Source organism: Eubalaena glacialis, chromosome 6, assembly GCF_028564815.1.
Source record: "Eubalaena glacialis isolate mEubGla1 chromosome 6, mEubGla1.1.hap2.+ XY, whole genome shotgun sequence".
Classification (NCBI taxonomy): domain Eukaryota; kingdom Metazoa; phylum Chordata; class Mammalia; order Artiodactyla; family Balaenidae; genus Eubalaena; species Eubalaena glacialis.
The window spans coordinates 127,074,431-127,203,799 of record NC_083721.1 but is presented as its reverse complement, the minus strand read 5'-3'; the positions used below and the strand labels follow the sequence as shown (position 1 = coordinate 127,203,799).

The window sequence follows — 129,369 nt, the reverse complement described above, 5'->3', positions numbered from 1 at the left end:
CCTCCTCCATCCTCCCTCCTCCCCAGTGCTCAGGAACGGCAAGTCCTTTTCCTGGTGGGCAGCTGGCTGCTTCCTCCCAGCATGGAGCCAAGTGTGTCTTGGCTAGGCACTCCCCACATGAGAAGTCCTTTCAGGAGCCTTTCTTCAGAAGCTGGCCAGAGACGGGGGCTTCCACAAATGGTCAGGGGCACCGTATGCCCGTGAAGGGGCGCCACACCGCCCTCTAGTGGCAACTCCGTCTGCCCCTGTTCTGCAGTTTTCCCTCTTTCCCTGTTCCCCACAGAGATGAGGCCTCTTTCCCAGCAAACTGAAGCTCCCTCTGGTGGCCTAGGGGTCAACTCTTCTCTACACCTGTGTCCACTGTCTTCAAGATGTAAGTAGAGACACACTGTCTCCATACGGTCTCACCCCAACTGCCCTTTTGTCTAACTGATGAACCAGCTGATTAGCAGTCTCATAACTGGCTCCCTGATGGACAGACCATTAAATTGACCTTCTCACTGATGGATCCTGATGGACTACTGTCCATCTGAAAAATTAATCCTAACTGACTGGCTGGTTGGCTGATTAAGTTTCTAAATCACAAATCATTTGATTGACCTACAGTCTAACTGACCTACTAAGCCTAAATAACTCAACACCACCTGATAAGCTTTTTTTTTTTTTTTTAGGCCACACAGCTTGTGGGATCTTAGTTCCCAGACCAGGGATCAAACCCGGGCCCCCTGCAGTGGAAGCACAGAGTCCTAACCACTGGACCGCCAGGGAAGTCCCTACACCTGATAAGCTTGAACTGCCTGCCTGGCTGACTCACCCACTAACCAGCAGAGGACTGGCAAGACTGACAGCCTGGCTCTAACTAGGGCTAACACTTGGATGGGAGGAGTGGCTGCCCCTTCCTCATACCTTGATTCCTCTTCCGGCTTGGGGGCCTACTCGTCTCCCCTCCAGAGCCACCTCAAGACCGCAGAGGGGGCAACCAGGAAACTGACCTTCTGATCTACCTCTAGTGAGGTTCTTAACCAGGGCTCCACAGATGGGTTTCAATTCTGTTTTCCAAATAGTGTGGCTATAAAGATGTGTGCTCTCTCGGAAGAGGGTTCACAGCTTTCACAGGATTCTCAAAAGAATCCAGCATACACAAATATCTTCAGAACTACTGCTCGGGGAAGATCCTCAGCAAATACATTCAGATAGGCAAAGCCCTTACCTAAATTCAAGCCGCATTTCTCTCTCACATCGGGCCAGGGTGGCAAGAAGGTAACTAGGAAGACTGGGAGAGTCATAGCGGACATGGATGTAGTAGGGTGGAAGAATAAAGGCTGAGCTGTGTGTGAATTTTCCAGAGAGAGGCCCAAGGATATCAATGTGTGTCCTTTTGGTTTGTAGGCTACCCTTAGCCCAAGATGCTGGGCACCCTCCGCTCTGGGCAGAGACTCTTTGAGCTGAGACAAAGGATACATTTACTAGGGCCTTTGTCTGGGGTAGGGAGTATGTGTGAGCGTGTGATTACGAGGAACTATGTGGCTGTGTGTATTTACACACCAGTGTGCTCACAAGGGTGGGCATAACAGAGCCGTGTTGCTATGTGCGTGAATATCCTTTGGGTCAGTGTACATCTGAATAGTTTTGTAACTATCTACACATGTGTGCTCACTTGTGGACCCCCTCAAGTCTTTGGGGGAGGTTGAAACATTCTCAGTAAGAATTTCACTGAGTGAGAATATCTACAGACACGCCAGCAGCCCACACCAGAAATCTGGGAATCCTCTACCCCTCCCCCTCCTTGAACCCCCATCATCCCCTCAGTCCACTGTCACCATCGGCTCCCATCACCTCTCCCTGGACTACTATTCGGTCTTCAATGCCCTCCCCTCGCCACCCCTCCGAACCACAGCCACAATGACCTTAAAAAATGAAGTTAGGAGGGCAGCGCGCCCCACCCGAAACCGACAACAGATTTACACTGTCAGGAGATAACGCCCATCTCCTCCGTGTGACTCGAGGGTCCCTGCATGGCCGTAGGCCTGCTCACTGGGAACTCTGCGCTCTCAGGCCCCGGGCTTTAGATGCGTCGCCCCTGGGCCTGGTCCTATGCCACACCCCGAGCTTTGGCCCTTAGGCGCTGCTCCTAACCCTCACATCGCGGAGATTACCACTTGCTGCTGTAACTGCCCAGTTACAATTGGCAACTGTAATTGACAGAGAACACAAGTCTGTCTGTCACGTCCCACCTCGGGACCCCTACCCACAGGACAAAGCCTAAGCCGCCGTAGGTTAGAAGCCCACCACGCACGAGCGCACACGTCTCTCTCCCGCGCCGCGAAACTTTGGAAGCCGGGACGTGCAGACGGAAATGCGCGTGCGCATAAAGACCAGCAGGAACTACGACCCCCCAGAATCCTCCTGACCAACACTCCATTTCCCACAAAGCCTCGCGGGGCCCACCCCGGAACTGCGCTCTGTTCCTGAAAGCGGAAGTTAGGGTGAGTACGGCAGTGGAGTTGGTTTCGGAGGGAGTAGAACGGTGTGAGGTTTTGAGTACTGTCTACCTCCAGGGGTCGTTCGTGAGTCAGAGAAACCGGGACTTCAGAAGGAAAGGAACTGGCGAGATCCCTCAGTGCATTGTTCCGTTCCCTCTGGCGCGCACGATCAGGCCCGCTGCAGCCTTGCACTCTGCCCGCTGCGGCTTTGTCGCCCTCCTGTCGCTGCGTGCTCTCTTCCCACCTCTGGGCGTCTCTGGGGACAGAGGCCGATGGCTAGATGGTCTAAGGTACCCCTTATTCCCAATCCTGCATTGCCGATCTTCCACTGGGAAGAAGTGAAGACCTTGGCCCTAAGGGCATAACCCACAGGGCTCCCCCTGTGGGTCCCACAGCTCTTTTGCTTCTTCCAGCAGTAGCTGCAGGAGTCGAAGCTGTGGGCAGTGGGGACAGGTGTGGACAGTAGCAGGGAGGGTGGAAATTTCTGGTTCCTGACCTGCTGTCCCGGTTCCCAAGAGGATAACTTTCCTGTGGCCCCAGCCTTATGGCTATATAGGGTCCGTCCAGCACATGTCCTTAATTGCTTGGATTCTGGAGAAAGTCAGCCTCCTTCTTCAGACCCTCCAGTCCCAGCCTCATCCCTCAGACGGCAGCAACGCCTGTCTGGGCCGCACTGCCTATTTCACCTTTTCACATTTTCGAAAGTGTCACTGGAGCTAGACTATCTGCTGCCAGGGTGGCACACTCACATGGCTGTTGGCAGGAGACTCAGTTTGTCACCATGTGGACCTTTCCATAGGGCTTTGAGTATCCTCACAACATGGCAGCTAGCTTCCCCCAGAGCAAGTGATCCAGGAGAGAGGGAGCAAGACAGAGGCATTGATGTCTTTTGTGATCTACCCTTGTAAGTCACACTCTGTAATTTCTACCACATTCTATTCATTAGGAGTGAGTCATGTGTAAAGCCCATACTCAAGAAGAGGGAAGTTAATCTCCACCTCCTAAAGGGAGGAGGACCAAAGAATACGTGGACATATTTTAATAGCACTACATTTAGTGAACCAATATTTTCCAAATGCCCAATGCATGATGTTACAAAACCATGATGCATGGGAAAAAAAATCTATTTCAATTGCAAGATAGCCCAACTGGTTTTTAATGTAACAGAGTATGAAAAGTTCATTGATGTAGTGTTAGATTCCACATTGCTACTAAGCTTTAAGAAGCTATCATTTGTTGAGTTTTGGTATAGTATCAAATAAGAATATCCAAAATTATCTGAAAAGGTTATTAAAATACTACCTTCATTTCCAACTACTTATCTCTGTGAGGCCAAATTTTCTTCATATACTTCACCCAAAACAATATTAGAACAGACTGGAATGCAGAAGCAAGTATGAGAATCCAGCTGTCTTCTATTAGGCCAGACAGATTTGCAAAAATGTAAAACAATGCAGCCCTTCTCAGTAATTAATTTTTGTTTTTTTCTTAAAAAGTGAGTGTGTGTGTGTGTTTGCATTAACAAGTATTGGATTTATTATTGTAATTTTTAAATGAATTAAATATTTTAAAATCTTCTCAGTTTCAGTTTCTAATATGGTCATTACTGATAGATATAATCCTTATAAACAGGGGATTTCCCTGGTGGTCCAGTGGTTAAGAATTGCCTTCTGATGCAGAGGGTGCGGGTTTGATCCCTGATCAGGGAGCTAAGATCCCACATGCCTTGCAGCCAAAAACAAAACATAAAACAGAAGGAGTATTGTAACAAATTCAATAAAGACTTCAAAAATGGTCCACATTCATTAAAAAAAAAAAAGATTAAAAAAAAATCTTTAAAAAAAATCCTTATAAACCAAAGCCTTTTGGCATCCTCAATAATTTTTAGAGTGTAAAGGGGCTCTGAGACCAAAAAGTTTGAAAACCACTGTCTAAGCAATCACGATGGTCCTGTCACCCTTGAAATGACATGTTTAAGTATGGGCATGCGGTGCAGTTCTGGCCGATGACATGTGAAGTGAGGTGTAGGCATTGTGTTCAGTTTTCAGTTCAGGGTAGTAAATGGAAACATACATAGGGTCTTCAAAGGGATTGGTAATATTCTGTTTCTTATGCTAGATGATTGATATGTGATATTTATTCACCTTCTTTATCTCTTACATATTAAATTATTTTGTATGTGAAATATTTTATAACAAAAAAATTAAAAGAACACATGTAAGAGAAGATTCCTCTTCCTCTATGTAAGCATTGTGTCTGTTTTGCAGCATATTCATCTGGTATATTGGGCCCAAGTATGCACAGTTGGGCTCTGAAGAATTTTGTGTGTTTCATGGCTCTCTGAGCCTGTATCAACAACATATTTGTGATATTTGACTTGTAACCTGAGAGTCCCCAGACCTCTCGCCACATATGCAATCTCGCCACATACGCAATCTCACCACATTCACAAGGCTGTCAGTTCAAGTTGTACAAAGTCCCTCATAAAAAGACCTTCCCTGCTCTGGTTTAGTCCCTTCTCCCCTAAGGTCAAGCAGGATACCAAGGTCTGTCATGCATCACATCTTTGCCAAGTTCTCTCACCTAAGGCCCTTACAAGAGTAGATATCAACTGGGCTTGCCAGCTCACCAGTTCTGCAAACTACCACACACTGAATCCACTTTAGACCCCTTTTAGAATTTGTATGAGCACCTTCTAAATGGAACCCACAACAGGTACAAAGGCAGGCTCACTACACCGTTGTTGAGTGAGTGGACCCTCTCCCAGTGTGGTCACCCATGTGGTTCCAGCAACCTGCAGTCACACTGAAGGACCTAGAGCTATGAAACCATGGTTTCTGGGTTTCTCCTACCCCTCCTCTTAATGTAACTTTCTCAGAAATTCATGAATCAAGTAGTAAATTAGAGAATTCAACCATCCGATTAGGTTTGAGTGGATACCTGAACGAAATCTAGGCTTGGCTATCATGGGTGAAGGGGGAATGCCTATTGGCCAGGTACAAAACATGTCTGCTACAATTGTCTACATATATATGTATATTTTAAATCTTTCCACAATAAAGTGTATTGCTGTGTGACTAAAAAAGAAAATGAATAAAGGTAATGAATATGAAGGGGAAATAGACAAATAAAACAAAGAAATGCAGCCACATGTTTTTTTTAAAATAAATTTATTTATTTATTTATTTATCTTTGGCTGTTTTGGGTCTTCGTTTCTGTGCGAGGGCTTTCTCCAGTTGCGGAGAGCGGGGGTCACTCTTCATCGCGGTGCGCGGGCCTCTCACTGTCTCGGCCTCTTCCGTTGCGGAGCACAGGCTCCAGACGCGCAGGCTCATTAGTTGTGGCTCACGGGCTTAGTTGCTCCGCGGCATGTGGGATCTTCCCAGACCAGGGCTCGAACCCGTGTCCCCTGTATTGGCAGGCAGATTCTTAACCACTGCGCCACCAGGGAAGCCCTGCAGCCACATTTTGAGGTATTGAGACAGATATGCTTAGAGGAGGCAGACCCATTTGCTGAAACCCAATTTACTGATCAATGCACCCTATTTACTTGCTGCTTTTGCCTGTTTATACAATTTACAGCAATTCATAGTGGATGGAATTTTTAAAACAACCTTTGAACATTTCTAAGGTTTTGGAATACTGGCCAAAATCTAAGTAGGCCAGTATTCCATTATATCTGCATAACAGCATTTTAAGGGCTCTTCAGTCTGTCACAGCCCGGTTAGAAGAGAAGAGATGTCTAGGAGAAAATATTCATGAGACGTATAAAAGATAAAAGCCATAGCCCACATATGTAAATCAATAAGAAAAAGGCAACCTAGTTAAAAAATGGACAAAGAATATAAACAGGCAATTCACAGATTCAGAAATACAGTCGACTGAAATACATTTGGCAAGGTTTTCAACATCAGTAGTAGAAAATACAAGATAAATACAAGGTAAAACAGCAGGAATATGCTTATTTTTACAACATATTATCAGATAGTTAAAAAGAGTAATAGGGTTGGTGAAGGTGTTTCTGACATCAAGAGTTTTCATAGAGTTCAATGTTGATGTGAGTGTAAATTGGTACAGAATTTTTGGTAGGCTATTTGGCTGTAATCAAAACAGTATGGTACTGGCACAAAAACAGAAATATAGATCAATGGAACAGGATAGAAAGCCCAGAAATAAACCCATGCAGCTATGGTCAATTAATATACATCAAAGGAGGCAAGACTATACAGTGGAGGAAAGACAATCTCTTCAATAAATGGTGCTGGGAAAACTGGACAGCTGCATGTAAAAAAATGAAATTAGAACATTCTTTAACACCATACACAAACTCAAAATTGATTAAAGACCCTAATGTAAGACTGGATACTCTAAAACTCTTAGAGGAAAACATAGGCAGAACACTCTGATATAAATTGTAGCAATAACTTTTTTGAGCCCTCTCCTAGAGCAATGGAAATAAAAACAAAAATAAACAAGTGGGACCTGATTAAACTCAAAATCTTTTGCACAGCAAAGGAAACCATAAACAAAATGAAAAGACAACCCACAGAATGGGAGAAAATATTTTCAAATGATGTGACCGACAAGGGATTAGTCTCCAAAATTTACAAACAGCTCATGCGGCTCAATATCAAAAAAAAAACAAACAACCCAATCAAAAAAAGGGCAGAAGACCTAAATAGACATTTCTCCAAAGAAGACATACAGATGGCCAAGAAGCACATGAAAAGATGCTCAACATCACTAATCATTAGAGACATGCAAATCAAAGCTACAGTGGGATATCACCTCACACCAGTCAGAATGGCCATCATCAAAAAATCTATAAACAATAAAGGCTGGAGAGGGTGTGGAGAAAAGGGAACCCTCTTGCACTGTTGGTGGGAATGTAAAGTGGCACAGCCACTGTGGAGAACAGTATGGAGGTTCCTTAAAAAACTAAAAATAGAGCTACCATATGATGCAGCAATCCCATTCCTGGGCATATATCTGGAGAAAAACATGGTTCAAAAGGATACATGCACCCCAGTGTTCGTGGCAGCACTGTTCACAATAGCAGAGACATGGAAGCAACCTAAATGTCCATTGACAGATGAATGGATAAAGAAGATGTAGCACATATATACAATGGAATATTACTCAGCCATTAAAAACAATGAAATAATACTATTTGCAGCAACATGGATGGACCTGGAGACTATCATACTAAGTGAAGTAAGTCAGACAGAGAAAGACAAATATAATATGATATCGCTTACATGTGGAATCTAAAAAAAAAATGATACAAATGAACTTATGAAACAGAAAGAGACTCACAGACTTAGAGAACGAACTTATGGTTACTAGGGGAAAGGGTGGGGGAGAGGGATAGTTAGGGAGTTTGGCATTGACATGTACACACTGCTATGCTTAAAATAGATGACCAACAAGGACCTACTGTATAGCACAGGGAGCTCTGCTCAATATTCTGTAATAACCTAAATGGGAAAAGAATTTGAAAAAGAATAGATACATGTTTATGTATAACTGAATCACTTTGCTGTACACCTGAAACTAACACAACATTGTTAATCAACTATACTCCAGTACAAAATAAAAATTAAAAAAATAAAACAAGAAAACCTTAAAAAAATCACCATTAAAACACTTGTGTTTCCTTTGAGGTAGTAGAGGGAGCTAGGACAGAGTGGGCGAGGCTAGGGAATGACATAGTGGGAGGGACTAAAGGGCTGGAGTGTAAGGGGAGGGATCTGTGGGACTGGGAGTGATTTGGCCAGACTGGGATTGATGGGTGAGGGGGAAAGGGTCGAGGGTTTGGAGGAACCAAAAGGTGCTTGAAAGGACTGGGGGAAGTGAGAACAAATGGCAGTGGGAGGACTGAGATGGATTAGAAACAACTGAAGAAACTTTAGTTTCTTCAGGGGAACGGGTGGAACTGGCAGGGACTAGGAAGGTAAAATGGAAACAACTGGCATTCAGTGAATTGACCCAGAGCCACTGGCAAACAGGACCTGTTTACACTGAGCAAGGCTCCTGTGGAAGAAGGAGGTTTGACGCAAACAGGAAACACTAATTTTCAGAATTCTACCAACTGTGCCTTGCAGAGTTCTTTTACTTCCTCTTGTCTTGGCTCTGTTATTACATTGTAGTTTGCCTCTAAATCAGCTGAGATCTTTGAAGACTCCTTTGTCTGACCGTCAAAGGTGTGACTCTTTCCCACGTGATCCTAGGTACAAAATAGACATTTCAGCTGCCTCTAGTAGAAACTTCCTCTGTCACTTTTTTTAAAATTAATTAATTTATTATTTATTTATTTATTTTATTTTTGGCTGTGTTGGGTCTTCGTTTCTGTGCGAGGGCTTTCTCCAGTTGCGGCGAGTGGGGGCCACTCTTCATCGCGGTGCGCGGGCCTCTCATTATCGCGGCCTCTCTTGTTGCAGAGCACAGGCTCCAGAAGCGCAGGCTCAGTAATTGTGGCTCACGGGCCTAGTTGCTCCGCGGCATGTGGGATCTTCCCAGACCAGGGCTCGAACCCGTGTCCCCTGCATTAGCAGGCAGATTCTCAACCACTGCGCCACCAGGGAAGCCCTCCGTCTGTCACTCTTAAAACTTGGGAAGTTGCTTCAGATCCTGGGAGGGCATGAATGAAGGTTCTCTCTGCAATAGAGTGTAAGTATGCATAAGGATGTGCAGATCTCTTTCTCTTCTCTCTTGGTTTGAGTCATGCATTATTTTAACAAGTAGAGGGCCCTATGGTCACTGGCTTTCTCTGTGGTTCATGCTATTTTCCACACAGTGAATCACAGGGCAACCAAACAGCAAGAATCTTCAGGGGGTGGAGGCATGGGGTTATGGGCTGAATCATATCCTCCCAAATTTCATATGTTAAAACCCTAACACCTGTTGCTTCATAATGTGACTATATTTGGAGATGGGGCCTTTAAAAAGGTGATTAAGTTAAATGAGCCCATTAGAGTGGGTCCTAATCTAATCTGACTGGTTTTATTACATAAGAAGAGTGAATTTGGACACACAAAAGACACAACAGGGATGTGCACACACAGAGCAAAGGACACAGCAAGAAGCTAGCCATCTGGAGGCCTGAGTATAGATGGTCCTGAGCCTAAAGATATGGATAGTGATATGGCCTTGCAAGGCTGAGAGAATGAAAAAAGGGGGAGACAACCTCAGACTAGGGAAAGGATGAGGGAGTAGGTGACAGCTTGTTCCACTAGAAGGTTCTTTGAACCCTGTTATTCCAAAGAAACTAGCCAAACTCAGCAGACTCAAGGTTTTTTTTTTCTTTTTTATTGACGTAAAGTTGAATTACAATGTTGTGTTAATTACTGATGTACAGCAAAGTGACTCAGTTATACATATATACACATTCTTTTTCATATTCTTTTCCATTATGGTTTATCACAGGATATTCAATATAGTTTCCTGTGCTATACAGTAGGACCTTGTTGCTTATCCATCCTATGTATACCAGTTTGCATCTGCTAATCCCAAACTCCCACTGCTACCCTCTCCCACCCACCTCCCCCTTGGCAACCACCCGTCTATTCTCTATGTTCCTGATTTTGTTTCTGTTTCATAGATAGGTTCACATGTGTCATATTTTAGATTCCACATATAAGTGATATCATATAGTATTTTTCTTTCTGACTTACTTCACTTAGTATGATAATCTCTAGTTGCATCCATTTGCTGCAAATGGTATTATTTTGTTCTTTTTGTGGCTGAGTAGTATTCCATTGTATATACGTACCACATCTTCTTTATCCATTCATCTGTTGATGGATATTTAGGTTGTTTCCATGTCTTGGCTATTGTAAACAGTGCTGCAATGAACACTGAGGTGCATGTATCCTTTTGAACCATGTTTTTCTCTGGATATATGCCCAGGAGTGGGATTGCTGGATCATATGGTAATTCTATTTTTAGTTTTCTGAGGAACTTCCATACTGTTTTCCACAGTGGCTGCGCTAACTTACATTCCCACCAACAGTGTAGGAGGGTTCCCTTTTTTCCACACCATCTCCAACATTTGTTATTTGTAGACTTTTTAATGATGGCCATTCTGACTGTTGTGAAGTGGTACCTCATTGTAGTGTTGATTTGCATTTCTCTAATAAGTAGTGATGTTGAGCATATTTTCATGTGCCTCTCGGCCATCTGTATGTCTTCTTTGGAGAAATGTCTATTTAGGTCTTCTGCCCATTTTTTGATTGGTTTGTTTGTTTTTTTGTTGCCGAGTTGTATGAGCTGTTTCTATATTTTGGAAATTAAGCCTTTGTCGGTCGCATCGTTTGCAAATATTTGCTCCCATTCTCGAGTTTCAGCATTGCCTTTTTCTTTGTATAATCCCTACCCAAATTCCAGCCAATTGCTCATTGTGCCTCCAGCAGGCTCCTGAATTTCAAGCTTGTGCTCACTGCTATATCCTCAGCACCATCATCTAGAACAGTGGTACTGAACAAGTATTTGCTGAATGGATCAATAGATGTATGTATGGGTAGATGAGTGTGTGTATGAATCTATCTGGGTCTAAGATGCAGTACCTGCTCCTACTTCCCACAGCAATTTGTGATTCTCTTTGTGGTGGGTCCATTTCTCCTTCCACCTGCCCCCTGATGGCTCTAAAAGCCCTTAGTCATTTGGCTCAAATGCCCTAGCTTTGGAGACCAGCTACTTATTAACTAAACCGTTGCACCACTCGCTCTTATAGCCTTAAATTAATTTGGGTTAATTCTTAACTGTTTCCTTTCTGTTCATGTGTCATTTAATGGTTTGCCTTTATCTGATTTTCCCCAATTTCCTGTGCATTTGTGGTTTTCTACAGGAGCTCTGTACCAGAGGCCTCATGCGGCCACACCAAATGAGTGTGGACACCTAAGGTTTCCAGGAGGGTTCTCCTGCTGCTCTGGGTCTCATCCAATTGGTGTCCATCCAAATATTCCCAGCCAAGGTTATTTATGCTAGAGGAGGAAGAATGCCCGCCCCAGAGCCAGTTCTTGGGGGAAAAGAAGAATTCTTGATATAGCCCGAGCCCCCAAAGAAGAAAGATTTCTCTGCAACAGCTAAAGGTTGGTGACATACTTTTCCTCCAACTCAGTGAAAGCTGTCCATGTTTGCTTTCTTTCCCATGCATTTCATTAGTGTGTTTTGTCCAAACGACCTTTGGAATAAACAAGAAGGAAAAAATTTTAAATCAACAGAACAAGCTTTATGGGGCACTGAGAGTTTATCCATCATTGATTCTCAACATCTAGCATAGTGCCAGACAGGCAGATACTTAATAAATGTTTGATGAAGGAAGGAGAGAAAGATAGGAGGGAAGGAGAGAAAAAGGAAAGGATTGGAGATTGCCATGAATGGAAAGAATGCTAATTTATTATTTAGAAATAATATGGTGATAACATAGTTGTGTTTTCAAAGCTAATTAGTTGCATTATCACTGACACCTTGCATTTTATTGATTTTAGAATCAATAAAACAAATTAAATCACTTTACAAATTGAAGGATGTATTTATAAAGATAAAATAAATAGTAGACAACCAGAATAGCAACAACAAAAAAGTGCTCTTTGGAACTTAAGCATAAACAGCACTGCTCATATTTTAAGATAAATTCAAAACTCTGTAATGTAATAGCCATTTGTTCTGTCTATGCCCAATTCTCCAAAGCAAATTAAAACAGTCAAGGACTTTATTTATGGATAAATGCAAGCCAATCATGGAGGTGAGAGAATTGACTGTAACTGGTCAGTATGGTATTTAGAAAAGGTCAACTAATCAGAAACTAATCAGAAAGGTCAACTAATTTAGAAAAGGTCAACTAATCAGAAACTAATGTGCATTAAATAAATTTACAAATATCTAGACTTCCTGCTGTTGAGAGGGATTAACCACTCAAAAGTATTTTCTTATGTGTCAAGGAAAAACATCTCAGTGCAGAAAAAGAAAAAGCTTATGGAAATTAGCATTTTTTTTTAGTATCAATCTTTCATTTATTTAAGATCATACAGGCTACGAAGTTCACGTCCAGCAAAATAACTCTAAATGACACATACATGGCAAAAGAACACACCACCGTGATGGAGGTAGAAGGAGAATAATTAAGCTATATCGTTTTTATAAAATCAAGATCTCAAAAGGGATTGTTTCTTCAGCAATTCAGATAGTGACGTATATTAAAGTTCTCAATGTTCGGAAAAGTCACTATAATTTTATATCATTTTAATTTGGGGAAAATAAAATATAACATAGGAGAAAAATCTAAAAACATTTCCAAAACGAATTCAGAGAAACGTCCATTCTGATACCAGTCTTGCAAAGATTGTATTAATGAGGCATGTAATTTGTTTTGAAGGATTTACCAGAGTGATTTAGACTATTATGATCAGCACAAATGTATTATAAAAGAAAACTGTTGGTAATGTAGGTAGATGATGACTGGTGACTGCCAAAAAAAAAAGAAAAAAAAATTTACTATCTTAGCTGCTGTGGGGTGTTCCCAAAGTTATAATAAGATGATTCAGGCTTTTGTGTCAATAAATTTCACCTGTGAAACTGATTAGTGCAAGAGTTCAGTGGGTCCCAAACTTCAGTCAGTGATCATTTTTGTCCTGTTTTTTTGCCACTTGTACTGCCATTTAACATGTTGTTTTTCCTTTAAATTAAATTATTTTTTAACTTAAATATATTTAAAAAGAAACTTAGTGGATATTACCACCTAATGTCATCTGTGATAGGCATTCTTTGGAAAACTCTTCAATAACAAAATAATAATAATAATAATTAATAATATTAATAATTTAAGACTATTTCAAAACTAACTCTATGAGATAGAGACATACTGGTAGAGAAGAAATTAGAATCCTTAGAACTCATGGGAAAGAGTTTGGATAAATCATATGCTCGGATTACAGTTTGCTTTTTGTGGCTTTATTTAAGAAGCAAGTTAATGTTTATATGACACTGAACTTCAAAGTCCAGGCAATAAGGAGGAAAACAGAGAGAGAGAGAAAAACAGTTGGCTTGTCACTTCTTGTTTTTCCTCCTGTGGCAAGGCCCCAGGGGGCAGCAGCACACAGACACTGGAGAGAACCAAAGCAGGGGGATGGCGTCTTGTCTTACCAGAGTACAGTACTTTTTAATTAAATTATAAAAATTTATAATGCTAAGATACAAGCGTTGTGTTTCCTGACTCACGTGGCACTTAATTCTTGTTGGAGTTTCACTATGTCTTTAAATAATAATCTTCTTTTCTACAGTCTTGGTGTAAAATTCTTTACCTTACCTCCTTTGTATGATGCAATCTCTGACCATGTTGTGTGTCTTTACTGTGATACTCTTGGTTTATAGATGTGAGTGCTGTTATTGTAACAAAGTAGGACATTTTCTATATAATACAATGAAACAGCATTATTCTTTTCAAGTACTTCCTTTCTGATTCTTCCCTCTTGTGGGGGATTTTCACTTATTCTAGCCTCGTACATAGAAATGTCGAGTCCTGGAAAAGGTCCCTTTAAAGTTGGACTCCATAGTTGACAGGTCTGTGTGTTCCTAAAAGAGTATCTGAAAGACAGGAAAGGAAGCTGAAGAGATTTTCTTCAAATGAAATGCAGGGTGAGATTTCAAGAGCTAACTGTCTTGTCCCTCAAAGACAAGGAACGTAACTCTGCACTCCTTAAGTGTGGGCTGCACAGCATGACTTCCTTCCAAAGAGCACAGTATGGAAGCGGGCAGGGAGTGACTTTACAGCGGAGAGACCTGACAGACACAACCTCAGCTAGGTGACCAAGGTCAGCATCAGCAGTGATAATTCATGTCGATAGCGTGCACCTTGATGTGAGGAGATGAAAATGGCACTTGGCCTCTATGGTCGTCCTCTCCAAAACAAATGACCCCAGTCTAATAACGAGAAAAACATCAGACACACCCAAACTGAAGGAAATTCTATAAATATCTGACCAGTAGTCCTCAAAACTGTCAAGGTCATTAAAAAAAGAAAAAAGTGTGAGAAACTATCACAGCCCAGAGGAGCCTATGGAGACATGACAACTAAATGTAATATGGTATCCTGAATGCTTCCCTAGAACCAAAAAAGGAGATTACCTACAAACTAAGGAAATCTGAATGAAGTATGGCCTCTCGTTAATAATAATGTATCAGTATTTGTTCATTTGTTATGACAAATGTACCACACTAAGGTAAGGCGTTAACAGTAGGGGAAACTTGGGTGTTGGGTACATGGGAATTCTCTCTGCTATCGTATCAACTTTTCTCTAGACCTAAAACTATTCTAAAATAAAAAGTTTATTTAAAAAAAAAAAAAAGCTAACTAACTGCCAGAGAAACCACAGGTTGGAAAACTACTGAGACTCTTCGTGACTTCCAATATTTCCTGAAAACCCAAGAGAAACTTTGTAATCACATCGAGAATTAGGTGCTCGGGGCTTCCCTGGTGGTGCAGTGGTTGAGAATCTGCCTGCCAATGCAGGGGACACGGGTTCGAGCCCTGGTCTGGGAAGATCCCACATGCCGCGGAGCAACTAGGCCCGTGAGCCACAACTACTGAGCCTGCGCGTCTGGAGCCTGTGCTCCGCAACAAGAGAGGCCGCGATAGTGAGAGGCCCGCGCACCGCGATGAAGAGTGGCCCCCGCTTGCTGCAACTGGAGAAAGCCCTCGCACAGAAACGAAGACCCAACACAGCCATAAATAAATAAATAAATAAATAAATTAATTAAAAAAAAAAAAAAAGAATTAGGTGCTGCTTCTGGTGGCTGTTACCCCAAGATTAATGGGGACAGATTCTAGTTGTACAGTCTAGTGCTTGAAGTTACCTCAAGAGGGAGGAGCCAGGAAGAAAGGCAGGGATAAATCATTTAATATACACATTCATTCAGTCATTCATTCACACACACACCCCTGCAATGAAACAGTGACACTCTCTTTCCCAGTCAACTCTCCCAGTCTCCATGGACTTCTCTGTGTCTATCCATCCTTACAGGTGGTGTTTCTCATACACTTTCATGTACCTACTGCCCTACATCTTTCTGTCCTCGGCTTCATCTACCACTTACTTGCCATAATTCTCTCACCTGTAAATAGATCCACGTGTCTAAAACGTCCCCACATGCACAACAGGCAGTGGTGCTCAGTGCTCCTCAAAACTTGCTGAGCCTCTGCTCTTTTAATCCCTCTTTTTGTGAATGATGCCACCAACCCCTCAGCCACCCCGATCAGGAGCTCACCCTGTGCTGAGCTATCCCACAAAGCCCCTCAGCTACCGAATTGTGCAGATTCTACCTCCTAAATGTTTCTCAGAGCTGAGCCCTTCTCTCCAACCTCAGAGCCTTAGCTCGGCTTCTTACCATGTCTCATCCCAGAGACAGCCTCCGTCCCCTAGCCAGACTTCCATCTCCAGCCCATCTACCCCTCACCCTGCCCACACAGGGGTGTCTCTAACACACAGACCTGACCATGCCATTCCCCTGCAGACGCCCTCCAAGATTACCTGTCACCCCTGGAATAAAGGCCAGGTTCGTCAGCCCGGCACACAAGTCCCTTTGTGAATGACAAGCCTCCGCTTGTCATTCTCCCCTCATCTCATGCCATGTTCCCAAACTCACCTTCTGCTTCTACCATATGACTGGGATTCTCTTGCCCAATTTCTTTCCGTGCCCTCCTCCTACTTGGGCTTCAATATCCGACCCAAATTCTCTTTGGCAACGTTCTCTGAGACTTCAAGCCTGAGGCAGGCGCCTTAAGGGCTCCTCCTTAGCGTTCTAAGTACCCCCCTACCAATCCAGTCCCTATTCCCCCCCCCCGACTCCACCCCCACTGTGCATAACTCAGGCATCGAGCTCAGTCATTAATTCAGTAATTGGCTAGTCTAAAGGCTAAAAATACAGCAGTGAACAGAACAGAAAACAGAACAAAAAACCCTGTCTTCTTGGAGTGTTCACTCTTTGCACACTGCCTCTGATTTTCCTTCTCCCTAGGGAGATTTTGAAGGCGAGAACTGCTCTTACATGCATCTTAAATACTTAGCATAGTACGCAGCACATAATTGGTGCTCAAAAAACACAGATGAATAGTCCTTGAATGAAGGCCCGTGATTTTGTTCCTCCCATCCTTCATGCCAACTCAAGGATAGGAGTTAGAGGAATGCCTTCATCGTGCCGCGGAAAAACAACTTGAATGCCTCACTCCATCACTTCCCCAATCCTCCCAATTAGTTCATTTCATTTCCCTTAGAGCAGCAGCAGTTTAGTGGCGCGTCTGCATGTGCTTCTCTGAGGGTGTCCACTTGCCTCTGGAGGGAACAATTCCTACACAATCAGAATATCATAAATGCTGGTTGTTTTTAATTTTAAGAATCAAGCTCTAGATGAAGCACAAACAATTCTATTTCTAGAACAGAACAAAGACGTTATAAACTTTGTTGCCATGGAACCATGATAGTCCGGGGCCCGGAGCTTAGGGATGGGGCGGAAGAGAGCAGAAGTGGAAGGACAGGCAAAGTGGGTTAGTTTCCTCGGCTACAAAACCGGAAGTGCGGAAGTGTCGTGAAGCTGCCTTGCACTGATGTGTCAAGAACTAGAAAATTATCCTTAAACCTCTGTTGCTTCTTTTTATTGGACAGCCTGTGGTACTGTTTGAGACTTTTTTTTTTAAAATTAGGTGCACACTATTATATTTGTAAATTTAGGAAACTAGTTGGATTAGCAAACCAGTGAAGGGATGGCATGCATATTGTGGAAGAGGCATGTATACTGTGTGTGTGGCATGCACAGTCGCCAGGAGGGTGGTTTGTGCTCCCTCCTCGCGGGGACGGGCGTTGGGAGGTGGACGAGCCCAGTGTTGACTGCAGCCGGTGACCTCAGGGAGCTTTGGCCTTCCCATCAGTGCTGAGTCACTGGTTGAACTAAGGCTGACATGCTGTCCTGACTTTAAGGCCACGATGGTGGCCTCCCCTCGGCCCCCAGAGCCTCAGGGACAGACTCCTAGGAATTCAGCACAGGTGCTGGGAAGTCTAGCACAACCTTCCGGAAAGCCTTCCTCCACCCGATGGGGGATGTACGGTGCCGTCCTCCTTCCTCTTTGTCCTCTTTTCTGATGATGTCATTCTCATCCATCCTGTGGAGCTGTTGGACAGAACACAGCCTCTGCACCTGGAGGACCAGGATGAGAGGGGGGCCACGTACCGCCTTGTCCGGGAACGTTGTGCAGGATGCTCAACTCTATACCTCACTTCCCTCCCATCTTCCCCACATCTGTGGATTCTTGATTACGTAGGGGACACAGAGGCAGAGAGAGCTGGCCAGACCAAATGTTTTACCATCAAACTGGGCCTGGTGAGGGAGCATCTTAAACCGTCATCCCCAGGGAAGTTTGTAGCATCAGGGCCCTTCCCTTAGGGCAGACCGAGTGCAGCCTGCACCTTTCCAGGACCCATTCATCACTGTTGCTCATGTCTGCTCCAAGAATGCCTGTGTGTGCATGTCATGAGTGGTTGTTTCACTGTGATGACCTTGGAGAGGTTTCAACATAGGGCTGTTCTCCTCTGAATTCCTTTGGCTGTACGTCGTAAGTTGAGGCTATAAGCTGAGGCTGAGCTGGGAGAGAGTTTGGGTGTTCCCCATTCCTGGATTTGGGCGGAAAGAGGAAGGTCTGAGAAGCACAGATCTAGTGGGAGACTAGACTAGTTCTCACTGGCCGCTGCACAAGTGTCTGGAGATCATGTGTTCTTACTGGAGAGGATTCTTCTGGGAAGGCCTGTGAGTCAAGACCCCTGGAGTCCTCAGCTGGGTGACTTCACATGAGTCACCGCGCTGCTTGATGTCTGATGAATAAGTGGAGATAATGCATTTTGCCTTCACTGATCTCAAGGCGTGTGACCCTTTTGGGGGAGGGTCAGCAGCGGGAAATGTGTCATCGTTTCCCGTTGCTGACCACTCTCTTTCCCTGCAGACCGTGTCAAACGGCACATCTGAGCAGCTCGACGTCTGATTCTTGCTCTTATCTTGTTTTTCTTTTTCCTAATGTTTTTTTCTCCTAAGTTGAATCATTCACGGCTCTTCATGGCCTCTGAAATGAGCTGAATTTTCCTGGCCTTTCATTCGAATTCTGCCTCCTTCCCATTTTCCCATTCCAAACGCCCTGTTCTCCGACCAAATTCATCAGCTAAGCACTCCCTGGACACCTCACAGACATTTCCACCCTTGCCCGCGCCTCTTGTCTGGATGCACCCATCACTCCCACCCCTCAGATTTTACTTTCTCTTCTTATGTAAATACACAGAAACCCTGCCCAAGCCCCACCTGGTCTCTCCTCCCATCTCTGAGCCCGTAGCCCTAAGTGTACTTGTGACACCCTTGTACCGGGCCGGGTTGATGGCTGCTGGCATCTTATCTGCCCTGCCTCCCCTTTGTGCTGGGGACAGGTCTTTCACTTTGCTGTGTTTCCAGAGCATTTCCAGAGCTTGGGGCAGGCTATGGTATGTCTATAATATGTAACGGGTGCTCCTTGATGTTTGCCTGAGATAAGGATGAAACAAGCTGCCGCCCTGAGCACTGCATCTACTGTTTGTTCCCAGGGCCCTTGGGTTCTAGGGGAGCCTGCAGCTGAGAGTAGGGGAGGGGTGCAGAGAGAAGGAACCCAGAGCTAACTAGGCTTATAGCTCTTCTGTATGGAAGTTTCAAGTAACATTAAAAAAAAAAAATCTGTGCTGAAACTTTGAAAACCATTGCATCCCACTGTTATTATTTCCATGGCTCATGTGATAAACAGGAGGAAAAAAATTCATGCCCACCATTGAACAGTGCACCTGTAACACTGAGAAACCATCAGAAAAGGAAGGGTTTGGCTCAAAGAGTGGGCATTTTACACAGAACCAGGAAAAAAAATATGACTTGTAAGAAAGAGACAAATGAACTTGCTGAGACCATCTAAATTCTAGAAGTTTGCATTTTGGGTCACCAGAGGTCACAAGTGATGGAAGCTCTGACGTGAATCATCCACGTGGTTACACCTGTCTCCTCCATGCAGGCCTCTGAGGCCCCCAGGGGTCGGCGTGAAGCCAGGGCCGGTGAAGCCTTGGGTGGATGCGGGAGACAGAACGGAGCAGACCGGTTCAGTGAGAGGGGTGGGCGGCGTGAGGCTCAGCGGAGGAAGGCTGGGGCAGCCACCCACCCGCTTGGTTGCTCAGCTCAGCCTCCCTCAACCCCAACTTCTCTCTGCCGGCCTCTGCTTGTCACCCCCTCCTTGTCCTCGAGGTGGCCACCAGCCCAGAGTCTATGGGTCCTCCTGGCGCCAGAGCCTGTGGCCCTCTGACCCACTGCCCCGCAGGTCACGTTGTAAAAGGGAGACCCTGGGGCTGACTGGGTCCAGCCGGCGCTGAGTGGAGGCGAGGGGTCGCCAGGGCGTCAGGCTGGCCACAGGAGGCCCAACAGGGCAAGCGGCTAACAGACCCTGCGCTGTAGTTTGCAGGGGTTCTGAGCCCACATGTCCATTGTGCGAGCACAGGGGTGTCGCAGGGGGGAATTGCACTGTCAGAATCCATCAACAGCTGTGAGGCTCTTGCTTCCTCCGGAGACTGCAGCCTCGCTTCCTCTCCCCCAGGGTGGACTTTGCAGCGTGGGACAGGGTCTGCTTAACAAGCTCCTCAGCTTTGGCAATAGAGGAAGTCAGAACACAGGAGGCCTTCCTACACAGTGCGGTATCTTACGTACAGGGCAGGGTCTGAAGCCAGCACATAAGATGAAAATACATGTCATCAAAACATCTCTGGAAAATCCTTTAACTCACCCATAAGGTATGGGACCCATACGTCTCTCAGCAAACCCGGCACAGCCGGTTTTTCCTTTAGCACCAGAGCAGACTGTGTTTTTTGGCTGACAACCAGGGGATGTGATTACTGTGCACTCAGGGAGCCATGTGTTATGAAAAAAATCTTTAAATGTTAGATCCATTCTCAGCTAGAGAGTTCCATGGGCAAGTGCATGTTCTCTCTGAGGCATCTCCTCATAGGAACGTGGGGGGAATACCTCACAACCTAACTTCATCCCCCTGTCCTGCCCTTCTCTTCCCCAGCCTCCTCTCCCCTGCCTGCGCCTCCCTCCCTCCTGTCTTTCTTTCTTCCTCCCTCCCTCCCTCCCTCTCTCTCTTTCTCTCTTTCTTTCCTTCTTTCCCTCCCTTTCTCCCTCCCTCCCCCTGCCTCATTTCTTTCTTTCTTTCCTCCAAGGATATATTATGGTTACACTGACCTCAGTTATTTGTTCCTGGGATGGGATGTCGCTGTAAAAGTACAGTACCTCTATTTGTCCCCCATTTTGGTGCTTGTTATCTTTTCTCCACAAGGGGACTAGGTGCTCTCTGAGGCAGGAACAATATCTTGTAGTTTGCAGCATCTCCCCTGTACCTTCCCCAACCCAGGCACCAGCAACCCCGGCCATCTGCACGTACCATGTCCTGCTTAGACGTGCCTTGGTTAACTGGTTGATTCCACCCATGCTTAGTTCCTCTACCTGAGAAGTGAATGTTAACTAAGGAAGGGAAAAGGTACCTTAACACAAAACACGTAGCTGATGTTGAACAATTAGCTAACAATGGAAGGCTCACCCTTCAGGTCATTTCCCTAAAAATGAACAGATGTGCTGGATCAGTGGTCTTCAACTTGGCCATCCGTAAGAATCACTGGAGAGAAAAGATTCTGATTCAGTAGCCTGGGCAGGTCAAGAATCTGCATTTCTGACACCACGGCCGCTGCTGCCATGTCCCCCAGCCCAGTGCTGATGCAGGACCACACCGCACCGTCACGGAAGGGGCTGTGATGGGAGAAACAGCCCCACATACTCACGCATGAACTGAGGATAATACTCTTCCCCAGGGCCTGGTATATAGGTTTGTTGTGAGGACAAAATGGCTTAACATTTGTGAAGCACAATGTAAGTGCCATACAAGTGTTTTTAGGTAACAATAACTTGCAAAATCCCACGCTAGTTGTCTGCCAGTACACTCTACCTCTACACCTCCTAAACAAATGAAATCAACTTCTCAGATGCGGGTGAAATCCTGGGTGGAGACAACTAGGAAACAAAATAAGAAGTGTGAATATTACTCATCATAATTTTCCTTGCCATGGAGCAGGTAAAGGTGTGGTCCACATCTGCTGTCCTAGGCGGCTGGGTTGGAAGAACAGCCCCTACAGACACAGGCCTTCCACGGCTGCCAAAGCCAGCACAGTTATTCTTCCCAGGGCCCAGCTCACCTCCTCAGACGGCCTCCCCACAGAGGTCTCTGCTGACTTCTGTCATATGTTGACGCCACCCCTAGTCTCTGTCAATCACATTACCCCATGCTATTTCATCCTAACAGTCATCACTATTTTAAATGATCTGATTTACGTATATCTGTTTAGTTATGATGTCTTCCCCGCTAGAACGTATGGATAGCTGTCTCATTCTCTGCTATATCCTGCGCCCAGCGCAATGCTTGACACCTAGTAGATGCCCAATTAATATTTATGAATGCATGTACCACAACAGTGTCAGAGAGTAGGAATTGAAGGGGAAAATATAACACATTCGTTCTTTTTTGCCTATCGTTATCTTTCTAGCTCTCATTACTGTGAGCTGGGAGCTGCTTCCCAAGGGCTGGGCATCTGAGGGCAGCCCGTCCTGTATGGGAACACTTAACCACTGGAAAAGGACCCCTGCCAACTTTCCCTGGAAGGCTGTCAGCCCTGGCCTGACTGCAGACCGGTGGGACATTTGTCTTCAGGCCTCAGCTAGGTACAGTGGCACTGGCTGGTGCCTTAGACAACCTTTATTCTCAGAAATAGTCACACGCTCTACATGGAGACATAAAACCCAAGCCATTTGGGCTTCCCAGCCAGAGCAACTGGCAGGCTTTTCAACTTCCTTCCCTAGCCCGTCAGGTATAAAATTTACTGTTTTATATATCCAGATGGATCATGGGCTGGGTATCTCGGTAGCTCAAATCAAAGACAGAAAATTCCTAATGGGGAGTCACAGATGAATTTATAAGTACAACCAATCCAAGCTTCTGTAGTGTCTCTCACCAAGACCGCTGTTGGCATTTGGGCCGGGATCTTACGCTGTGGTGTGGGACTTTCTCACCCACTAGGACATTTAATATCCCTCGTCCCTGGGGAACTAAATGACAATACCCTGGATGTCAAAAAAAGTGCCACCAGGCATTTCCAAACACCCGCTGGGGGTAAGACTGACCCATTTGAGAACTGCTAGTTGGGGAAAGTAAATTGCTTCATTTGACCTTAAATGTGGTATTTTAGCATCAGCTTGTTTGGGAAGTTTTAAAAATTAATTTGTAATTACAGAAGTAATCGTCTCTTTGTAGAAATTTATTTTAGATAAAGCTGAAGTCTCTTTTGACACCTACTTCCAGTTTTAGTCGCCTGCCCACTTCTCTGTGAAAATGAGGGTAATGGTTTCTATCGGTTTCTATGTGCTTCCATACGTATATAGAAACCTGTATACAAGTCTAGTAGAGTGTTGCTGGTGTGTGTTTGCACACACGCATCTCATCTGCAACTTGAGATTTTCACTCGGCAACGTGTGTTGAAGGCCTTTGCGTGTCAGCACACATAGAGATGCCTTCTCCATTGCGACGGCTCGCAGTATTTCACCGTGTTGATGGGCCTCTTAGCAGACAGCAGCAAAGGAAACTGCTTGCTCTGGTCCTGTGACCAGACCACAGGACCAGATGAGACAAAGGCTGAAGTCGTTTTGAATCATTGTCTCCAACCCTGCTGCTGTCCGCAGGACAAAGCAGTGCCTTGACTTGAATTTGGAAGTAGTATCTCTAAGCCTGGCTACTCTGGCTAGTGGATAAGCCCAGCTCTCTGAGTCTCCTGCACTGCAATGGATTCCTTTCCTTCCTCAGCCTCTAATGTACCATTTTCCATCAATAAGTTGTGGTTCTAAGAGAGCAGGTTTGATGATCACCTTTGTCCCTGAACGAAGCAATGCATGAAGAAGGATGTTTATTTTTATGAGTAATTGTAGGTCTATGCAGTGAGTGCCTAATACCAGGCACTTTCATCCCTTATCTCTAAGCTCCACAACATCCTTCACAATAGGTATCACTAGCTCATTTTTACAGATGAGAAAACTGAGACCTAGGGAAGTTAGACAACCGGCCCAAGCTGTTCAGTTGTCGAGTGGAGAGTTGGGGCACAAACCCAGGGCTTGCTCTCAGATGATAAACTGTGATACCAATGATTTACTTATTTAGTCAACAATATTTATTGAATGTCTGTAATGTGCTGGAAATGGTACCCAGCACCAGGAATACAGCAATGAACAAAGCAATAAACAAAGAGGAGATCTTTGCCGTCATAGAGCTTACCTTCTAGTCAGGGAGACGATTAAGAAGTAAACACACAGATACTGTAACTTAGAGGACGTTAAGTACTGTGAATGAATGTAAAGCAGAATAAGGGGACTGTGAGTTGCAAAAGGGGCTTCTTTTTTTTAAGTTTTTTTTTTTTGACGTGGACCACTTTTAAAGTCTTTATTGAATTTGTGACAATATTGCTTCTGTTTTATGTTTTTTGGTTTTTTGGCCGCGAGACATGTGGGATCTTAGCTCCCCAACCAGGGATGGAACCTGCACCCTCTGCCCTGGGAGGCAAAGTCTGAACCACTGGACCGCCAGGGAAGTCCCAGAAGGGGCTTCTTTAGAAAGGGTGTTGGATAAGGCCTCCCTGAGGCGGTGACATTCAAGCAGAGACCTGAACGAAGCGAGCGAGCGAGCCATGCTGCAATCTCAGGTGAACCAGGGAGACCTCAGCCGGTGCAAAGGCCCTGAGGTGGAGCGTGCTGAGTATGTCTAAGGAGCGTATGGACGTCAGCAAGGCTGGACTGGAGGCAGTGAGGCAGGGAGATGTGGAGGTCAGATCAGCGAGAAGACAGGCCCTGATCACTTGAGCTTTCTAGGCCATGGTCAGGACTTTGGACGGATTCCAAGTGTGATAGGAAGTCATTGGAGAGTTTTGAACACGGGAGTAGTATGACATGGCTTAAATTTTTAGAGAATCATCCAGGCTCCTATAGGAAGGAAGATTGAAGGCAGGGTAGAGTAGATTCAAGGACCTCAGTTAGAAGGCCACTGTAGGAATCCCGGGAAGACAAGATAGTGGCTTGGCCCAGAGTGGTAAGCTGGGGAGAGAATAAGAGTGGTCTGATTAAGAGTATGGTTTGAAGGTAGAACTGATAAGGCTTTTTGATGAATTGGATAACCCTTAAGGGGGAAGAAGAGCACTTAAGAATGACTCCTGGGTGTTTGCCTGAGCACCTCATTGGAGATGGTACCATTTACTGAAATGAGAAGGCCTGGTATGGGGCAGGGAGTTAGGGAGCAAATCTGGGGAGGTGTGGAGAATCAAGAGTTCTATTTTTGATGCATTAGCATTGTGATGACTGTTAGACCTGAAGACAGAGGTGTTGAATCAGCAAATGGATACATCAGAAAGAATCCACGTTAGAGATACATTTGGGAGTCATTGATACATTTACAGGTGTGGCGCTTAATGAGTTTACTGGGAATTGAGTAGAACTATTCATCTAGCTGATTACCTACTATGTGTAGCTCACAGTGCTTTGTGCTTGGAATATAGCAGCAAGCAAGACAGACGTGGTAATTACTCTAAGTGACTTGCTTTAAGCCCAGCATGCCACCAGGAATGGTCTTGACCTCTTTTATTGTTAAATTTGTTAAATGTTAGAGTAGAAGCCAGCTTAGAGATGACCAAGTTCAAGCTCCCAAACCGCTCTCCAGGAAACTGAGGCCTGGAGAGGTTAAGTGCTCTGTTAAAATCTGTTGTTTAGAAACCACTTACATTTTAAGGGACTTCCCTGGAGGTCCAGTGGTTAGGACTCCACGCTTCCACTGCAGGGGGTGTGGGTTTGATCCCTGGTCGGGGAACTAAGATCCCACATGCCGCACAGTGCGGCCAATAAAACAAAAAAACAAAAACAAAAAAACAACCCACCGCTTACATTTTAGATTTTTTCCAAAAATGCGTATGTCCAGTCCACATTGTTCGTATTGTTCATTTTTATTTATATTTTCTTATACTCTAAGAAAGAAAGTTGAAGTTGAGTGGAGAGTAAAAAAGATGGTGAAAGACTTTGCCTAAAAGACCTAAGAGGAATTCAATTGAATTCAATAAGGTTTTATTAAATACCTACTGTGCTAGAGACTATGGGTGTAAGGATGATTAAGAAGCATCCAAAGACAGCCCACAGAATAGGGGAAAATATTTGCAAATTATATTTCTGAGAAGGGACTTGTATCTAGAATATGTAAAAACTCTTACAACTTAATACTAAAAAGACAAATAACCCAATTAAAAAACTGGCAAAGGGAAAAAAATGGGCAAATCACAGCATCCAAGACCCCAGTAGTGGGGTCAGACTCCAGTGTAATCTTGTGACCTTCCTCAGAATTCCAGGGGGTTCCATCCAAGGAGCAGGGCAGCAGCATCACTGGGGAGCTTGGGGCTTGGTGTTAAGTCATAAAAGTCAGTGTGGTGGGAGCATCAGGGAGCAGTCACAGGGCCCTTGGAGATTAGATGATGACATGAGGCCAAAACATGGGCTGACCAGGCCGCAAGGCTGGACAACTCCCAGGAGTAGGGGAGGGAAGATGGTGGAAGAGAAGGACTCAGAGCGAAGAGGGCCGAGCGGGTGGATTGCCTCTTCCTTGGTGGCCACAGATGCTGGGAGACGGCACCTAAGACCACAGCATGCTAAGGCTTTTAGTCCACGCATGGTCTTCTGGTCCATACCAGCAGAGGGTGGTAGCCTAGGCCCCCTGCTGGTTGACGATTCCAGGGCAGAGCAGGTTGAAGATCCTGGGGCCACTGCCGAGAAAGAAATGGACTGACATCTTGAGCAACCACAGTGGAGCCAAGGCCAGGCAGATTTCAAAGTATGATTCTCCTTCTGGGAAAAGAATATTCACAAAAGCTCTGCCTCAAACGTGGTGTGACCTTGAGAAGGTTACGTGGCTCAAATTCATGGCAGTTGTCTCCTTTGTCTGTATGCCCCATGGCATGCTCCCTTGTGTGAATTCCATGAATGAGGCCAATGGATTCTCTTGTCAGTGATTCTCAAACATTTCCATCCAAGAACCTCTAACAGTAGAGGAGAGAAAGCTTGGATTCTGGAAACTCTGGCAGAAGTGGCTCTAAATAGTACGTCCAAAGCATAAAATCTGCTTCATGTGTTCCATTTACCTTAGGAACCCGGGTGTACTTTGTATTCTAGTAATAGCAGGACAGGAGACCTTAAACTGTGGTCAACTTTTGGCTACATTTTAGTCAGTTCTGTAATAGTTTTCCCCTGTTGCTGTAAAAATCACCACATACTTGGTGGCTTAAAATACACACTTATTGATAGAGGAGACAAGATGGCAGAGTAGAAGGACGTGAGCTCACCTCTTCTTACGGAAACACCAAAATCACAACTAACTGCTGAACAACCATTGATAAAATACATATTTATTATCTGACAGTTCTGCGTGTCAGAAGTTTGACATGGGTCCCACTGGGCTAAAGTCAAGGTGTCAGCAGGGCTGTGCTTCTTTCTGGGGGCTCCAGGGGAGAACCCTTTTCCCCACCCTCCCCAGCTCTAGAAGCTGGCCCCCTTCCTTGGCTCGTGGCTCTCGTCCTCCATCTTCAAAGCCAGTGATATTGTGTCTGCATGGCCCTTCTTCCATAGTCACGCCCCCCTCTCACTGGCTCTCTGCTTTGAAGGACTCCTGTGATTACATTGTGCTCACCCAGATAATCCAGCATAATCTCCCCCTCTCAAGGTTCATGACCTTAATCACTTCTGCAAAGCCCCTTTTGCCATGTAAAGTGACATGTTCACAGGTTCTAGGGATTAGGACGTGGACATCTTTGGGGGGGAGCCATTATTCTGCCTACCAGAGTTGGTAAGGCCAGAAGCCCTTCTGTCAATCCTAGGGAAGAAATAAAGTGATTTCCCATCTTCCCGAGAAGGTAGCTAGGCCTGGTATATATCTAGACACTTCTTGTCATCAAGGGTCTAGACTTTACTGAGTATTGCCAAGAGTTAGCAACTGCCTCCCCCCGCCCCAGATGTGCTTCTGAGAACTTTTGCAAAAGAAAGTAGCTGGGTAAAACTGTATTTGGGTGGGTTGAAAAGACGAGGCAGCCACTCTGGATAGATGTCTGGTCTGGGAAGAAGCTCTGGTGGTTTCTGTGGGAAAGGGAGATGCAGTGCTCCTAGGAAGGCAGAACATTAAATTAAAAAAAAAAAAAAAAAATATATATATATATATATAGAAAGCTTTGAGAGGGTTGGTCAGAGTCAGTCCTGGGGACACAGGTGTGGAGTGACCACAGAGGTGCCCCCTGGGGATGGAAGGTCCGGGCCTGGACAGCTGATATTGGCCCACCTGTTTTGGGAAGAGGTAAACACTGGCCTGTGGAGGATGCAGGGATGTGAGCATTGAAGAAGGTGGAGTTCTGCTCGGGCTGCCGCTCTTGCGTCCCACAAGATCTAAAGCCAAGCAGACCTCACGGTGCGAGGAGAGAGTCCTCTTTTCCCAGCCCCATCTGCCTGCATGTGCGATTCACGGTGCTTCTGTTCGTTCAACTTTGAGCTTCTTTCGTGTGAACTAATTCTCCTGCCTCATTGTGCAAGGAGAGTATTCTCCCATCTCCCCCTCGGGTTCCATCTCTGAGCTGGCATGCGCTGGCATATTACTTCTCCCTGAACTCAGAAAATCTGTAGAAGGGCGTGGTGTGTGCGTGAGCGTGCGTGCGTGCGTGCGTGTTGGGGGCCAGAGACGTGGGAGGGTGGGATCCCGCCCGGTGGGATCCCGCCCCTCTCCCAGGTGCCCGTCCCCGTGCCTGCCACGCAGTAGCTTTCCAACATTAGTTCCTTCCCCATCCCTCCCTTACCCACTCCCACAGCTTAGCTTCCTCCCCAAGCCCCGATCTTGGTGGCAACTGAAAACACCCCCGTGGAGTTCCCAAAGGCCTCTCAGGGGACAAGATCAGCCGCATGGAGAACTTGTGCTCAGAGCCTATGAGCAGAAGGGAGTGCCTGTCCTCCGCAGGGGCTGGGATGGCAGTTTCTGGCTTACTGAGGCCACTGTGTGGGAAGATATTTCCTGGAACAACCCCCGACTGGCAGCCAGTTCCCTAAATAGTGACTTGATTTTCTTACCAGTGAGAGCAATCACCTCCCAGACTCCTGCCGTTCACCCTTTGACCACGTTCTGCCCAAGGCAGGGGCTCACCTCGGAGGTTCTCAATCTTGTCTGCACGTCAGAATCACAGGGACCTTAAAAATACTGACACCTGGCTTCTCACCCAAGAGACTCTCACTTAACTGGCTTGGCTAAGGCTTCCTGGGATCAGCCGGCAGAGCTAACCAGTTACCAGGAGACTTTCTTTGTGAATAACCTTGAGGCTGGGGTGCGGGTGAGGGTAGCAGCATTGAAATAAACGTTTCCCATTAGCTGGGAAGTTTCTTTGTTAGCTCCTCCCCTTTCATTTATTCTACTCTTTCTCCTTTTCTCCCTTCTACCCATTTTTGTTATAATTACTTAGAATTCATTGTACAGTTGCCTTTTGTTCATCCAAGCTGTTGTTCCATTGCAACAAAGGGGGAGGATGAAGAAAGGCAGCACAGTCTACAGCTTCTTAACGTTTTTATTTCCTCTTGGCTTGAAAGTCTTGCTGAAGGAGCAGAGGGGAGTTGGGGTGAGATGCTCAGACTCAGGGTAAATAGGAAATGAGTCAATGTCCAGTCTGGCCCAGCCTGGTCTGCTCCATGTAGCCAACCATCGACTTTCTAGAAAGCACAGGCCAAGGGCATGTCTCAAACTCTCGGGGTTTCCTTTATGGCGTAGTGCTCAGGTCTGAAGGAGACTAAGGCTCAAGGCTCCTACACATACCCGGTAGATTTCAGAATCTCTGAAAGAAGGCACTGTCTACTGTGAATGTTTTATTCTGCTGTCTGCCAGGAGGAAATTAGTGTGGGAAAACAGCCGGCTCAGCACTTCCACTACTAGCTTTTATAAAGGAAGAATCAAAGAATTATTCTTCATTTTTGTTGCAAAGCCTGGGTTTCAGAATATTATTCTTTCATAGTCTCATGACATTTACCGAAGAAGCTTTTTTTAAAAAATAAATTTATTTATTTATTTATTTTTGGCTGCGTTGGGTCTTTGTTGCTGAGCGTGGGATTTTTCTAGTTGCAGCGAGCGGGGGCCACTCTTCGTTGAGGTGCGCGGGCTTCTCACTGCAGTGGCTTCTTTTGTTGCGGAGCACGGGGTCTAGGCACATGGGCTTCAGTAGTTGTGGCATGCGGGCTCAGCAGTTGTGGCTCACGGGTTCTAGAGCGCAGGCTCAGTAGTTGTGGCACACGGGCTTAGTTGCTCTGCGGCATGTGGGATCTTCCTGGACTAGGGATCGAACCCGTGTCCCCTGCATTGGCAGGTGGATTCTTAACCATTGTGCCACCAGGGAAGCCCCAAGAATCCTAAACTTGGTGGTGCTGGTTTAGAAGTCATACGGTGTGTGCATTCTGTGTGGGTGGGCATTTATGCCATCATGGAAACTGTAGTTGTGCATTTTAGATTATATGCTCCTAGAATTAGGATTAGAGATAAAATGAGAGGAAAGAAATGGTTTCCGTGTCCAAAGGCTGGTTGATATATTTTCTGATTTAAAAAATAAAAGTGTCATTTAATGGGCAATAGTTATTATATTAGCAATAGTTTATGGCTCATTTGAACCTGATCTTAACCCATTAAGATAACCCTGGCTCAACTGGCCAAGACTATGGCTCCAATTTAATCTGAGTGCAAACAGAGCTGCAGAGGTATACACATATATATTTATATTATATACATAGACACGTATATTTAACCTAAGGAATGTCCATACTATGTATAATGCTATGTACATGTTGCTCGGGTCATGGGCCCATTGGTTTCAGATCCATTCCTTACCTTCCCCTGCTCTGCTCTGTGTCTCAGGGGGACTGGCCACTGCGGTTTTTCCAGGCTGCCAGGTCACCTGTGTTCCAGCTGGGCTCAGCCAATGAGAAGCACTGGGCTGGGGGAAGGGAAAGGCCACGGTGTTTCTCTCCCAGGAAGCCTCCGGCCCTTCTATGACATTTCTGACAGTAGCTGTAGCAAGGCTCCAGCTCCTGCCAGGAGGGCTAGCTGTGCTTCCAGCTGACATCAGTGACCCCAGTCGCTGGGCTCTAGTAACAACACCTCCTCTGATTTTCCCTCTGGCCCAAGCTTGGCAGTGACTTCCACGGTCACTAATCTAAACTTCTCAGATTGTCCATCAACTGTGTAACCAATTACCTGCATTAAATTCCCTCTGTTATAAATATGTGTGGTAATTTCTGTTGTTCTGGGTAGACTCTGACTGATAACATATGTCATGGTTAAAAGGTATTTTTAACACAACATTGTAAATCAACTATACTTCAATTTAAAAAAAGTATTTTTCTTTAACGTAAGTTAGCCACTAGCAAATTCTTTAATTAGGGTTGTGGTTACCAATGTATTATTATCTGTAATTATTTGTTTGAAGAGCAGTTCAGAATCTATTGAAGTTATTATTGCCAGTAATAAGCATTTGCCAGTAATAAGCATTTTAAAATGCTTAAATAAATAAATGGTTGTGAATTCTACCATCTTGAGCTTCAAAGCAGTGGCCTAATTTTACTCAGTACATTCATAGGATAAATGTAATGGAAATAGTGCATCATGAGCCCACGAATGATTGTTTTTCAAAATAGAACTACCACTATTTTGTATTTTGCAAAAATAGCTCACATTCATTCTTTTTTTTTTTTAAAGTAATTAATTAATTAATTAATTATTTTTATTTATGGCTGTGTTGGGTCCTCGTTTCTGTGCGAGGGCCTTCTCCAGTTGCGGCAAGTAGGGGCCACTCCTCATCGCGATGCGCGGGACTCTCACCGTCGCGGCCTCTCCCGTTGCGGAGCACAGGCTCCAGACGCGCAGGCTCAGCAATTGTGGCTCACGGGCCCAGTCGCTCCGCGGCACGCGGGATCCTCCCAGACCAGGGCTCGAACCCGTGTCCCCTGCACCGGCAGGCAGACCCTCAACCACTGCGCCACCAGGGAAGCCCCTCACATTCATTCTTGAGCTAATGTACATACTGACTTCCAGCAATAATATCACAGAGGAATGATCTGGTAGTAGTTTCAGTAAAAGAAATACTCATAATAACTACATTGAAACTGGGAAGTAATTTATATCTCCCTCTCTAAGTGATTTATGTTTATCATTACTTGCAATATCTTTCCTGAACCTTTGCCTAAAACCCTCTCTGCTGCTGACTGCAAATTCAGATCGACTGTATCATTCCAGGAGGGGAACGCATTAGTAGACTATCTTCTAAGAGCCCTCAACTATAGCAAGTCACTTTGGCTACCACTTCCTGTCTTCCCTCCCTTCTGCATCTTGCCCAAGTTTTTTTTGTTTGGTTGGTTTTTATAAATTTATTTATTTATTTATATTTTATTTTTGGCTGTGTTGGGTCTTCGTTGCTGTGCACAGGCTTTCTCTAGTTGCAGCGAGCAGGGGCTACTCTCCATTGCGGTGCGTGGGGCTTCTTGTTGCAGTGGCTTCTCTTGTTGCAGAGCATGGGCTCTAGGCGTGCGGGCTTCAGCAGTTATGGCACGCAGGCTCAGTAGTTGTGGCGCACGGGCTTAGTTGCTCTGTGGCGTGTGGGAGATTCCTGGACCAGGGCTTGAACCCTTGTCCCCTGCATTGGCAGACGGATTCTTAACCACTGCACCACCAGGGAAGTCCCTTGCCCAAGTTTAAAGGACCCTACAAGTGAAAGAAACGCATGTAAAAGAGCCAGGATTTCAAACACAGAAAGTGGCACTGTACCTATCAAGAGAGTATATGTATGTCTGCTTAAAGATGGCAGATGAAGCATGCTTGATTTTATCCTCACCAAAAACCCCACTAAAATGATAATAATGACATTTAAAAAGTGATAAATACTCAGTAATGGCAAAGGGACTCTCAGCAGATAAGAGATTTCAAAGAATTTCTGGAGGGTAGATAGTGGATAGAGGAGTGATGGCAGAAGAAAGAGAATAGAGGAAGCTAAACTTATATTATGTGAGTGGGAATTTGAAGGCAGATAGAACAGAGAAGGAAATCTTTTGCAAGACAGAACTTGGGATACTAGGCAATTCATAAACAGCAGCTGTGAGAGTGATGGGGCTGAAACTATGGTGACTGATAAAATGGCACAAAGGAGCAGTCAGCCTCTCACCCCACTTGGCAGCCAGATAGGCCACCCCTGACACATTCCCCCTTCCAATAAAAAACAACAACCTTTTCTTCTCTCTACAAAATGTAATGGCCCCAAAGATAAGACCCTGACATGCTGGGATTTAGGAGTTCCCTAGCTGGGTCTTTGCCAGGTAATTATAGTAAAAGTAATAGACGCAGTAAATAGTCATATAACACTGTAATGAATACATTACATATTAATTCATTTAATGTTCACAACAACTCTAGGAGAAACTGAAGAACAGAGTGGTTAGATAACTTGCCTAAGGTCTCACAGCAAGTAACTGGCAGAGCTAGATCACCACAATGTAAACGCGCAACTAATAAGCCCCATCCATGTGCAAAAAAAAAAGTACCAATTAGCATCTTATTGCCTCATCCTCATGAAGATGTTGTGAAGAAAGGTCACAACATGAAAGCTAGATGGAAATAAACACAGGAGTGACCCAGAGGAAAGAGTAAAGACACGAAACACAAAGGAAGAAAGAAACCTCTAATTAGTGTCCTCAGAGAAATCTGAAAAGATATTTCATCATAAAAGAACAGGATACAATGAATGAAAAAGAAATAATCAGAGAAGTGTAAATAGCCCCTTCAAATTAAAAACTACATTTATATTAAAAAATCAACAGAAGCATTAGAATATAAATTCAAAGAAATCTCCCAGAGAAAGGACAAAGGGATGGAAATCATAAGAGAAAAAAGTCTTAGAGGCTAATCCAGGATGTCCTACATCTGACCAACAGAAGTTGCAGAAAGAAAAATTAGATAATGTGAAATATAAGATGTTTCCCAGAGGTGAAGGACATGAGTCTTCTAGACATATAATCATAAATTTTACACATCAAGGATGTAGAAGAGGTCCTCTATGATGTTTATAATCTGTTCTGAGACCAAAACTAAGTCTTTCGTACTCTCTCAATAGTCTAGAAGTTGAAAATGAGTAACAGGGTCTACATTACTGTGACCGTGAAAATATTGTGTGCCGTTGGGCTAGTAGTCACTCTGATTACATGTCTTTTCCTGTATAGCTTTTTGGTTTTTCCCCCCCTGGAGTTTGTATTTGCCTTTGTGAGAATCTTTGCCATTATTTAATTCTCAAGTCTACCTAATCTCCTTAGTTGATCAGGCTTTCTTTCAAATCCCCTTCTTTGCTCCTGAGACACTCCTATTTGGACAGTTTGCTCTCCAGTCTCCTGCACCAGAATCACTTGGTATCTTCCCTGGATTCAATTGCTTCCTGGACCCCACATCTTGTTCTTTATGGTCTTACTCCCTTGGTTTACTGAAGCAGATCCTCAGGTAACTTCTTTAGAAAGGATGTGTAGGCAATCAGTTTTCTTCCACCTTGTATTCAATTTTCACATTTAATTGATACCTTGGCTAGGAAGAGATTTTTACGTTGAAATCTTTTTCTGGGAATGTTGAAAAATTGCTCCAATGTCTTTTAGCATCCAGTGTTGCTAATGACAGGTCAGATATAATTCAAATTTTTGTTCTGTTGGTAAGCTCACTTCTCTCCTCTACTCTCACCCTCTTAAAATGGGTACATCATGCAATAGCAACATAAGCATATTGTTAAAAGGTATGGAGATGTCTACCAGAAGAAATGTCTTGGAAGGTAAGAAGTGGTTGCCTCTGCAGAGTGGGACTGGGAAAGACAGGAAACCATGGTTTTTATTTTTTTCTTAACAATGTGCATGATTATTTGGACAAAGCTTTAAAAATTACAAGACATGGGTTGCAAAACTATAAAGAAAAGCAGGTGAAAGATGATCACACAAGTCAGAATTGTGTTACCTTTGGGTCAGGGAGAGAGCTGTGCCTAGGACTCAGGAAGGGGATGCTGGGGGCTCCTGCAGAGCTGACCTCACTGCCATTTGACTTGGGGGGCGATTAACCAGTTGCTTGCCTTACACTTATCCTTTATAAGTATAAAGTCTTTGCTTTATATTTACACTTACATGTTTCATGAATTCTTCTGACAAATGAGTCACACTATTTTTTTAAAAGGCATATGAAATACTTTCATTACAAAGGCCAATTTAAATACATAGTCCAAGTCCAATATACAAAACAAAACAATTAGAAAAAATTATAAATAACATCATCTCCCCTTTTTGTTTCTCTCAGATTCAATATTATAAACTGAAAATATTAAGTATTAAGTGTAATCTTCATCTAACAATGTATTATGTTTATCTGAGTTAAGCTGATATTTTCTGAGGGTTTTAAAAATCTCCATGGAAAACAAAGAGAAGATGCAGTTTGAACCTCAGGTTGCTCAAGATTTCAACACAAAGTGAAAGCCTCGTTTTATGAGGTTATATTTCAAGAAGTAGACTTCCAATTCTTTAATTTAGTTCCACATTGACTGCGTACCTGAAACTACCAGGAATTCATATACTCATAAATATTTATGCCAGCCTGATTCTAGGCCTGAGGTACAGACTGGGTCCTTGCCCTCATAGAGCTTACATTCTAGGGGAGCAGGGAAGACAGATATTCAGCAATTTAATAAATCAATGTATAATGTATCAGGTGATAAAGCAAAATAAAGCAGGAAAATGAGCTGGGGAGTGGGCAGGAGGGCTGCTTTTCCCTGTAAGACCGGAATGCAGTGAGGGAGGAGCCATGTGGTTATCTTGGGGAAGGAGAGTCATCCCAGCACCTTGCCTGCTTCTGGGGACACACAAACGTCTATGTTTCTGTCCTCGAGGTGTGTATAGGCTATGAAAGAACCGGGTGATCTTTTGACCTCTCAGAATCCAAATTTCATGGAATCCTAGGATTCAAAGTATGTTGTAGAGTGAAGATATATAGATGAGGAGAAGGTCAGTGGAAGGGCTTCAAGTTGAAAGAAAGATGAGGAAGGAAACAGAAGTGGAAGAAACATTCATCAAGGGATGGCTGGCTAGACTGGCAGAGGGAAGGGATAAAAAAAAATGGCAGAAACAACAGTATCGGTGTGTGAGGGGCCTGGGGAAGAACTTCAAGCCATGCTGTCGTCATAAAGGTCATATCTGTAATCATTACAGGCCCACAGGCCAATGGGCTCAGACATCAAACATGCACAGAGAAGGCTGAGGAAACTTGACCACATAATTGAAGCAGGAACACCCCCAAATAAGACTAAGCTGCCTTCAGTCTTAGTACTGATTTGCAGCCCCCAAAAAAACCCCAAACAATGGAAAAACCTTCCTCCCCACCCAAGAGCCTTGAAAAGTAGCCCAGTGCAGGCCACTGAGGGAGCGCAACACAGCATAACACAGCAAAGCTTCCTCCAAAGAGACAGCCGTCCCTTCCCCCACCCGTCTGCTCACTCACCAGGACTACTCAGACCCTCTCTCCCTTCCACTCCCCACCAAGCTCTCTGTCTCCATCACCCTCACTGTTTCTCTTCCTCCCTCCTTCCTCTCCCTCTTTTACCCAATCCTAATCCTCTCTTCTTTCAGGGAGATCTGATCCCATTCCCCCAAGGGTGATTCCCCCCTTCTCCAGCCTGTTGCATTTTGCATCCCTTACCTTAGCTCAGGCAAACCAAAGACCCTTCCTCCAACCCACACCCCTTAGAAGGAACAGAGAAGGAAGGAATTCTAGAAACTTCTTGTTGAATGTCTTCACTTCTGTTACTAGACAGAAAGCAAGAGTTGACATTGGAACTCATGGAAGAAAGCTGGGAACCAATCACCTACCAATACAAGAGCGATTTCAGTTTTCCAGTGGGTGGGGATGGTGAGGAAAGGAGAGGGGGAAGAAGGAAAGAGAGAACAGTGGCTCTGAGCTACCATCATTCCTGTGCATGTCTGTCTCATTCTTGGAGTCTGCACCTTCCATAGTGCCTTAGTGCATATAAATACCTGGATGAAGGAGTGCATTTGAGTGAATGAGTGAATGAGCAAGGTCACATGGCAAAATCAGACACCGAGTGCAGTGAGGTTGCTCCCAGGTGCCACTTACTCACCTTTAGCTGGGATGGTTTCTCGGGAGCTGTGCTGGACTCCAGCAATTGTCTCCAGGGGCACTCTCTTTATTCCTCCTTCAAGTGTGGTCTTGCAGAACAACATGGTCATCAGCCAACTTCTGCAGTTTCTCATGACCACCTTCTGAAGTTAACACTTGGGCACTTGGTCTTAGGCTAGTTCCCAGATTTCTCCAACCCAGACCCTCCTGATTGGACTTGTTGATTTCCTAAATCAACAATCCCTTTACTCTCCTTTACTAATAGTGCGGATTAAGTCACATCAAGGAATAAACCTCTTTAAAAGTTCTATGCACAACACACACAATGCTTGCGTCTCAAAGTCAACTTTTTTTTTAATACCATAAGCATCACTACAAAAAAATCATTACTAACCCAGAGAACCTCTAACACTTGGCATCTCTCATGGGAGCTGCCTGCTAATCCACCTTAAACTCTGCTTTCATCATGTAATTCTCGTGCTGGAAGCTTAACCACCTCATGTCTGAACTCTGCTGCCCAGAAAGCCATCCACGAACTGGTCCCACCCTCCAGATCGAACTCCCTGTGTTCCCCTGTTACTCCCAACATCACCATCTATCTCACAACCAAGCAGTGAGCATTCTCACCTCTGTCCCTTTTTCAAGTCCCTGGAAACTTCTCCTTCCCTTCCACTTCTCTCTTCCAGCCAACTGAAATCAGGAAACTGGATGGGACAAGGGTTTCCTCCCAGAACGCCTCCTCCAGGGAGACTTCCCTGACTCATCCAGTCCTTGTGGCTCCCTGGGCTCCCTGTGTTTTACCTATCACCTCGGCCCCATTCTGCATTTCATGGCCCATAGTCTTATATCTCCAGTGAGCTGGTGCCTTCTTCCTGGAAGGACCATATCTTTTACTTCTCTGTATCTGCAGAGTGCGTACCACATTGCCTTTTTGTGCAGTGAGTGTTAATTTAAAACTCTGACTCAAAGGAACTAAATCCCTTTGTGTAGGGACTTGCAGTTCATCCAGTTGTCCCCAGCTGTACCTCCTGGGCAGTGGGAGAGTTACTAGTGTCATCAAGATCTAGGTCTAGGCTGGTGTCCCCAATTCCAGACCCCATTTTCATGATTCTTCTCACTCTCTTTTTTTTTTTTGACCGTGCCGCGTGGCATGCGGGATTTTAGTTCCCGACCAGGGATAGAACCCAGGCCCCCTGCGTTGGGAGTGTGGAGTCTTACCCAATGGACCACCAGGGAAGTCCCCTGCATGTTGTTTAGACAAGAGAGAATTTCTAAGAGGTGAAGATTATGATCAGAGGAAGGAGTTAAGGAAGCTCTGGTCAAAATGTAGGAGCCCCTCTCAGTCCAAGGCGAAATTCCATAGATTACATTATAGAGAGAAATGCGGGTGACAGGTGAGAATTGCTCCACCATACCCAGGTACAAAGGATGCTACATTTTTCTATTTCTCTAAAATCAAATTAAACTTGGCTTCAAATTTCTTACTCACCAAGGTTGGGGAAGAGTCCAATATCATGGTTATTGGGTCTCCCTGTCCCTGGCTCCCAGGAAAGAGGGGATATCCTGATTCGTAGGCCATGGTGGGCGCCATGGTTACCACTGCTCCTTCTGCTACCCCATGTGCTGGCCTTTTCTGGCTTGGAGGACCATGCAGAGGCTTCTTGTTGCTATGTTCCTCTTGCCACTGGCCACAGGTATCCATGGAAACCCCCATCCAGGCTCTCAAAGCGGGAGTGTGTGGTGTCCAGCCCCCACTGGCTTTCAGGTAGCCTCTCACCTGAGTTCCTGCAGGGATGGTGGGACACAGACCCTCCTGCCACCCTGGAAACCTGCATCCACTACCTCTACACATGCACACGCACACACACACATACGCACACACACACACACAGAATTCTCCATCTCAGGGACGCCACCAATAAGCCTGGGCCAAATATCCCTCCTTTCAAAACAGCAACTGTTTCCACCATCCTGAAAAATTCTTCTTAATATGACTGGTTTCCAACCAAAGATCTGAGTGAAGGACCTTAACCTGGGACCTAGAAATGTCTCTATTTAAGTCTCCGAAGCACAAAGGACTATTTCTTTTCCCCTGAGGAAGACAGGCCCAGAACTTAAAACTGAAGGCCGAGATGAAAATTACCTTATCATTCTTTTTTACTGATAAGGGCACAACAGTAAAAAGGATAAGGCACCGATTGACTTCTCCGTCACTCTCTGTTTCATGGGTGAACACTGAGCCTGTGGGGTGTGTGTTTGTGTGTGTGCTGGGGTGGGGGTGGTGGTGAGGTGGCTAAAAGCATTAACGCAGGAGATTTGGGCCCCTGATGAAATCTCAAAGGGCAGCTTAGCAGGAGCAGCCAGGAAAGAAACCCAAGCCACGTGTCTGCAGCATTAACTGTAGCAGGTGCCACTGTGTCCTGTGACCATTCGAAATGAGGAAACAGCAATTTGCAAAGATTTCCTGTGCAGCTGTTGGTCTAGGGCTGGTGTGAGCAACAGGGCTGCTAGTATAGTGGCCCGGGGGTCAGGAGGGCCTGAAGACCCCCTGTGCTCCACTCACAGAGCTCTGCAGCCTGGCAGGGGGCTGTGCCTGAGGGGACACCCTTTTCTAACTCATCAAATGTGTTATAGGACTGATATGGCCCTATTTAGGAAGGACAGTGGGATAAAGGAATATACCAGGCTCAGGAAAAGTCTGCGTATTTGGTGGACTGTAAAGATGATAAAACTCTATACTGAGACCCAACCTTATATTGAAGCAGGGAAACCAACAGCAGGGAAATGAAAAGCATCCATACAACTGACCCTTGATCAAGGGAAGCCAGGCAGAAGGAAATCGGGACACAGTAGCTACCCCATCCTCTCCTCCCTCTCTTCCCCAGTCCCTCCCCCACCCTTGCCCCTCCCCATAGAGTCAGTCAGTCGGTTGTGCACCATATTAAGAAGCAGCCAGGTAATATGGCTAATATCAGTTCAGGCAAACAAAGAAGAATTTTAAAATTAAATTCTCACTTAAAGAAATAGAGTAGGGCTTTTTAAGACGATTAATCCTGCCAGGGTTCCTTATTCAGTATTGTAAGCAACCTGAAAATTATCTTTAAAAGTGTACTCAGGGGCTTCCCTGGTGGCGCAGCAGTTAAGAATCCGCCTGCCAATGCAGGAGACACGGGTTCGAGCCCTGGTCCAGGAAGATCCCACATGCCGCGGAGCAACTAAGCCCATGAGCCACAACTACTGAGCCTGCGCTCTAGAGCCTTCGAGCCACAGCTACTGAAGCCCATGCTCCTAGAGATTTCCTTCATTAACCATCAAGAATGGTTTTTTAAGAGTTGATTTGGGAATTATGAATGTAATACCTGTTCGTGGCAGAAAATAATTAGATCCTACGAAATTGCTCTTTAAAAATTATACATATTAAAATATATATGCAACACTGCTATATGTTTGATCTTTTCCCCATATGCTTGACAGTTATGGATAGTCTCAATCTTTTCCATGGTGGTCCATCTGACAAGCAAAAGACCTTCATTGCATTGTCTCCATTTCCCTGATGCTAACGATGTTGAGCATCTTTCATACACTATTTGCCATTTCTATTTTTTCTATGAATCACTTGTTCATATTCTTTGCCCTTTTTAATGTGTTGTTTTTTAGTTAGTACTGATAGTCATCTTTTAATTATTATAACTCTTGAAAGTATCATCTCAGAGTCTGTCATTTGTCCTTTAACTTTGCTTATGGTATCTTTTGCCATCCAGAAGGCTTAGGTTTTTATGGAGAGAAATCCATCATGGACTTTTTTTTTTAATATTTATATATTATTTATTTATTTTTGACTGCGTCGGATCTTAGATGCAGCATGCGGGATCTTCGTGGAGGCATGCAGGATCTTTCGTTGAGGCATGTGAACTTCTCTCTAGTTGTGGCCCGCAGGCTCCAGGGCACATGGGCTCTGAGGTTGTGGCGTGTGGGTTCCAGAGTGCGTGGGCTCCGTAGTTTGTGGCACGCAGGCTCTAGTTGAGGCACGCGAGCTCAGTAGTTGTGGCGCACGGGCTTATTTGCCCTGCAGCATGTGGGATCTTACTTCCCTGAACAGGGATCGAGCCCTTGTCCCCCACATTGTAAGGCGGATTCTTTACCACTGGACCACCAGGGAAGCCCCCATCACTGACTTTCTTCATGGCACCTGGGATTTTGTGATTTATTTAGGAAGGTCTCCTCCATCATAGGATTATAAAAAATATTCTCTTTTATTCTTTTTTTTTTTTTTGGCAAGGGCTTTCTCTAGTTGTGGCAAGTGGGGGCCACTCTTCATCACGGTGCGCGGGCCTCTCACTATCGCGGCCTCTCTTGTTGCGGAGCACAGGCTCCAGACGCGCAGGCTCAGTAGTTGTGGCTCACGGGCCTAGTTGCTCCGCGGCATGTGGGATCCTCCCAGACCAGGGCTCGAACCCGCGTCCCCTACATTGGCAGGCAGACTCTCAACCACTGCGCCACCAGGGAAGCCCTCTTTTATTCTTTTAAAAGACCTTTATAGTCTTTAAAAATGTGTGTATAATCAACCTAGCTTTTACTTATGTGGCATATAACACAGGGGTTCATTAACCACCAGACAATTCATTAACACAGACCATTCGTTAAAAGCACCTAAGCCCATTTTTCCATGCATCCTGGAGAAAAAGGGAAACCAAGCTCTTTCATCCACCTGAGAGACAGTGGTGAACACTCTGGAAGGGAGGAAAGGACGTGTAGCACTAGTCTATGTCTGACAGAGATGGTCCGCTCTCGTGGGAAGACTATCATGGCAACCACATAACTTAAACTCTCTGAAATGGTCTTGATTTGCAATATTCTTTCTTCCTGACCCATTGTTACCACCCAACTTTTGATTTGGAAACTGTGGAGCTAATACAGTCAATGAGGTTGTGTGTCCATAAGCCTGTAAAAGGGACAGATAAACACCACATGAAGTATGTCTAATTCTGTGAATTCAGAGGAGCAAGGGACAATTCTGCCTGGGAAGATGAGGGAGAACATTTGAACTGGACCTTGAAGGCAAGTTAAATTTTGAGAGACCCAGGTGGTGAGAGAGGTCATTCTAGGCCAAGGGAACATAGGAGCAAAGGCAGAGAAGCAGAAAAGCATGGGTTGTATTTCTGGAACCACTCATGATCTGTTTGATTGTCTGCCTTATAGGGAAGTAGTGTAAGATTAAGTTAGATGGTAGTTTGAGGCTGGAGGGTGGAAAGCCTTGAATACCAAGGTAATGAGTTTGTGCTTTATTCTCTAGGTAATGGATGATGACTGAAGGTTTTATTTTTTTAAATAGCTTTACTGAGATATAATTTATATACGATACACCTTACCCACTTAAAGTATACAGTTCAATGTTTTTTAGTGTATTCACAAATATGTACAACCATCATCACAGTCAATTTTAGAACATTTTCATCACCTCAGAAAGAAATCTTATACCCTTTGTCTGTCGCCCACTAACCCTCCATTCCCATCCCAGGCCTAAGAAACTACTAATCTATTTTCTGTCCCTATAGATTTCCCTGTTCTGGACATTTCATATGAAAGGAATCGTATAATATGTGGTCTTCTGTGACTAGCTTCTTTTGCTTGGTATAATATTACCAATGATGGTGTAAGCAACAGAATTCTCCAATCAAAGTGGCTCTAGAGAAAATGTTCTAGATGCAGGATGGTGGAAGGGGGTTGGAAGGCCAAGGAGAGCCATTACAAGGCCATAAAAGTAAGTAGCTGTTATGGGGTCATGTGAGTGCTCAATAAGGAAGCTTTGGGCTGCAAGTAAGAAGACACTGAACTATAAATGGCTTAAGTAACAGGGACATATTATCTTACTCACAGGAAATCTGGAGATGGGAGTTTCTAGATTTGATCCATGGCTTACCAGTGTTGCCAAGGACCCACATTCTTCCATCTTTCTCTCTATCATCTTAGTGCAGTGGCTTTTGTGCTCTGACTTTTCTCCTCATTGTTGCAAGATGCCTTGTTGCTCTTTAAGGTATTGCCTCTTCATATAGTTGCTTATAAAATATGCATCTTTGTTTTATAAGAGAGCAAACTTTTTCCCTGTAGCCCACGCAACAGACTTTCCCTCACGGACCACTGGTCAGGACCACAGCATATATCCGTGCCTTAGCTTAGGTCGGCCGAAAATGTGCCTATGTGACATTATCATCTTCTGTGATGGGGGGTGGTCTCTGCCAGCAAGAAGGAAGGGAGATGGAGGTGCTCTTGGGTAGGCAAACAATGATGTTTGCTACAAAGGCCAAAGAAGAGTCAGAATAGACCAGCATCTTTAGTCCAACAAAGGACAGTCTTTCCTGAAGATGGGAGTGACCAGTAGGGTCAAATGACACAATGAGGACAAGAAGGATCAAGGCCAAGAAAAAGGTGATGGAATTGGTTCGTAGCTGGTTACTGGTAACCTTTAATTACTATCTTCCAGTAACAGGAACGAAGAAGATAGTAAATTAGAGTTTTGAGAAGAGAGGCGATAGATGGCAAAAAAGAATGGGACCTTTTAAAGAGAAAGCAGGAGAGAAATCGGGCAACAGGATCAAATGAAAAGTGTTTTTCCAGATGGGAAGATTCCTGTGGATAACAAGATAACTTATTGAGACGCTAATTTGTGGTTTTTGTTCTCACTACCATAGGTCATGATCATGGAGATTTAAATAGTGGAGTAAAATAAATAATTAAAAATATATTTCCAAATTAGGAGTACATTTGTTTAACATTAAAAACAAAAGGGATCTTAGGCAAGACATGAAACACAGAAGCCATAAAGGAAAGTGTTTGACTACATACCGATTTAAATGTGTTGTATATGTAAATATATACAGCACACAAAGTCAAAAGACCAATGATAGAGAAAAGTGCGTATTTGCAACACACAGCTAATATGTGCCTAAAGATACCTATATTAGGTATCAAAGAGCACCTACAAATTGATAAGAAAATGACAAACAAATCAATCGAAAAATAGGCAAAGGATATGGAAAGGCAATTCACAAAAGAGACATACAAATGGTCAATAAACTTACTAAAAGTTATTCAAACTCACCCATAATACTAACCCCTATACAGTGCTCATTATAAGCCAGGCACTTTTCATAGAGCTTTACATCTATTTACTCACGTAATCCTTATAGCAACCCTGTAAGGGGGTACTTTGATTATCTCCATTTGACAGATGTGAAAAGTATCTTAAGACTCTTGATTAAGGAAATACAGCCATTAAGTGTCAATATTTGGGCTTCAGACTCTGTGCTTTTAACCACTATACTTAGAGTCAGGGAAATGGAAATTAAAACAAAAGCAAGATGCCAATTTTTACCCATCAGATTGGTAAAACTTAAAAAGAGTAATAACACACAGTGATGGCAAAGACATGAGAGAATGTTCAGTCTCATATATTGCTGGTAGGAGTATGACTTGCTTCAGCTTTTTTGAGAACCATCTGGAAATATCTATAAAATTAAAAATACACACAAAAAATTTGAGTCAACAATCTCACTTTGGACAATCTATTCCATAGGAATAAAATATGAAAGTATAAGTGCAAGAATATTTATTGCAGCATTACTCTAATGGCAAAACAAACAAATGAACAAAAATATCTGGAAAAAAACCCTCTTTGTCTATCAGAATGATTGAGCAACATATGATTGGCCATACCAAGAGTTAGATCACTCTTTCCCAAACTTGGATCAACCTTATACCATTAAAACATTCGTATTTGAGTTGGCTTCAGAGTTCTCCAGAGGAACAGAACTAAAAGGAGTTATATTATCATATATATAGAGAGAGAGACAGAGAGAGAGAGAGAATTTATTATAAGGAATTGGTCACAGAATTATGGGGGCTGAGAAGTCCCATGTTCCACCATCTGCAAGGTGTAGCCCCAGGAAAGCCAGTGGTACAGTCCTGAGAACCAGGAGAGCCCATAGTATAGGTCTCAGTCCAAGGGCAGGAGAATATCGATGACCCAGCTCAAGCAGAAAGGCAGAGAGAGGCCAAATTCTCCCTGCCTCTGCCTTTGTGTACTATTCAGGCCCTCAACAGATTGTCTGATACTCACCCACACTGGGGAAGGCCATCTGCTTTACTCAGTCTACCAATTCAAATGCTAATGCTAATTTCATCCAGAAACATTCTCACAGACACACCCAGAAATAATGTTTAGTCAGATATCTGGGCACCCTGTGATCCAGTCAAGCTGACACATTAAATTGACCAGTACATGGGAATTTGTTATGAAATGAAGTTTTTATAGCACCATAGTCAATAGAAAACCAATATTACTTGCTGTAACTAGAAAGTATCTATAATAATTAATACGACAACAACAAAAGGATGTTATTCATTTCTAGTTAGATAGCATGGCCTACAGAAGATCTTAATCCTGAGCCAAGCTCTCTACAAAAAAGTGAACTCTCAAGTATCAGAGAGATATTAAAGACACACACCACGTGATACAGAGTCATTTAATGCCTTGTTATAGGCCATCTAATCTCCTTGGAGCCCACAGTACCGAGCATCCCCAACTTCTGTAAACATACAGGAGATCCTTATCTGAAGGATCTGAAGAGAGATTCACAATTTACTAAATTAAAAAAAAAGCAAGTTGTTGACAATTCCAGCTTTTGTACAACAAGCAAAGTTAAAAGAACCCTCTGTATATGGATTGAAGTTTGTCTTGGGGAACACGTGGAGATGTAGAAGAATATCTTTTTTTTTAAGTATGATTATTTATTTATTTTGGCCTCTTGGCATGAGGGACCTTAGTTCCCTGACCAGGGATCGAACCTGTGCCCCCTGCAGTGGAGGCATGGAGTCTTAACCACTGGACCACCAGGGAAGTCCCATGAATATCTTAAGTATTACCACAGGACATTGCCATTTTTGTAAGTCAAAAATGATCTAAAGTTGGCATTTTAATATAGTCCCACCTAATAAAACACTAAGGATGTTAACATTGATTATGTGAAGGAGTGATGGAAAATCTTTTATTACATTGCTTTTAATTATAAGCATGTATTGCTTTTGAATTTTTCTCAATTCTAATAAAAACACTTTAAAAGGAATGAATGAGAGCACTTAGCCTGAGCTGTCAAAAGCTGTGAATAAGCTGCAAGTCTTTGTTTATGTGTCAATTATATCTCAATAAAGCTGGGGTGGGGGGGGAGGGGAGGAAAAAATGCAAGTTCTTGGGAGGGTCACACCATTTCTCTAATCCACCTCAGCACTATTGACATTTGGAGTTGGATAATTCTTTGCTGGGGGTATGGGGGAGCTGTCCTGTGTATTGTAGGGTGTTTAGCAGTATCCCTGGCTTCTACGTATCCCTGACAGTAACATCCCCCCAGCCCCAACCAAAAAACAGCCAAAAATGTCTGCAGACGTTGCCAAATGTCCCCTGGGGGCAGAATGACCCTGGATGAGAACCACTGCTCTAGTCCTCAATTTCTCATCAGTGACGGGAGACCTTGAACCAAGTGCTTTCCACGCTCCCTTGAAGCACGAGCATTCCCTGATGGCATCAACATGGATGGAATCTAGAAATGTGCTTTCCAGAAGCTGTTTTCCTCCAGAGCCACTAGGGGGAGCACTCTGCAATACAAAGGCCAAGACAGAGGCCTGGGGGAACTTGTTTGCCCCTCCTCCTTGGACTTTGCTGTCGGTTCCCAACGCCCCAGCCTTTAATAAATAGCCTTTGATGTTGAGTGATGATAACCCTTAACCACGAGGCATGAAGAGCTATTTGTCTTGTGATTTGTGCCATAAAAGTCGTTGTTTTAGATATGGTGGAAGAGTGCAAAATGTTCTTTACTTTTTCAACATTCTTTGTAAGGCAGTTAGATGAATCATACCACAAAAAAGAAGCTGTGCATCTCCATGAGGAGAGTCTGTGGAACAACGAGGCTAAAAGGTGAAAGATCTAGTTCTCTTCCTGGTCCTGCCACTTCCAGGCTGTGTGATGTTGACCAAGTCTCTTAACCTTTCTGGTTATATATAAGAGAGCTGAGGAGATAGGCTGAGAAGTTACTTACTTAAGGTTAAATACTGAGTTAAATGGTCAAACATGGATTTGGATCTGACCTGTCAACTTCATGGGATAGTTGTGAGAATCAAATGAGATGGAGTAGGTGAAAGAGTTTTGAAAAATAGAAACCACCATGCAAGTTCAGGGTGTGCATTTGCAGATACTGTGGGAGTGAGAAGAGGTGATAGCTAAGAGATAGCCTGGTGGGGGTGGAGGATGGGGGGGAGGGAACTGGGTGAGGGTAGGTCCAAACGGGTTACAGAAGATATTCCTCCATCAAAGTGTTATAAATTACAGGAAAAGGCCTCAATGTCCCCAAATCTTTTACTACTGACAAGACATAAGGTTTCAATCCCCATCAAAATTAACAGGCCACTTGGAGGGGTATTACTTTACGCTCTTATGAGATATTTATACACCTTAATGAAAGTGAAAAATCTATTCCAGGGGACTTCCCTGGTGGCGCAGTGGTTAAGAATCCGCCTGCCAATGCAGGGGACACGGGTTCGAGCCCTGGTCTGGGAAGATCCCACATGCCGCGGAGCAACTAAGCCCGCGTGCCACAGCTACTGAGCCCACGTGCCACAACTACTGAAGCCCGTGCGCCTAGAGCTCCGTGCTCCACAGTGAGAGAAGCCTCCTCAGTGAGAAGCCCCCACACCGCAATAAAGAGTGGCCCCTGCTCCCCGCAACTAGGGAAAGCCCGCACACAGCAACAAAGACCCAATGCAGCCAAAAAATAATTAATTAATTAATTTTTAAAAAATCTACTCCAACACTGATTTTTAAACTTTTTAAAAACCCTGAACCACAGTAAGAAATAGGTTTCACAGAGAGACCCAGCTCACACACGTTATAAAACTGAAACAGAAGTCTTACGTGTAATGCACTTGGAAATTTTCTATTCTGTTTTCTTTTATTCTGTCACTGGAAACCAATGCTCGTTTTGACACAATAGACAGTGGGTCTTGACTTTCAGTTTTAAAAGCATTGTACCAGAAGTTTTCATGGGAGAAGAGGAGGAAACAGGGTCCTGGTGCTGGGTAAGGGAAGAAACAGAGATAGGGCCCCCAAACATGACTCAGGGAGCCTCAGAGATGAACTTTTTACATTTTTCTAGGGGCTGATTCTTTGAGGAGGAAGAAAAAAGAGCAAAAATCCCAAATTCACCTAAATGAGTGAGGATGGGCCACTGAGCAGTAGCCTCCAGGCTCGATTCTCAGAGGTCCTGTTCTAAACCCCACACCATTAACGTAAAGTCTGGATGGGCGTAATCACCACCACAACAAAAAATAAAACCCTACCTTTATTGAGCCCTTCTTATACATCAGACATTGCACTAAGCACTTTATATGAGTGATGGGACAAAAATTAAGCTTGAGTGCTCCCTGATTTTCCTTTCTTCCTGCTCACTAAGAAGAGTTCTGGCTTTGCCTGTTCAGTTTCTTTTCCTGCCCCATCAGAAGAAGAACTGGACAGAAGTAGAGGGACTGGATGAACACTGGTTAGGGCTGGAGAAAAAGCTTTGTAGGGAGCTTGGGAGAAAGAAGGGGAGGCTAAAGCTGTGGGGTATAAAGGGCTTGGCTATGAGGGGAAAAGGCTGTTAAGAAGAATTGCAGGGGGCTCTGTATGATGTTTGAGAAATGCAAGTATTGAATATAAGTTAATTTGAAGTTACTTTTTGATGACTGGGCTGGATTTCTCAGACTATAACATCATCCTGACACTGGCCCAGGTGGGTCATGGTCTTAATAGGGTTACATAAGCACTATCTTATTTAATCCGCATTACAAACCCATGAGGTGGTGTTGTTTTTCGGTTTTGGGGTTTTTTTTTTCAGACTAGAAAAGGAGGCTGGTATAGTCTAAGTAACATTAAACTCATACAGCTAATAAATTTGGAAAAATACTCCCCAAGTTCATCTATAGGTAGAACATGATCTCCGTCAAAATCCCAGCTGGATTTTTTGCAGAAATTGAAAAGATAATCCTGAAAATCATATGGAAATGCAAGGGATCCAGAATTGCCAAAACAACTGTGAAAAAGAATAAAGTTGGGCTTCCCTGGTGGCGCAGTGGTTAAGAATCCGCCTGCCAATGCAGGGTACACGGGTTCGAGCCCTGGTCCGGGAAGATCCCACATGCCGCGGAGCAACTAAGTCCGTGCACCACAACTACTGAGCCTGCACTCTGGAGCCCGCGAGCCAAAACTACTGAGCCCGTGTGCCACAACTACTGAAGCCCGCCTGCCTAGAGCCCATGCTTCGTAACAAGTGAAGCCACCGCAATGAGAAGCCTGCACACCGCAATGAAGAGTAGCCCCCGCTTGCTGCAACTAGAGAAAGCCCGCACACAGCAACAAAGACCCAACGCCGCCAAAAATAAATAAATAAATAAAATTTTTAAAAAAAAAAAGGTTTAAAAAAAAAAAGAATAAAGTTGGTAGACTCATACTTCTGAATTTCCAAACTTTTTGTGAAGCTACAGTAATCAAAACAGTGTGGTGCTGGTGTAAGAAGAGACATCTAGATCAATGGAATAGAATTAAGAGTCCAGAAATAAACTAATATTTGTGGTCAGTTGAAATTTGACAAAGGGGTCAAGACAATTCGTTGGGGGAAAGAATAGACTATATTTAAATAACTTTTAAAATTCTAGATCAGTTTTAGATGTACAGAATTCTTGTGAGAATAGTCTTTTCAACAAATGGTTCTGGAACAACTGGATATCCATGTGCAAAGAATGAATTTGGATCCCTACCTTACATAAAAATTAACTTCAAGTGAATCATAGACCTAAACGTAAGAACTAAAGCTATAAAACTCTTAGAAAACTCAGGTGTAAATCTTTATGACCTTGGGTTAGACAACAGTTTCTCAGATGTGACACCAAAAGCACAAATGATAAAAGAGAAGATAGATAAGTTGGACTTCATCAAAGTTAAAATTTTTTTCTCCTTCAAAGACTACCATAAAGAAAATGAAACACCTACAGACAGGGAGATGTATTTGTAAAACATATAACTGACAAAAGCTTTGTATCCAGAATATATAAAGAACCCCTACAAGTAAAAAATAAAAAGACAAATAATTTAATTAAAAATGAATAAAGGATTTGAATTGTCTAATTCACCAAAGAAGGTATACAAATGGCCAATAAGTTCATGAAAAGATACTCAACATCATTAGTCATTAGGGTAATGCAAATCGAAACCAACATGAGATACTACATCACACCTAGTAGGATGGCTAGAATCTAAAACACGGACAGTAAGATTGTTGGTGAGGATGTGGAGAAATCAGAGTTCTCACACATCACTGATGGGAATGTGAAATGGTACAGCTCTTTGGAAAACAGTTTGACAGTTCTTCAAAATGTTAAACATAGAGTTACCTTATGACCCAGCAATTCCACTCCTTGGTATCCACCCAAGAGACACGAAAACATATGTCCACACAAAAACTTGTACTCAAGTGTTCATGGCAACACTATTTGTAACAGCCAAAAATGAAAACAATGTGTTCATCAGCTGATGTATGGATAAACAAAATGTGCTTATAGCTACACAATGGAATATTATTTAGGCATAAAAAGGAATGAAGTACTGATATACTCTACAACATGGGCAAACCTTAAGAACATTATGCTGAATGAAAGAAGCCAGACACAAAAGGCCACATATTGCATGATTCCATTTATACGAAGTGTCCAGAAGAGGCAAGTCTACAGAGACAGAGAGAAGATTAATGTTTGCCCAGGACTGCGGGGAAGTGGAGGCAGATGAGGAATGACTGCTAGTGGGCACAAGGTTTCTTTTTGGGGTGATAAAAATGTTCTAACATGAGGTTATAGATCACACACTTCTATAAATAGACTAAAATCCATTGACTTGTACACTGTAAGTGGGTTAACTTTAGGGCATATAAATTATACCATAATAATAAATTGTTTTTTAAAAAGTGATTGAGATGAGAAAAATTGGAGGCAGCAAGTACAGACAAGTCTTCTAAGTCTTTGTTGTCGTTTTTTAAATTTCCAGTATACAACTGCATTTGTTGTACCAAAGAGGAGGGTTCTCCAGATGGCGTAGAGGTTAGGGGTGTCGCTGTACTTACATCTCTGTGTCCTCAAATAGATGTTTTGCCCAGTTCTCTGATTTTATCCTCACTGTTAGAATCAACCCCAGAGCATACAATGCAAGGAGCTGCGTCTCACTTTAGCTTATTCGTCATTTCTCCTTCTTTGCTTTATCTTTCTCTTCACATTATCCTGGTCCCACAAGGTAGATTGAAAAAAAATCAGCCTCTGTTCATCTAATTAGAGAAATAAATACCCATGTATATGAAGCAAGCAAGGCCATGGAGCCTTTGGGGAAACAGCAGGGAGGTGACCAGGGGCATTTTCTGCAGAGAGAAAAAAGAATCAACAAGCCTTTGCCAGAAATGCCTGGAACTTAAAGCGCTCTCCTCACCCCAAGGTCAGGCTCTGTGCAGATGTTGACAGTGACCCGGGTTGCTGCTGCCTTGATCCAAAGCATGTGGCTTTCTCTCTTCTGAAACTCACCTCTGCTAATTCCTCCTGCCTGGGGAGTCAGACCCCACAGCACAAGTGAAAGTCCTCAGAGTGGCAACTGGCAGCAGTTCTAGGAACAAAGCAACGACGTCCCCAACGATCAGAGGATTGATTTCCTGAGCCCAGGAGAGGGATCCTGTGACCAGACACCCTGCCCCACAGTGGAAAGGAGAGCCGCGGAATGGCATCATTGAGGAGGCCAGAACCTCTCTGCCCACTGCCACAAGGGGCTGGAAAGTCCTGGCTTTTATCTTCTTCTTGGAATCATGGAAAAGTACAAACCACAGAATCATGAACCATAGGGGGAGAAGGTACCTCCAAGGTCATTCTTAGCCAGGGCCCGGATACCCCCATAAACGGATGTTCTCCCCTTGCCAGCCCTCCTCACCTTGGCTCGAGTACAGCCACTGACGGGACTCTCACTCCATCCCAGAAAGGCAGCTGATTCCTGGTAGGGCAGCGCTCAGGGCAGTGACTGCCGTTGTCAGGTCCAGCTCCATTTCCTGTCACTTCCAGCCCCTCCTGGTGCTTTGAAACCACATGACAGTTCCAGCTCTTTCTCCAAGTCTCGGGGTCTTTGAGAATGCGCTCGTGTCATTCTTCCCCGTTGTCTTCATGTCTGCCGCAGGCTTGTGCCTTTAGCTGCACTCACCCTCCCACCCACACCCCTGAGGCCAGGGGGCAATAAAGATAAGTCTGGGCCTCTGAGCTGCTCTGTCCACTGTGCTCTCAGACCCTGCATCCGCCACGCACCACCAGACCTCCCTAGCTTTGTCTTCTGGTTCTAGCTCCTCACCGCCCCTTGAACCCGACCAGACTTGCCCGCCCCCTGCCCCACCCCCCCGGCCACTCTGAGTATCCAAGCTTCAGACACCGTGTTGACCCATCGAAAGAGCTTGAGGCCTGCTACCCTAAACAGATCATCCCTAATTGCTCCACTATTTCCTCATAGGATTTGGTTTCAAGCCCCATCATTACCCTCATTTCCCCTCACCTGGACAGGCTACTCTTGGTCAATATTCATTCGTTCGCTCAGCCACTCAGCATCATGGTTGAGAACACAGGATTTGAGATCAGATGATGCAGACTCTGCCCCTAACTAGCTATGAGACTTTAGAGAAGTGTCTTCATCTCTCTGAGCACCTCATCTGTAGAACTAGGAATAATAATAGTACCTACCTCATAGCTTTGTCACGATAAAAATAAACGAAATAATCTCTAAAGCACTTAGCACAGAGGCTCCAACATTCACTGCAAGTATTCGATACATGTTCTTCACTATTTTATTTTAAAATGATCATTCACTTATACATCATGTGTTTACTGCTCCCCGCGGCAGGCACTGGGATATAAATACCTCTCTTAAAGAGAGGGGCCCCCTTCAATCCAGGATGTGCAAGCTCACACTGGTACCCAGAGAGCAGAGAGCGGAGGCCCAGGGTCATGGTACGAAGGCAGAGAATAGACACTGAGCACTGCTTGCTGCCCAGGGTGGGTGACAAGGGCACTTGCCACCTTTCCAGATCTCTTGAGTACCACAGCAACTCCCTGGGTAAGGTGGCACCACAGGGAAGCGGGGGGATGCCGGAGGGTGAGGTGAGAAATCCCCAGAGAAATACCCTCCCCTGCTTCTTCTTTGGCAGAAAGCGGCCATGCCTCTGCCATGCAGGAGGGCGATGTCCCCTGGGGAGGCCTTGCTGCATCTGCCTGGGACGGTTCCGGAAGTAGGAAGGGAGGCCGGGGGTGGGGAGGCGGCAGGAATGTTCTGGCCTGCTGCTCGTCCAGGCGAGTGTCCCGAGAGGAGGGCCTCTGGACATCAAAGATTCCTTTTGTCCCCTTCCGAGTGGCAGGGCAGACCGGCCACTGGCGATGACTCAGGCCTGGCCCTGACGTCACCCACGCCCGGCCACTGGCCTCCCTCTGCAGCCAGGAAACTGGCTGGGGAGTGGCACTCGCAGGCTGCAGCAAATCTCAAAATAAGGAGGCAACTGCCTCTCTCCTCCTCCTCCTCTCCATCGCCCCACAGCACACCTTTCTTTTCTTTTCTGCTGCTGCTTTTTTTTTTTGAAGCCTCACGGAAGGTTTTACTTATAGATCAACTTTCAAAATGTAGGAAGTCAGAATGGGTGACATCATCAGAAAGATATGTGGAGCTGATCTCGACAAGAAGTGAAGAACCCAGAGCAAGAAGGCGGTTATAACTCCTGAGTCCAGGGAGTTGGCAGCGTCTGGGTTTCAGAGGAGCCAGCGCCTCCGAGTAAGTGAAGGCCACCCCCAGACCCCCTCACTCAGCACCCTTCACTGTGGGGCGCCATCTTGTTCCCTGACACCTGTGCCTGGCAGGCCCCAGCCCGGAGGGAGGGAATGGGGGCTGCATCTGGGAGACCCTCCGAATACGGCACCAAAGGGATCTCTCTGATCTTTTTCTTCTCCACAGGACCAGACAAGAATGCGTTTCCTCTCGGAAAAAAAAAAAAAAAAAAAAAAATATATATATATATATATATATATATATATATATATACATATACACACACACACACATATATATATATATATCTGTGTGTGTGTGTATCTGTGTATACACACACACACACACACACTAAGGCTGAATTCTGGGGAAAATGGCCTATGTCGTGCCTTCCACCCCGTCACTCCTCTTGTTTTGTTTCCTCTTCCTCCTTCTGCCCTAGTGCTCTGTTTTGGACGGCCAGAATGTTTGTTCAGTTCTGAACTATTTGCTTCCTGGATCTTATACCAAGTAATCAGACACAAAAATAAACCCTGTTCTAGGCAAATACGTGTCCTATGCCGTCAAATGGTATTTTCGCACCTAACCTGTTAAAAGATGGCAGCTCTGGTAAGAAAACGACCACAACCAGCTGCCTTTACCCAGCGTGTTTCTGGTTGCCTGTGGTTGTTCTGGTGTGTACACCTCCACTGTCTCACTGCCCTGTTTACAGAGAGCTTATTTTCATTCCTACGTGTGCCATCGCATCTGGGATGATATTAAACACAAAGACAGATTATAATGTATCTTTGGTGTCTGTTTTAATTTCACCTAAAGAAATCTTAAGTTTTTGCATAGCTTGTAATTTTACAAGCTCTGGAAGTTTCTACCCAAGAGAGTTAAATTTCCGAGAGAAAAGTTTTAACGTGTACATAAGAACTGCAGAGCACACAGACATAGAAATCATACCCAGTTCTCCTGGCTTCCAAAGTCATCTCCTGAGTCATTATCTAGTCTTTGTACGGCTTACTTAGCAGAGAAGAATTGTTCTTTATAAATTCAGTTTTATAATGATGGTGTGGGAGGGTATTTTAAAATGTATCTTATGTTATGAATGCAATAGGGAAGCTTGTTGCTTACTGAAAAAGAGTGACAGATTTCTTTATAAACTGAAAACACCCTTTGGAAATTAACCATGGCACACCAATATATCTGTTTTGTAGGTCTTACATTTTACTTTTTGTTTTATTTTCATATATCAGGTTGTCTTGAAGTGAGGCTCTGCTAAACTACTCTTCTCTGGCTGTAAGAGCTGAATGCTGTGACCATTAATTTGGTGAGTGTCATTTGTCCCTAATGGCTGCTTAAATTTAGTTTACTAAATCTATTCTTTTGCTTTGCAGTAAGGTTTAAGGAAAGGGGAGAAGGCATAGGGACTTCTGCACACAATGATAACAGCTGTATCAAAGAGGGTAATAGGAATAGTTAAGATAGGCTAATTGTTGTAATAGACCGAAAAATGTATAATGACTCAAACATAATAGAAGTTTATTTCTTGGTCTTGTAACAGTAGAGGTTAGTGGGGCAACTCTCTTTCATGCATTCATTCAGAGACATGGGTTGAGAGAGGCTCCACCTTCTAAAGTATGTGGTTTCCAAGGTCACCTGGGATTGTTTCCACTTCCCAGTGGAGGAGGAAAAAAAGAGTGTGAAAAGGTGCACATGGAGATTTTCATGGCCCCTGCCTAGAAGTGGTGCACAACACTTCTACTCATACTCTATTGGCTAAAATGCCAGTCACATGTCCACATCTGACTGCAAAGACGTCTGGGAAATGTAGTCCCTGGGGTGGGGAGCAGCCACTTGCCAGTGACAGCTCAGGAGAGCTTCTGGAGAAAAGAGGTAGTCCTCTCTGGCACAGCATAATAAGGAACTTAGAGATGCTCAAGGATAGGACAGCAGAATGAAGCAGTGGGAGAAATAAACAGTGATCAGATATTTAGAATTCTCTAACAGACACTCTTAGGTAAAGAGTGGGCAAGGAGCAGTGGGTGAGATTTTTCAAGATGCCTCTGTCCATTCTGACCCTAAGCATTTACATGAGCACCATCAGGCCACCAGTGGCCAGTGAACCATGAAGGACATTCTTCTCCCTTTTTTCCCCCCCACAAGGTCCTCTTGGTCTAGGACCATTCTGGCTCAGTTTCCTGGTCCTGGGTCTAGTCATGGTTGTTGGAATTGTCCAACAGAATTCTGTTCCACCAGTGGTCACTAGGAAAGCTCATGGTTTCTTTAACTCATGGTTCTGTCTGCTCTTGGGGGTGTTGGGAAGCTACCCTCCTCCAGATCTTGGCATACTTTTTAATATTGGGAGGTAGTGGAGGGAATTCCTGACAAGATGGGATCTTCAAATCAAGTTATTAGAGAAACATGTAAAAGCAGACTAAAATGGCTCCGGCTGGGGAGATTAATGCTCCCCAAAGGATTTGATATACAATTCTAGCTTTTTCTTTTCAGGAAAAGTTGCAAAACATTTACTGAAATAATGAGTGGTAAGGTTATAAGCCCTGTCTGAAGAACCCTGAACTAATTTGATATTTTATGTAGCCTTTTCACCATTGTTGGTCTTAGTGCAGTATCCCCCTCACTGGTAAATATCAGAAACCACATGGTGGTACCTTTATGATGGTCCCAAGGCATCATAAAGACCTCCAATAAAAATGGACTATACGTGCTCACTTCAACAGCACACACACTATAAAAATGGACTCCAGTCCTTGCCTGAGCTGCCTGGTACCTTCTTCTCTAGTTTTGTTGTCAATATCTGACTAGACAGTCCGGTTTCTGATTATATTTTACCCCTGGACTTGACATTTCTGGCACTCACACCCACACCCTGAAGAATATACATTGTCCATTGTGCGGGAAGGCCAGCTACTGGCTGGTTTAACACAGCTCTCAGGCTCTCATGGAGCCTAACGTCTGGCCTCATCTCCTATTACTGCTGCCTCGCCTCTGCCCAGCCCCCTCACATCTGGAGTGGGCTAAGGAGGAGTGGAATAGAAGAACAAGTTACTTACTGCAAAAGTGCTTCAACCTTTGAAAGTCCATTTTCTTGGTTTGGTGGGTCCCAGAAGTGTCTACTGGGCGGAGAGAGCTGGCTGGGCTAGTGGAGTAAACTAAAAGATAAGACCAGCTTGAACGGGAGAGTACAGTGCCTGTAACAAGGGAGCAGCCAGGAGGAGTAAGTTGAGAACAAGTACCAGGTTTCAAAAGCTGGAGCCAAGTGGGGACGATCTGTTGCTGCATGTACAAGCCTAAAGGATTCTGCCAGGAAGGGCAGGGCCAAAGGCCATGGTCAAGCAGGAAAAGGAGTCAGGGTCCATTCACTGGGGAGACTCATTAGTCATAGCTTGTTAATTTCAACTGCCATGTGATAATGACTCCTCAAAGCACTAAGTATGCAGGAATTGGCAAATGAGTGTGTGTAGAAGGGGTTAGCTGGGGTCAACCTGCTGATTTTTAATGTCTAGCTGCCTAACATGGCAGAGAGAGGAGTGCGGCCGCCAAATCAAAATTTCACTGCCGCCAACACGAACCCTCCACAGGGAATTGGTACAGCACACTGGGTGACACCACGGACCCACCAGCAAGGCAGGGGTAACAAATACACACTTTGTAAATATTTTGATCTTTGACATTTTCAAAAAAGCGTCCAAGTAGACATTATGGGGAAAGTTAGACTTTCTTGAGCTTCCTTAACTTATAATTTTATATTTTATTTTACTTTAAAATTTTTTTTGTTGAAGTATTATTAATTTACAGTGTTGGGTTTGTTTCTGGTGTATAGAAAAGTGATTCAGTTTTATATATATAAATTTTTTTTTTCCGTTCTTAATTCCATATGAGGGATAGAATTCAAATCTCGGGACTCATAGTTTTTTCAGAGCTTAGGTCATCCCTGTTGATTTGTGATACACAGATGTGGTCTGGGCACAACTGGCTGACATAGGCAATGCCTGGACCAGTTGGTTATTTTTAACCCCAGAGGTTTTATACTTTTCATGGCACAGAAGTACAAGCTCCCCTCTTGCTCTGGGTCAGCATTATGAATGTCCTGTTACTCCCTTTGGAGGATTTTGCAATCAGGCCACGTCACAGACACCAAAGCTAAGAATTCACGGTAATGGGGCTTCGTAATTTCTCATGCTGAAATCCCCTGACTTCTTGTCAAGAACGCAGTTGGAAAACACCACACTGAAGACTTCAGGGTTTTGTTTTTAACTCAAGCCTCTGGTTTTCATCAGAAATTTATAGCTTCCTCCTGCTTCCGAAATGGTATTTTTAAAAAATGTAAAACTGAGATTCTGTCAGAATAAGTAAGGAAATATATGTGAAATGGTTTGGGCAACTTAGGAAAATGTGTGGCAACTCAAGTTGTTGATGAAAACAAGTACCATAGTTATGGTCAGCATTGGCGTTTGGCTTTTGATATTGCTATTAATATTGTAAGTATCATATTTATTTATTTATTTATTTTTTGGTCTCTCTAAATTGACTTTCATCTGGAATCCTTAGCACCACTTCCTTTATATATATACATACATATATATATATATAAATTATTTATTTATGTTTGGCTGCGTTGGGTCTTCGTTGCTGAGCGGGGGCTACTCTTCGTTGCGGTGCGTGGGCTTCTCATTGCAGTGGCTTCTCTTGTTGCGGAGCACGGGCTCTAGGCGCGCGGGATTCAGTAGTTGTGGCACGCGGGCTCAGCAACTGTGGCTCACAGGCTCTAGAGCTCAGGCTCAGTAATTGTGGCGCACCGGTTTAGTTGCTCCGTGGCATGTGGGATCTTCCCGGACCAGGGACCAAACCCATGTCCCTGCATTGGCAGGCAGATTCAGATTCTTAACCACTGCACCACCAGGTAAGTCCCCGCACCACTTCCTAACTAGCCAAAGCATGTGGTGTAAAAATTTCAAGGACATTTGAAAAACTTTGACTCTAGGCCAGGAGCCTAACCGCGAAGCTTCTAATCTTATTCAGAGACATTTGACCTGGGACTCACTAAGATCCGTGAGGGGGTAGATTTGAGCCATCTCTCTGCCAAAAAAAGATGCTTCCTGGCATTCGATGGGGCTCCCAGTGCATTGGCCAGAGGAGATTTTGAAAGCACTCCACAGAAGCACTGGCCCTGGGTGGCGTCTCCCAAGCCGGAATAGAGCCCATCATCTGTCCAGAAGCCCCTAAGCAGAGTGCAGTCTCTCTGCTTGGTGTTCTGGGTAGGGGCTGGGGGGATTACACACAGAGGCAACAAGCATGAGATCAACCCAAGAGCAGTAAAGATGTTGTGGAAACTGTGAATTCCCTTCCACATTCCAGTTCCTATAGTCTGTTATCTTCAAATGCAGCAGGAAAGTAGTATCTAGTGAAAAGGACTTTCTCATTGACCCAAATTCCTTGGCATCGACTATATCAAGGTACTTTGCAAAAGAGAATGTAGCTTAAAATTCACCCCAGCACCGGACTCAGTCTATCTGTCTTCCAAGTCCTCTTGCAGCAGCGAGGCCATGGCTGGGCTGGGCTCCTAAGAGGCCACTCTTCCCTCTCTTTTCACTCTACATGAGGCAAATTCCTTTTCTTTACTTTTAAAAAATTTGTAAAAAGAGCCATAACTAGTCACTATACAAAATCTAAATCTGGGAAATACAGAAAAATATCAAGAAGAAACAATCTCTAGTAATCCAACAACCAAGCAACAATTCAATATTAACATGTCAATGTATTTCTTTTCAATTTTTCATATATATTCTTTTCTTCTTTTAAACATTACTGAAATGGTATTTTATATGCTTTTTTTCACCCCACTTAACGTTATGGTGTAAACATTTTTTCAAGTCACTAAATGATTTTGAAAATTTGATTTTTAGTTGCTATGTTTCCATTGCATGGATATATCTTAATTTATCCATTCTTTTTTTATGTACATTTTCATTGCCTCTAGTGTTCCGCTATTATAAACACAAAAACATTCTTGTAGATAAATCTTGGTGGACACCTTAGGCAAAATTCCTAGAATTGAATCAGTAGGTCAAACGACCTATTTTTAAAGTTCCTAATGCATATTGATAAATTGGCCTCTAAAAAATTACCAATGTCTATTTCAAAACCTAAGTCCCCTTCAGTTTCTCATGTTAAAATGCATGCTCCTAGGCCCCAGTGGCATCAAAAGTTCTGAGGAGGGGGCCTAGGAATATGCATTTTAATATACCCTCCCAATCCTTATGCACAGTAAGGCCTGAGAACTATTGTTAATGCTGCATTCAATTCAATAAACATTCATTTTCAGCAACACTTATTAGACAGAAAATAGTTAACCCTAAGCTAATATATCTAAACCAGAATTTAACTTAAAGGCTCTTTTTGGCTTCTGAATTTTAACTTTAATTTCTCCTTAATCGTGGTTTGGTATAGTTGAAAGATTATCAGCTAGGGAGTTAGGAAACCTTATCGTAAATATGAGGTAACTGAGCGTCAGAATGGTTAATTTACTCACTTATGGTTGTTACCCAAAGATTTAGTGGCAAAGGTAGAACTAGAACTTGAATAAACAAAGGGCCCGGATCCACCCAACCTCTGGGTAGCGTTTCCAAGTCCAGGCTCAGTAGTAGTAGCAGTAGCTCGCCACACGACAGGCCAGTAAATCGAGAGACGAGGTGTTGGGACAAAGGGATGGTGACTTTATTCAGAAAGCCAGCAGACTGAGAAGATGGTGAACTAGGGTCCCAAACAACCAGCCTACCAGAGTTAGAACTCAGGCATCTTTTATACTAAAAGGGGAGGAGGTGTGGCTAGTTGTTGCAAACTTCTTGGTGTCGGAATCCTTTGGTCCTGCAGCTGTCCAAGTAGGTCTGGTCACAATGTTCCTATAAACCTCCAACAAGACAAATGTTATTCTCTGTTCTGCAACTTTTTATCTCTATGTGAATGGAGAAGTGTTATACCTTTAAAGGTCAGAGCCTTGAGAATGGGCTATCACTTATATTTCAGGCTATGGGCAACATTGTTTTACAGAACGTGCAGAGCCAGCATGACTAAGCACAGGCCACAGAGCACAAAGGTTAGAGCTAAAGGAATAGATCCACTATGGAGTCAGGTTTGTTCTTCTCTGTTACAGCGGTAGAGACAAGGCGCCGAGAGAAGACTGACTCCTGAAGTGAGCACTTACTTCCACCAGGGAATTTTTATCTGCCTTCTGATAGGCAGGGCATACCTCAGGACATGTGTGGGCAGCCCAGACCCTGCAAGGGTCACCTCATGAGACCACTCTGGGCCCTGAACCCCGAGGTGGTAACACTTAGACCAAGGAGGACACAGGATAGCCACACGGATCCAGACCATGAGGGCTGAGTATGAGGTTGGGTCCAGAATCAGAAGCCAAGAGAACAGTGCAGGGGCAGGCAAGGGCAAGACTCATACTGTGGCAAAAGTTAGGTCGCAGCAGCGTGAGTTGAAAAGACCCAGCCAGAGCTGGGGGGAGCTGCCGTGCATTCAGCCTGGAGGATGGAGTCTCATTACCCAACTTCGTGGTCAGGCAAGGTACTGCCCCAGTCTGCGCCTGCCTCATTATATCCTAAAGGTGCTGTGGGCTGGGCCGCCTTCTGACAGCAGATAAGTAGGAGCACCTGGCTGAACGAGGACAATGGGCCAGAGAAGAGGTACCCAAGAATGGAAACTTGGAAAATTCTCTGTTACACCAGAGAATGTAGTGAACAAACAACAACCAAACTTGAAAATTCTCACCACCTTCTAAGAGGAAGTGTGACTATCCATCCTATCTGTATAACTCTGCTCAAAGCCATCAGACCATACCCACTGGTCACCTGATAGTATCTGGCTGCCCTTCCACTCATTTTATCAATACTACCTCAACTTCTGGAGGGCCACTATCGTATCATTTGACTTTTGGGTTCAGCCTCCACAGATTGCTCAGCCCCCAACAGTCCCCAGTTCACGGTCAGGTTCTATATATCACCATTTAGGTTCCTCCAAGCCCAAGTTCACATCCATGTCCTGTGAATGCACCAGGTAAAGCACAAGAGCCAAAAGTCAAAGGAGCACCTTCATTCACTGCACCCATCCTACACACAGAAGCATGAAGGAATTTGCCTAGGATCACAGAGCTTCCCTGCTTCTGTGCACGATCTCCATTATCTCTTGGCTGTCCCCATGCAGGATCACTGCCCTCCTGATTCTTGGCCTCCTGGTCCAAACCTGTGGAGCCAGGGTCATGATGGGTATGGATTCTGGGAAGGTCCACAGCCTCCCTTGAATCAGGGGTACAGCAGATGGAAGGTGACTTTCCAGACATGGCTGGGCCAACTCGAGTCATCACTATGAGGTTGGCCCTTTACAAAGCCCATTTCCCTGGTGTCCTGAACAACTTCCTTGGCTGAGACACCTTCTGCTATGCACATGGAATTCTAATTGCTGGCAGGACCTGGATCCCTAGGCTAGGAAGATCCATGGGGTGGTGACAGCAGTGCCTCCAGATCTAACTCCCAGGAGGTGGAAGTCAGAGTTCCGTGACATCCAGACAAAGTGTCCGCATGCTGCTGGAGAGTCTTGAGTGGTCAACAGAGTAGGAGGTCCAAGGGCAAGAACTGTTCAGTGTGGCCTGTGACATCTGACAAGTGCCACTGGTGGTCCCATCCTTACCTGTCTGTGCTGACTCCATGTCCGACACCCCCCCCCACCCTGCCGGAACAAACACACATCCTGCTAATAAGTTACCAACTTTAGGAATAAAAAGCACTTATACAGTCTCTGGCCAAAGCTGCAGGAGGACGCCAGCCCAGGCAAAGTCCGTTACTGCCCCTTGACTGTCATATCATGGCCTTCTTATTACCCCATGGGAGCAAGTATCACTGGTATCAAGTCTGCCTGCTGGGCCAAGAGGTACTGCCTCAAAGAAGCCCAACATTCCCAGATGGCAATGTCCCACTACTGCCGTCAAGAGGAATCAGACAAACCTGAAACCTCACCCCGTATCAAGAGCCCCATTTTCCATCATCGAAATGCCAGACAGCCCACATTGCTGTGTAGACAAGTATTAGGAAAGCTGGAACAGTGAGAAAGATCTGAAGCCATGCCATTCAAGCCCTGAAGGCCCCACACTTGACTGCCATCTTGACTGGGGACCATCAAAAGGAGCCCCTATGCATCTATCAGGATGGCTAAAATAAAAAATACTGATGTTACCAAATGCTGGCGAGAATGTAGAGAAACCAGATTGCTCATACACTGCTGGTGGGAGTATAAATGGTTCAGCCACTCTGGAAAACAGTTTGATAGTTTTTAATAAAGTTAAACATACACTTACTGTACATTCCCACTCCTGGGTATTTACAGGCGAGAAATGAAAACTTAGGTTCACACAAAAACCTGTACATGAATATTCATAGCAGTTTTATTTGTTATAGCTTAAAACTGGACACCTACCAAGTGTCCTTCAGTGGATAACAAACTGTGGTACCTCCATACCATGGATTACTCTTCAGCAGTAAAAAGGCACATCTTCCCATCCAACATGAATGGATCATAAGGGCATTCTGCTGGGTGAAAGAAAGCCAGTTCCAAAGGGTTACAGACTGCATGATTGCACTTACATAACATTCTTAAAGGGACAAAATTACAGTGTTGGAGAACAGATCAGTGCCAGGGGTTAGGGTTGGTGGAAGGTGTGACTATGGTGGGGTAGCACAGGAGTTTCTTTGTGGTGATGGAATAGTTTTGTATGTTGATTGTGTTGATGGCTTCTCCAATCTCCACATGTGATAAAATTTCATAGAGCTCTAGACACACAGACACACACACACACAGAATGCATGTAAAAACTGGTGAAATCTGAAGTAGTAGTCTGTACCTGAGTTAACTGTGTCGTACCAATATTACTTTCTTGGTTTAGAGAATGTACTACAGTAGTATCAGATAATACCATTCTGGGAAGACAGATGACATCATACAGTTACTGTACTATTTTTGCAACTTCTTGTGAATCTTAAACTCTTTCCCCCAAAATTATTAAAAGCAACTTTTTAAAAGTTTTATTTTAGGTTTAAAAAAAGGGGGAGGTTGTTCCTCACCCCAAGGAAGGGGGATTCAGCCACTCCACTGGCTTCTCTTTTATGAGCAACTCCTATTGTTTATTTTGCCGCTTTCTAACGTATGGTTAGGCGTCTACGGCGGCATCCTGGTGGCTTTGGCCTCACCCTCTGCTTCTCAGAGTCAATCAGAGTCAGCCCGTCTCAGACGCAATCAAAGCTCGTCTTCTAGCACTGAGTGTGAATGTTCTCCCCTCCTCCACCCTGAGACTGTAACTTCAAAGACTCAGATCTAAGAAATGGTCTCACGGTGAAAAATCGAGGACAAATCATCCTTCTCACCCCTGCACGGTCATTTCTTTTCTGGAATGGCTCTATGTCTTCCCTGTTCTTCATACAGATTATTCTCTTCACCTTCACCAAATGGCCCCTCCTCTAATGGAAGGAGATTAACGCTTCTCTGCCCCCTCTCAATCTCATTCCGCTGAGGGCTTTCTCTCACCAGCTCTGCTCTCTCCAGGCCTCGTGCCCGCAGCTGAACGCTCCAGTGTGAGATGGCTGCCTTCCCTTTGAAGCATTTATGCCTCTGTCAAACACCTTTTTGCCAGACTTGGCCCTGGGAAGACAGTTTTGAAATTAAACTTATCGTGAGCCCCCTGGGTTTGCAGTATGGAATCGCACAAGGCCCTGGGCATTTAGGTCGAGGGGTACCTGCTGTGCTCACTACCTTCAGGGCCTCATCTTAGTGAAATTCTAGCATTATTTATTCCCTTGTTTTGTGGTGGGGTCCCCTGCACCACCTAAGATTGAGGCTGTGCTTATGAGGCTGATGTCTATGTGGCATCCTGTCCGGATATGACAAGACACGCACACACAAGCCACTGTCCCCCAGGACTGGCCTCAGTCCCTAATTTCCTGCCATGCCTTATTCATTAGGGGCAGCCATCTCAAGAGACCATGGTGAGAGGGACATAGGTGTACGTGTCTTAGGCCTGGTTGTGAGCTGTAATCAGGTTGCTGTGCCAGAAAGGGGACTATTCGAATTGTTGATCTTCAGTGGGCGTTGGTGAATCTCCTAGTTTTGCACCTTCTGGTTTCAAAACCATACGGAACAACAGAAAATGAAACCTGCAACTTATTTTTAGCTGCTTATGCTAACTCATGAGATTTTTCTTTGCAAACCAAATAGGATAAAAGCCTACTTCAGCTGGCTGAACTTAATCTGATTGACTTAATATAGCAATCAAGCCTATCACCTCTGATACTTCTCAAATAACACTTGGTCCCAGGTGATATTTTGCCTAATGTTTACTATTTTGCTAAAAATTATATTTAGTTGAGCTTTAAAAAAATTAAGTATTCTATAACATTTTCTTCTGAGAGGAACTGGGAAAGAAGTTATAAACCCTCTATACTGGAATCTATTCATTAATTCACTTATTCTATAACCATTTGTCAGGCACCTATTTAGGTGAAAAGTGGATTTTTTTTTTAAATTGAGCCAGTGTGTTGAATTACAAAGAGCAGAATACTAGTAATTAAGGAATACGGCTTTTATCCTGGTTGCTGAGGTCTTCAGATATCACAATCTCTTTGAATCTGATTTTCTCCTCCCTCAGAGAAAGGGTTCAGGGGCTTCCCTGATGGCGCGGTGGTTAAGAATCCGCCTGCCAATGCAGGGGACACGGGTTCGAGCCCTGGTCCGGGAAGAAGATCCCACATGCTGCGGAGCAACTAAGCCCGTGCGCCACAACTACTGAGCCTGTGCTCTAGAGCCTGCAAGCCACAACTACTGAAGCCCACGCGCCTAGAGCCCGTGCTCTGCAACGAGAAGCCACCGCAATGAGAAGCCCACGCACCGCGACGAAGAGTAGCCCCCGCTCACCGCAACTAGAGGAAGCCTGCGCGCAGCAATGAAGACCCAACGCAGCCAAAAATAAATAAATAAATAAATGAAATTTATTTAAAAAAAGAAAAAGAAAGAAGGGGTTCAGATGACATCATCTGAAGTGCCTTGCCCATCCTATAATTCTGTGAAATGCGCTATGCCATTGAGAGCCCGAGGAAACGTTGAGGCACATTTTGGAGGCAGTGGTGTGGTCGTCAAGCCACCCTTATTTCTGTGTCCCCTTTCCCTATTATAGGAGGGACAGATGTAAACAAAGCCTGTGGTCTGCTTGCCAGACAACTTGTCCCCCCACCCCCCCGACCTGGTAAACAAGTGATTAAGAACTTGAAAGACTTCCATAGGTATTTTTAGTCCCCAGATCCGTTCCTTAACTCATGGAACAAGTTCTCTAATTTTAGGAAGTGGTTTCAAAGGACAAAGCTGAAGATTCCACTGGTAGTGGTGGGAGCAGAGAAAGGACCCCTAATTTGGTGTTGGTTAATCAAGATCCTACCCATATAAGCCCCTCCATTGCACCTGGCAATGCTCTAGGTGCTGTGGGAGATACAGAGATCTCACAGGATGCCAGCCAGAGAGGTGAGTAAAGGCAGGTAATTCAACACAACAAAAACATATTGTGCTTTTATCTTTAGTCCAAAGGAAGTGAAGATTCACTGAGGTTTGTTAGGCTGCTCTGGTGAGAAGAGGTTCATGGTTGTGACCTTTCCGAACCACAAATTCATTCATCTGAGAGAAGAGAAAGCAAATGAATTTGTTCCCAGGTTGTCTTGGAATATTTGCTGCCCAGGATGAAGAAAGGTATGAGGAGAGGATTATGTTCTCACATGGGGTAGATTTTACCCATCTGTAAGAATTCTTCCTTCTCCACTTTCATTTATGTCACCACCTTCCCTCTTCAACCTAGTTGCCTGCTAATCTCTCTAGAAAGAAGAAACTCAGCCTTCTTGCTGAATGTCTTTTGCCAATTCAGGATCTAGAAGACCCTGCTGTTTCATTTGCTCTCCATCTGGGGAGTGGCAAACAGTGACGGCTGCAAATGAACGTGTGACTAGAGATGCAGGAATGCTCTTGATCTCCATGGGCACGCAAGGTCTTTATTAGTGCCACATTTCCAATGCACTGCAAAATGAAAGCAGGGAATATTCTGCTACTAAAGCTGAGGTAGTGACATCGAAAGTGGTGGTGAGCCATGCTGAGGATATTCCCACGGGAGAGTCTGAGCTGAATTAGCTTGGGGTGGGATGTTGTCCACCACAGTCTCCCTGGCAACCCTAAGTCACATACCACTTTTTCTCGGTTGAAAACCACATGGTTCACATTTCCCTTCTCCCTCCAACTCTTTCCTCGAGGGTAACCTCAGTTTGGTCCCCAAGGCTTGCTGCCCGGTCCTTGCCGTCAAGTGTGTACTCCTTGCCCTCATCTTACACAAGTGCTGATGGATGGAAGTGAGAAACCTCATGTCTAAGAATTGGAGCAGGCTTCCTGGAGCTCAAACTCCTAATGCATGTCCATTCACCTGACCCTTTGTTCTACTGCCTCAGGACCACTGAGAGAGATAATCCTCCTCTCATATTCCGAGCAGGGTGGAGCTGATGGAGTTGATTTGAAAGCCCCCTTTGCAAGCCATCTGGCTGGCATCTAACATTACTGCCAATGAGCGAGACGGTCATCTGGTCACCTAGCCAGGAGGCAGGAGACTTGGAGTCCAGCTCTTGGCCTAACCAACCTAGAAAGCAAGCAAGCGGGGCTAGATTTTTTAGAATCACAAACCTTCAGAGCTGGAAGGGATCTTAAATGGGGGCAGAATGTACAGATGTTCACATAGAGAGGCAATCATTAAAATGATTCATTTGAAACACTAAGCTTGGAAAATCTCTTACTCAAAAGTTAGGCTTTTCAAAAGTCCATTTTTAAAATATGTTGGGGAAGGAACTCATCATACGGACTTAAGTTGTCTGTTCAGGGCAGAAATCTATCTGTGAGTAGAAACCAGGTCAGTCTTTTTTTTTTTTTTTTTTAATTTTTTTAACATCTTTTTTGGAGTATAATTGCTTTACAATGGTGTGTTAGTTTCTGCTGTATAACAAAGTGAATCAGCTATATGTATACATATATCCCCATATCCCCTGCCTCTTGCGTCTCCCTCCCACCCTCCCTATCCCACCCCTCTAGGTGGTCACAAAGCACCGAGCTGATCTCCCTGTGCTATGCGGCTGCTTCCCACTAGCTATCGATTTTACATTTGGTAGTGTATATACGTCCATGCCACTCTCTCACTTTGTCCCAGCTTACCCTTCCCCCTCCCCGTGTCCTCAAATCCATTCTGTAGTAGGTCTGTGTCTTTATCCCCGTCCTGCCCCCAGTTTCTTCATGACCATTTTTTTTTTTAGATTCCATATATATATGTTAGCATACAGTACTTGGAACCAGGTCAGTCTTGATTGTTATACTGAGTTTTCTTTGATTATTTATTTATTTATTTATTTATTTATTTATTTATTTATTGGCCGCACGGCATGCAGGATCTTAGTTCCCCGACCAGGTATGAAACCCGTGCTCCCTGAAATAGTAGCTCAGAGTCTTAACCACTGGACCACCAGGGAAATCCCTCTTTGATAATTTAGATTAGAATAATCTAACAACTGGATAACAAGTTTATTCACAAATGCAGGCTTGTAGAAGAATTTTAATAGAGCAAATGGGTAAACTCACTTACTAAGTGTGTGATCTTGGGCATAGTCTCAGTTTCCTCATCTGTACCATGAAAAGACTGGACTTCATTAGGTGAAGTAGTTTGCTCAAATGGATATGTAAGCTTTTCCACTTATCTCGCCTGATAAAACATTTCCAAATTATGACAAATCTCTGACCAAAACTGTTATCCTGCTTTCTATCCTTAACTTTCCAACATGGTCTAGTTAATTCCTCTTCTCTTATTCTTTTCCACCTGCTGGTCCAAACTGTCTCCAGTTGGTACCCACAATTCCCAGGGCTTGGAGAGTTGAGGCTGGTTCATCTAAACAGGGGTAGTCCTGGCTCCAGGGAGCAGGGGTCCCCTCTACCAGGAGTCTGCACAATCAGAAGATTCCTATCGATACATCAGGATAGAATGTGGATGGAGGAGGTTTCATCCTTTTAAGATTGGTGGAAAGACCCAGACTTTGGAATCAATTGGACTGGGTTTGAATCCTAGCTCTGCTATGTGTGACTGGTAATCTCAATTAGTTCCTCACTTAAAGTTGATGATAACTAATACCCACCTTGCAGGATTATTGGGTTAGAATTAAATAATATAATATAGCTAAAATATTGAGTACATAGTAGGTTTTCAATAAATGGTAGCTACTATAGACTTAGCTCTGATCAAAGTAGAAAGCAGAAGTCCCTGCCCAGATATCTAGGCAAAATGTAGATGTTCAAAGTAGCATTGGACTTTCCTAAAAATTTAGGTTAAAATATCATCCAAAGGCATTTTTAGTCATTGATAAATTAAGTCACCATGTTGTTTCCATGAATATCCCACAAACAAATGTAATAACCAACCTCATAAAAATGTTTAAACTTTTTAAATTCTAAGAACTTAAACAAAAATGTTACATCTGGTAAACATTTTATTTTTAAAAATTGAGATTAGGAAAAAAAAATCAAGATTAGAGTAGCCGAACCTGATAACAAATTTTACCCACAAAGGTTGAATATCTATATTAGGTATAAACGGAAACCAGCTGTAGTTTTTAATGCAGTGAATGGAGCAAAGAAATGTGCAAACCAATCCAAATGTTTATAAACCAAGGATTCCTCGGGGACTCAGTGCCCTGACTTTATGTTTTTTTTAAACAGAGAGTCAAGCTTTGTTCATACTTGAATTATGTACTTTGCATAAGTCATGCAATTTAACTTTAACCCACAGGACTGAAAATAAAATGAGCTCAGATTGCAGAAGGAGACCGTAAGCAAGTAAGGGCATTAATCAAAGTGAAAGAGGCAGCCCTTACTGCTAGCTCTGTCCTTCTCCAGCCTGCTCCTGCCGGATTATTTTGGGTTCCCTGTGCTTGACTCATCAAAGTGGCAAAAACAGGTTAAAATTTTCATCATGGAAAAGGGATTTGTCTGTTAGATGAACATTTGTGCCTATGCCCTGAGGAGGTTGATGAGCACACAATTTTTAAAAATCATAAATGAGTGCATACCCTTGCCACTTGTAATCACGACAAAGCTTAAGTAATTCGGGCATGAGCATGGTTTTTTTTTTTTAAGTGCAAAACAGGATTTACTAGTCGAGAATGTCTGTCTAAACAAGCTCATGCATCTAAATGCTTTCAAGTATAGCTCAAATTTGTTTAATACAAGCAGGTTCGGTAAACGAGCCACATTTGCTCGTTGAATGTTTTGGAACATCACAAAATAAAGCGATACGTGGCTTTTAGGCTCGATTTGACAGACGGTAGACAGAGAACCCCACTGGGAGGTTTGGAAACCACTTGCCCTGGCATCCGGCTTACAAGCACCAGTAAGGGACCTGACCACATTCGCCACCCTGCCCCTGTAAAGCGGACATAACACTATTCACTCATCTTGTGGGAGCCTGATCTGGATTACTGTCCTTGTCACTGTCATTTATTATCTCAGGCAGAGGAGGCAGCGACTTCATTCTATGCGGTCAGAGTAGATTCCATATCGTGTATCTTTAGCTTGCATGATAATAATTTGTTAGTATTTTAATGTGAATGTCTAGCTTTCAAGTGTTATTAATGAGGACTATCTGGACAGACACCAAGGGCATCAAATGTCTAAGTGTTCACTTCAACCTCCTCCGACCCCACTTTAAGGACGCCGCTTTATAGACGACCATATATTAAATTGGTACCTTGCAACTGAGCGTTATAAGCTCACTAATTCTCAACCTCCGTGGTAAAGGAGGAATTAGCCTAGGGATACTCCATCCTAATTTTCTGTCGCTGTCAATGCTAACCAGAGCTCATAGAGCAATGATGGTGGGGGCGGGGAAGATGGGTCCACCATCGGGGTTAGACCAGGAGCTACTGTTTCCGTTAAAGCCACGTTTATTTCTGGAATAGTTGTGGGAGAGAGATGTGCTCCAAAGCGAAGAGGACTCGGAGTGGTTCAGGTATGACCGACCATCTGGACAACCCAGCTCAGAGACTCTAAAGTGTACGGGATAGAGGTGGGCTGGATACTTTCCATACATTGAGCTAAAAAATCACTTGGGTTCGGTGGAAGGAGACAGAATGAGAGCTAGAAACAAAAGATCCGGCTGTGAAACCTAGTACCTAAGTTCAGATGTTCAAATACATTTTCTCCTTTAAAAAAATTCTGGGCAACTTAAATGTTTTGCTAACCTGATTATTTGCAGCCAGTTCTTATAGAAGAGAGGGGCAACCCCAGAAAAGATTAATTCATTTTTGCACGTGTTAAAATTAATTAACATTAGCATATTTAGTGATGCAATAGGCAATTAAAGACTTTTGGAGAAATAAGAAGAAGAAAAACGTACGTATTATATATTCAAAATCAGTCTCATAACATTTTCTAAAAATGTTGGCTTATGTCCAGGATCTAAGGCTGGGGGTGGGTATGGTTTCTTTGTAGCTGAAGAAAGAGTAGAAAAGAATCTGTTCCATTTCCTTAAAAATAAAAGACTTCATGTTTTATACAGCATGGTAAATGAAATGCTTTTCTGATTTTTACCTGCCGGCAGGATCTGGAGGAAATTTTCCTAGCAAGCTATGCTGTTTTCCTCTCTTTGGGAACATGGTGACACTGGTTTCGTAGCAAAACAGTCTTTGCTTATTAGGCATTTCTTCAAAATCCTGAATAAGCAGCTCTTTCCACATTTTTTGTTCCACATGTTAAACATTTCATTGCAATTTGAGCTTTGTCTGTGTGTGTGTGTGTGCGCGCGCGTGTGTGTGTGTGTGTGTGTGTGTGTGTGTTGATAGGAAAGATTGAAAGGGGATGTATAAGAATTCTTGAAGGTTTTTTGTTTAAAAAATTAATTCCTACGATTATGTATTGGAGTCTCTACAGGAGGTGATTCCAATTTATTACATACAGCCAAAGTAAAGCCCATCAATCTTGAGCAGCGGCAGTAGGGAGGGAATATTGAAGAAGACATGAAATTCAGTGTTTGAGTAGATGAGATTTAATTTTCGGAAAACATTTCACTCATAAAACAGATAGCACCCCAGTGTCAGCCCTGACCTCCATGATGTCAATGTCATCGTGGGAGCGTAGCTAAGCCTCAAAGTAAAACAAAGAAACATTGCATGTCAGCTCAACACCATTTCTTCCCTTACAGTATGTACAATAGATATACACAAAGCCTTTTGGTATTCCTGTTAATGGCTTGTTACTTTACGTTCTAGCTTTTGGAGGGGGAGGAAGGAGAAAAATCATTTTGCATTTCCTAGGTTCTGAGCAAGTACAGTATGCTGTTGCGAGACTTAACATTATTTAGGTCAGTGTCCTAAGGACAGCTTTTATTTTATCGTTCGTGATGGTCAGCTATACATCGAAAGGAACTCAGCATCAGTTTATTTTTCTGTAAGTGCTTTTATTCTGCTTTTAAGTTTAAGCAAATTCATTCACATTTTAATACCATTCCGACTGGGGAGGTGTCTGCCGTTCTGTACTGCAGATACATTTAGCAGAATACATTTACACGGCTTGTGGTTAGAGGTTATAGCACGGGTACAGACAGCTGATCATGCATTCTTCTACAAGCCTGCCGGCACCATTTAGGATTCTGAAAAATAATCTAGAAATGCTACACCCTTTATAATATTATTCTTTACTTGGCAGTAGCTTAAAAGGTTTGTGTTTGTCATTGTTGCTAGCCATTCTATGAAATTAACAGTCTATAAAATGCATCCCGAACCAGATACATACTGTATTGAAAGCTTTCTTCAAGAAGAAGATATGACAGTATTCGTTCCAGCTTATTTTCTTCCTTAGCAAAAGGATTGTTTGATTCTCAGAAGCAGAAGGGCACATTCATTGTGCAGCAGCTCTGCTGAACTGTATGAAATGCCTTCTACTGTCTGGTTGCAGAATTTGGAGTTTGCTAAACAGTGTTTAGTGATTGGGCTCATCTTGCATCACCAGTTGATGACATTTTTCTTTGTTCCCTCCTACCCAGTTGAACCAAGACTCTGAGGCTGATATGCAATGTCACTTACAACATTAATCAGACACTGCATTTAAGGTGAGCTGTCCCTTGCCTCCTCCTTCCCCAGTGCTCGTGTGCTGCCTGCAGTGCGTATCTTGCTTCTGCGAGCCTAAGATGGCAGGCAGGATTAGCCGTGCTTGTGCTGTGTGTGCATGCTGTGTATAGAATTCATTACACGTTGCCTAGTATTTCAGATGTGAGTATGTAAATGCTCGGGATGCCATATCATCTGGTAGCGAAGACTTGTTTTTGCCTCATTACAGCCTTAGCTATTTCAGCATCACCTTTCAGCTCCGATTCATTTGCTTCTGGATGTTTGCTTTTCATCACATTCAAAATAGAATTTTACCTTCTTTTTTCTAACAAAGCCAAAAAAAAAAAAAAAACCCTAAAAACAAAAACAACAACAAAACTCTGCTACCAGATGGTGTCTCCCCTTTCTTCTTGCATTTGCTGTCTTTTAAATAATGTATGTTGTATTGTTAATTAATGTGAATATCAAATTAAACACTTGAAACTTACATGTTTATTATGCGGGTAGGAGGCAAGGTGGAATCTATTTTTAACTCTTATGCACTCCATGGTGTACAAACAACTTGGTTCTCAAATTTGTATTTTCAGTGCTGGTATCAGTGGTTTGATTTTCAGCAGATGTGACAGTGGCCTTTGCAGTGGTCAGCTCCAGGCTTTGAACTCTCAGAGGAGGAAGGGAAAAAAATTCAACACGCTACTTCCTTGGTTGCAGCCTCAGAGAAACCTTGGATGAGAAACTTCTTTTTTCAAACCTGTTTTCCTGTTGATAAATTCAGTTCTCGTGATCACAGTACATTCAAGCTGTTCTGCGTATGGTTTTGTGTGTGTGTGACAATTGCATCTAAAACTTGAGAGCAAGAAGACGGAGAAATCAGTTGGTCTCCATCGCTTTACATAAAAATGGCTGAATGTCTTGTGATGCTAGCACTGCATTAAGTGATACATACAGGTAGGTTGAAATTTGCATGTTTTATAGATTTTTTTTGAGCCATGTAGCAAGAACATTAAATAGATTAAAATATGACTTTTAAAACAAATTAAATAAGACAGTTGTAATTGGGAGGGGAGGGTATTCAGTTGGATGGCCTTTACTATTCAGATACTATACAAATATATAGCTTTTATAAACTTATAAAATGATTCTGCTATAAAAGTGAGGTGATTCCTCCTAAAAAATCATATATATGATAGGTGTGGCGCCATTAGACCACAAAAGAATTTTTTGAAAAGTCTGTGGATTCAGCTCCATCTTAGCTTGAAACTAAAAATAAATGGGTTTCTGGAGATAATTTTGAACAGCGCAAATAAGCTTAATAAGAAACATTTAAAATATTTAAATTTTAAGAAGCGGTCTTTAAACGTGTTACATGAAAGATGAAAATAAAAACTTAGAGGCTTCCAAAATCAATTTTAGATAATGTACAAGAATAAATGCATTATTTGTATATCTATTATTTGGGGAGATGAGGAATTCCAATTTTAAAGGGGGAAATATTAAATATAGGTGGCTCTGTTAGAAGAAAAATAGCCTCACTGAATGAAACAGAGTCCCTAGAATGGTTCATTGCAAACCATACAGCTGTGGTTCTGTAAGCACCAAATTCTGGCACTTTTCAAAATAAATTCATGGGTTCTTTCCTTTGAGCTTAACTTCTCAAATATATTTTAGTTTCAAATTAACACTGGGCCAGAACCTGTTTCTTTAGTAACCACATCTTATTTTAAAATGCAGTAACAGATATGCAAAAGATAGTCTTAAAAAAAAATGTTTCATGAAAATTTTGCAGTTCTTTTTCCTCTCATGTAGAGTCTGAACTGGTTTTAGACGTTTATACATGCGGTCTTCAAGCCTTAAAAATAAGCCATATTTCTATACATAGAAACCTTGCACAGTAAGAGCTTTTTCTTTTCCCCTTTGTGTTCAGCACTTTCAAAATTAAGGTTTTCTTTGTCATGTGCTCCAGAATGCTGGTCAAGGCTTGTGTGCAAAGGTGTAGTTTCATTATCACGAGTTCACCAGCGCCACTGAAACAATAGGTATCTCAGAAATTCTGAGAATCAGAAAATGCTTATGCTTTTGTTTTGCCTGATCCCTCCATTGGTAACCGCCGAGCTCTCAGTAGAGAAGGACCCAAACCCAAGCCCACCCCAGCCCCAACTATAAGTGCACATGGAGCCTCTGTGCAACCATCTTTGTAGGTGTGTTAGGAGGGAGATGCTGCCAAACCCAAAACCTCCCTGAGGTTTGCTCCAGTGTGTAGAACACTGAGCTGCAGAACCATCTGTGTAAATAGTTGCTTTATCTTAGCAGTTTGTCTAATATTCCAAAGCACTGTCTATAAAATCAAACCTCTAATGGACTAAAGATTTGTTGTTGTTGTGGTATTGTTGTTTTGAGGCCAACTTAAATATTTTGCTTGGAGTTTTTTCTCTGGTTCAATTATATTAGAACATGATTCATCTCACAGTGATTTTGTTCTCTGGGCTTGCCATGAAATATCCTTCCTGCAATACCTTTTTTTTTTTTTTGCTGTTTGGGAGCCATTTTCCTTCTTGCCTGTGACTTAAAAAGACTAAGTACATTTTGCATATAGCATCAATCAGAGGATCGTAAACTGAAGGGAAATGTCGGAACCCTGATTCAGCATTGCCTGTTTATTTTAGTATCAGTAGCATTAACAGTTGCAGTAGGATCAAGCTAATTGTCATTCGTTCTTGAGCAAATAATGAGCCCAGCATTTGTAATTAAAACACTATTGCTGTTCGGAAAGATTACAACTCAATGTCTTCTATTTTGATAGGCCGGTACAAATTAATCATTTTGAACCCGTTTGAATCTTAATCACAAGATTAGATGGATTCAATGGAATTGTTTTACCCTACAATTGAATGCCTGAGAGATTCAACAGTGTATTTCTTCTCTGTAAAATGTCGATCCTTTTGTTTTTAACTCAAGCATGGTTGTGTTACCTTGTAGATTTTCATACCTCATGGTTTTTTGTGGCATTATTCATTTATGTTGCTCTTGGTCTCTCCTAAAAGAATTTTAAACACAAGTCAAGGAGCTTGAAAGCCAAATAAGACTGTTGGGAAGTATACTGTACCTCTGTCATTGTAATTAATAGACCAGTGAATGGAAGAATAATTATTATTTATTACTTTGTTGTATTTCGCCTTAATGCTTTGCCTTCATATTTCACCAGGCACAAAGCTTTTCTAAACTTACCCATTTACAATTATCATTGGATTTCCTGCCGATTGTAGAGGATGGCACTTATCCCTTCTCATTGTTGAAAAGGCAGTGCTTAACCCATTTATACTTTTTGGCTAACGTGTTTACACTGGGCAGGCCAGAGCAGGTGCGACAGGAAGAATGTGCAAACAACTGCCTTGTTCTCACCAAAACAAAATGGGCAAATCTGTGGTTTTCTGCCTGAATGATTTGTAGTCTAAAATTCCCAACTCTTTTTTCGGAGAATAGGAATTGTTTTTCCAAACCTTAACTCAGTGAGATTACCAAGATGGCATCTCTTGCTACTAGAGGGATGTTGATCTACCTCAGCAATTTCCATGGATCCCCCATAGAGGAAATGGGTACCCAGACCACATCTTAGGGCTGGTTGATATGGGGAGATGGATCTAGAAAGACGATCTTCTCTTTAATACGCTAAGCCTTTGAGTTCCTTGGTACCATATGGTTCATTCTAGCAGCTCCCTTCCAAGGGAAATGCTGTTCTTAATGGCTTTCTTGGTAATTAAACATTCAACAAATATATTGAGTACGTACTACATACCAGGCATATTCCAGAGGCTAGACATACAGTAATGAGCAAGAGAGACCAGGGCCTGCTTCTCATAGACCCACCCCTAGTGTGGTGGAGCGGTAGGGGCCAGGGGCACAAAAATAAATATGTAAACAATTAATTGGAGAAGACAAGTGCAAAGGAGAAAGAGAAGACAAAATTAAAAAAAACAAGGGTGTGTTGTTGGGAGGCGAAGAGCCACTTTAGAATGGTTGGCCAGGGAAAGCCTTCCGGAGGAGTGGTATTTAGGTGGAGACCTGGATAGTGAGATGGATCCAGACAGGTGGAGGGCTGATGGAGAGCATTACCAGGAAGAGGGGTGATCATGCTCAGACCACAAACTCCTTTCTACGAGTAACTGCCATTATATCAGAGCCAGCTCTGAGGACTTGGTGCGTTGAGCCTGACTTAGGTAAGCTGCCCGCGAAGCAAGACGGTGGGCCAGGCCCGCATGGCTGGTTTTAGTCAAATTCCCAGGACTCAGTGCCAGCAGAGTCACTTCCTTTGACCCAGACCCACCGCAACATGGCCTCAGAAGGTGCAGTGAAGTTCTGGACTTTGCAGTCCTAGGTGGTATTGAAATTTGGGCACAGATTCAGTGCTAACCCAAGAAATCCACGGAAGAAAGGAATCCCCGAGCAAGGAAATTTCTGGGAAGCCTGTTGCTTCATTTTTCTTAAGAACTCCAGAACTTCAATTCATGGCAAAACATTGAGAGAGCCACTTCCTTTAATTTTTTTTTTCAAAGGCAAGAGGTGGAAGGGTCTGTCCCATCTTGCCAGTAAATTGTCTTTGACCTCTGACACCTCAAACGCTTCAGTTTCTGCAGAACTCTGTCTGTTGGTGGCTTTCTAAAGACCTCACTGCTTGGAGTGTTCTTTCTCTATTTGAACAAATAATACTAAGGAAATTCTTCAGAACCAGAACTCTTTCATGCCTTTCAGGTTCGTCTGCTAATGAAGCTCCAAGAACAAAGGGATAGGTTTGCTCTACACCTTAGAAACTATAAGACCCTTCAAAGTCTTCTCAATGTTTCAGAAGCACCTTCTAACACTGATTCACAATTTAGTGGGCTTTGCTTATCACAAGTTAGAAGTGGCCTGGCTGACTCCTTACACTTTGTTTGGTTTTGACTAGCCACAAAACATTCCACTGCATGAAGAATGTTCTAGTTCTTTGTAGTAGAATATTGCCCATCAGTGGGGAGGGGCTTCAACTGTTCAGTTCACTTCTTCAGATATTTGTTGAGCATCTACTGTGTGGCAGGCACCACTACAACCCAGGCAGAATGGAAATGTGACACGAAATTCCCTGTGAAGCTCACGTCCACTTTCACAAGGCTAGGGGGTTGTATGGACAGGTACAATTGTATATCCTCTCTGTTCCAGAAAGAAATGAATGGCATGCTGTTCTCTTAGTGGCCTTTTATACTGTTTCCTGAAGGCTAGCCTTCAGTTTGGGGGCATCTCAACCAATGGAGAAGATGGTTCTTCCCTGGGACTCTGTGTCTCATCCTCAATCACCTTCCCAAAATGTCTTGGTTCCTAATAAGCCACCGTATGTCTGGCTGCCCTTCTCCAAGCTGGTCTGCCTGCCCTAGCAGGTGACCTCCATAACGGCTGCCAGTCTTTCGCATTCATGAGCAGATGTTAAGTTGAGGAGGCCTTGAATGCAAAAATTTGAATTCGTGATGCAGGCAAGATGCTTCTGCCTTTTTACCTTCCCTGACAGACAGTGGGGGTCTCCCTGCTGGCCGTTCTGCTTCTGTGGGAAGCAGGTAAATCAAAGACCAATTGCCAAAGCCCTTGTCTTTGTTAGGTGATCCCAGCATGGCACTGCCATGGCCCAAACATCTCATTGACCAGAAAATGGCTCTTTTGATCTTGTAATTCATTTTGCATCTTTTCCTTTAATGACTTTCTTGCTTCTGCAGCTATTCCTGTTCAGGGTTCGAGACTAGCATTTGTGTCTACAGTCACTATATTTGGCCTGTGGAGGAAGTTTGTTTTCTGGTTCGGTTTTGTTTTTAAAACGCCACTATAAATATTTTTTCTGTGTTCATAAAATGCTGTGAAGACTTTCATGATTTTTTTTATATGATTAAACAAACCTCTTCCTTACCCCGTGGTCATTGCTGCCAAATAGATATTTTGAAATTCCTTTTTTTTTTTTTTTTTTGCCTGCTCAAATCTTCTACCCTGTCTGAGGCCTTACTCTAATTAAGGCTTCACAGTCCTGCCCATCTTCCCCAGCACTGAGCATGACGTAGAGTCCCTGCCCCGAGGGCCTTACAAGTCAGTGAGACGAGAAAACAAAAGCCACCAGCTGAGAATGTAGTTAAATCCCAGAAGGGCAGTGCCCTTGTAATTTTTTCCCCTTTTCTCTTGTTTCTTGAGCTGTGGAAGGGAAGCAAGGGACCTTTAGTAGGGAAAGAGAGGGGCATCACTGAAAGATCAGAAAATGCAGGATATTGGGGAAACACTGTGGAAGGGCCATCTAGGAGGCAAAGTGGGGAGAGGGCAGCAAGGGGGCGGGGAGGGGTGTGCGGAAAATCAGAAAGAGGGAACAAAGCAGGCAGTCAGAAAGCAGGCTGCTGTGCTGCACCCTGAAGCTGGGGGCGTGGGGTACAAGGGAAAAAGAGTGGGAGGGGTTGCAACGAGTAAAAGGAGGCTGGAAGAGCCCCTGAGATGCAGGCTGCGGGCCTGCTGTGTAAGGACTAGGTGCTCTCATGTTCTGTCTGGCTTCGGCCGCAATGTTGGCCTTAGGGCTTAACTGTCCCACGTTGACTGTTATGAAAAGCCCGCAGATTGGCATCCTTAAGGGTGATTTATCCCAGAAGCTTATGAAGTCTCTATCCCAAGGCTCCTATTCTACATGCTGAGGATGCCAGAGACCACCCCCCAGCCCTGCTGCCGTCACTTGACTAGATCTGGATTAAACTTTAAATGAGCAGATTTTTACATGGGTTGTGACCAAATGCTTTTGGTTTTCCACAAAGCTCAGCCTGGAGATAGACCCAAAATACCCATTTTAAGCAGCAGACTTTAGAAACTCTTTTGCCCGAAGTCATGTTGCCCTCACAGGTATGCTGCTCTGCTTTTGGAGCCCCCAAAGCCTGTCTTCCTTGCTCTTCACCCACCTTTCCAGGCCCTGGTCTGAGTGCCCGGTAAACCATCCCCAGTGGATATTCTGATTGTTTGAATTCCTTGGTCTCCAGGAGCACCGCCCCTGCTGGCACACCAGCACGTAATGCTGCCATCATCCTGTACTTCTTGCTTAGCTCTTACGGGAACGTGAAGCACAGACTTCAGTTGCTGTGTGAAACTTAGACTCACTTTATTCTGTCATTGAGGGAACTGTGGCCCGGAGAAGTTGTGATTTCTCCAGGTCACTCAGAGAGTTAAGTGGCCACGCCTAACTCCCAGTCCAGTGCACTTTCTGCTAAACCAAGCTGCTTTTAGGTCACATGCGAAGCCCAGTTCTAAGCCAGAGGTTGGCAGACTTTTTCCGTAAAGGGCCAGATAGTAAATATTTTAGGCTCTGTGGATCAAGGCAAAACTGAGGATGATATGTAGGTATTTATATAACAACAAAGAAAACAAATTTCTATGAACTCTTTATTGATGAAATTAAAAACATACTAATATATAATATGAAGTATAATAATAATTATATATATTTTATATATATACACACATAGTGCCATAGATACAGAAATGATTGGCCGTGCCTGTGTCTCAATAAAATTTCACTTATGGACAATGAAATTTGAATTTCATGTAATTTTCATGTCATGAAATATTATTTTACTATTGAATTTTTTTTTCAGTCATTTAAAGATGTCAAAACCATCCTCAGCTTGAAGGTTGTACAAAAACAGGTGGCAGGCGAAATTGGCCTGTAGGACGGACGTAGTTTGTGGACCCATTTTCTAAGTCAAAAGCTGCAAACTGGGGGCCCATTGGTCAGTCCAACCCATATATGTACTTTGTTTGACTTCTGACAAGAATTTTAATTGAATCCATTGCCAACTTTGTTTTCTATTTTTTGAATTGTATTTTTTACTTCTAATTGTAAAAGTAATATATATCTACTTTGAAATAATTTGGAATGTTAACATTTTGGCGTGCATTCCTTCAGTCCTTTATCTATGCCTGGCGATTTTTTTAATAGTTGAGATAATATAGACAATTTTGTATCTTCTTTTTATTTACTTAATATCATATCATAAGCATTTTATATCATTGTAAAGTCTTTCATTAACATAATCTTTTAAAACTTTATTATGAAAATCTTAAACACGCGTACAATATGAAAAAACTAGTTTAATGAACCCCTGTACAGTCCTCGCCCAGCTTCAACCATTCTCAATGGCTGGCCAATCTTGTTTCATGTAAATCCTCTCCTGTATTATTTTAAAGCAAATCCCAGATCATATCGCTTTATTGCTAAATATTTTAGTATGATTCTCTAAAAGACAAGGATACTAAGAGAAGACGCTTTTTTTTTTTTTTGAGGAAATAAATGCTAAAGTATTTAGGTGTGGAAGAGAATGTTTGCAACTTACAAATGATTCAAGAAAAAAAAATAGCTAAAAAGATATGATTGGAGTGTATATAATTTTTTGGTACTATTCTTGCAACTCTTCTATAACTTTGAAATAGTTCTAAATAAAAAGTTTTAAAAATATGGAATCCTAAAAAAATACATTAAAAAAATGTCGATTAGTAAGAAAGAAAAATAACCACATGATATCGCTTTACAAATGAACTTATTTACAAAACAGAAACAGACTCACAGAGAACTTATGGTTGCCAGGGAGGAAGGGTTGGGGTAGGGAGAGTTACGGAGTTTGGGATTGACATGTACACACTTGCTTATATAAAAAAAAAAAAAAAAGGAAGAAAAAGAAAAAGAACCCCAGCATCATTATCACACCAACAAATAACAAGGATTCTTTAATAACTTCAAATATCATAGTCAGCATTCAGATTTGTCCAGTTAGGTCATTTGAAAAAAAACAAAAACAAAAAACTTGTTCAAAGCACAATTCCAAGTAAGGTCCATACAATGCAATTAATATTCCCTTAAATTTCACTTCATCTATAGGTTTCCTTCCCCCTCTTTCTTTCATCCTTGCTATTGTCATAAAAATTTTGTTGAAGAAACAATTTGACTCATAGAATTTCCTCAAATCGGAAATTTCAGATGACATTCCTTGGTGCTGTTTTTTTTGTTTTTAAATTTAATTTTATCTATTTTTTATACAGCAGGTTCTTATTAGTTATCTATTTTATACATATTAGTGTATATATGTCAATCCCAATCTCCCAGTTCATCCCACCACCACCCCCCAACTGCTTTACATGTTCCTGTGTCTCAGAGACTTTCTATAAATTGGTCATTACAGCTAGAGACCTGATCAAGATACAGAATATATTTTATATAAAAATCCTGATTTGGGCTTCACTGGAAAATTCTGCAGATCTGGCATTCCCACCTGGCAACAATTGGTCTGGGGCTGGGTAGTGACAACCCCATTCCCCATTTAGGTGGGACATGAATGATCCTGTAGACCCCAGTTCCTACTACTTCCTGCCTGGCTCCCAGGGGCGGGAAGCTGCCACCCGCATCCTACCCACTGCCTCTGCAAGGCCCTTGGTAGACTTCTCAACACGACATCACAGGAGGCTTTTCAGGAATGTGGTGGAGATCAGAGAAGATGATTTGGACAGGGACTTTCTTAAAATGCTTAAAGGGAAAGAGAGAAGCAGCCATATAAGAGGAAGCCAAGAGACAGAACTTGGTGAGTGAGTACCCAGGATGAGGGGAAGAGAGAAGTAAAACAATAAATTAAATTAATAGTGCGTGAAGAATGGGAGGCGGAATGAGTTACAGATTCCTAACCCATGGTGGGAAACAAAGGAAGCAAGTGGGTTTCAAAGGGACACACTTTAGATTGTTTTCTATATAATGATAACATTGAAACCTTAAAAAAGAGAAAGAAGGGGGGCACTAAATAAATTGGCCAAGAGTCTTAAATCAGAAAGCTGAAACAGGCAGTTGTAACATAACAGAAATCATGTGGGGATTAAATGAAATGAGGTACAAATCAAGGACAGCTTCCTAGAAAAGACCACTAGAAAAGGATCAGGAGCCATGCTGGGGAGATGTTGAAGAACTAGTAGAAATTTAAGAGAGGAGAGAATCTTAAAAGTCTTAGGATGTTTTTTTCTTATTTGCAAATGCATTGAAATGAAAAATATTATAAGGATATAAAAATATATCACATTTAGTTGTTTTGAAAGGAAGAAATTTTTACAGAAAAGAATAAAATTATGACAAGTTGGGACGTTCTTGGAAATTTCCAGATAATTCCCCATACTAAGAAGAATGATTAAGAGAGAGAATCTGTGACCGGTTATGAGGAAGGGTGGAAAATTTTGAAGGACAGTCTGATTATGTAAGTTTTAGGCTGTGGTGTTTAAAACTGTTGCCGTGATATTTTAGTTATTAATAACAATTTAGGGGAAATCTACTCGCTTTTGGAGAAACATTTGGCCCTAGTGAGAAAGAAATGCCACTGTTTATGAATTCCCAAGTGGATGTAAGGAGCCATTCACTTGCTAAGCCTCTTAGGAAGGCCAGAGCCGATTTCACCCTTAACAAGCTGTTGACAGCATCTGATCAAGGTACCACCTGGAACATGTTAGCAGCACAGAAAGTGGACTGTGAAGTCAGACCTATATTTAAAACCCCTTTATGTCACTCACCATGTGACCCTGGCAGCCTACCCATGGAAAATTTCCATGGTATAAAAGTTGCTTTACATATGGGAACTACGATTCTTACTGCTTGGATGGTAGGAACTTAGAACTCTGAATACTTGACCTCAAGCACCGACAGCCGTATGCAGATGCTTCACGCGTGTTATCCCATTTAACTGTCAAAAAGCCCTACGAGATAAGCGTAATATGACAATCAGCCCCATTTTACAGATGAGCACGCCAAGGCTCAGGGAGGTTAAGTAACTTGCCTAAAGTCACACAGTGAGTAGCCTTGTAATTGACAAAGCTGGGCTTTAAACCCAGGCAGGCAGAATCCAAAGGCCAAATTGCCTCACTCAACCACCTCCCACCTTCCAATCGCTGGGCAGCACAGAGAACAGCACCTCATACTGGCACTTCCCAGCTAGAAGTTCCTAATCCCCATGCCTTAGTTTTCCCAAAAGCCTCAGTGGAAACACATACAGTTGCAATCAGACCACAGATTTCCTTAGTTTGGAATCCATGATTAACAACGTGTTCGCTCAGGTTTTGTAGCTCTGATTGGCAATTACGTATACAAAAACATTGCAGGATTGTTGGTTTTTTTTAAGTACGAAGATGAATCATTAGTTAATAAATGCAGTTTAGTGGAATAGCTCTTTCTGAACGTGGCCCACGGAGAAAGAATAAAGGGCACTTGGCTTTGAGGAGGTTGCGACCTGCTCGTGTACATGTGTGTGCAGGTTGCCCAATCTATCAACCTTCAAAACCCTGTCTTTATTTTTAAATTACATGATGCTTTAATTTGACTTTAAGTCAGTATATTTCTCTGTGATTATTAAAGTGTTTTAACCGCTTTGTATACAATATTGGAATCTCCTTTATTCATCAGAATGATCACAATCTTAAAACGTGATCAGGAACTAGGATGCAGAATTGTGTACACTGTATTCCAAGCTAAAAACAGGATGTAAGGCGTGCAAAGAACCTACTTCTTATCCTTTGTAAACTGTAACCTGGGAATGAATCTTTTCAAAAGAAAATTTTAAAATAAGACTCATACTACCAAAACGCAGGGAACATGGACGGTTTTGTAGAAAACAAGCAAACAAAACCTGCACATTAGAGCACTACGCTGTTAGCTCCTCCGCAAGGCGAGTTTGTGGCAGGCCTCAGTAAATACTTTCTCAATGAGCAGTCCCTGAATCTTGGACGAGAGATCCTAGCAGGCAGTCAGTGCGCTTTATTTAAGGAAGAGGCCCGGGTCTTTTGCGTGAACTAGCTTTTACAGCACGTTAGGAAAATCAATCTAGGCCTCTCCTGTCAGCCGTGGGAAAGCGCAGGTGATACTCGATTCCCGAGAACTTAAATTAAAACTGCAGTTGACTTCTCTGAAGCCTGCGTCTTTTAAATGTGCAAGGGTTGGATGTTCTCTGGGATCTGGGTGCAGAACCCAGGGACCCCTCTGCGGACCCAGGCCTGGTTCTGATAGTGACTAGGCTCTGTGGCCGTAGGCGCCCTAACTCGGCTGCCCTCGCGGCAGGTTCTGAATTGTGTTCTCCCCCGATGAGAGGGAGGCGGAGGCCGCTGCTCCCTTCCTGGCGTCTGGGGCCGTCGTGGGTTCCCCCCACCCCGCCCCCAGTCGCACCCAGGTTGGGTCTGAGGCCTCGCGGGGCCGTGGTGCGTCCCTCCGCCGCGGCCCCGCCGTGTCCTCCCGAGGCCGGGTCCTGGGCGCGTTGATGCTCCGACATCCGGCCCGCGGCTAAGGCCGGGGAGCCCTCTTCCCGGCCAGGCTGCGTCCCCAACCCCGCGCCGGGGGCGGGCCGGGCCGGCCGAGCCGAGCCGCCGGCGTCCATTTTCTGGGCGGTGCTGCGAGACGCCGCGGCCTGACTCGCGGGTCCGGAAGCGCCATGGACCCCCGGGGAACGCGCTCGCGGGGCAGCGGCCGAGCCCTGTAAGTGCCACCGCAGGGGCCGTATGCGGGACGGGTGGGCGAGACGCGGCCGGCCCGACCCCTCTTCTCCCAGGAGGGAGCCTCGAAACCCGGCCGGGGAACGCTGGCGCGGGGCTGGGAGCTCCGCGGACGTCGGAGAGCCGAGCTGCTACGGCGACCCGGCGCCCGCAGGTGCCGGGACGTCCGGGCCCGCGCCCTGGGGGAGGGGGTCCAGCCGCAGGGTCGGGCACGTTACGCCGCAGCGAGTGGCCCATCTGCGCGGCTGTGCTGGAAGGCGGGGGGCCGGGGACAGATGCACACCCAAGGGCTGGGGACGTGACGGGCGCCGGTCCAGCAGGCTCGGGAACTGCGCTAACAGCCGCATCTCCCCTCTCCCGGACTGCGACTTGGACCCCGGTCCTGACCCATCGGGAACCTGAGCATTTCCTTGGTGGAACACCAGAGCCCCTGGAATTGAAGGGGACGTGCAAAGGCAGGGCCCTGCCCCCAGGGGCTTGCAATCTCAGCCTCCTACTTCGGCAGTAGTTAGGTCTCTTCTATTGGTACAACACGACCGCCCGCTGTTAGCCACTTCTTTGCAGGGTATATTATAAATCACCTGAGATTTTAGTCTGTCCGCGGTGCCACTTTATAACTCCTCTGCTATAGGTAAGTGACTAATTCCATTCTGGACTTTGGCCCAAATTGAATATCTCTTCTAAGGATCCATTATGGATGATACGTATTACGGTGCTTTATACATATTTTAAAGGTTAAAGAGTTTTCTCCTAATTATGAAGCTCAACTGCTCGGTCAGGTTCTCATGGTTAAAAAGCATAGGAGGATTAAGTCCGCGGTTTCAGAGAAACTTCTGGTGAGGTACTATCTCTGAGTGTAGTGTTTTTCCAACAAGAGTAGAGACCCATTAGGAGATTGTGAAATTAGTTTAGTGGGTTACTACCAGATTTTTTTGAAGATATAGAATATATAATGCAATATAAAAAATAATAGACTAGACTAGAAAATATCGGAGTGCATTGCACATAATAAGAGTAAGCATTGTTTTTTAGGCTTTGGGGTTTCAGTTTATATAATATGATTTTTAAAAACGGTGGGCCACTGTCAAAAAGTTTCTAAACCCTGACTAACAGGTTAATAACCCAGGATTTGGAATCAGTTGAACCTGCATTTAAGTCCCAGGTCTAACATAAACTAGCTCTGTGACCTTGAACAGATTCCGTGACCTTTCAGAGCCTCTTTACGTAGCTGTAAAAATGGGGGAATGTCTCCTGTGAGGACTATATGAAGTCGCATGTGTCAATCACTTTGCCCAGTGCTTTACTTACAGTAGGTGTTCAGTACACAGGCTAATTGCAATCACTTTTGTTGCTGATATATTCAGTCCTGGCACCCAGTTATGGGACACTGCTCTTTTTCTTCGTTTTAGATCTCGATGTGGTGGAGATGGAGGACTCAGAACCAAGGATTTCCAAGTGATTTCTTCCAAAGCACGAGAAACTAACTCTGTTAAGCCTGCTCTGTTCTAACTGAGGTAACTGAATTTGCATCTCTCCGTACTCTACATGAAATAGGAAATTTTTTTTCTGAGGGACTGAACCACTCCCAAGGAGCTTATGATTTGTTGCCAGCGATCCACCAGGTTTGGGGATTACAAAGTGACAATGACATTTAGGCGAGCTGTTGTTAAGGAGACATGAAGGGGGAACTAAGGGCTTCTCATTCCAGTTCTGCCAGTGACTGTCGTGGGAGCTTCTGTAGGTCTCTTCTTCAGGCCAGAAGGACCCACAGACGTCACGGAGGCCCAGAGATGTTAAATGACTTTTCAGAGAGACCCAGCGGGCTGGGTGGGGACAGGCCTGGAGCTCGCATCTCGATTGCTCAGTCATACAGTCAGCTTCTGGGCCTGCTGCAGGGTGACCACCGTGCTAGGCGCTGAGGATACAAGCGTGAAGAGCCCGCCCCCGGGACACACACTTGTTTGCACAGATGAGTATTGACAGCCCAGAACACTAAACTTCACCTTTGAGGCGTAGAGAGGGCCCCAGATAGTGATAATAACAACTACCATTTATCAAGCACTTTTGTGTGTGAGTGCAAGGCAGTGTGTTAAGGGCTTTAAGTGCTGTGTTTTTACTCACTCCTCACAATACCCCTGTGAAATAAGGAAGAAGAGATGTGAAGGATTGAAATGTGAAAATGCAGGCAGGTCATAGAGTGCTTTGTATCTCAGACCACACTTAGGATGCACATTCGGTATGTAAAGCACAATGCTAGGACCATGAAGGTCAAGGGAAAGTGCTTGCCCTCTAGGAGCTTATAACCTTAACTCCAGAGAGGTGGAGTCAGGTGGGCAATTCCTGATATTAGCTCCTCTCCCCTTCACCTGCTTCCCCGGCAGTCAGTTGGAGCGGATCCGGAAGAGACCGGAGTAGTTGATACATCATAGTTCTGGCCCTTCAATGCAAGTTTCCATTTTATTCAAATTTAACATACATTTCCATCCACCTGTGAATACATACGCTTTCAATTTATAAACAATAGTAAAGGGCTTCTCTGAATTCATTTGTTTATTTGTTCATTCAACAAATGTTTATTGAGCTCTACAAGGCACTTACTTGGGTATTCAAGACCAAACATATGACTATGTTTTTACAGTCATGATAATGGTCATGCGCATTCTCTTAGCAAGGAATTATCGTTCAACTATTAGAATTTTTCTGTTAACGCGCTAGAATATTGGCTGCAAGGATGTTGGAGATTAACCCATAAATAGGATTCCAACTGGATAAGTAGGAAAATCTTTTTTAAAATCTTCAGAAAGGAATTTCTTTTAATTTTTTGATTCTGCTGTTACTGTCACCTTTACCTAGAGGCCTTTTCTTTGTCCACTTAACCTATCGGCAGAGGAAAAAGCAGTTTGGCAAGGGGGCTTTCTTTGACTTGAAATGCTCTCCTCTTTTAGCTTGTAGGCCACACAAGACACTGAATGTTCAGAAGTAAAGCAATTTAAGAGATACTTTAATTTACAAGGTACAGAGTTAGAGGTAGCTCCAATGATTGCATTAAGTAACAGAAATCAGGTTGTAAGCCTTGAATGCTACTTGTAATAAACTTAAGCTCCAAATGGAACAAAGGAGATGTTGAGTATGAATGTGCTTTGCAAACTTCTAGGAATTCTATAAATGTTACAGCAAATATTTATCGAGTACCTACTATGAGATCGGAAGGAAAGGCAGGGCAGAAACCAGAGACAGGGAGACCAGTTAAGACAAGTACTACAGTTCACCAAGGAAAAGGCAGAGTTGGGGGGAACTCAGGGAAGACTGGAAATGGGTGATAGCAGTGAAACAGGAAAGGAACAGACGCAAAGGGAAAAATTGACACAATCTGACATCTGATTTCCAATCTACTCAATTGGAAATCTGAGTAGAGAAGAAATAGCTAAAGTTGACATAGAGATTTCCAAAGCAGCGGTACCCATGAAGATACTTGGAAGGAGGTGAGGGGCTGCATTTTAGAGGGGCTGAGTTTGAAGTGTTGAAGTATGATGTCCCCCAGACGATCAGGGACTTTGTACCCTGGAGGAAGGCCAGGGCTAGTTTGGGAGACACTGGGTTGTGAGAAAAAGTCGAGAGGTGAGAGAAGAGATTTTTCCGGTGGGAGACTATAGGGGGGCAAAGCTTGAGGGTGGAGCCTTCTGAGAAAAGAAGTACCTAGGGAGGACCTAGAGAAAAGTCTGGCAAGAGAGTGAGGAAGACCAAGAGAACAGGGCTCCAGAAGCCAGAAGAAGGGTGTTTCCCAGAGGAGGGAGCCTGGAGTGCTAGACGCAGGAGGAGGCGGGATGAGGCCCAGGAGGGCCATTGGTTTGACAAGTGCTAGATCACACATTTGTTGGTGTTTTCCTTTCCTTTGTTGGTGTTTTCCTTGCAGAATGAATATCAAGTGGTTTCATTTGCAAAAAATTTGTAGCTTGTGCAAATTAAGAGTCACTGTTAAATTTGATCCTTGCAAGCCCCAAAACACACTTCTGATTACTAAAATTCAGGCTGTTAAATGTGGTTTTAATGGTAGTCATCCACTTTATTCTGTTGTCAACAGATCGACCAAAGACGATCCGTTGATAGAAAGCTCTTTAAAAACTACATTTCTGTTGACGCAAAGGTTTCTAACAGTAATTAAATTTGTATTTTGCCTTTTACCATATGGCTGTTGTATGACATGAGAGAGAGAGAGAGAGAGAGAGAGTGTGTGTGTGTGTGTGTGTTTTCATGGGCATATGAGCTTAGTACAATGGAATGAGAAGGCTGGGGTCAGATAAATCTAGTTTCACAACCTAGCTGGGCCATTTTCCAGGGTTGTGACTTCAGAAAAGTTACTCTCTAAGCCTAACTTTTTCCATCCATAACTCAAATAGGATTATTTTGAAGACTGAGTAATATATAATTTGGTCAGGATCTATACCGTAGTAGGCAATTAATAAATGCTGATTCCCTTCCCCTTACAACTTTTTTTAGGTATATATATTTTTGCATAATATTCATCTATACCCAAAGCCTTATCTTTATGATTTATTTTAGTGTGTTAATTTTGTCATGGAAAGAGCATACCTCCCACGATAGCTAACCTATCCTGTGAGAGTTCAAGTGACCAGCAATTTCGTACGGATAAGAATCCCCTTGGGGAATTTATTAAAATGTAGGTTCCCAGGTCCCTAGCACAGAGATTCGAATTCAGTAAATTTCAGGTGGGACCCCTGAGAATCTTCATTTTAAACAAGCACTGCTGTGATGAAGGTTAACAAATGCCAGTTTCTAGGAAGCAGAGGAAGGGTGTAAACCTGAGACTTGATAGGCTGATTTCAGTTCCGTAGAGATATGCCTGTGCTCAAAATTCTTATATTTGTGTTATTCATGTTTACGGATTATATTTGCAATGAGATAAAAACACATGGATCCCAGATGTCAAGGAACGGTGGTCTGATCGCACCCCACTATCGCCATCCGCGGTATATCCACGGCAGTACTGGGTGACATACAGCCCCCAAATCATCTTCTTTTCCCTGCAGAGTAAGTGGTGACACCCTGTCGCTATGCCCAGAGTTTGCAAAACCAGTGTAACTTTAGATGTTGTTACCAATAATATATTTAATGGCAGTAACAGTGCACAATCACGCCATTAAAATATTTTGATGCATTTGTCTATCTGACTCTGTGTCTTCTGGTTGATAAACATCTGTGTCATTATATATCCTTTGTTCTCCGTATCTTGGAATCATATAATTTTTAGTTCACGTTGTTCCCAACCTCATTTTCTAGATGAGAGAATAATTTATCCTTTTTTCACCTCCTAGTCCCAGCTCTCTTCTTTGCTTATTCACAGGAAAGGATTGAGACATATATACATGCTTGGTGTTAAGCTATGTATGGAGAATATAAAACATATTTGACTTGTGTATAGTAAATTGCACTTTACATTCCTTGTACATAATTTACAAATCAGATGACTCAATGGGGATATGTTTATTAAAAAACTATACTGAGTCATTTTATAACTGTTGGCATTCCATTGATGGTTTGCTTCTTTTGGAGCAGGATGCCAATGTCCTGGAGCCTTGCCTAGAATCAGGGTTTCTCCGTCTATACCCATAGCCCTTGAGGAGAGAAGACAGAACTGAATTTCATGAAGTCCATTCTATACCTTATGTGCCTTATCTCAGCCATCTTATTAGAATCTCCAAATAACCTGGTGTGGTAGAAATTGAGGCAAAGGGGTTCAGTAATGCGGCAGATGTTGTAGAGATGAGATTTTCACACCCTGGGCTCTTATCTGGCTCCAAAGTCCAGCCTCCTCTCTCCACACCCCACGTAGTTTCCCCAGCCACATACTGAGAGTATGAAATAGATCATTGTTCCTGATTGTGGCTTAGAGACCCTTGTCCCTGGTATTAACAGTAACCTCAGAATTTTTGACAAGAAGCAAATGGACAAAGGTAATGTGCAAACTTGAGTTAGTTCAACAAATATGAACTATGTGCCAGGTATCAGATCAGGACTCCACCCTCGTGGGCCCTCCCTATCTTTGTCACCTATTCTTATCTACCATCCAAGTGCTGCTGCAGGCTTTTCTTTTAGAGTGAAGACACCAATGGATTTCTGCACTGATAAGATCAAGATTTGTGTCTTGCTATAGCTATCCCTGTCCCTGTGTGGGGCTAAGTGTTCCCAGAGTCGCTCTGTCACTTTGAAAGTTTAAAACAGTTCCTTAGGGGATTGTCCGGAGGTGCACAATAAGTGTTTGTTGATTACCCTCTGAGACCCTGAGGAAGTCTACAGGGGGCGAGGGAAGGAGCCCAGAGCCCTGCAGAGGGGGTCTGGGGAGAGGTCAAAAGACCACCATGTACAAGACCGAGACCGGTCTGGAGGCTTGGCAGTTCTTCCCGTGACCCACTGTGCAACCTTGGGAAAGAGTCATGTAACTTTGCTGGCTTGATTTCCTCAGCTGTAACTGGAGAAGGTTTGGCTCAATGATGGCAAAGGCCCCTAAGCAGAGGTGCTGAAGCGAGCATATGGTAACTCCATGTCTGAGGCATGCCAGGGGTCCCGGATTGCAGAGCTTCCTCCGACTGTCCTCGAAGGGATACTAGTACTGGCCAGACCTCAGGCTCTGCCTTTACCCCATACGCTTTTGAGGAAAGTGCATGAATTTAAGAGTGAGAGAGATTGTCTGCTTTGGAGGAAATAAGGATTTTTACTGGCTGGGAATCAATCAAAAGGTGACAAAATGGGAGATAGGGAATCACGGTTTGAAATTGTATGGCTAGGAAGAGCCTTAGAAATAAACTAGCCCAACCTCTTCGCATTCCACATGAGGGAACGGAAGTGCAGGGAAGTCATAGGATTTGCTCAGGGTCACACCGCTAGTGGCAAACTGGGAACAGAAGCCAGTGTCCCTTGCCCGTCTGGTACGCTGTCTGCAGAAACAGGTAGGTCCTGTCCTAAGGCAGATTATCAGGAGAGCAGGAGGTGGCAGTCAATAAGCAAAGCCTAAGGAGGTACTGGCACTCTACAACTATTCTGTTGGGGAGAGCAGCCTATCATGCCTGCTGGGCTTCTCACAGACATTGCTAAAAGGACACTACAGCGCACACTTTCCGTCCCATCGAAGCCCTTGGATTCTTGTCAACTAAGGTAATGAAGAACATTTCTTTTTAATCTGGGAGAGGCAGAAGGCTGTCTCCTGTTTTTTGAAGCATTTTCCCTCTCTCATTTAAATGAAAATTGCTAAGGTGTACAATAATGTAGTTTCGAGAGGAATGAAACATTTTCTCAGGGAGTATGAAGAGGAAGACCCAGCTCGCACACCCCATGTTGCTGGCCATGCCTATGTGCGTGTTCATCGCAGGGTGCCCTGTTGTCATGAGAAATCCAGTGGCTGTACAAATGTTACAGGGACATCCTGGGGTTATTTCAGTAACCCCTGAAGGCCGGCTTTGTGCCAGGTGAGAGAGATAGGAGCTGCCACTTCCTGCTTTGTGAGTTGGATGTTGTTTCTAGGTCCCGTTTTGTTTGTGTTATTTTTCCTGTTCGTGTGTTAGAACAACTTCTGATTATTTGCAGGGTTGATTACCACTAGATAATAAGAGCAGCGATTCAGTAAAAACAAAGCTGAATTTATTATCTTACCAGGCAAGAGAGACTGGCGTTCAGAATCAGTCTCCCCAGACGTATAAGCATTTTTCATGCAAGCATGGAGATTTCTGATTAGTTCTGATAGAACGCTGATTCGCTTCTAGACCAAAGTGAGGATTTTCTGTTTTCAAAACCTACTCGGCATTCTGGTCTGTCCCTGCGTAGACCTATTTATTCTGGTCTTGTGGTCCTTGACCAGAACTCGGAGAGCAGGGGTGCCGAGGTCTCGGGTGGCCCTTGGTGCTCATGGGGTAGGCAGTAGCCAGTCACAGCTGCGTCCCGGGTGCCTGCTGCAGATTCCTCCTGTCGTGTGTTCTGCCCTTTCCTTGGCACTAATGCACGTTCCACCTTTGCTTTAAAATGGGAAGGGGTGGGAGGACCACTTTGAGGAAGCAGAAGGCACTGGGATACATGGAAAAAGGGATGACGTGGCAGTGAAATGAAGCCCCGAATGGGGTTTTACTCAGATGTTAGAGAACTGGCCTACCCCGGGTGCTGTGTTAAATCGGGTTAAAAAAAAAAAACGAAACCTGACCTTTAAAGTTTTTCCTGTCAAGGTCTAGCAATTCTGGAGTTTCTTTAGCCCCTGTACCCTGCAAGTTGACTTTTTGCACAGAAAAAGAGTGAAATGTTCTCTCAGAAATTACCTGGGAGAACGTTATTTTCTCTAAATGAATATGCACTACGAAGTGAGTTCTTACCTTTTGTTGTTTATTTAATATTCTTAATATTCATCTTTGTTTTTTGACGTTTTTTCAGGAAATCACTCAGGAGCTTTGTACCATGTTCGAATGATCTGTGTTAAGACTTTCTTTTCTATTTAATGATAGGCGTTTGCAGTAAGATGATTTGCGCGTCTCTCTATTTTAGGAAATACTTTTCGAGGCCTTTAATTTTTTCTCTTATATGAAGCTTAAACGGGAGTCTTACATCCAATCCTAGCAGCTACCTTCCATTAAAAGTGACCTATTTTTCCCCCCATGAGGTTTCCTGACTCAGGGAGGAAAATAAAAGTCGGGTGATTAGTCATTGTGGCGTTCAGCAAACAAATACTTCGGAGGCCATGATTTATGTTGCTGGTCGGAAAAAGAGGTTATATCTGTCTCTAGACAATGACTCTTGTGAAAGGTAAGTGCCCTGTGTTCCCAGAAGGTCCCCAGAGTGCCCCTGTTTGTTGCGTTCAGGTTTCTAAAACCCGGTGGCCATTTTCTGTGAGTTTGAATCCCTGTGTTAACTCCTCCCCCTGTGGAGTCTATGAGCATTTGTTTTCTAAAATGAAAGCACAGGCAGAAACTCTAGCTGTTCTACAGAACAGCCTGTTCTTTAGATGTTTTTTTTTTTTTTTTTTAGATCAGTGTATCTAAAGCATAATTTTTCTAAACGGTCTATTGTGGGTTTTTATCTACAGTGGGTTTGGGTTTGTTCGGGGAATTTTACTTTTTTTTAAATGCAGACAACATATTTATTGATGTAATTGCTCCCTGTTCGCCTCAGCCCCAGATAATTTCACTCTGAAACAGGTGAGCAGGGAAACTATTTGGAGATCTACTGCCAGAAACCTTCATTTAGTTTTAATCAAATTTCTTTGGGGGTAAAATTGGCAAAAGCCAACTGGAACTTAGTTCCTTTCATACTCTTCCCTCCCCCCGCCCCCCCATCCCTGCCCAACAGTTTTCCCCAGTCAGTTTCTTTTGTCTAAACCATCGTGCATCCATTTGTGTGTCTGGCCAGAGTTTTTGTAGCCTTTCCGCAGTACAGAAAAGCTTCTTTGCCTCTGGTTGTATGTCAGACTGGCCGGTGGGCTTGCTTGACAGCCCTGCCAGTCACCTGCATCTCCGGAATCCTAGTTTGAGGTGACTTTCACAATCCCGTGCTGCCTCAGAGATCTGTGCTGTCATGCCTGGCCTCTTTCCAGAGATTGCGGTATTGCCAGCAGTGGCTTCAAACTGGAAAAAGAGGAGGTGGAAGAGAAATGATGGAAAACATGGGAGGAGGGATTGTGGAAAACAGAGGAGAAGGAAATGTGTGTGCAAGGAAAGTATGTACGTGGACTCAAGTAAATATCTGAGAGCCCAGGTCTATAAAAATGATCTCTGTGCATTGGCATTTTGTGTCTGGATCCAGGTGGGGAACCACTGTGAATGTGGGGCTGTCTGTTGATGGTGGGGAAGAGGCGTGGTAGAGCTGGGCAAGAGCACCGGCAGCTCGGGACTTCCCTGGCAGTCCAGTGGTTAAGACTCCTTGCTTCCACTGCAGGGGGCGTGGGTTGGATCCCTGGTCTGGGAACTAAATCCTGCATGCCGCATGGCGTGGCCAAGAAGGAAATAAAATAAAAAAATAAAGTATAGCTTTAAAAAAAAAAAAAAAAAAGAGCGTTAGCAGCTCTTCTCCAGGAGGGTCCCCCCCCAGTATGACAGATGCTTAGACCGCTCTCCAGACCAACTGGGTCGGCTCTGCACCAGCCCCCTCAACGTCTCTAGAGCGGGGTTTGCTTCCTTGGCTTGACCGCCATTGTTCCATTGAATACTTCTCTGAGATTCCCCGAGGACACTTGTGATCTTGCTGGATATGCTTTATTGTGTTGACCCCATTATTTGACCTCCAGGCTCCATTTCTGTGATCTAGTTTCTAGAATCGTTGTTGTCTCTGTGACGCTGTGATGGAGCATGATATCAATTCAGAATACTCTGACCCACTAAGCAGCTGTGCATTCTCAGCAGTTACTGCTTCCCTTATTACATCACCTGCTTATGATGAATATGGAACCGAACGCTCTATTAAAATGGAGAGCTGGGTGCCTCTGAGAGTGTGAGTCTGATTGTGTGGAGGGCTGATTAGGAGTTATCATTCTCCTTCTCGAAGCTTGAGCAGACTGTATCATTACAATGATTTTAGGGAATTCCCTGGCGGTCCAGCGGTTAGGACTCGGTGCTTTTACTGCCAGGGCCCAGGTTCAATCCCTGGTCAGGAACTAAGATCCTGCGAGCCGTGCGGCACAGCCAAAAAAATAAATAAAAATTTTTTAAAAATTTGACTTTGAAGCAAAGTGGAGAGTTTGATACCTGCCCCTCTGTCCCCCAGGACTCAGTAGGAAATTTCCCACATGGGAATGACCAAACTGGAGGGATCCTGAAGAAATATTATGTGACCCAAATATATTCCGTGTTAAGGCTTCCCACCACCTCTTCTTCATTAAGATGGGGTACTTTGGTAGTTTTGAAAGCTTGAATACTGATATCTCACCATTTAAATTTTAGGAGGGCTATGAATCACTGTATGGAGATTGATATGTTCCAGGCTGAAGTGATCTATCCTTATGTTATAGATTAGGGTCTAAAATTCAGATACATCCAGGGACAGGAAGGTAATATGAATGTTCAGTGTGGGCTGGGTATAGGAAGATAGAATGGTTAGATCGTGGCCAACTGGAGGGCATTAAAACGTTTTAAAATACTTGTGGGGCTGAATGAAACAGGTCTGCAGGCCGAATTCAGCTTCTGGACTGCTGCTCTGCACGGCAGTTACAGAGCTACACCATCTGACTCCATCCACCAGGCTGGGTTTCCTCAGTGGCAGCTTGCCCAGTCTTCCTGCAGAGCATTGGGCGTGGAGCTCTCCAAGACCCAGCCCAAGAAAAATTCATGGCTGTTGAACCTCCTCCATGTCACAGCGAATAAAGGAGCTACTCTGGATATGAAGTGTGTCCATCTCATACAGGCAAAGTGATTTGCAGCAGCAGAACAGACCTTGTATGTCGGAGGGCATCTGGAGAGGCATCAGACAGAGCAGGCTTGACTAAGCTGCCCAGCGCTCAGTGTGCCCATTTCAGGATGGAACAGGAAGGACCCACCAATGGAAGCCCCGCCTTACCCGGCCATGTCACTCCCAGGACAGCTGAATGGAGCCAAGCCTGCAGAGGCTAACCTGGATGGTATTGGGCCATGGGGTGACAGCAGAGGACAGCGGGCATATCTTGATATACCTGGTCTCTGATATTGACCTGCTTGGCCCAAGGTTGCTTTCTGAAATATCAGGCAGTTAGCAACTTCCTAACTCGTCCTAGGCTGGGACAATGTGAGAATTGTCCTCTCTCTCCGTTGACACTCTATTGACCTTCCGCACATCCTGGAATTTATAATGCCTTCCCTTTTTTCTAAACGTCTTTTAATCACTCTCATTTTCGTCAGCTCTCTTGGTGCTAAGTGAGTCATAATGTCTGCAAAGCACTTACTTAGCACAGGGCCTGGCATGTAGAAAGTGCTCAGTAAATATCAGCTTTTATTGTCATTGGCATCATCACCGCCGCCATTATAACTCTTGTCATTTCCCCAGTGGATACGGAAACTTGGTTTCCTTAAACCTTAAACTTGGTTGTGTACCTCTGCCACCACCACCCTGACATAAAGGAAGACGGACCCCACACACATAACCCACTGTGTCGGAAAATGCGCTTCACGTGATCCCCAGCTCACTCCTGCGCGCTAATGTTTGGGGAGCACTGCTCTAGACACCGTGGTGAAGTACAGAGACAGGCTTGCATAGAGATTGGTCCTTGTGGACTTGCTAACTAGGCGGTACTTTGGGACAGTCTCAGGGGTGGACGCTGGGGAGGGATGTGCCTTTTACATTATACGGTAGGGATATATGATGGGGTGGTTTTGACCACACTAAGAATCTGATTCTGAAGGCTTCAGTCCCCTGGCTGTGACTTTAACCTCAACAAAGTACCTGATTCCTACCCGCCACCCCATTGACCTTCTGGCCATGCAAACCCTGTTGCCAAGAAGGGAAATTCCTGTATTAGAGGACAGACAACCTTTGTGCATCAGGGAGCCGACACAAAATAGTAAAAATGTAGAACTTTAAAGGTAGAACATGTATCGGTATAAAAATGAGGGGCAAGCCAGTCTCAGTGAAGATTTTGGGACCCTGGTAGGTGATGAGAAGGGAGGTGTAGCTGAATGTTTTTTTAATGTTGGTGACCGAGAGTATTGCCTGCTCCTAAGAAACATTTTGAAAAGTAGAAATAACCGATCCCATGCTGCCATGGTGGCTTATTGTTTGGACTGGAAGCTACCAAGGTGGTGAGGAGAAAATGGCCACAGTACCTTAGAGATGAAATCCTAGCTTCATATCAAATTCATTTAGTTTAGAAAGTGAATTAACTAAAAACCTTTTCAGCCCCTCAAAGCTCTCGCCTGTATTTTGAGGGTAATGTGGTCTAGCATTTTGTTAATTTATGATTGTGGTGATTTTTTTTCCTTTCTGTACTGTACTTTCAGATGGCCTGAGGCACTGGACACTTAGTGGCCTGGGGTCCTTAGGGCTACATGAGACTCGGAAGTGGAACTGTATACTTAGCAGTTCCTGAAATGGCTCTCTCTTTTTTTCCTCCACCTCTTCCTGCCACTGTTGGGGAACTTAGCTTGGAGATCTGGCCCCCAGTCCCCTCTCCCATCCACCCAGATGAGTTATTGCTGTGGTGTCTGGTAGCCTCCCGGAAGATATGTGTAAATCCCCAAAGCTATGTCTAAATCCCCAAAGCTGTGAATGTGACCTTTTTTGGAAAAAAAGGTCTTTGCAGATGGAAATTGTTTAAGGCTCTTGAGATGAGTTCATCCTGGGTTATCAGGGGGGCCCTGAATCCAATGACAAGTGTCCTTAAAAGAGACACACAGAAGAGGGACACATAAAGAGGAGAGGGCCATGTGAAGATGAAGGTAGAGATGGGAGTTACGCAGCCACAAGCCAAGGAACCCTGGAACCATCATAAGCTGGAAGAGTCAAGGAAGGACTCTCCCCCCTGGAGCCTTCAGAGAGAGCTCAGCCCTGCCAACACCTTGATTTTGGACCTCTGGCCTCCAGAACTGTGAGAGAATAAATTTCTGTTGTGTTAAGTCCCCAAGTTTGTGGTAGTTTGTTACGGCAGTGTTTGGAAACGGATACAGTGTCAAGCCTAGCCTTGGTTCGGAAGTGCCTGGGAACTTGTGAAAAATCAGTTCCTGGAGTCTTACCCTGTGGCTGTTCTGATGCAGTCAGTCTGGGGTGGCACCAAGAAACTGAATTTTTAGTAAGAGCCTCCAGGTGATTCTGATAGATCCATTTACCCTCTCAGTATTGGTAGTCCTCAAGTTCCTTCTTCTGCCCTATTTCCTTTTCATCCGCTTTCCTTGGGCATTAGCCATGCTTGTGTGTGCAGCGACCTCCGATGTGTCAGTGCACCGCACCGCTGAATCTCCAGCCCAGCTTCCTTTCAGCATCACAGCCCGTCGTGGAGGCCGGTTGGTGGAGAGCGCCAGCTGCGTCTTCCACGGGCCCCTCAGAGGGAGCACAGACCTCGTTCTCCTCCTTCCGGACCAGCTCTTTGGTCTGGTTCCCTACCTGTTAATGGCACACGCGGGCAACAGAACTGGTGTGTCAACCTTCATTCTTCCCTCTTTCTTTCTCCTCTAATGTCCAACTAGTTGATGCTTCCATCCAGATCGCTTTCACTTCTTTCTCTCCTTGTCATCCCCACCTGTCTCCTTACCTTCTTTCTAGATCCCCTCCAGACATCCTCCTCATCAGACTGTTCCCAGAATGACCAGTCTGCAAACGTGTCAAATGATTCTTGCTTCAAATCTCGTAAATGACTCACCATTGTCCAGGCTGCACGTTAGAATCACCTGGAGAGTTTTTTTTTCTTTTTTCGTTTTAATCCCAATACCTAGCATCCACCCAAGACCAAACAAATCAGAATCTCAAGTTGGAGCCTGACTGTTGGTATGTTTTCAGGTTCCCACAGGTGATTCCAATATGCAGGTAAGGGTTGAGAACTACTGGGCTAGAGGATCGAGTCCAAAGTCAATGCTTTCTTCACGACTGGGTCCCTGCCAGTCTCTCGCTCTCCATCTCCCACCCGGCCCTGCCCACACCCCATGCCACAGACATCCCACCTCCTTGCCCTTCCCCAAATGCGTCATTCTATTTCCTGCTTCTTTGCCTTTGCTCGACCTTTCCCTAGAATAGAATGCCTTTTTCCCTCTTGGATTCCAAAAAAATGCTCCATATCTCTCAAGACTCGGTTCCACCTCACCCTCCCTGACTCGCCTTCCGCAAACCCAACTTAAGGCTGCCTGCTCCAAACCCCTAGGCATGCTTACTAGAGCACTGTCGTCATCATGGAGGAGCTGTTTGTCTGCATGTCTTGTCTCCTCCATCGGACTGTGGGCTCCAGGAGGCTGCTGAAAAGGGAAAGAAAGAAAGGATTAAAAAAGGCCGAGGGGGCAAAATCATTCTTCTGTTTCTCTGAATCATTGTATCCACGCTGCCTTATGGTTCATCAGGCACTTTTTAGCAAACAGAACTACTTGTTTTTTGTTTTTGTTTTTTAACTACTTGGTTTTAATGAATGTAATGCAGTTGTAGCAGTAGTGGTGGTGGTAGTAGTATGTAATACCATTAAGTGAACACTTGCTAGCTGAGCTCTCTATAGTCATTGCCTCGTTTAACTATCATGATAATCATCTCAGGTATCATTCCCACTTTACAGAATGAATTAAACAAGATGCTGTGTGGTCAGGTCATGCAAAATGGCAGAGAATATGAAGTAGAATGTGTAGATGACCACTTGGTCAGCAGTATGTCTGGTATATCGACTGATCAGGAAAAACTGGTTTTATTGGTAAAAATAGCTAATGTGTAGTTTTTTGAGTGGCAAGTACGCATTCAATGCTGAATTTGGCATAAAAAATACACAACCACTAAACGTATCAATCATAAATGAGATGGTGGTTTATATTTACTAACATTTGGAATCACATAAATATAGTCTTCCTTTTAAGTGTGCTAGAAGGAATTTGTGACCCAGAGTCACAAGATCAGGGTTGAAAACCCAACCTTGCCAGTTATAAGCCATGTGGTGTTGGGATTTTGGCTTAACTTTTCTGAGCTTTAGCATCTTCATCTTTGAAATGGAAATATTATTTCACAGCCCGCAGGGGTGTTATGAGAAAGGAGAGGAGATGGTGTGTATGGAAGTGATTTGTAAATGGTATAGGGCTAAACAGGACTAAGGCGAGGAGTTCTTGTCTTTGTGCTCCGTTTGGGTCCAGAAAGTTGGCGTTTGGGAACAGTCAGGACAGGGAAGGCGGTGTTTTTCTGGGTGAGCAGATATGGGCACTGGAACAGTTGCAGGCTGGCTGAATTCCCCGGTGCGGCAGGGTCTGAGGATGCTGGGATGGGAAAAAACAAGTGGCCCAGGCTGGTTAGGGAGAATGTGGAAGGAGAAGGATGGTTGGAAATTAGAGTCTTGCTGTGCTTATTGATACAATGGAGCTGAGAGAATGTAATGGTCAGGGTTTTGCGTTGGGTCACCTGTAACCAAGGACCAACCCAGGGACCACAGATCAGCTCCAGGGGCTTGATGTCTTGTTCTTTTACTCGTAGGTTATTCCCAGCAATTTCACCCCCAGCAGCTCTGAGGTTTTCTGGGTCTCAGAGCAAAAGCTCACCTACCCTGAGGTCCTGGCGTCTCCATTCCAAACATGAAAGCCGAGGCTTTATCTTTTTTATTCTAATAGATTGAAGAATATTTTCTAAGTCGTCATCAGTATAACAGTTCTGATCTTGGATCACATTCTGCCACTCTCCAGAGGAGAGCATAGGAAACAGCTTTTTTGTCACAGACATCACCACCCTAAACTTATCTGAAAGTTTCTGGAGCAGGAGTCAGCATATCATTTTTAAGGAATCAGTAGGTATATTTTAAGATGGAATTGTTGTTCTAAAATATTCCCACAGATTAGAGATAATGGACCAAGTGAACACCATTAAATTTGACCAGAATGAGTGAGTTTTTGAGTATCAGTTAAAAAAATTCAGTCTTGGAAGTTGGGAAGCCAAAGAGGGAGAAGAACACGAGGTCGGAAAGAAGAACTCCATGCCAAAAAAAAAAAATGCTGTATATTATAAATAAAATCAGTTATTGTGCACGTACTATTTGCTGTGCACTTGCACTGAATGGGTGTTCCTGTACCCATTGAATCCCCCCAGCACCCCAGGAGGTGTGTAGGATTTGCTCCATTTTATATGTGAAGAGACTGAGGCTTAGGGAGGTCAGGTACTTTCTGAAGTCCTGCTGTCAGTGAGCGGGTCCCCGCAGCTGCCAGTTGAGGAGTATGGTGCATTGTAAGGCGTGCGGAGCCAGCAGTGTAGAAACCTGTTTTGGTCACACCATGAGACCTTAGCCAAGTCATTCTACTTCTCCGTCCCTCCATTTTCTCATATCTAAAATGAGAGGGTTGGACTAAACAATCTAAAGTTCCTCATCTTATAAAATTCTCTTTGCTAGGGCATAGTTGAAGGAATGGGAGATGCTTAGCCCAGGAAAGGGGCATGCAAACCTTCCAAGGGCTGTCGCGTGGCAGAGTTTACAGTTGAGGGCTCCCCGTGAGGACTGCTCCCCTAAGGAGGAAATTCCCACACTGGGTGGAGTGGTCCTCACCCCTGGTCTGCAGGATCTCTAGAATCCATCTGTGGCAAATTAAGAAGGAGTTAGAAGGCGCGCTCCACGAAGAAGCTTGCTCCCTTTGCTTTTTGTTATCTAAAACACCCAAGGTCTGTTTATTTTGAAGGGAGGCTCCCTCATCTGCCATTTTGAGAAAGATTTGGGGGACTAGATTCCCAGTTACTCAAGACCCAAGAGCATCTCTTTGTGTGGACTCAGCACCGTCTTGTGGACATGGTACTGTGAACTGGGAATGGACTCTGGTCACCAAATGTAAAGGAACCTCAGGACACAGTCCTGAAAGAGTTGCTGCCTGGGAAAGGCTCTGTCTAGGGATCATGTTTTGAAGACGGGCTGCCTGCTTTCAGAGGTAGGATCTGCCTTGGGGAATTTACTTGTATGACTCTAACCCTATTATTATGCCCATGACACCTGGGAGAGCAGAGTGGACAGGCTCAGTGACACAGTAAGCCGGACCTTCCCAGAGTTGTGGTACAGTACGGCCAGGGTCCTGTTTCCGGGGCGGGGGACAGGGGGCATCAGTACAGAGGCCACCTCAAGAGGGAGCCCCGAGCCGCTTCCCCTCTGGCCTCCTTCCCCCTGTATCCTGCATCCGGCCGCACCTCTCCTGGTCTAGGACTCTGCCCTGCCCCCTCTCCTTCTTGCTGGTATTGATCGCCACTCAGAGCATAACTTACCTTATGGTGCTTCAAGGCCCCCTTCCCCAAGAGGTGAGGATGGAATAGACTGAAGGTGTGACGGGAACAGAGCACTCGGGCTGAAAAATGCTTTGCCTTCCCCCACCTTGTCTCCTCATACTGGTGAGGCTAGCCACATCCATGTTCTTGCTATTTCTGTGTGGGAAGAAACTGAGTAATATCCAGTAATATCCAGGGCTAAGATGACGGTCGAGGGCAGTCTTGCTCAGTGCCTTTACCAGACTGGAAAGAGCAACCTGTGGCCCTAGAGAGGCCACTCGAGGGTAGAAGCTCTCTCTGGATGTTCAGAACCCCAGCCTCTTCTTCTCTGCTTATCCTTCACAGTGGGGTTGGTAGGGGGTTGGGGGAATATGTGTAAAGGCATGCAGGGCTCCCCAAGATAATAGAGTCACTGATTTTGCATTTGTTCATACACAGTTATTGGCTCTATTGATATTATATTACATCGTGATGCATGTACCTGTTCTTTAAAAGTGAGTTATTTGTTCTTTCAATTACATTACTGTACCCATATTAACATATTCTCCCAAGACCTTAGTATAGGAATGCTTAGTGAATTACCCACAGTCCCTTATTTTGCTAAATATTTATTTTTGCACTTACCTTCCATAATTATGTTCTTCTAACTTCCCTTCTTTGGGCGTCAGCCTGGCCTGAGCCCCATAGCTCCTGACCGTCCAGCCTGCCCAGAGCTAAGTTGCCCGGGCTCCCTGGAAGCCCTCGAAGCCGGGGACACTCCAGCCCACTCATCTCTCCACTTCAGCCCCAGGGAAATCCCCACTTACAAAATGATCCCTGCTTCCAACACCCTTTCAACCAACAAGCGTTAAATTGGTTGCTATTATCATAATGAGGTGGGCCAGAGAAAAGGGTTGTAGGAATTGTTTTGTTTTCTGGAATTTTCATGGGAAATGATCAGGGCGGAAAAGAGCGATAGAATGAGATACTAGGTTTTATCTGGACTGTCTCTTCTAATCCTATTAAGAATTAAGTTGCACTATTATATCCATTTTATAGATTAAAAAAAACAAGTCTTGAGATGCTAATTAACTTGTTCAAATTCATACAGCTACTAAGTGGCAGAGCTGGAGTTTGAACCCAGGGGTATGTAAGCAGGGGCCCTGCTCTACCCTCTGAGGATAAAGATATCTCTACAGGAGGAGAAAGGACTGCCCCCGGGAACAGGAAGGGGAAAGCTTGGAACAACTGACTACCTCTGACAGTTGTCAAAACTTTTAATCAGGGACTTCAGTGGAAGCTTGAACCAGAATCCAAAATCAGCACATAAATGTGCAAAACCCCAGACTGAACCCAAATTAAAAAAATTTTTTTTACTGAATAAGCCACAACCTAATGAATCCATTAAACTGAGGCATAAACTATAAAGACTTTTAAATCAAAAAACTGAAACATCAAAATGTTCTCTAAAATAAATCATAACCAAACGGACATATTATTAGGTTCCTAGTTTAAAATAAGAGAGAGGAGGTCTCAAGACTTTATCCCCGCAAAACCTCCTTGGTGTGAGGGCAAAGGAGCAAATGTGGTCTGCCAGGAGTCTAAAGAGACAGGAGAGGTGATGAAGCAGAACACAGGGGAGGCTTTCTTTTTTTTTTTTTTTTTTTAAATTTATTTATGTCTGCATTGGGGCTTTCTTGCTGAGCGCGGACTTTCTCTAGTTGTGGCGAGTGGGGGCTACTCTTCATTGTGGTGCGTGAGCTTCTCATTGCTGTGGCTTCTCTTGTTGCAGAGCCTGGGCTCTAGGCACGTGGGCTTCAGGAGTTGTGGCTCCCGGGCTCTAGAGCGCAGGCTCAGCAGTTGTGGCACACGGGCCTAGTTGCTCCGCGGCATGTGGGATCTTCCCAGACCAGGGCTCGAACCCGTGTTCCCTGCATTGGCAGGCGGATTCTTAACCACTGTGCCACCAGGGAAGCCCCAGGGGAGGCTTTCTTATGAAATAAAAGAATATCGCCATCTAAAATAGGAACGTGACCCCATAAACGGCCAGCACCTGGCCGTGTTTATATAGCCAAATTTGAGTGACCTTCTGACTTAAAAGGACAAGTGCACAGACTGGAAATGTATAGATGATTTAAGTATTTGTCTTAAACATTATTTTAGTTTCCTTTCTATCAAGCTTTTTACTGGAATTGCTAATAAATTGCAAATAGCCAACATGAATAATTTTTACTTAAAATTTTAATGCCTTCTTCCATAGGCTTAGAAGAAATGCTAACAAATGATGCAACTAAAAAAAGAAAATCATTTCAATGATACTTGTAACTAAATGCCCACATATGAGCTAAGGCTCAGATGTAATAACTGCTCTCTGCATTAAGGAAGAATGATTAGTTAATGAGCCCCTCTTGGGTATTAAACACTGGGGTGGGGACTGGGGAACCCTGGGCGCACAGTGAAATAGAATACTTGTCCCTGCCATTGAGGAATTTCACGTTCCCTAGATTTGGGGCCTGGGGGCCAAGACTTGGTAGTACTTGCTCCTGCTGACATTTACCACTAATAATAATTAATTGGTAATAGTAATACTCATAATAGCGAATGTTTATTAAGCTTGATTTCGTGTCAGACATGAAGCCAAGCACTTTATAGGTATTATCATTTAATCCTCACGTTAACCTGGTAGATTCTATTATTAGCTCCATTTTGCAGATGAAGAAGCTGAGGTGCAGAGTTTAAGAAACTTGCCCAAGGTCACAGCCAGAATGTGACGAGAGCCACTTGACACCAGAGTTCAGGCTCTTAGCCGTGGTGCCAGACTGGGCATGGGCTGCCTTGTCCCAGATTATCCTTCGGGAGAGCGCTGTTTCAGGAGTGGACTAATACAGTGCTCTGGGGTCCCTCAGCTCTCTTAGTTCAGCAGCTTTAATCTCCCCCCTCCGCCCCTTCTGTGCCCACTTCTCGTGGTAGCCCCTGTGTTACACTCAATAACTGGTGGGTGGTAAGGCATTCGATAAATATTACCTTGAAATGGAAGTGGATCAAAATGACAATATTTATGAGTGCCAGCTATTACTTTGAAGTTTACTTCTCTTGAGAAAATAAAAGTAGAAATTTATGGAAAATTCTGAATTTCCCTGAAGTGTTCACCCCAGGGCCATCTGGTGGTCCATATGGAGTCTTTGTGCATATCGGGGAAATGGCTTCTCCTGGCAGGGGGATGCAGCCCTCAGCAGGGTACATGCCTGGCCAAGCAGAGCGCGGACTGGCTCTCAGCCCCGCCCTTTACCCTCACAGTGTACCCCAGGACATGACCTGTCCCCCTGCACATGGCAGCCCTGCTCAAGTCCAGGCTACCGATTGCCAAAGCACTCACACACTGGTGAGCATAGGAGCCTTTGATACTAAGAAAGAGCTGGAAAAGCTAAGTGCTTGCTTTCTTGGTGCTCCTGAATCTGCAGTGAAGAGTGTGGTTTTGGGGTCATCCTGCCCGGATTTTAATCCCAGCTACCACTCACTGGCTAAATAACCTTGGTCGAGTTACACGGTCTCTCTGAGTCTCAGTTTTCTCATCTGCAGAATAAGGTTGCTGTGAGGTTTCATCGGGATGGTGTATACGGAGTGTGCAGAACAGTACCGGGCACAGGGATGCGCTCGTCTGGTGTTGCGGGCATGGCACGTGGCTGGCATATTTAGGTGAACTTCCTCCTTCACAGAATGCGTCGAGTTGGGGATGTTGGCGCATTTGTGGCGGGATGTCGATGTCACTTTAAAGCAGCCCTCAGGAAGGCTGCCCAGAGGGGCTCCAACACAAGCAGGGGACACAGTGACCTGATTCTTCAAAGTGTAATTAGAAGTCGTGGACCAGCTCGTGTGCATAACATACCTGGGTAATTTTCAGCAGGATGCAACAAGCCCGCCTGCCCAGACCCTGTTCCCGAAACTGATTCAGTGTCAACAGTGTCACCTGGCGCATATTCTTCTTGAGGTTCCACAGGTGAGCCTGAGGTGCGGCTCCACTGAGACCCACCATTATAAGCTCACATTACAGTGCCTTTTCCATCTTACTGTTGGTTGCCTGATGGGGGAAGAGGGCTTGTGTATGCCTTTGGAGTGGGTCACAGACCGGTGTTCCGGGAAGCACAAGCATCCACAGTTTGGGGACCCAGAAGCAGGCCACAAGCCCAGCTGTGCTTCACTTAGCCCAGAACCTTCTCCAGATCAGCTTCTCATGAGAGGAGGCTGAGTGAGGGAAACATTGGAAGGAACTGAAAAGTGGTTACAGAGAGTGGACACCTCTGGGAGTGCTTGAAGGGAGGACAGATGCAGAAGCAGGGTCCTTACAAACACCCAACACCAGGGCCTTATGCTATACCCACATGTTGACAACTTTAAATTTTTAGTATTTAAAAAAACAGTTAACTTTTTTAAAGTTTGTTGCTAATTCAGTCCAAGCACTCAGTAGACAGAAGGCCAAATCCCTGGAGCTTAAAGGCGAAAGAACAAAATTCAACTGAGTACATTTTAAAGATCTTACTGGCTTTATTTAGTGATTCATGAGTCAGGCAGCATGCAGTCTAGCAGATAGAATGGAGCTCCAAAGAGCTATACAAGGTGACGGATTTTATTGGAAGAAGGGAACAGAACAAGGAAATTATACTAGGCAAAAAGGTGGGTTGATTATTGCAAGGTTCCTTTCCTTGTAGGGGATGACGGGGGTTGTCAGGCAGATTACCTAACTCGTGCTGATCAGTCTATTCCTGATTTAAGCTGATACCTAGTTTAGGATTGTTTTGCAGGAAGAGCCAAAACTTTAAGTTAAGTTTCCGTTTGGTGACATGGGGCTTAGCATAAGCAACTCCATTTTGGGCCTGTTGTTTTGTCTTTAACAGAACAAAGCATATCATTAGAGCTTAAAGGAGTGTTCTTTTCCTGTCTTTGAGCCAAAGCAATAATAGTAAGCAATTTCAGTGTTTCAAAGCTATGTTTCATTGTTTTAACTTGTGTGAGCAGTAAATACTTTGTAGCAGTGGATGGCCCTGGCTTGTCTTATGCAGCTCAGCTTTAGGCCAGCAGAGTTGATGTGTGTGTGTGTGTGTGTGTGTGTGTGTGTGTGTGTGTGTGTGTTTCTTTTTTCCTTTTACAATGTCAGAACAGCCTTTTTGATTTTTTTAATGTTCAACAAAGGTGTTTCTCCCTTTTAGCGTAGGTGACAAATAGTAGGGCAGTTCGCGTTGACCTAATGCTGGATCCAGAAAGCTTGGTAATAGTGCCAGGTATGGTGGGCTCTAGAGAGCTTACTGTTTGGGTGGTTTTTGTTTTTGCATTTATTTCATAAAGGTTTATCAGCACTGTTATGTGCCACATGTGGTGCTGGGAGCTAGGGGAGACTGTGGTAAACAGTCTCACAGCCCTCACAGAATTTATACTCTTGTGGTAAAGCACACATTTGTCAAATAATACTTCATTACAATAGTAGTAAGTACTGTGAAAGAAGAGTATGCTGATAGTATAGGACAGATGCACCTGATTGAGGGGGAAGGGATTGTTGGATAGAGATCAGGATAGGCTGCTGCCTAGGCTGCAAAGGCATTCTTGGCTTCAGAAGCAGCATGTGCAAAGGCCCTGAGGTGGGAAGATCCTCACACATTCAGGGAACAGAAAGGAGGCTGGTGTGGGTTGGAGTGGCAGGAAATGAGGTCAAATCACAGAGGACCTTATATGCCTTAGTAAAGATACTGGAATTTGGGCTTAGGGTTTTAATGAGCCTCACTGGCCATGCCTCAGCTCCGTGTCGGCCAGGAGACTCTTTTCTCTGTCATGGAGAAGGCTCGCTCCCAAAGCTGGCCCCACCCTGGAGATGTTCTTCCTCTAGAGCTCCCCTGATGCTTCATACCCACTGGTCTCATGCTTTATCCTGCCTGACAAGTCCCCGGCATGAGCCTCATGATCCCTGAGGCCGTATCATCCCCAGGCCCATAATGAAAGGGTAAATCTAAGTACTCGTGGTGGGTGAGTACCCAAATGAAATGAAAATGAAAACTCATCTTCCTGATGCATTCGCTTCAGATTAGTAAATCCTGGCAGCGCACATCCTTGGCTTTTGTCTCTCGAGTGCTTGGACTGAATTGGCAACAAACTTTTAAAAATCAACTTTTTTTTAATACTAAAGATTTTAAGTTGGCAACATGTGAGTAGAGCGTAAAGGCCTTGGCATTGGGTGTTTAGCAAATTCTGGGCTGTGGGGCGAACACCGTGACTGACTCCGTGTTCGGCTGGCACCTTGAAAACGCCTTTTTCCCTGTTACTGTACACCCGGCCAGCTGTGATGGGCCCCAAGCCCACGGCCCATCATCTGGCTATGCTCAGGTTGCCCCGGGAACTGCCGCCCGTGGTCAGGGGTCTGCTTGCCTGAACTCTGATCCTCAGCTGCCCTTTTTGGGGACCCCTCTGGCAGATTCTGCTTCATGTCAGGCAACATTTCCCAGTGACTTCTCGGCATGGGACCCAGGCAGGCTGCCGCCGACGGCCTTAGCTCTTGAATCTCACCTGGGCCTGTTCCCGGCCGCGGGCTTCTGCAGTGGGGATCCTGTACAACCGGCCTGCAGCTTGAACTTGGTGCAGAGCCATTTTGTGCCGGAGACAGCGAGTCAGCTGTTCTGACTTCCCTCCTGCTATGTGTGTGCGCACGCTCCTGACGCGGCAGAGTGCAGGGGGCTGGGCGCGGTGCCGCCCTCGGAGATTACAACTCGGCTGTAAGCGAGGCACTTCTCTGGGTTCAGTTTCCACATCTATACTGTGGGCATGAGAGTAACAGCTTCCATATGGTGAGCACTGACTCTGTTAACTCATTTAACCCTGTGAGTTCGTAGTAGTATCTCCATTTTCTGTGCCTTCCTCGCAGGATTATGAAGGGGATTAAGTTAACGTGAAGTGCTTTACAACCTGAAATGTATCAGATGAAAGCAGTTTTATTCAGAATTGATTGGGGGGAATTCACACAGATGAAAATTGTAATTCGCAGTACTCCAGTGCCTGTCCGTCTATAGTGCTGATTCACAAACGTGTATCTGTTTCTAGTACAGATCGTTCATTTAGTACATGAATATTTATTGAGGGCCTGCGATGTATCAGGCACTGTTCTAGGTGCTTAAGATACATCAGTACAGAAAATCAAAGATTGCTGCCCTCGTGATGCTTAAGTTCTAGCAGGCAGATGGATAATGAATAATGAGCGCATTGCGTAGTGTTTGGGGATGTTATGAGTGCTGTGCACGAGAAACAAGCAGAACAGATAAGGGGGGCCAGGAGTGCAGGTCGCTTTTCTCATCAGGGTGAGTCTCTGTGCTTTCAAATATTTCCCGAGTGCCTGCCGTGCCCTGTGGCCTGGAGACACAGCAGTGAATGGGACGAATAAGGTCCTTTCCCTCCTGGAGTTTACTTCCTGGCAGGTACAGTGGACAGTTAACAAGCAGGCAAGTACATTGTGATAATTGTGTGGCATGAAGGAAATAAACCAGGCAATGCGAGGGCAAGTAAAGCCGGGAGCAAATAGAGATGGGGTGGGCCTCTGAGTTGACATTTGAGCTGGGCCTGAAGTATGAGTGAGCCAGCCCCGGGGCAGGACCGGAAGCAGGGCCAGGAGAGAGTCGGAAGGTGGAGTCAGCCCAGGGAGGCCTGAGTGTGAGCACAGAGCGCGGGGCAGAGGGACCGGTGAGTCTGGGGAGAGTGGCTGGGACCCGTGGGCAGTGCAGGGCCTCGCAGGCCACAGCGAGGGGTCTGGAGTCTACCCTAACATCTGGGGATGGCCACTGAAGGGCTCTAAGTAGGGCCTGACTTGGATCTCCTTTGTGCTGTTGAAAGGCCGCCCCGCGCGCCGTGTGCCTAAGCAGTTCTCTCCGTAGTCACAGGTGAGGAGGACGCCGTCAGTTCTCAAGCTGATTCCGCCCACATTCATTGAACCCCTGCTGTGTGCCAAGCACTGTGTGTGGTGCTTTTCATTTGCATTTCTTGGTTCACTCCTCTCTGCCCGATTTCTTATTTGTCCAGAAAGAGTCCATACAAACTGTGATTCATTGTCTTGCAGGAGTCCCCCAAAAGCTGGGGTGCAGGGGGAGCTGGGGGTGGAGAACAAGGGTGCAATGGCAGGTGGATTTAGGTGGTTTAACACCAAAGCAGCAGTTGGTCTCTGTCCTTTTTTAGGATCACCCGTCTTGTGACTCGCAGGTTCGTTGTTGTTCAGAAGCCAGAATGTACAGCAGTTCTTCCCTCCACCCTCCCTGACAGGTAGAGGTCAACTGAGAGGAACAGAGCCATTCAATCAGCTGGCCCTTTAAGAAAATGGTATTTGGCTTTTGAAACCAACTCTAGATGATAAGCTCACCCCTAAAATGAGAAGTTCCAGGGGACAAGACCCCTTGTCCCGGTCATTCTGGTAACTCAGTTCCCACAGCATTCAAATTTAAAATGCCTTTTCACATTAGCATCTCTAAATGTCAGTGGAATTTGGTGGAGACAAGAAATGGACGCAGCGCTTCAGGGCTTCAGAGATAGACTCTCTAAGCCCGTTTGCCAGCTTTCTTAAGCAAGCAGGTGTCCAGGCAAGCTTGATGGTGAGATGACCCCAAGGGCTACCCTAAACACTGCTGTGTTTCAAAAAGAAAAAAAGAAACAAAGCACCTTTTCCCCCTTTCATCTTTCCAAACTAGCAACCGGAAATATTTAACTGGGCACATTACATCACCCGTGAATCTGATAATACTCGTTCTCACAGTCTGTATGCATGCAACTGCAAGTCTGGAGACCAAACATTTACCTATTCAAAATAATGTATTCAGTAAAGGTGTTTCAAGCCAGTCCCCCTCTCTGTTGGATGGACTCTAGCAGCTTCCTGATGTTAGTCTTTCCAACCACCTGAATTTCAGATGAGAAACAAACCTCCTTTGTTATACTACACCTTCTTGAATCTGATAGCTTAAATGCATGAAAGTCTGATAAATGCAGCTCTTCTCTGCTCCTTTTGGGCTGCATTTAGAAGGCAAATCGGGAGGATTTTCCTTTTCTTAGACGTCGCTGAACTCTATAAAGGGCTTCTGTTTTGTAATCTGTTTTCGAGATCTGATGCGTGTGTTTCTAACACCCCGTCACGTGAGGAGGTCTGACGTAGCCACCCAACATGACTATGAGAAAATGCACTGCAAAGATGTGTGTGGGATGGTGGAGCCAGATCACTGAAGCAGTGTCCTTTGTCAGAACACTTTCTGCAGAGAATAACAGATCCATGCAGTAGATTCCACTTCAGTATGGGCCCCGCGCTGGCCCAGAACGGACTGTGAGTTTGACTTTTGCAGGATTCCAGGTCGGTATCCTAATACAGTGTGTTCTTTTCCAGTTGGGTTTTATTTCTAAGTGTCTTTTTATAGAAGACTTGTAGCAGAAAGAGGAGAAAGTTGCTCTGTTGATTTAGTTTCGTTATTACGTACGTTAGGAATTGAGTGGCCAAGGTGCTGCAAGAGGGCTCTTGGCTTTTTCTCTGATCAGAAGATACAGAAAAGTGGGAATCAGTCTGGCCCTGGAGAGCGGCCTTGAGTTAAGTGACTTCGAATTCTCACTAAGAATGCAGGCTGGACAGGGTTACTTCACTTTCCATCTGTCATGTCTTAAAGATTTGCTAATAAAAGTACACCAGATTTTATTAACAAGGTCTGTAAAGTTCTACATAATAGTTACACTGGTTAAACAACTTGAGGTTTTTCAATTTTTTTTTTTTTTTGGTTGACATTGTGAGAGTTAACATTTTTATGGAAACTATCATTTTTAAGTTTTTTGACTTCTCTGTATTTCAATAAAATTGCCTTCTCAAATTTGGGGAGGGAAGATTTAATTAAGGTGGAAATACTGGAATTTGTTGGTTGGATCATTGCCAAGAATTGTTTCCTTTGATTTCAAGTTCAAACCCAGGATGAGTATCCAGGATATAATGGGGAGGGGCTCATTTAGTAGATGAATGGATAGAATTGTAAGGGCAAACGGAATGCTGTGACCAAGCTAACCTTTGAGACTTGGAAGGCAAGGATTCAAGCAATGATAGATTGTGCAAACAGAATATAGGCAGCAGCCCTGCAAATCAAGGAACAATTTTCACCTGAGTGTGTAGTGTGGCAGGCCCACACTAGGCAAATTGGTCCACCTGTTTTTCAGCCCTGCTCAAACTCAAGTGATAGATAGCAATCGCTTCACGCTTGCAAAATTAAAGACAGCTGTAGAGGGTGTGTATATGTGTGACTGTAAGGTGTGTCTGTCTGTTTCTCTATCCCTTGGTTTTTCCTTCTGTCTCCTGGGTGTTTCTGCTTTGTATTTTAACACACGTTCATTTATTTTGTCTTTAGTTCCTTTAGGCTTATATATGATTCATTTTATTGAGTAAAATAATTTCTAAATAGTTTCTTTAAAAATGATTTTGAGCATTGTCTTATAGGTTAGAGAAGTGGTTCTCAAACTTTTTATTCCCAGGACCCCCTTACACTCTTAGAAATCTTTAAGGACCCAAAGAGCTTTTGTTTATCTGAATTATACCTATCAATATTTATCATATTCAAAAATTTAAATGAGAATTTTAAAACTATTAACTTATGAAAATTAACTATGATAAACCCAGTTACATGATAAAATGATGTATTTTAAAAATAACTATTTTCTAAAGCAAAAAATATAGTGAGAGACTTCCCTGGCGGTCCAGTGGTTAAGACTTCACCTTCCAATGCAGGGGGTGTGGGTTTGATCCCTGGTCAGGGAACTAAGATCCGACATGCCTCTTGGCCAAAAAACCAAAACATAAAAAACAGAAGCAATATTGTAACAAATTCAATAAAGACTTCAAAAATGGTCCACATGAAAAATATCTTATATATATATATCTATATATAGTGAGAAGAATGGTATTGTTTTATGTTTTTGCAAATACAGTTGACCCTTGAACAACGCAGGGGTTAGGGGCACAGACCTTCCATGTGGTCGAAAATTCGCACAGTCTCCCCTCCTCCATATCCACAGTTCTGCATCTGTGGATTCAGCCAATCACGGATCGTGTAGTACTATAGTACGTACTTAGTGAAAAAAATTAGTGTATAAGTGGATCTGAGTGGTTCAAACCTGTATTGTTCAAGGGTACACTGTATCTTTAATATCTGACTTCAGAGAAAGACAGTTGAATTTTCAAATCTGCTTCTGGATTCAGCTGCAATGTGTTGTTTTAGTTGAGTTATATGAAGAAAATCCAGCCTCACACAACTAGGTAATTGGAAAAGGGAGAAGTTTTTTAATAATCTTTTCAGTTAATTGTGGATATTCTTTGATACTACACCAGAACTTACCAGTGGGAATTTCTTAAAGGTTAATTGCAACATGGAATCCATATCAATGAACTTTCTGTACTTTGTTACATTTAAATCCACTGCTCTCTCTTACACCTTTTAGCCCCTGCATGATTTTTGTGGTAATATGCATTGGTCATTTGGAAAATGTTGGTTCACTGAGCCATGCATATCTTCCAGATTCATTACTCAGTATCCAGAAACCACTTTCATTACATCACCACCAACATCATCAGAAAAATCATTATGTACTGAGGAGTGTTGAGCTCATTGTGGTAGATGCAGGTTTTCCAAAATTCTGTTCTTGCTTCAGAGTCTTCTGTTACTGGCAACAAAATGGCTACTTACTTGAAACAACAGACTCACTTAGTTCATTTTCAAGGAAGTGTTTGCCCAAATACCCGTATTTGAATAGCCATGGTTTGTCTTACATTTTTTTCAAGTAAAAATGGTGTTACATGAAAAAAAAAATTGTCTAGTTCAACTCAGAACTCAAAGAAACACCCAAGTGCTTTTTCTCAAGGCAGTATGCACCAGAAGTGTTTTATGTGTACCTCCCATTTTACCACACAACAGTAAGAAGACGTATAGTCAAGGGTCAAGATTTAATAAAATGAATAATTTTTACTCCTTAATCCAAGTGTTACTGGCTTGATGTTTGCTAAGTTGCCGGAAGTTTTCCCCATCTTTGCTTTTGCACCATTAATGCACATGTCAGCATGATAAAAAAGATGAATGACATCTTAGTGTTGTCATGAAAATAGTTTTTTTTTTTTAACGTCTTTATTGGAGTATAATTGCTGTACGATGGTGTGTTAGTTTCTGCTTTATAACAAAGTGAATCAGCCACACATATACATATATTCCCATATCTCCTCCCTCTTGCGTCTCCCTCCCACCCTCCCTATCCCACCCCTCTAGGTGGTCACAAAGCACCGAGCTGATCTCCCTGTGCTATGTGGCTGCTTCCCACTAGCTATCGATTTTACATTTGGTAGTGTATATAAGTCCATGCCACTCTCTCACTTCGTCCCCGCTTACCCTTCCCCCTCCCCGTGTCCTCAAGTCCATTCTCTACGTCTGCGTCTTTATTCCTGTCCTGCCCCTATGAAAATAGTTTTGACCTCAAGAACTTGCCGATAGGGTCTTGGGAGACCCAGAGGTCCATGAAACATACTTTGAGAACCGCCAGGTTAGAAGGAAACTAGGGGGGAAAAAAAGAACAGGAATTTATTTTTATTTTCCTGGTAATTTTGCTTTCTCTAGAGTAGAATTTGGGTTCACCTAGGTCTAATTTTTAAAGCTTTAAACCAGAAAGCTTTCTAAGCACAATATGTTATTTAAGCCATTTGCTGCTCGGGGTCTGAGGAGCCAGTGCGTTTCTGCTCACCGTCAACACCAACAGTGCGTTGTACCGCCCTACAGGCGCCGAGGGTACCAAGATGAGCTAGGTTGTCCCTGCGCTCAAGGAGCAAACAGGGAAAGATAGAAATGTGGACAGACGCACAACATTACATGCGACTATAAAGGTAGGAACCCCAAACTAGAAATTCGTGAGGAAGGAGGCTGACCAGAGGAGGTGTCATCTGAGATGAGTGAATGATAGGAATTGCCCGGCAGAGGAGCTAGGGGCGAGGATAGAAGAAGAACCTCAAGAGGAAATACAGTTTTTCTTCTAAAGCTTCATACAGACAGAGCGTAGAAATCCTCCCGAGTCATGAGAAAAGGACCTGTATAGGGAGTCCCTGTGCTATGGGTGTATTGAGGAGGCTGGCATGGGCAAGGGGCCTTCTGCCTTGTACCTTACTCCACTTCTGTACTGTTTGAATATTTTACCATCAGCATAGATTTATTTTACTTTTCTAAAACTAGTTAATTCTAAAAGTAGGTGAAGAAAAGTCATTTTAATCATCAAAAGCATCTTATTTAAGTGCCCACCTTTGCATGAGATGAATGTGTATTGTATAAGGCTGGAATATGGCAGGAGACAAAAGCAGCAGCAGATTCTAAATATGCTAATTAAGTAGAATTTCCCAGTGGCATTTATATGAAGTATAATTTATAAAGTATGTTTATCATATATTTATAAAATTCTTAAAAGCATTTACATATTTATAAAGTATACTTTATGTAAATGTACATATATGTAATTATAACTTTAGAATTTTATATTTAATTTATATAGAGATATATATTTTGTTTATATATTTATGTATATGAAAACAGGATGATCATTCATCCTCATTTCCCAGGGTACAGTCCCAATGTATACCTGTTGCCCTGGCATAGTTATTAGTTGCACCCCCTTTCTCTCTCAAGTATCCTGTTTTTTATTTTTATTTTTTTTAATTTATTTTATTTTTGGCTGCATTGGGTCTTCGTTGCTGCACGCGGGCTTTCTCTAGTTGCGGCGAGCGGGGGCTACTCTTCGTTGCGGTGCACGGGCTTCTCATTGCGGTGGCTTCTCTTGTTGTGGAGCACGGGCTCTAGGCGCGTGGGCTTCAGTAGTTGCGGCACGTGGGCTCAGTAGTTGTGGCTCGCGGGCTCAGTAGTTGTGGCGCACGGGCTTAGTTGCTCCTCAACATGCGGCATCTTCTGGGGCCAGGGCTCAAACCTGTGTCCCCTGCGTTGGCAGGCGGATTCTTAACCACTGCGCCACCAGGGAAGTCCAAGTATCCTGTTTTTTAGATGCTGAATTAAAAGTTCATCCTGTTTGATGTAGCCTATAAAATATATTTACATACAGCATATGTTCATATAGTTATATAGTCATAGATTTATTGGTATGTGCACGTGGATATATATGTATGTGTACTTATGTGTTTAGAAGGTGTATGTTAAAAGCTATTACAGCTAAAATACCAACTCAAGAAAATAGTAACATAAGTCAGATGACCACAGTTATCTAATTACAAATTAGTTTATTGTTTTTAAATATTGGCTTACCAAAATTTTTGCATCTGCATCATTTTTGTTAGCCTTTTTCATGCTTATTTATTCCATCTCAGCTCTACTACTGAAAATAATAAATATACTGCACGAAACTTGCTTTTTTGAACATGTTTTAGAAAATTACGTGTAAATTGAATCTCATCTGCTTTCCAACTTCTGTTTCTTTTTCTGAAGTCTGTTGTGGGCTTTCCATTGGCAGGAACTCCTAAGACTTCTGTTTTCATTTACTCTCAGTGAAGAAATATAACAGAGGAGAAGATCACTTTAATTTTTCTTAAGTCAAAGAATACTATTTTTGGTGAGAATGACTGCCTCCCCCCACGAGCTCATTTATGTCTTAATTCTAATTTTAGGGATATCGTTAAGTATGTCTGTTCAGAACTGTGGGTGCAAAGTGATTCTGCCTAATGTTCGTATCAGTTGCACAAACCAAACTGCCTGAAGGGGCCAGGCTGGGCTTTTTACCGAGAGAAGCCGCTTGGCGGTAAGTACTTGGACAGGTAGCACGTGTGTGCAGGTGACAGTGACACAGGGACACAGCCACGCGGTTGCCAGGCAGCCAACAACCCCTTCGCTGTCCAGTCTTCCTATTTCTCAAGAAAAGATATGTTGATTTTTATGTTAAATCTTACTGGTTTTCAACAGGAGCTCAGTTTTTCAAAAACATGGTTCCAAAAACCATGTGGGTCAAACACAGCCTGTGGGGACCAGCTGTGCTTGTGGCCTACGGTGGGTCCCCTGTGGTCTACAGACTTCTAACTTATTTCTTTGTTGCACTTTGGACAGGCAGAATATGGCTTGAAATTGCATCTTCAACAACTTTCACCGCTTTTTCACTTCACATTTGCGGATTTGGATTCTTTGTCCTAAACTGTTACACTGGGAATTCCCTGGCGGTCCAGCAGTTAGGACTCCATGCTTTCACTGCTGAGGGCCCAGGTTCAATACCTGGTCGGGGAAGTAAGATCCCACAAGCCGCGTGGTGTGGCAAAAAACAAAAAGCAAACAACAACAACAAAATAAAAATAAAGTGTTACACTGACTCCTAGATTACAAGCTTCTTGAGGGCGTAAAACTCTCAACTGTGCCTTTTTCTGACTGAAATTCCTTGTCCTCAGCTTTGTCCATATCTGCAAGGTTTTGCTGGGCTCACACCTGTTCCCAAGCCGCTCTCCCCCGACTCCTGAAACCTTCTCCCAGCGCTCTTGAGCCTTCACCTTCCCTGGGAATCTTTGTTTTACGGCTTTTCATGAACACATCTTATTTTCCCTGCTATACCACAAACCTTTGGGGGCAGTATATTTGTTCCGCTAGCGGCCCTGGCTTTTAGTGTCAGCCCCCAGGCCTGTTTCTGGCTGGTTGATAAAAAACCACCTGAAGAGCCTCTGAGACAATGTGGGAAGGAGACTTGTCAATGTTTACTCGGTGTGCCTTTCCAATTTGTTATCATATGAATGTATTACTTATTCACGAAATAAGGTACAAAAGTACATATGGATTCCAGGGTCTCACCCCAGCTGAATCTGTTCCAAACCAGAATCTCTGCAGGGGCAAAGTAGGGGGAAATCTGTAAACGTGTACTATTTTAAAGCTTCCCAGCTGATTTTTTTTTTTTAAGTATTTGTTTATTTATTTATTTATGGCTGTGTTGGGTCTTCGTTTCTGTGTGAGGGCTTTCTCTAGTTGCGGCGAGCGGGGGCCACTCTTCATCGCGGTGCGCGGGCCTCTCACTATCGTGGCCTCTCTTGTTGCGGAGCACAGGCTCCAGACGTGCAGGCTCAGTAATTGTGGCTCACGGGCCCATTCCCAACTGATTTTGATGCGTAGCCAGGTTTGGGAACTACTGTCCCAAAGCATAAAGTAGGTATTCAGTAAACATCTGTTCAACAGAGAAATGAACTCTTGTCTTCCTGTAGCACTTAGCCTGATGCCTTGTACTTAGCAGTTGTTCAATAAATATTGGTCGAGGGAATTAAAGTAAATTTTGAGTTCAGATACTAACTCCCCCGGTCTCACTTTCTTAGGTGTGGGTGGAGCCACCCACTCCTTCCCAGGTTCTCACTCTGTATGGGGTGGATGGATTAATTCTTACCTGGACCACTAGGACGGCCTCGCTAGCTGGTTTGCAGCCAGCTGGCCTCCCTCTGATCCTTTCCACACACTGCAGCCTAAGTGATCCTGAGTGATTTTTTTTAAACTCAAATCTGATGATAACTTTTAATGATAACTAGTACTTGCAATATAAAACTTGCTGTGGGGAGTCCTCTAGAGCCCGTTATGGTCTGGTCTGACCCTTCCAAACAGGAGAAGGTACGAGTCAGGAGAGAAAGTAGATGCTACAGGGGCCCAGAACAGAGAGACCTCAAGGAAGGCCAAACAAGCACCAGCCAAGTATGTTATTGATCTATAAGCCAGTGAAGGATAGACTCCTGCGATCCATTCAGGGGTGAACCTTTCTCCCTTCAGGGCACAGAGGAAGCCGTAAAGATCCCCTTTTTTTTAAGTTTATATTCTTTATTTTTTTGGCTGCATTGGGTCTTAGTTGTGGTTGGCGAGATCTTCATTGCGGCACTCGGGCTTCTCTCTAGTTGCGGAGCACGGGCTTCTCTCTAGTTGTGGCGTGCAGGCTTCTCTCAAGTTGTGGCGTGCGGGTTTTCTCTTCTCTAGTTATGGCACGCAGGCTCCAGGGTGGGTGGGCTCTGTAGTTGTGGCGCGTGGACTCGAGAGCGCGGGGGCTCTGTACTCTAATTGAGACATGTGAGCTCAGTAGTTGCGGCGCTTGGGCTTAGTTGCCCCGTGGCATGTGGGATCTTAGTTCCCCGACCAGGGATCGAACCCAAGTCCCCTGCATTGGAAGTTGGATTCTTTGCCACTGGACCACCGGGGAAGTCCCAAAGATCCCTTTTCATTTAATTTTATTTAAAGATTTAATCCCCCACATCCCTAGAAAAGATTCATGGAAGGTTCCACTTAAAGGCAGGGAAAACAAGAGTAAAAGAGCTATCACTAAATCAAGAAAGTGAGACAGTAGTCACACCAGAAACCCAGGCTCACAGTGGCTACAACAGTCGATGGTAAACATTAGTTCTAAGCATCCTCGTCTCGATAATTAAGAGAGAATAAACGTGGTGAGTACATTGTTCTCATTATCTGAATAATGAAGAATTTGTTAGCAGAAATGCTCTTTTTCCAATGGCTGAATGAGATAAAAAGAAGTTATCGAATGGATTCTTGTATAAAGGACACTAAATAACATAATGGGCAGAGCTTATAATCCTTACAAAAAGGTAAAAAGAGATCCTTTATGTGGCCATCTGGTCTTTTCCAACTGAATAAATGCCGTGGGCTAAACGTTATACTCCAGTGCTAGGAAGACATTGCCACTGGGAGTTAAAGAAATAGCAGCAAGCTATATGGCTTTCTGGACATCATGTGATTAGAGATAGACTTGATGAACAGCTGGGTAGTATATCCTTTAGACCAAAGGGGGTATTTTGGGGGGGGTGGGGTACAGTTTAAGTGCAGGAGTGATCCATTAGTGTGTAGTGGAATTAGTTTGGTGAGTTGCTGTTAGCATTTTTCAAGTGAAAGAGAACAGGACAGAACAGACTGCATCACACATAGTAAGGGTAAGTTTAATTTCATTTCTGTCTTAAGTCACTGTGTACCATGTATTTTTTACTGTGGGTAACTCTGAAAGCCACTGCTTTGGATTGTCCCTTACTAGAATATTAGTGGGTAGGCTCTGGCCATTCTAGGCTCATTATAGAACACAGAGGATAACAAGACCTGGGCTCTGGGAACAACCGAGGTAGGATCCTCAGACCAGAACAAGAGCCACAGTGCCTTTAAATTGTGCTAATTTAGGAACCTGTGACTAGACACGGTATTGTAAACTCAGAAATATACTTTCCTTGTTTTGTTTTGTTTCCTTTTTGATTGAACACCCCAGTCTACTTTGGCTGTGATAAAAGCGAAATCAGAAGGAACGGGATGGGTCCCCACAAGGAAGGGCCAGAGGGCAGGGTGCCCCTAGTGGTCAGACTTGGTCATGCAGACTGAGACTTTACACTGAGAAACCCTTCAGAGCCACAAATCAGGAATGGCTCCTCCAGTTCTTGCTTCTTTCCGGAGCAGCCAATGCCTTTACTCACAGGTACTGCTTACTTAGGGAAAACTTTTAAAAAATCATTTTCCTGCTTCATGAGTTACGTTTGGATCAGATCATCAGGGCGATCTTCTGAAATAAGATAAGGAGGCTTGTGGTAGGACCATGGCAATTGCCTGACTCTAAGAGTTCAATGCAGCAGCCCTGCGTGATGGTGAGACCTTTCACATTTGGCGGGGGAACCTTTCTCCAAGCTACAACTTTGGAGAAAGAAGGAGAAAAAGTTCTGGGAGGATTTCCAACTATAACAACTATTAGCAGTGGTATGAGGAACAGGCTGGGGCAAGATAAAGATTAAGCTTCTAAGGTTGACTCCAAGTCTCGGGAGCAGCAACAGAATGAGATTTAAAAAAAAAACCACATTCATTTTCATAGAAAAAACGTTTTTCAAAGAAATTGAAAACAGCCTACAAATAAAGGAGCTCCTTGTGGAAGGGTCTCTGACCATTTCTCTCCTCTTGTTTCAGATGACAGTCATGTCCCTTTCCAGGGACCTCAAGGACGACTTTCACAGCGACACGGTGCTCTCCATCTTGAATGAGCAGCGCATTCGGGGCATTTTATGTGATGTCACTATCATCGTGGAAGACACCAAATTTAAAGCCCACAGCAATGTCCTGGCTGCCTCAAGCCTTTATTTCAAAAATATCTTTTGGAGCCATACCATCTGTATTTCCAGCCACGTCCTGGAGCTGGATGATCTCAAAGCCGAAGTGTTTACAGAAATCCTTAATTATATCTACAGCTCCACAGTCGTCGTCAAGAGACAAGAAACAGTCACTGATCTTGCAGCTGCAGGAAAAAAGCTGGGAATATCCTTCTTGGAAGATCTTACCGATCGCAACTTTTCAAATTCCCCAGGTCCTTATGTATTCTGCATTACCGAGAAGGGAGTGGTTAAAGAAGAAAAAAATGAAAAAAGGCATGAAGAACCAGCCATCACTAATGGGCCAAGGATCACAAATGCATTTTCCATCATCGAAACAGAAAATAGTAATAACATGTTTTCTCCACTGGACTTGAGGGCAAGTTTCAAAAAGGTCTCCGACTCCATGAGAACCACCAGCCTTTGCCTGGAGAGGACTGACGTCTGCCACGAGGTGGAGCCCGTGCGCACCCTCGCCGAGCACTCCTATGCGGTGTCTTCCGTGGCCGAGGCTTACAGAAGTCTGCCTGTACGGGAACGGGACAGCAGTTCACCTGGGAAAACAGGTAAAGAAAACTGCGAAGCTGTTGCAGCAAAACCGAAAACATGCCGAAAGCCAAAGACACTCTCCGTACCCCAGGATTCGGATTCACCTCCAGAAAATATACCGCCCCCTCCAGCAACCAACTTGGAAATGAATCAAGAAGGAAGTCCACAGCCAGCTGCAATTCTTTCCCTTTCAAAATCTCCCAACAACAACGAAGGAGAGGTCCATTTTCCCAGGGCAGATGAAAATAAATCCTCTGATGTCCCCACGCTGCCAGCCACAGAGGTGCCGCCTCTCATTTACAATTGTAGCTGTTGTTCCAAATCTTTCGACAGTAGCACTTTGCTCAGCGCCCACATGCAGCTTCACAAGCCAACCCAGGAGCCCTTGGTGTGCAAGCATTGCAACAAACAGTTCAGCACCCTCAACAGACTGGATCGGCACGAGCAGATCTGTATGAGGTCAAGCCACATGCCCGTTCCTGGAGGGAATCAGCGCTTCTTAGAAAACTATCCCACCATTGGGCAGAATGGAGGTGCATTCACAGGTCCAGAACCTTTATTATCTGAGAATAGGATTGGTGAATTTTCCAGTCCCGGAAGCACCTTGCCAGAAACAGAACACATGGTTAAATTTGTTAACGGGCAAATGCTCTACAGCTGCGTAGTATGCAAACGCAGTTATGTGACTTTATCCAGCCTCCGAAGACATGCCAATGTTCACTCGTGGAGAAGAACGTATCCTTGCCATTACTGCAACAAAGTGTTTGCATTGGCTGAGTACAGGACAAGACATGAGATTTGGCACACAGGAGAAAGGCGGTATCAGTGCATTTTCTGCCTGGAAACGTTCATGACCTACTATATACTCAAAAACCACCAGAAGTCTTTCCATGCCATCGATCATAGACTTTCCATCAGTAAAAAAACAGCAAACGGGGGCTTGAAGCCTAGTGTCTATCCATATAAGCTTTATAGGCTCCTGCCCATGAAATGCAAGCGGGCTCCTTACAAGAGCTACCGACATTCTTCCTATGAAAATACTCGAGAAAACAGTCAGATGAACGAGTCTGCACCCGGCCCCTATGTTATTCAGAATCCGCACGGCTCTGAGTTGCCTACTCTGAATTTCCAAAACAGTGTAAACACCTTGACCAGCAGTCCAGCCATCCCACTGGAAACACCAGCACGTCAGGATGTACCCACTTCCACCAGTGCGCAAAACGCAGAGGGTACCAAATGGGGAGAGAGGGGAGAGTTGAAAGTTGATCTGGATAATAACTTTTATTCAACGGAGGTGTCAGTTTCTTCCACTGAAAATGCCGTCGGTTCGGGCCTCCGGGCAGGGGATGCGCCCGTGTTGTCTGTGAGTAACGGCAGTGAGAACTCCACCTCTGTGATCAGCTACAGTGGCTCAGCCCCCTCGGTCATCGTGCACAGCAGCCAGTTTTCATCGGTGATAATGCACAGCAACGCCGTTGCTGCCACAAGCAGCCACAACCCCAGAGCCCCTTCAGACCTGGCTGGCAGTCAGACCCCGAAAGACGATGGCAAACCCGAGCCGGACAAAGTGGGGAGGGTTGTCAGCAGACCCAAGAGCATGAAGGAGAAAAAGAAAACCATCCTGTGTAACAGGGGAGAAGTACCAGAGGAGTCCAGATACATTGCTGATCCTGGAGGGTCATTGAGCAAAACCACAAACATCGTTAAAGAAACTAGTAAAATTGAAACTTACATCGCAAAGCCTGCTCTCCCGGGAACCTCCACAAACAGCAACGTCGCGCCCCTTTGCCAGATAACGGTGAAAATCGGGAACGAAGCCATTGTGAAAAGGCACATCCTAGGATCTAAATTGTTCTATAAAAGAGGGAGGAGGCCCAAGTACCAAATGCAGGAGGAGACTCCGCCACGAGAGAGTGAACAGGAAACCAACAGAGACAGCCCGATCGGGCTCTGCCAGTCCGAGTGCGTGGAGATGAGTGAGATGTTTGACGATGCCAGTGACCAGGATTCCACGGACAAACCATGGCGCCCTTACTACAACTACAAACCCAAAAAGAAATCCAGACAGTTGAGAAAAATGAGGAAAGCCAACTGGAGGAAGGAGCATGAAAACAGGAGCCCGAGCGGCAAATGTAAATACCCGGCCGAACTGGACTGCGCAGTGGGGAAGGCTCCCCAGGAGAAGGCCTTCGAGGAAGAAGAAAATAAAGAGATGCCCAAGTTGCAGTGTGAGCTCTGCGACGGAGACAAAGCCTCGGGGGCTGGGAATCAAGGCAGGCCCCACCGGCATCTCACGGCCAGGCCTTATGCGTGTGAGCTCTGCTCCAAGCAGTTCCAGAGCCCCTCCACCCTGAAGATGCACATGAGGTGTCACACGGGAGAGAAGCCGTACCAGTGCAAGACCTGCGGACGGTGCTTCTCGGTGCAAGGCAACCTACAGAAACATGAGCGCATCCACCTGGGCGTGAAGGAGTTCGTCTGTCAGTATTGCAACAAGGCCTTCACGTTGAATGAGACCCTCAAAATCCACGAAAGAATCCACACTGGCGAAAAGCGATACCACTGTCAGTTCTGCTTTCAGAGTTTTTTGTATCTCTCCACGAAAAGGAATCACGAGCAGAGGCATATCCGGGAGCATAATGGGAAGGGCTATGCCTGCTTCCAGTGCCCCAAAATTTGCAAAACAGCTGCTGCCCTTGGAATGCACCAGAAGAAACACTTATTCAAAAGCCCAAGTCAGCGGGAGAAAACAGAAGGTGACACGGGCCACGAAAACTCAAATCCCCTGGAGAATCCACATTTCATTGATTCAGAAGACAATGACCAAAAGGATAATGGACAAACCGTTGTTGATAATGTCCTTTGAATGGTGATACTTAGAAAAATCTTCGAAACTATAAGTTGGTGGGTTTGGGTTTTTCGTTTTGGTTTTTTTTTTTTTTTTTTTAAGTTAGCCGTTTTCTTTTGTTTCTGTTTAATTTTGTTCACATAACAGTCATGAAGGAGTGAAATGTAACAAAGAAAATCTCATTTGTGAAAATTCCAGAAAAAGGATCCTAATATCTACTTTGGGTTTTAGCATTAACTTCATGCAAAGTACACAAAAACAAAGTAGCTGAATCTTCCAATATCCCAGGTGTCCTGTGAAAGTTTATGAAGTTCTCAGCTATGATATTTCTGCCAGTCGGGGGAAAGAAAAGAGTTTAATTTTAGCGTAATTTAAAACTTTCTGCTAAGTGCTAATAGGAACTGGCTGCTGAACTGTCTTTAGTCACTGGAGAAAATAAGGGTCAGATGTCATGAAAATGTCATCTTCATAAATAAGTTCAAAGGTAAATGAGCTATGACAGTCATTATTCCCAACCAGCTTCTATTAAAATTGTTTAAATTAATGGATACATATGAAATAATATAGTTGAAAATATGTGTGAAATGAGTAACCCGAGTAGGACATTCATACATTATCTAGAACTACTTTTCTGCAACACAAACCTTGTAAAATACATATATAAATCACTCTAACTTTTAACTGTCCATGTCCCCTGTAGTGAATTATAATGATGAGCAATAGATCTGCAAATAATGAGGACTGATGTAAAAATCAGTAGAAAGCATCTTGAATATTACTTAAGAGCATGTGTATGCTTTTAGATGGAATGCTGTTCTCTTGAAGTTATGGCTGAGTTGTTATTAGAACTGGTCTACTCAAGTCACAGAAAACATAGGTCATGCCTTATCCATGGGGGAGAGCCTTCCCAGAAGTTACCTGTGGTTACCTGTACTGTGCTGTATATTACTTTTTAGTGGCCTCACTTCAGAAAATGAAGAAAGGTCAAATTCTTCTGAAACTCCCTGCAGTCTTCCATCCATCACAAGGCCATGGACATGGAGGTCTTTCCAGATAGATTTAACCAGTCTCAAGGGTTCAAGTAAAACCTGACGCCTTCCATGCCACTGAAGGAGTGTCCAGGAAATTTAGCGCAAAGCATGTGTACGGTGGTGAATTCCCAGGCACTTGAAAGTGACAGAGAACCCAATCCCTACAATTGTTAGCCTTCTTGGAGATTATGCAGCCCACAAATACATACTATTTAAAAAAAAAAAAAAAAAAAAGACAAGAGAAACACACACCCCCGCCCCACCCATTAATGACTTGAGGGGGCAGAGGGAGTGATGACCTTCCTTGCCTCGAACAGAGCTTTGTCTTTGGGGGGGGGTGGGGAGATAGAATGTGGAGTGACAAGGTTCCATCACTTACTTATATGACTCAGAAATACATCCACAAACCAGCTGATGCCTTGTCTTAATGTTTGCAGACATCTAGCCCGCTTGCTAAAAACCACTTCGTTTTTAATGTTCTTTTATGCTGACCCACACCATCAACACTGCCCTCAAAGTCTAACTGCCCTATAGGATATTCCGTCACGTGGACTAGGTTCCTGGGAGGCTGGAAGTCATGATTCTTACTTTGTAAACTGCCAGAATAGGAGAGAGAGAGAAAACGTTCTTACCCTTTGATGACCAGTATGAGCAGAATCTGGAACCCGGTTCAAGGATGACCTGCAGCCATTCATGTTCATGGGATGTGATAGCTGGAAACCCAAGATCACCCAAGGTTGCAAGGTTACCATTGTGAAGAAGTAGCTCAAAGGACTCCAGATTCTCTCTTCAAGCGTTGTGGTATCTCCATGAAGAAGACTTAATAAGGATTGGGGTGGGCAAGAAAGCATTTAAACACCCAGAAAAGGACATGATCAAAGCTGACCTTTTTATACTATAGTACTTTGCTGTTAAATAACCCCAATATTGTATTTGCATTTATCTTTTGTTCATCTGCTTTCACTTACAAACAGTATTATGTAATAGAGGAAAATGGAAAAATGCAAACGAGCTCAACTTTATTTTATACATTGTATATATGTATACCTGCACTATTCATTTGGGTTTTGTTAAAAAGATAGTTGCAAAGGGCTTATGAATATTTGAATTGATAATTAGAAAATTGAATAAGCAATCCTGTGATCTACTAATTTGTTTTATCTCAATTAGGCGTATGAATCAAGGAGAATTACTGTGTATTTCAGTCATTTTGATTTGAGGTAACTCCAAATATAAAATTATTACATGTACTGATGTCTCCCAGCCCTTCCATGTGGATATTTTTTAAGTGGACTTGTATGCTGATAATTCTAGACCAAAGTAAATATGGCAGAATATTTATACATGAAAAAATAATTTTGCAAATATTTTCTATAATTGTATTATTCGTTTAAAATGTTGATAGCTTGTGTTAGTTTCAGGGAGGGGTGTATATTTTGATAAAAAAAATACTTGACTTTGTAATTCTGTATATTCTATACAATTTATAGCAGAGCCGTTTTAAGACAGCCTTGTCGCATTTTTTGTTAATTGTGAAAATTTTATTCTAAGTGATGTTTATGCATTGAGTACATAACGACCAACTAGAATTAAAGTAAGTGTGAACAGTGAACATACTGTATGCTGTACAAGATATATTGTAATTTGCTGTTTTAGCATCTGTATTTTGGTTAGAAGATATTATTAAATACAGATGTTAAGGGTTGGAAAAGTCTAATTTTATTTTTAGAACTAATGGATATAAATTTGTTTTTGCTTGATTAAAATAGCTTATTCCTATGTTGTCTCTTTTTAAACGTTTTAGTGTTAATTATTTTGTGCAGCCAAGCAGCTATTTCATCTGTGTGAGTCACAGCATTGTTTCACATATGAGTCATACGATATATTTCTGTTTCCTTTCTTGTTTACATTCCATGGTACCTGCTTACATGCTTAGGACTCAAATGGAATATGACATTAAAAAAAAAGCAGAATAAAAGAGACTGAACTCTTGTTATCATTTAGTGCTTTGGATAGGCCTGATCTTATGATAAATCAGAGTGTTGGAAGTATTCTGCTCTAGACATCCACAGAAAACACATTACACTTATTAACTACCAGGTATTCGACAACATTCTTTCCATGGGCTATTTCATTCAGTCCTTTCCTGACAACCTTAGGAAGTAGACCTCATTATCTGCATTTTATAGTGACATTGAGCAGATCCCACAGCCAGGCAGTGCCAGGATCGCAACCCAGGGCTGCCTGACTCCAGAGCCCATGTTTTTGTTCCTTCTCAGCATCTTAGAGGGAAATGCTTAATGTAAACTCAACGGAGAGTGAGGAAAAGAGACAGCTTGTGATGCAGTTTGTGATGGTAGTTGTCACGATGACAGCTGTAAAGAGGCTCAGCCTCCCTGGACTCAACTCTCATTTACTCACTGAGGCCTCAGTACTTTGGGCATTTGGTTTCTCTTATATTT

General features: G+C 44.0%; 1 protein-coding gene across 3 annotated transcripts; it reads left to right on the top strand.

The window, feature by feature from the left end:
* The first annotated feature begins 53,437 nt into the window (after positions 1 to 53,437).
* On the top strand, positions 53,438 to 128,816 carry ZBTB38 (zinc finger and BTB domain containing 38). 3 transcript variants are annotated; one of them, XM_061194595.1, is made up of 5 exons: positions 53,438 to 53,755; positions 54,991 to 55,064; positions 72,903 to 72,968; positions 86,916 to 87,020; positions 122,301 to 128,816. In XM_061194595.1, the coding sequence occupies exon 5, from the start codon at positions 122,301 to 122,303 to the stop codon at positions 125,892 to 125,894; it is 3,594 nt and encodes a 1,197-aa protein (XP_061050578.1). In that variant the 5' UTR covers positions 53,438 to 53,755; positions 54,991 to 55,064; positions 72,903 to 72,968; positions 86,916 to 87,020; the 3' UTR covers positions 125,895 to 128,816. The 3 variants fall into 3 exon arrangements, with proteins under 3 accessions (XP_061050578.1, XP_061050577.1, XP_061050579.1); XM_061194594.1 differs by lacking the exons at positions 53,438 to 53,755; positions 54,991 to 55,064; positions 72,903 to 72,968 and adding an exon at positions 85,371 to 85,489; XM_061194596.1 differs by lacking the exons at positions 53,438 to 53,755; positions 54,991 to 55,064; positions 72,903 to 72,968 and adding an exon at positions 86,103 to 86,137.
* The last annotated feature ends 553 nt before the right edge of the window (positions 128,817 to 129,369 follow it).

Bases quoted from the DNA above. Each gene is read 5' to 3' on its own strand.
- ZBTB38 (XM_061194595.1), top strand. From the start codon at position 122,301: ATGACAGTCATGTCCCTTTCCAGGGACCTCAAGGACGACTTTCACAGC.